This window comes from Talpa europaea (assembly GCF_964194135.1).
Source record: "Talpa europaea genome assembly, chromosome: 1".
NCBI lineage: Eukaryota > Metazoa > Chordata > Mammalia > Eulipotyphla > Talpidae > Talpa > Talpa europaea.
This window is the reverse complement of record NC_140073.1, coordinates 46,042,606-46,165,978: the sequence shown is the minus strand read 5'-3', so window position 1 is coordinate 46,165,978 and position 123,373 is coordinate 46,042,606. Positions and strand designations below refer to the sequence as shown.

Sequence of the window (123,373 nt, the reverse complement as noted above, 5' to 3'; positions counted from 1 at the left end):
TAAATTGGGATGAAAGGGAAAAAACTTACCTGTGACAGTGCTTGTACATAACATGAAGTATTAATTTTTTTGAGGTATAATTTGCAGACCATGGAATTTACCCCCTCTAAAATGTATAATTCAGTGGTTTTTAGTATATTCACAAAGTTGTGTAACCATCACTACTATCTAAATACACATCATTTCATTACCCTAAAAAGGAAAGGTTAATATGTGACCTCTTGCATCTGATTTTTTAATATGATGCTTTCAAGTTTCATCCATGTTGTTTCATGTATTAGCATTTCACTCCTTTTTTTTATTTATTTATACAAGAACCAGGGGTACAGGCCAGATTCGCAGGAGGGTGAGAGGATTCACCAGAGACAGAGCGGGGAACAGAACAGGCAGACTGACAAAATAAACTGCTGAGGGAGCAGTGGGCGCGACAGGAGAGGTCTGTGACACCATGTGGGACCCTCGCTAGCCAGCTGGGATGGAACCGGCATTGCAGAGGCTGTGGACAGCTTCACAGCATGGCACTCAACCACCTGTGCCACCAGGGGAGGCCCCGCTTCACTCCTTTTATGAATAATATTTCATTTTATGGATGTAAGAGATTTTGTTTACACATTCATTAGTTGGACATTTGGTTATTTCCACTTTGGGCTATTAGGAATAATGCTTCTGTGAACACTTGTGTACAGGTTTTGTGTGGATATATGTTTTCAATTCTCATAGATGTATACCCACAAAAGGAATGCTGAGTCATATGTTGACTGTATGTTTGCCATTGTGAGGCAGTGCCAAACTGATTTCCAAAGTGATTGCTCCATTTCATATTCCCAATGGCAATGTATGAAGGTTCAAATTTCTCCACATCCTCTCCAAACTTGATATTTTCTATCTTTTTGATTCTAGCCATCCTAGGTGAGGTGAAGTGCTATCTCATTATGGTTTTGATTTGCTTTTCCTAAATGACTAGTTATGTTGAGTGTTGTTTCATTTGCTTATTGACCATTTATATGTCTTCTTTGGAGAAATGTCTATTCAATCCTTTGCCCATTCTTCTTATTTTTTTAATATTTAGTTTATTTATTTATGCATACAAGAGCTGGGGCGTAGGCCGGTGGGGGTGGGGGGCGCTGTGAGAGGATTCACCCGAGACAGAGTGGGGAACAGAACAGGCAGATCTACTGAAATACATTGTTGAGAGGAGCAGCGGAAACAGGAGAGGTCTGCTGTGCCATGTGGGTCATCTCCCTGGCCAGGATCAAAGGCGTGCTGCAATGGCTGTTGATAGCTTCATAGTGTTGAGACTTAATCCGTTGTGCCACCAGGGAGGCCCTGCCCATTTTTAAGTGGATTATTTGTCTTTTTATTGTTAAGCTATAAAAGTTCTGTGTTTTGTTTTTAAAGATTTATTTATTTATTTATTTATACAAGCACTGGGTACAGTCAGAAGTGCGGGAAGGTGAGAGAATTTACCAGAGCCAGAGCAGGGAACAGAACAGGCAGAGTGATGAAATACACTGCTGAGGGGAGCAGCGGGCAGCAGGAGAGGTCTTGCGCACCATGTGGGACCCTCGCCGGCGGCCGGGGATCGACCTGGCACTGTAGAGGCTGCGGGCAGCCTTGCAACCCCTTGTTCAACTGCTGCGCCATCAGGGGAGGCCCTATAAAAGTTCTTTATATAATTTGGATAGTAAACCTTTATTACAGTTTTTTTTTTTAAAGATTTATTTATTCATGCATACAAGAACCAGGGTACAGGCCAGAGATGCAGGCGGGTGAGAGGATTCACCAGAGACAGTACCGGGAACAGAACAGGCAGACTGACTGAAATACACTGCTGAGGTGAGCAGTGGGTGAGACAGAAGAGGTCTGCCACACCATGTAGGATTCTTACTGCCGGCCGGGATCAAACCCGCACTGCAGAAGCTGTGGACAGCTTCACAGCACAGCGCTCAAACTAAACCTAAGCCTGTGCCACCAGGGGAGGCCCCTAAACCTTTATCATAGTTATAGTTTGTAAATAATTTCTCCCATTCTGAGTGTTGTATTTCTTTCTCATTTTGTATTTTTTTCTCACTTACTTGATAGTATCCTCTGGTACACAAAAGTTTTATATTTTGGTGCAGTCCAGTTTATTTTTTTCTTCATTGTTCATGCTTTTGAATCATACTTAAGATACCATTGTCTAATTTAAGGTCACAAAGATTCAAACCTATGCCTTCTTCTAAGAGTTTTATAATTTTAGTGCTTATGGTCAGGCCTTGGAACAATTTTAAGTTAATTTTTGTGCATGGTATGAGGTAGGAAATTAAGATCATTTTTAGCATGGATATCTAGCACCAATTATTGAAAAGTCTAAGCACCAATTATTGAAAAGGCCATGATCTTTCCTTTTAAATTGTCTTAGCACCTTGTGGAAAATCAATTGACACACATACGTGGGTTTATTTATTTATTTATTTAAAGATTTATTTATTTATGCATACAAAAGCTATGTTACAGGCCAGAGATGCGGGAGGCGGGTGTGTGTGTGTGTGTGTGAGAGGATTCACCAGAGACAGTACCGGGAACAGAACAGGCAGACTGACTGAAATACACTGCTGATGGGAGCAGCAGGCGAGTCAGGAGAGGTCTACTGTGCCATGTGGGTTGCTCCTTGGCCAGCGGCTGTGGATTGCTTCATAGTGCGGTGCTTAACCCCTTGCGCCACCAGGGAGGCCCTTATTTATTTATTTTTAAAGAATTATTTATTTATGCATACAAGAACTGGGTGGGGGTGTAGGCCAGAGGTGCAGGGGGTGAGGTGATTCACCAGGGACAGAGTGGGGAGAAGAATAGGCAGATCTACTGAAATATACTGCTGAGGGGAGCAGTGGGTGAGACAGTAGTGGTCTGCTGTGCCAAGTGGATTAGCTCCCCAGCCCAGGATCAAACTCATGCTGCAGTGGTTGCTAATAGTTTTATAGCTTGATAGCTTGATAGTGCTGAGACTTAACCCCTTGCGCCACCAGGGAGGCCCTAATTTTTTTTTTTTTAAATCATACGTATTTCCATCAAGTCAGATTTATTTATTTGCGTAGAGTACTGGGGTGTAGGCCAGAGGTGCGAAGGGTAAGAGGAATCACTAGAGACAGAGTGGGGAGCAGAGCAGCCAGATTGACTGAAACACACTAGTAAGGGGAGCAGCAAACTAGACAGGAGAGGTCAGCTGTGCCATATGTGGGTTAGCTCGCTGGCCAGGATCAATTCAGGCTGCAGTGGTGATAGTGCTGAGACATAACTACTAGGCCACCACGGGCCCCTTAAAATATTTTGTACAATTTATCAGTGTAGTCATCAGATCTTGGAAAGTTTTTTAAAATTAATTTTTCTTTTACTGTTAAGATATATTCAGATTTTTTTCTTAATTTATAAACAAATATTTATTTAGCACCTAACATGGGAAAGAAAGATGCTTTCTTTTTTGACTCATGTAAAACTTCAAGGATATGTAGTTGAAAAAAAAAGGCAAGTTTAAAAACTACCACTAGGGCCTCCGTGGTGGCTCCTGGGATTAAGCACAGCACTATGAAGCAATCCACAGGGAACAACCCACATGGTGCGGCAGACCTCTCCTGTCTCACCCGCTGCTCCCCTCAGCAGTGTATTTCAGTCAGTCTGCCTGTTCTGTACTCCACTCTGTCTCTGGTGAATCCTCTCACCCCCGACCCCCCACACTTCTGGTCTATACCCCAGCTCTTGTATGCATAAATAAATAAAGCGTTAAAAAAAAAAAAAGCTACCACTAAACAATTAGGCATCAAACATGGGGACTTAAAAAGGAAGAATTTCAGGCAGATCCTAGTAGAGAAAAAGAATAGGGTACTTGAGTTGGCTAGGCAGAAGTTCTAGGAGTCAAAGTTGTTATTGTATGCTACAGTGATACTGAGTTTGGAACATCTGAATGTCTTCCTCTATTTCTCTGTCCCCTAAATGCTGAATTCTTTTGATCTCCTACACTTGACATAACCAATGGAAAGATTTCTTTTCTTGGTTGGGCTCTATTATAGCAACAGGTCAGCCATTGCTTTAGAGAGAAAAGAAGATTCTTGGCTCTTCAAGTCACCTTGTCTTACTTTAATTGCAGCCTCTTAAGCTCCACTATGGTGTATTGCTTCCAGCCTATCTCCCAGCATATAGGACACTCATAAATTGAACTTGAATTTCTTTTGACCCAGAGAATAATACATGCTGGACAAAACTTATGGTAGTGTTCAACACAGGAGAGGTCCGCTGTGCCATGTGAGTCAGCTCCCTGGCTGGGGATGGAACTCGTGCTGCAGAGGCTGTTGATAGCTTCATAGTGCTGAGACTTAATCCCTTGTGCCACCAGGGAGGCCCCTATATGCATAATTTTTAAAAGCTTAATAGTATTAAGTGCTATTTTTATTTACCTACTTTTTATTGGGCTTATTGATAATTTTTCCTTTACCCTGTAATTGTCTCTTAACTCCGTTTTCCATATGGTCAACTTTAACTGTCATCCTTCTACTCCATCTGGAGTAAACATTCTCAAGACCTGATGTATAATTTGTTGCCCTGTGATTTTTCTTTGCCTTTCTTAGGAATACCTTTTCGTTGTTTCCCATATAGTGCTTACTATTCTTGGATGTCTAACTTCTTTTTCTTTGGTTTAGCTCCTTCTTTGGTAATCTCAATATCATTTTGAAAACTGTTGAATTTTTGAGGTCTTGGATATCTAGAAATATTTTTATTCTACTTGCACATTTATTTATTTATTTATTTTTTAAATAGAGGCATGTTATTTATTTATTTGTTTGTTTGTTTATACATGCACTGGGTACAGTCAGAAGCGCGGGAGGGTGAGAGAATTCACCAGAGCCAGAGCGGGGAGCAGAGCAGGCAGAAGGACCGAAGTACACTGCTGAGGGGAGCAGCGGGCGGCAGAAGAGGTCTGCGCGCCATGCGGGACCCTCCTCTGGTGGCCGGGGAGCAGCCGGGGATCGAACCGGCGCGGCAGAGGCCGCGGGCAGCCTCGCAACCCAGCGCTCAACCGCTGCGCCACCGGGGAAGCCCTACTTGCACATTTAAATGTTAGTCTTCCTGGGAATAGAATTCTACATTGAAAATCCTTTTCACTGTGAAGATACTGCTTTATTGTTTCCCAATCTCCAATGTTATTATTGAGAAAGATGATACCATTCTGGTTTTTTTTTTTAAGATTTATTTATTTATGTATACAAGAACTAGGGTACAGGCCAGAGGTGTAGGGGGTGAGAGGATTCACCAGAGACAGAGTGGAGAACAGAACAGGCAGATTGAAATACACTGCTGAGGGGAGCAGCAGGTGAGTCAGGGGAGGTCTGCGGCACCCTGCGAGTAGCTCCCTGGCCAGGGAGTGAAGTCGTGCTGCAGTGGCTGCAGATAGCTTCATAGGTTGTGTCTAACCCCTTGTGCCACCAGGGAGGCCCCAACCATTCTGGTTTTCAATACTTTTAATATGTTCTGTTTTAATTTCTGGGAACCATTGGGATTTTCTTTTGTCATTGATGTTGTGGAATTTCATGATGATGTCATGAAATGTGGTCTTCTTTTATTCTTATTAGGCTTCTGACATACCCTTTCAATCTGGAAATTGTGTCTCCCAAGTATGGGAATTTATTTACCTTGTTTCTTTTATTTGTCTCACTAAAGGTTTTTGTTGTTGTTGTTTGTTTGGTACTCTATATTTGTATGCTGTGTCTCCTGGATAAATCCCAGATTCTTCTCAAATTATTTAATGTCTATCTCTCAGCTATTTGCTATGCTTTCTGGAACATCTCCTTAATGTTATTTTCCAATTATTTTATTTTACTTTCAAATTTTGACTATCATTTTAATTTCCACAAAAACTTGTTTTTGTTTCAGCATTCCTTTTAAAAAAATAGAATCTTGCTTTCTTCATAAATGCAATAGGTTTTCTCTTATTGACTTTCCTATATATGTTAATATTTCTTCATTTGTTTCATTTTTTAAAAATTTCATATTGGAGACTTTTCTCAAATATATGGTGACCCTTTATAATTTCCTCATATTTAAGAGAAGACATCAAACTAATTGGAACTTCAGTGTGAATGGGTGGCATTGATAGATTAGAAGAGTTCATTATAGCACGTTTATTGGTGAACTGGCTTCTTTTTCATTCAGGAGGTTTGTTGGGGAGTATACTAGGATTTATTTTTATTTATTTATGCATACAAGAACTGGGGTGTAGGCCAGAGGTGCAGGGGCTGAATAGCTTGAAAGCGCTGAGACTTTAACCACTGCGCCACCAGGGAGGCCCTGGGCAGTATACTAGGAAACCACACCTTTGAAGGAGGAAAGGAAGGGGCAGAAATGAACAGAGGGAGAAGGTGAACTGTGATGCAGATGCAACAGATTCCTCATCTGGCCCCAGGAGAATCTCTCGAGCTGGGACAGACCTTCACAGTTGTCAAAAATTGAGGCTCAAGGGCTAGACCTTTGAAATTCCTTACTGATCAGTCACCGGATGCAGACTGCTTAGATCACTAATTTATTATAAAAGGATATGATTCAGGAATAATCAGATGGAAAAGATGTATGGGGCAAGGCATGGGTTTCCATGAGTTTCCATGAGTTTCCATGTCCTCTCCAGGTGTGCCATTCTCCAAGCACATCCATGGGTTTCTTGGAAACTCTCATGAACTGGTTATTTATTTATTTATATTTTTAATTTTAATTTTTTTTGTGGGACCCTCGCCGGCGGTTGGGTTGCAGCCTAGCACTCAACTGCTGCACCACCAGGGGAGGCCCATGAACTGGTTTTTTAAATCAAACTTACTGCTATATTCAGAATTTATGGATCTTTTCTCTGGGATGTTTCCATCTAACTAGAAAAGGATCTTTCAGTCTCTTTTTTTGAATATAATGTTGGCTGCCACTGTTACGGAAGATGCTTGGGTAGAGAGTGTTGGTTATCAGTTCCCCTACCTTTCAGCAGCATCTTACCCTAGCACTCTACTATTGCCTACTTATCTCTGCCTAAATCTGTTGTGTTCAATTCTTCCATAGAGAGGGGTGGGTTTATAACTATGTTCATGCAGCCTTTGATACAGTTCTCTTGTTTTTGGCCCCTTCTCTTGCACCTACCTTCTGTATCTGGTATTTCACATTCCTGAACCTTTTTGGGCTTAAGATTGACTGGTTCTCCCTCTTGCCACTTTCACTTTCAGTAAGCACTTTCTGTGATCTGTTTAATCAGTTACCATTGCTCTATCTTTGTCTTCCAATTTAAAACATTATGGCCCTGGGTTAAAGATGTCAAGTTTGCATTTTTTAAAAGATTAATTTTTATTTATTTATGCATACAAGAACTGAGGTATAGGCCAGAAGTGCAGGGAATAAGAGGATTCACCAGAGACAGAGTGGGGAGCATAACAGGCATATTTACTGAAATACATTGCTAAGGGGAGCAGCAGGTAAGACAGGAAAGGTCTGCTGTGCCATATGTGGGTTAACGACTTGGGCAGGATCAAATTCAGGCCTCAGAGGCGATAGCGTGATAGCGCTGAGACGTCACCCCTAGGCCACCAAGGAAGCCCCATAATCTGCCATCCTTGACCTGGAAATATATCCATTTTTCCCAAATGATATTGTGTCTTATTATTATTATCTCACTGAATAGTTTCAACTACAAACTGCTGTGATGATTTTGATATCTTTTGACTTTTACATAAAGTCGTAATCATTTTGTGCTATTCAAAAATCTAAAGAAATGTTGACAAAAGGATAATTCTGTTGGCATTTAGGCAAGTTACAAGTTTGCTGTGCAGTCTGTTGGCATTTCAGTGTAAACAGTATTGGTCTCACTTTTATGTCCTGAGATGATCTGTTCTCTACATAACCAGCAGTGGAAGGAGTTGTTCTCTTCTACTCTGAGAATGATTATCTATTAGTAGCAGGTGGAGTGATTCATGTCCTGTACATCTTAGAGAAAATTTTATTTTTTGTGGGTGATAAAGTGTGGGGAGAGGAGAGCTCTAGCAATGTGTCAGGTATTACACATTCCGAACTAGCAAGAAAAGAAGCAACTTCTCCCCTCACTGCAATTTCAAAGACTTGAGGTAATACCCTACATATAAGGCTCTGTGAAATCATATTATTCATAACATGGACCATGATTCACATGAAAGGAACAAAATAGAACTATCAAAAATAGATTCTGTAGATCTTACTTGCTTACTTTGTAGCAAAAATAACTTCTGACAACTTATAAATTGGCTGTAATTATGGGAATAAGCATTCCATTAAATTCTATCATCTTTTTTTCCATTTTGACTGAATAACTTTTATCCTTCCCCCATAGCACATCCCTTTATTTTTTTTTATTTTTTTAAGATTTATTTATTTATACAAGCACTGGGTACAATCAGAAGCGCAGGAGGGTGAGAGAATTCACCAGAGCCAGAACGGGGAGCAGAGCAGGCAGAAGGACCAAAGTACACTGCTGAGGGGAGCAGCGGGCGGCAGGAGAGGTCTGCGCGCCATGTGGGACCCTCCTCCGGTGGCCGGGGAGCAGCCGGGGATCAAACCAGTGTTTTAGAGGCTGCGGGCAGCTTCACAATCCAGCTCTCAACCGCTGTGCCACCGGGGAGGCCCAGTACATCCCTTTAGATCAAGAAATTTGGAAAACAAGTTTTGACTCTTTCCCCCCCTTATAGTCCTTTAACATTGAGATCTGCTTAAACATACTGGTGTTGATTGTGCTCATTTAATTGGTCACCTTGATTTACAGAACATTTGTCATTTTTATGCTTTGTATATTGACCCATTATTATTTTTAGTAGCAACGATTATAATAACTTGCAGAGTGAGTTAAAAGGACTTCATATTTGATGGATTTGAATTCCTGCCAGAGCTATTATTTGTTTCAAATATGAGCAATATGATTTCAGTCCTTTTACCTGGGAGTGTTTCTCCTATTGATTTCCTGCCTCTCCAAGAGTAATAAATCCTTTTTAGGGAATAGTAAACAGAAAATGGCAATTCCAGTTTGGTACCTATTACTGTATTATATATTACACACACACACAAACACACACACAGAGTATTGAGTGCTGAATGTTTAAGGAACTATGTGATATGTTGTAAGGGATCCTAAAGATAAGAATGTTAGATGTTTTCAGCTGCAAGTAACAATGACAGATATTTATATTATGAAGACATTATCAAATATAAAGACATTTATTATTTTGCTAAGAAGAAATTCATAGGAAGGCTAGTTCCAGGATTGATTAATACAGTGGCTCAATGATGCTTTTTTAGCTTTCTGCTTAGTCATCATCAGTGGGATGGCTTTTTTCAGGATTATATATTAATTTCACACGATGTCTTAGCTCTAGATACCATGTCCTTATACAATTACATCCAATGTAAGAGAAATGACAGCTTTTCCTCATCTATCTCTTTTCATCAGGGAACATTTATTTCAGAAATCTCTGGCACATTTCCTTCATTCCCCATTATCTCAGACCAACTTACCTGCCTATACCTTTGTTTAAAGGAAGTTAGAAAATTACCTGTAATTTCCAATTATATTGTGGAAGTATGTATGTGTTTGTGTATGTATTGTTGGATAGGCAATCAAAAGTGTTCACCACAAGGCCTAAGATGAAATCTCAGCCCTTCCTCGAGAATGTTTCTATTTCTGAGGATGGAAAGACAAGTTATAATTACAATTTTTGTGTGGTAGATCCTGGACACACTTATGAGCTTCAAATTAAACTTAAACTGGGGCCTCCCTGGTGGCACAAGGGGTTAAGACACAACCTATGAAGCTGTCCGCAACCACTGCAGCACAAGTTTGATCCCGGATCAGCCAGGTAGCTACCCACATGGCGCAGCAGACCTCTCCTGACTCTTCCGCTGCTCCCCTCAAAAGTGTATTTTGGTCAGTCTGCCTGTTCTGTTCCCCACTCTGCCTCTGATGAATCCTCTCACCCCCACACCTCTGGCCTGAACCCCAGTTCTTATATGCATAAATAAATAAATCTTAAAAAAATAAATTAAACTTAAACTGATCAAAGAAAATTGCCAGTTACTTCTGACTTGGAGTGGCCAAAAACCTCTTCCCTCATTGTCTCCCAATTTTTATTTATGAGATCTATTGAGCATCTTTTTCATATTATTAAGGAATGTTGTATTCAGTGTATATATTTTTAAGTGATATTCTTTCTCCAAAATGTTCCTGCCCTATTATATGTGTTCCTGCCCATTCATCCTTTGAAGAACATTCTCATGTATTTAATTTATTCAGCAAATATCAGCTGCATGCTTTCTGTTCTTCAAGCTGGGGGCACCTCTGACTCCATGGAGTTCACGGTCAGCTGACAATAATAACAACTAAGTGATGAGAAAGAATAAAAATAGTGTATAGAATAGGAATAGGGTATAATGGGAAGACAGACAGGGGTAACTGGTGGGGGGAGCAGATAGAGAAGTCTTCTTAAAGATTTTTCAAAAGCTTTAATTTTAATTCCTGAAGGATAAGTGGAAATTGGGGAGAGGAAGGGAGGGGGAAATGCTTAAGGAAAAGAGAGTAATAGTGTGCAAGAAATAATGAAAGGGAAAGTACTGGTGAAGGCCTAGTCTTAAAATAGGCGGTGAGAGCACCGAATCTTAACCACTAGACCACCAGGGAAAGCCTATTCTTAAAATAGGCCTCTTTATTTCCTGTTTTCCCAAATAATTTCTCCATTTGTTGAACCCTATAGCACAATTTGTAGACCAAAGCAAATTGAAGGCAAAACAAAGGACTTACAGAGAGTACTAGGTAAATATGAATGCATCGTTAGAGGCTATATGTGTGCCAATGCAAAATGCTAACTTAAAACATTAAAACATCTGAGGAAAGAGGTGGATTATACCCTACCTCTCCTCAGAATGATAGGGAATAGCATCACCTGTTTAAGTAATTACACAGACCAAGAGGCAGGGAAGAATTGATTCATAAATTTCTGGAGGAAGTACGACAAACTAATTATAGTTCCAATCTTCAGATGTTACTTGAAAGGTCATTTCAGGAAACATAATGAAAACCAGGTACATATCACAAAGGAAAAAATAGCCAGTCAATATTGTTGGCAAGATTTTCTCTTTTTAAGTAGTCTCTTGGTATTGGCTGTTCTTTGTGTGTGCCAGGGTTCTGGGTTACTGGTGCGAGGGCACTACCAGACCTACCAAGCTACGTTAAAAATCAAATATTGAAAAAGAAATCAAATGTCTATATCATGACTCAGGTTTTTACCATTTCATTTTAGATGCATGTTCCAAAATCTTTTGCATTTGGTTGAGAGGAATCAGAAGTTAGTAAATTTTTATCGAGAAGGTTTGGGGATATAGTTGTCTTCATAGGCCAGAATCCATGATATTTCAAGAATCTTTATTCCCCTTAGTTTATTCTATTATAGTTCGGCAATTTATCCCTAGGTTTGTGAAGACACTTCCTGATCCTACCATTTCTATAGCTAAGTAAGTAATAATCCCCAAATAATGAGAAGGTATATAAATCTTTGTGGAGGCTCTAATTTGGTGGTTTTTTTTTTTTTTAAAGATTTATTTATCCATGCATACAAGACCTGGGGTACAGGCCAGCGGTATGGGGGGTGAGAGGATTCACCAGAGACAGAGTGGGGAACAGAACAGGCAGATTGACTAAAGCACATGGCTGAGGGGAGCAGCAGGCGAGTCTGGAGAGGTCTACTGCGCCATTTGGGTTGCTCCCTGGCTGGCCGGGAATTGAACTCATGCTGCAGTGGCTGCAGGTTGCTTCATAGGTTGTGTCTTGACCCTTGTGCCACCAGGGAGGGCCCTAATTTGGTGGTTCTTAACCTTTTATCTTTTATTAATAGACTTTATTTTTTAAGTTATACATTTACAGAAAAATTGAGCAGACAGTACAGAAAGTCCCCATATTCTTCTCTTCCCTCGTTTCCTCTATTATTACCTGTCATTAGTATGATACATTTATTAGAATTGATGAACCAGTATTGACATTAACTACAGGCCTTATTTTATCCCGATTTCCTTGCCTAATGTCCCTTTTCTATTCCATGATCACATTCAGCTTAAAATTGATCTTTAGTTGTCATGTTCCTTAACATGTCATGTTACCTGTTCACATTACATTTAATTGTCATTTCTCCTTAGGCTCCTCTTGGCTATGACTTGTTTTGGTATCATGAAATGGGTTGAAAATCGATGAAAGCTAGGGTTCCTCTCCACAGAAAAATGCAAATGCTTCTGACGTCTAATTTTGGAAGGATGATCCATAACAGCTTCAGAAGCCCCGATTTAGGGGCAAGGGGGTGATCTTTAAACTATCCCCTTCCCACATTTGGACACAATGTCAGGCTCTACCTCTAATAGGTTGTGTGATCTTTTTGCAAAACTGTTTTCCTATGTGGGTTTCAGTTTTATCATCTGGGAAATGAGGGGTTTGATTTACATGATGTCTAAATTCTTTTCGAGCACAGAAGGTAGGTGTCACCTAGAGTTGTGAACAAACACTGAAGGAACAAAGGCTGGTGAAGAAGACAAGCCAAGTCAGGCTTGGGAAGTGGGCAGGCTTATCAATAAGGAGGTTGCAGAAGTTCCACGGGGCGGGGCAGAAAACCCGGGTTCCACTTTACAGCTTTATGGATTTTCTAAGTCATTTCCTTTCTCTGAGCTTCTGTTTCCTCATCTGCAAAAATGTGGAGCCTCTGCTTCTGGTAGTTATGAAACTCCTGGGAACAAGAGCATAAAAGGTACCTGGTGAGACGTCTCGTGAGGAATTACAAGAGGGAGCAGGGACGGTGCATGGGTGAGGACGGGTCTGAGGAATGCGAGGCACGTTTGAGAACTCCAGAGAGAGGCAGCCAGTACACACCTCAGGGTTCTCGGACCACACCCGCACATTGTTGGGGTCCTTCCCCCGTGCTCCGAGCCCCGCCTCCTCCCCACCTTCCCTTCGGCGTGGACGTGCCACACCTCGCATGGCCGCCGCCAGGCCCCGCTTTCCAACGCGCGGAGGTCGCGCGCGCTCTCGCGCCGCCACCTCACTCCTGTCCCCGCCCGCCCCGGCCTCTCCCGATTGGCTCGTCACGTAAGCGACGACGCGCTGCTCATCCCACCCCTTGCTGCCTCGGAGCTCAGCCCGCCTCCTCCTAGCTTCTCCCAGCGCCAGCCGAAACCCAACTTGTCCTCGTCCCCGCCGCGCGGGCGGGGCCGGAGCGCCGCCTACACCAGGGCGGCGCAGGCTGTGACGCGCACGCGCACGCACGCACGCACGCACGCACGCCGGCGGCCGGCAGGGCGGCAGGCTCGCGCCCGGGCTCGCCCCGCGCCGCGCCAGAGGCTCGCGCACTCGGCAGGTTGGGCTGCGGCGGCGGCGGCTGCGGGAGCGGGAGCCGAGGCGCTGCGCGTGAGAGGAAGCCGGCGCGTCCAGCTCGGGCCCCGCCGCTCTAGTCCCCTCAGCCGGTGTCAGCGCCGGGCGCTGCGCGGGGAGCGGCGCCAGCCTCCGAGCCCCGAGCACACCCGGGCTGTGCTCCGACGCCACCCGCCTCGCCGCTCCGCCGCGGGCCTCGTCGGCGCCGGCCGCCCGGCTGAGGAGAGCCCGCCCTGCCGCTCGCTCCGCGCCGGGCCCTGCGGGGGCCGAGAGCGCGGCGCCCGCCCTTCCTCTCGCTTTCCTCGCCCGCCCGTTGGAGCAGCGTCGGGCCGGGAGGGCTCTGGGCTGAGGCGGCGGCAGCTCCTCCGGCTCCATCATGTCCGCGGGCGGAGACTTCGGGAACCCGCTGAGGAAATTCAAGCTGGTGTTCCTGGGGGAGCAGAGCGGTGAGTGCGCGGCGCCCCCGCCCCCGGCCGCGGCGGCCCCGCGCCCCCCCGGCGCGGCCCCCCGGTCCGCGGGGGCTCCCCGCCTGCCTCGCGTCCGCGCCCCGCTCCGGCCCCGCCAACCGCCCCTCGCCGCCGGCTCCTCCCCGGCGGGACCCGCGGGTGGATTTTGACCCCTCGGTCCCCAGCCCGGCCGCGTCCTCTCCCGCAGCCCGGGCCTCCGGGGCGCACCCCGCCCAGCCCCGCTCCCGTCCAGCCCTTTCTCCCCGGCCTCGGCGCCCACCCGCCCCCCGCGCTCCCGGCCCCGCCCTGGCTCCGCGCCCCGGCCCGGGTCCTCGGCCCGCGGGGCCACCCCGGGAACGCCACTTTGGGGCCAGGCCCCTTTCAACCTTGGGCGAGGAGGGTGGGATTGGGGCGTTGTTCCCCCCAGAGGCTGGACCCTCCTTGGAAGTGCGGGTCTTGCGGGAGGTGGGAACTGCCTGTCGTAGAAGGTGCCTGGATGGATTTCTGGGTTGGAGAGGAAATATCTGTGGATCGGAGGCGACTTGAGACGGAGTGTTGGGGGGGTGAGTGGGGTGGTGGCGGCAGTGCTGATTTTTGCCCCTTGGGTTGGCCTTGTGGCTTGTTGGAAAACCTCTCATTCCTCTCTTGACTTTCATCTCTCACAGTTCTTTGGCAGTGGAAATGCTTCCCCGATCTCTGCCAGATGCTATGTCATGATGGTTTTACTTGGAATTTTTCACATCTCACCTCTCCTTTTTCTCGTTTCAACACGAAACAGTGTCTTAATCTCCTCATGGGGGTGCAAACAGGAATTACTGGGGACGTGTTAATTATTCTGTTTCTTCTTGAGTATTTTCCAATTATAGGTTTAGGATTCCTGTGAGAGAAGGTTTGAGAATAACGAAAATCTTTGTAGGATTTCTTTTGGGGTTAGAGAGTATGGAGTAGAGTAAGAATAAATTCATCATCTAGTTATCTAAATTAGATTTAAATATGCAGTGTCATTTCAGCTAAATGACTCTTTTATGCTTAATAGTCCATACTGGCTGTTGAGTGAAATTGTGTCATTTACCTGGTCAGGCTTCTGTCCACGTACTTTGTATTAGATGTAAGATCCTGATTTTTTTGTGATGACTGTCTTCTAGTGTCAATTGGAATTGGTTAATTCCAGTTTTTATGCCATATTATGTAAATTCGACACTCAGTTTCCAGATTATCTCTCCTTTTTGTTTTTCTCACACTTTTCTTGGCCATCTTTAACATTCAGACGTTGAGAGACCTGCTTCCCCCAAGTTATTAAGCACTGAATACTTACAACGTGTCTTAGTTTATAGAAAATAGTTTTGATCGTGAGGACGAAAATGTAAGTTCATAGCTCTTATTGCTGCCTTGAACTGTTTATATTTGTATGGCATTAAAGTAGATTAATACAAGTTGCAAAATTGCTTGCATTTGGACTTGGGAAATAATTTTTTTTCTTTAGACAGAATCTTAATCTCTTCCTACTTACCAAGAAAAATAAACTCTCTTTGCTTATGAATTTTCCTGAAGTCTAAACTTATTTCTTTAGGTGAGTAACTTGGTAAAACCTATGGGGTTGATCCTGGTCCATTTATTTTACGGACATTTTAGAATAGTGCTATACATATAATAGAACCTATTTCTCGTTATTGATAACTAGAATCTAAAGTGCTTATTGTGCACTCTAGGGATATTATTGCCTGTCTTATGTTGTGATGCAGAGCTATTTAGTTTGAATGAAAAATACATTAATCTTTGTCTCAGGGAGATTTTAGTATGAATATAGATCGTAATTTAAGTATCTGAAGGTTTCCTTTGAATTTCTTGAGTATGTTTTAATTCACATTACAGGGTTTTATGGTTTTTTCTTTTTCTTTAAGTGTTTACTAACTAGGCAATTGCTAAAGCCATTTTTCAAATTTAATTTTTTAGAACAGTTTCAGATTTAGAGAAAAAATGATAGTGCCTTGGGTTCCCATAGAGCCCCACCCTGTATTCCCTATTATTAAATTTTACATTAACATGATACATTTGTTACAATTAATTAGCCAATGTTATTATTAGCCATAGTTTATTCAGATTTCCTTAGTTTTTTGTCTTTTCCAGATTCAGCATTCAAATAGATTACCTACCACATTGTATTTAGTTGCCTTATCTCCATAGACTTGTATTTTTTAGGATTGTGTTTACATGCTTTTTAATATTGCAACTGTGAGGTTAATTGTCTTTTGAGGCTACTATATTGCTAAGTAATGCCATCCCCTAGCTTTGACAATGAAAGATTGATCTCTGTTTTCATGGGCAGTGTCTGTGGTTTTCATATGCATTAGTAAAGATGTATAGAATCCATGTCATCTTGATGTAATTCTTCATGAATTATTTATTTGTAGGTTTTAATTCCACAATTCAGTTTTCAAAGACCAATCTGTTGCAAAAAGCCTTGTTTGTCCCCTTAATAGCATTTAGCATTGTAGCAATACCACATTTATAATTATCTTATTTTCTCTATGATTGTTTACCTATTTACCACAGCAGAATGCAAGTCCCATGAAAATTAAAAACCTATACAGTGTCATGAACTAAGGCTACCAAAGTTAAAAAGAATTGCAGATTGGTGCCTAGCATAGAGCCATGGTAGGCATTCAGAAGTATTGGTTAGTGAATAATGATTGACACTAATAGTTATCAAAGCGAATAGCCTTTGCTATGGTGAAGTCTACACTTTCCCTTATGTAATTAATAGTTGTATGCAGTGATATTCCAGCCGTACAAAGTGCCAGCAGCACACCCAACAACTGAGGGCCCTAACCATTTCATTAAATAAATAAAACTGACCTGGATTTTGCACTTTTTTTTAGTTGAGCAAAATTAGTTTCACTTTGTTAAGCACATAAAAAGTATGTCAAATGTTATTAAAGATGTGTCCATGGAATGGATTTGAAGTTAGGCAGATTGTTTTATGTAGCTTATAAAAAATTTAGAGTTCTATGCTCTATAAAAAATATGAGTTGTTTCAGTACATGAAGCCTCACATTGAGTTAATGACATCAGTCTTGGTAATCCTATAAATTCTTCTGATTATATTGCAGTAGTTACTTGGTTTAATAAAGGAATGTTGAAATACACAATTTGAATCTGAAGTATCAGAGGTACCTCTTGCATTGCTGTAGTCTTGAAAGGCAGAGGCACTGTTCGGAATGCCATTGAGAATGCCATTGATAGTTTACAGTAGATTTCACTGTAAATATTACCGGTTATAAATTAAAAAATAAAAGCCTAGGAAAATCACATACCTGCCCTAGTACTTCTCATCTTTCCCATTTCCCCATTACCTTTTTTACGTCAGCCTTTAGAATTACCATATGGTTGGTAGGCAGGGAAAATGTATCTTACTGTCAGGGACCAGGAGTACCGGACAGTTTAGGCTAACTGGATCAATGATCTTGAATTTTTTCTTTTTAGGATCTCATTATGCGCTTACAAATTGTGGAGGCCGCTAAAGAGTTCTGTTTATATCAGTGCTTACTGTAGTAAAAATTGAGAAATTTTAGAAAATATTTAATTCATTTAAAATAATTAGCTAAATCTGTTACATACAAATCATTTTTTTAAAGATTTATTTTTATTTATGCATATGAGAACTGGGGTGTAGGCCAGAGGTGGGGGAAGGAGAGGGAAGTGAGAGGATTCACTAGAGACAGAGTGGGGAATGGAATAGGTGGATCTACTGAAATACACTGCTGAGGGGAGCCGCAGGCCAGACAGGAGAGGTCTGCTGAACTGGGGATTGAACTCTTGCCACAATGCCTGGCAGTAGCTCAATAGTTCTGAGACTTTTACCCCTGTGCCACCAGGGAGGCCCCCAAAAATCATTTTTTGTGAAGAACTATTTTCCAAACAAAAATTTAGTGAGGGTGGCATTGTTTTACATATATGCAAATCTCTTCAATGTCTAACTTATTAGAAGACATCTGGATTCTCATACCTACTTGTAGTCAATCTGTTCTAATAGCACATGCCATGTAAACTCTGGGAAACACCAGTGTACACTTATGAGAGAATGAGAGGGGGAGGAAAGCCAAATAATATTTTACTATTTTAAAAATGATTTTGATTCCCACCCAAGTAGTGAACCCCCTTGAAGTATCTTGGGGATCTTTTTGCTGCAAAGCACTTTGTACTTTGCAACTACATGTTGCAAATTAAAACAATAAAGGGGAATGTTTTCTGAATATATCATGTCCTGAAGCCTTTAAACAACAGAGAGCTAGTGATAAATAGCACAGATCCTAGGTTTCATATTTTAACAGTGGCCACTAACCTTGGGCAAATTATTTTACCCCTCTCTCAATTTCCTTTTCTAAAAAAATAAAGATTATAGTTTGTCAGAAAGTTATTATGAAAATAGTTAATGAATATAAAGATAATGCATTTAGAAGGGTACCTGGCACATGGGAAGCCCTCAGTAAATATTATTTGAATTTAACAAATGTTTACTGAAAACTGCTCCTTGTCTAGTGGTTTGGTAGAACCTACTCTTAGGAACTTGACATTTCATGGGGGAGAAATACAATACAATATATTGTGATGAGCGCAGAGAGACGTCGCTGGGGAGCGTCAAGGAAGGTCTGCTATAAATATGACTAATAGTTTAAGCATCTTGTAGTTGAAATTTTTGAAGAAGAGCATTCTAGAGTTGAAGGAGACTTTGAATACAGTCATCTGATGCACTTCTTTCAGGGCTTCAAACTGGACCAGCTCCCTGGCTGGGATCGATCTTGTGCTACAGACAGCTTCCTTGTGCTGCGACTTAACCCTTTGCCCATCAGGGAGGCCTCACATTATTGTTAATAGTTCATGCATCACATGTTCCATAAATTAAAATCACATAAAAAGATACAGTCTGAGAAAACTCCCAACTCCTCTGTTCAGCGACCCTGTGTCCCACCCTCCTTTTTGGGGTTTCTTCATGTAGGCACAAGCAGATATGAATGGAATTTCTTCTTCCTTCCATGTGATGTATCAGCTTTTATTCTGTACCCTGAACACTTAATAACTTTATGTGTTCATGTATTTATTCTACTTTTTATTTTCTCATTCTACTTTTTGTTTTTAAATAGCAGTTTTTTAGATTATAGAAAAATTGCAAATGTAAGACAGTTTCTCTGTAATTGCCATCTCACACATAAGTAATAGGCCAGTGTTGATACATTACTAACCAATGTTCATATTTTATTTAGGTTTCTTTAGTTTTATGTAATACCTTTCTTCTCTTCCAGGATCCCATTCAGAATACCATGTTTGATTTAGTTTTTAGGTCTTCTGAGGTTCTTCTGACTGCGACAGATTTAATTCTACATCATTTCCTTAAAGTCTCAGTTTCCAAGCACCTGTTTACAGTGTTCAGCAAGGACTTAACTGCACTCTTGCATATTTTTTTGTTTTCCTTTGTGTCACTATATGACTTGCTTTTTTTCTTCCTTTAATATATGCATGTAATTAATTTATTCCTAAACTCTGCCAGTAGTGTAAGTTATCTCCCAATGTATAAGAATGCATCAGATTTCCCCTTAGTTTGATAGTGATCCATCTCTCCCAGAACCACCTGACTTGTTCTGGTTTATTCTCATTACCCTCCATGATTGATGTGTAGCTGTCAACCTGAAATCTTTACCATCGTTTTGAGATTTTCCTTCTTTCTTGTATAGGAGGGATCCCTTGTCTCCCAGATTACATATTTTTTCCTTTGTTAGTTTACTTACTCATGTTGAACATATCCTTTGATAGGTATCATCTTGATAAAGAAACATGGGAGGAAATTTTTTGATTATCTTATGTATCTGAACATATTGTTTGTACTCCCCTTACACTGATAAATTGGATGTTGTTTAGAATTTTATGTTGCCTTTTAGATTCTTAGTGTTCCCACTGTGACTATTGGTCTTAATGTATGTGATAAGTAATAAGTGTAATAGTCCTTTCAAATTAGAAACTTATGTTCTTAAGTTTTAGGAAATTTTCTTTTTCTTTTTTCTTTTTTTTTTTAAAGATTTATTTATTTATACAAGCACTGGATACAGTCAGAAGCACGGGAGGGTGAGAGAATTCACCAGAGCCAGAATGGGGAACAGAACAGGCAGACTGATGAAATACATTGCTGAGGGGAGCAGCAGGCGCTGCAGGAGAGGTCTGTCATGCCATGTGGGACCCTTACCAGTGCTGCAGAGGCTGCGGGCAGCCTCGCAGCGCAGCGCTCAAACGCTGCGCCACCAGGGGAAGCCCCAGGAAATTTTCTTGACCTGACTTATGTAATATCCTTTCTTCCATTTTCAGTTCTCTGAAATTCTTTTTTCTTTTTTAAGATTTATTTATTATACAAGAACCATGGTATAGGCCAGATGGGCAGGAGGGTGAGAGGATTCACCAGAGACAGAGTGGGGAACAGTACAGGCAGACTGACGAAATACACTGCTGAGGGGAGCAGTGGGTGCGACAGGAGAGATCTGGTGACAGGAGAGGTCTGGCGCGCCATGTGGGACCCTCACTGGCTGGCTGGCCTGGATCGAACCAACGCTGCAGAGACTAGGGACAGCTTCACAGTGCTGTGCTCAACTGCCTGTGCCACCAGGGGAGGCCCAGTTCTCTGGAATTCTTATTAGACCTCTTGGATTGATCCTCTAATTACATTTTGCCTCTCTTTCATCTGAAAGATTTTCTCAACTTTTTTTTTTCCATTTTATTAACCTCTCCTCTCCTCTCCCTCACCTCTCCTCCCCTTTCCCCCTTCTCTCCCCCTCCTCTCCCCTTCCTCTCCTCTCTTCTCTCCATTTATATATTTATACATAGAAGAGCTGGGGTGTAGGCCAGCAGTGCGACAGGGGGCAGCGGTGGGTGGGGGTGGTTTGGTGGTGAGAGGATTCACCAGAGACAGATTGGGAAGCAGAACAGGCAGACTGATTGAAATACACTGCTGAGGGGAACAGTGGGCCAGACTGGAGAGGTCTACTGTGCCATGTGGCTAAGTTAGCTCCCTGGCTGGGATCAAAGTCATGCTTGATAGCTCTGAGACTTTAACCCCTGCATCACCAGAGAGGCCCTTAAGTTTTATTTCTTTTTAAATTTTATTTTGATTTCAAAGAGCTCTTCTTTGTTGTCTGAATTTTGCTTTTCTGTGTCATCTTTTTTTTTTTGGTAAAGATTTATTTATTTATGCATACGAGAGCTGGGCTACAGGCCAGAGATGTGGGGGGTGAACAGAACAGACAGACTGAAATACACTGCTGAGGGGAGCAGCAGGCGAGACAGGAGAGGTCTGCTGTGCCATGTGGCTTTCTCCCTGGCCAGCCGGGTATCAAATTTGTGCTGCAGAGGCTGCGGATTGCTTCATAGTGCTGTGCTTAACCTCTTGCGCCACCAGGGAGGCCCCTGTGTCATCTTTTTGATTCTGGTATCTTTTCTAGTTGTTTTGAGGCTATTAATGAAATATATGGCTTTCTTCCTCCCAATACCTGTTTTTGGTTTTTACTAAATCATTTTCATCTCTTTTTATTTTAGTTTCTCTATTTGTTGTGGACTTTGGTAAACCAGTAATTCTTGCCTATCTGCTTCTGTCTAAGAGTTGGGTACTAAAAATTTTATTTTAAACTCTCGTGTGGGTGTACAGAGTTTTTCTGTAGGACCATCTGACTGAGTTCTTTTGGTGGTTGTTTCTGATGTTAGGTCTTCTATTGATAAATTCTTTGCTAATCACATTTCCTAAAGAAAAATTTATACAGTGTCCTGCTGGAGAGAATAAGCTTGATTGCCAGCTTTCTTGGAGCTGAATGGAGAGAGGGTTTGAAGGTAACATATAGTAAGTGGATTTAATCTCCTGTTCTCATGTATTACTGTTTGTACTCTGGTCCGCATTTGTGCCTTGTATCCTCCCGTTCGAAAGTCCTATTTTCCTTTCAGGATCGCATGACCCTCTAATCTTCTAATGAGGTAAGGGGGTGGGAACTGACTTTGTGGAATAGAGGCATGTGAGAAATTTGTCAGTCTACCTTTTAAACAGATTTTCGTGCGTCCTTTTTATTTTACCACCACCTTCATCCTTGTTTCTAGATGTACTGGTGTTGGCAATTTCTGAGTCATTTGCGTATTTTCTGGCACAAATCCTACTTCTCATCTTTCCCCATTGTCAATTTAAAATTGATCTTTATGGAATCTGTTAGGTCTATTACCACCTTTCCATTTGCTTACTAGCTTCTAACTTGCATGATTTAGATTTTTCTGAGGACCTAATTTACATTTAGACATTTAGAATTGCTTAGGGTTTTCAGTTTGTTTTTTATCTTTTTTAAAAGCATATTTTGTAAATTAAAGCCGTTTTCACCTTGTTATAGCAGCATTATTCATAGTACCCAAGAGATAAAGTAACCCAAGTGCCCATGGATAAACAAAATGTGGTATATTATGCTAAGTTAAATAAGCCAGTCACAAGAGGATGTAAGGTGTATGATTTTTTTAAATCAATTGATAAGCATCACTGTGATCCTGTCCTGCTAATGTGAGATTGATAAAACCTTTCCCAAACACCCCACATACTTCTCTTTGAGATGAAGTCTAGACTCCTCTGCCCTTTCGTAGTCTTATTCTTACCTTATTCTTAGCACTCATCTTTATTGGTTATTGTAAGGAAAATTTAAAAAAAAAAACAAAACAAAACACCAAATCACTAAGGTGTTACATATAGAATCATAGAATACTATATGCAATCATAGAATCGGAGAGGTCATTTATTCATTTAATAGGTGCCCACTGCATATCAGCATTGAGCTGGGTCCTGGGGGGTATAGTTATTAACTGATCAGATATTATCTCTGTTCTCTTTTTGCTTACAGTCTAGCAAGGGGCAGTAAGGTAGATTTAAATCTTTTATATTGCTCTATATATTTCAGTCTCTGTTTTTGGACCCCTTCCCTCCTGTCCATTTTCTACATTGATGATAATCAGAGTGAACTTGATAAAAATCTAAATCAGAGCAACTTCCCTTACCTTCAAAACAAAAACATTGTGAATGTATTTATTTATTTTTTTTAAAGATTTATTTATTTATTCATTCAAGAGCTGGTGTGCAGGTCAGAGATGCAGGGGGTGAGAGGATTCACCAGAGACAGAGTGGGGAGTAGAACAGGCGGATCTACTGAAATACACTGCTGAGGGGAGCAATGGGCGAGATAGGAGAGGTCTCCTGTGCCGTGTGGGCCAGCTCCCTGGCCGGGAATTGAACTTGTGCTGCAGTGGTTGCGGATAGCTTCATAGTGCTGCGTCTAAACCCCTTGCACCATCAGGGAGACCCTGTAAATGTATTTAATGCCACTGAATTGTACATTTGAAAGTGGTTTATCACAATAAAATTAAGAAAACTTATTTAAACTGAAAAAAGCAAACTATCCCATAGGTTTCTTTTTTCTTTTCTAGTATTCTTAGAATAAATTCTAAAATCTTCCCAAATGAGGAGTCTAGGCTCTCACTGCATAATATGGCTTCTCTCCATCTGTTTACTCTTACCTTGAACATGTCTCCCATCATTTCTCAGTTTTAGGCATATGGCTTTTTTCAGTTGTAACTTATTTCCATCTTGTTAATTACTCCCTCTTCTCCTGTGCTTGGTTAACTCTAGCTTATCCTTTAAATTGTAGCTTCTTGTCACTTCTTCAAAAAAGCCTACTGACCACCTTAGAGTAGTTTAGGTTCCCATTCTTTATAGTCAGCCATCGTGAGCCTTTAATATAGTTGTAATTATTGTCTACTCTTATTTTCTACTTGGTCTGTAAGTCCCACACAGCTTGTATTCGTGAATTTCTTGTTCATTGCTCTGTTCTAAGCACATTGAAGTATTTGGCATGTAACAGGATTTTTGAATAGGTAAACTGATTTAAGATAATTATCCTACTTTGTTTCAGAAAGCCCTTGAGGTTTATATTAGTGAATACACACAAAAGAGGATTTATTAAAAGGAGATAGAGAAAAGGAAAAAAAAACCTAACCTAAGTGGAGAAGGTCTTTGATATACCAAGTATCTGAAGTGAACCTGAAGAGCCAGTGGCTCAAGTTGAGTAAAATGGCAACTCAGAAAGTCTTTGGGCTTATAAAGAGTTAATTAATGATTTTTTTTAAAGGTTTTAGTAGGGTTTGGAGAGTCAGGAGGGAATAGGTATAAATAGTATATATCAAAAATGAATTTTTGATCTAGCCAAGTATGTTTCTGAATTCTTAAAATATAATTTAAACATTTATTATGGAAATTTTTATTTATTTTTGCATAGACGAACTGGGGTGTAGGTGGGAGATGCAGAAGGTGAGAGGCTTCACCAGAGAGAAGTGGGGAGCAGAACAGGTGGATCTACTGAAATATATTACTAAGGGGAGCAACAGGCAAGACAGGAGAGGTGTGCTGTGCCATATGTGGGTTAACTCTGGCTAACGTGGTGATAATGCATAGACCACCAGGGAAGCCCTTATGGAAAATTTTATTCTTTTTTATTTATAAAGATTATTTATTTATACAAGCACTGGGTACAGTCAGAAGTGTGGGAGGGTGAGAGAATTCACCAAATCTAGAGCGGGGAACAGAACAGGCAGACTGATGAAGCACACTGCTGAGGGGAGCAGCGGGCGTGGCAGGAGAGGTCTGTGCGCCATGTGGACCCTCGCCCGGCAGCCGGGGAGGGAACTGGCTGCAGAGGCTGCAGGTAGCTTCGCAACCCAGCGCTCAGCCGCTGTGCCATCGGGGAGGCCCTATTTTATTATTTTTTAAAGATTTATTTATGCAAACGAGCTGGGGGTACAGGCCAGAGGTGTGGGGGGTGAGAGGATTCACCAGAGACAGTGGGGAGCAGAACAGGCAGATTGAAATACACTGCTGAGGGGAGCAGTGGACGAGTCATTCGAACTCATGCTGTAGAGGCTGCAGATAGCTTCATAGGTTGTGTCTTAACCCCTTGTGCCACCAGGGAGGCTCTGTTATGGAAAATTTTAAACGTGAAAGTACAGAGAATAGCATCATCAACCCCCATAAACTGTTACTCAGCTTAATAACTATCAACTCATGACTTAATCTTTCATCTAAGCATATACACTCTCCCCAATACTTGGTTATGCCTATTAAGGATCATATAGCCTATCATTGCCAATACTTGGTTATGCCTATTAAGGATGAGGACCTTCCTTTTGACATATTCTTGATGTTCATAAATACAGTTGTTCACAGAGGTCTTCATTTTTGGGATACGTTCTATTACATTTCCACTTGACACTTTATATTTTAGGATCTCTAGATCATTGCTATTCAGTTGATCATTCTTCGATAGTGGAATTGTTCTACATTTGTGCTGTTTTACATGATGACAACTAGTGTGACTCGAGCTGATTTCAGAATTTTTATTTCATTTTAATTTCAGTAGCCTCGTGTGGCTAATAAATCCTTCTCTTAAAACTGGAAGATACCTCTTCAAAAATTTATGGATGTACACTTTAGATTATCTACATAATGAAGGTGAATTAATTTGATTATAGGAGGGAAATAGAGAATGTTATGGCTCATAGATTTGGAGAGATTTCAGGCTACCTTTGGACAAAAGGTATTTTGATCTATATTACTTAAGGCTACATACCCTTGTGTAGTGCAGTGTTCTTTGTATAGATAACCATATAATGAATTAATAAAATTATTTCAGATTTGTAGCCTCCAGAACAGTGAGAAAATAAATTTGTTGTCAGCCCCCTGGATTTGTGGCAGTTAGTTATTAGCATAGCAAATGGATGTCCCTTTGCAATCAAATGTAAAACACCATGGAACATCTTTTGACAACCTTAATGGTTAATGTGTATTTCCTGCCAAACTAAATTTTTTGGAATAGTCAGACTATCTTAATTTTGTCAGTAAATCCGTGATTTCCTAACATTAGAATATGTGTTTGCATAATTGTAATAAAAGCAACTGACATTTGATTACTACATATCAGACCTTTGTTGTAAGTGCTTATACTTTTAACTAATTTATTTTTTTAAAGATTTTATTTATTTATTTATACAAGCACTGGGTACAGTCAGAAGTGTTGGAGGGTGAGAGAACTCACCAGAACCAGAGCAGGGAACAGAACAGGCAGACCGACGAAACACACTGCTGAGGGGAGCAGCGGGCGTGGCAGGAGAGGTCTGTTGCACCATGTGCGACCCTCACTGGGCGGCCAGGAATGGAACTGGCGCTGCAGAGCTGTGGGCAGCTTCACAGCCCAGTGCTCAACCACTGCGCCACCAGGGGAGGCCCACTTTTAACTAATTTAATCCTTAAAACAAACCCTTTGTGCTTCTTGCAGAAGTGTTTGATTTCACGTCTGGGGCAGGGAAATATAGAATGAGCTTGTAGTCTCTTCTGGATGAAAGGGCACAGGAATCAGTGTGAAAAAGCACTTGATAGGGAGAGTCACGGTAATTTGAGCAACAAAATAATGATTTTGGATAATCCCTCAAGTTAAGATATCCACACGCTAGTCAGTCAATCATCAATTCGAAAGGACAGCTCTTCCTTATAGAAGAATTTTAATACACGTAGATGGAATGAGGAAAATAGAAAATTACCATTAGAATACCATGGTTATAAATGCTGCGGGCAAGATCCACTTGATGAATGCTAAAAATTAGAGGGCAAAAGTTTGAGAAAATATAGGATATTTGTATAATCTCAACGCATCTCCCCTGAGATTTTTATATTTGCAGAGGAAGAACAGTAATTTTATGGTAGAGAAGCTAGTTATATCACCGTCACCAAGTGATCAGTTAGTATCATTAGATATAAGATATTAGGATAACATCAGGTAAGCTCTGGTATAATGTACAAAGAAAGGCATACTAGTTCATGGTAATTTTCTCAAAATTGTATGACCTTACTAATGTGAAAATAATAGACAAATCTAAGTTGAGGGACATTATACAAATAACTGACCAATATTCTTCAAAAGTGTTAAGGTCATGAAATCAAGGAAATGCCACAGATGAGAGGAGATATAGGAGGTGTGACAGCTAAATGTAATGTGGACTCCTGGGTTTGATCTTGCAACAGGAAAAGGGCATTAGTGGAGAAACTATTGAAATCCAATAGTAAATTTTATAAGTTAGTTGACAGTATTTATTGTATCACTTAATTTCATAGTTCTGATATTGTATTATTATCACAGATATTGGATTTTGAGTGAAATGTACACTGGAATTCTCTGTATTGTTTTTATAACTTTTCTAAAGTTTAATTTTTTCAAGACTTATTATTTCTAAATAAAAAGTTGAAACAGTTCTATTAGATAGTACTATCATTTCCATTTACCATGAGGAAATTGAGGCACGGGGAGGTTAAATAATTTGCCCCAACCATGCACAGTAAGTGGCCAAACTGAGATTTCACTTCGGCAGTCTGGTTCTTGAGCCCTACTACTGAAATCACTAAGCTATACATTCTTTGATATACTTCATATTGGTGAAACATGTGCAGGAAGTACAAGATACTTAGGTGTTCCCCAAACTCTAACGATGAAAATACTAATCATCTCTGGAGAGTTGAGTTTTATAAACATATCTGTTAGAGAAGGTTAACTGTCTCAAGTATATTGCAGTACTGGACTTTTGTAATTTATATGACAAAATTCTCCTTTTTTAAAAAAGTACATAAATTTATTATACATGTGTTGTAAAATATTTTGCACATGTATTCTTGAAAATATGTGTGCACACATGTGTGTACATTCTTGATTTTAAATTTTTTTCTTAGGTTTATTTTTGTAAGGTATTTGATTTCTCCCCTCAAGTGTAGTCCCCATAAATCTCCCATCATATCACTCGTGAACCATCACTTTAGTTCCTTGTGCTCTTTCCTCCCCTTTTTTTTTTTAAGATTGATTTATTTATTTACACAAGCACTGGGTACAGTCAGAAGTGCTTGAGGGTAAGAGAATTCACCAGAGCCAGAGTGGGGAGCAGAAAAGGCAGACTGACGAAGCACACTGCTGAGGGGAGCAGCGAACACTGCAGGAGAGGTCTGCCCTCCATGTGGGACCCTCACTGGTGACCGGGGATTAAACCGGCGCTGCAGAGGCTGCAGAGGCTGCGGGCAGCTTTGCAACCCAGCGCTCAACCCCTGCGCCACCAGGGAGGCCCTTTCCTCTCCTGTTTTGACCCTTCTCCCTCCCTCTCCCCTGCTGTGTGCCTCAGATATATAGTTTGCCTTCAAATTTGTTTATGACAGAATTCTTAATGCACATAACTTAGAGTAAGAGAGACAAATTAGATTCTAGTAAAGTTCAATGACTGATAAATTTTGCTGTATTAATGATTGTATTACTGATACTGAGTTATCAGAATCATTTCAAAATGTCTATACCTAAGGAAAAATAGTACGTCTATTTAATCATGGTGTTGTTCAGATGAGAATTGCTTAGTGAGAAGGCAAAAGTACTACTGAAAAAAGTCTTTAGATTTGTAGTGATGTATCATCTTAAAAAAAGATAATTGGGCGTACTTAGTGGCGCAAGGGGTTAAGATGCAGCCGGTGAAGCTATCCACAGCAGCCACTACAGCACGAGTTCGATCCCCAGCCAGGGAGCTACCCACATGGCACAGCAGACGTCTTCTGACTCGCCTGCTGCTCCCCTCAGCAGTGTATTTCAGTCAGTTCTGTTCCTCACTCTGTCTCTGGTGAATCCTCTCACCCCCACACCTCTGGTCTGTACCCAGTTCTTATATGCATAAATAAATAAATCTTTTTTAAAAAAAAGATGATAATTACTTTGCAATTCTAAGATCTGAATTAAAAGAGACAGGCATAAGCTGAGATAGAATGAATTTAAGTCAGAGGTAAGGAAGAAATTCCTAACTATAGAAATACTAGATTGGGTTATGAAATAACCTCTGTAGAGTATTTCCTTTTTCAAAAAGAAAAATAATTTCTTAAAAGAGTTAGAAGTGCTTAAACAACATCACTTAACACACTCTATTTTGGTCTTTATAGAACCTTTTTTTTTTGATAATTAAATATTGTTTGCTAGGGTTAGTTGGTCTCACTTGCTTCAATTTAAACTTCCTTTTTGTCAGAACTTAGCTGATTCCATTTTTTCTGTATTATATAAATCAGTATATTACATGACATAGGGTAGGGGGAATTGGGATAGGGAGAAAAGTTTCCTATTTGACTGCCCCTACAAATGTTAAAATATTGAACAATAAATGAATAACCACAGTATTCTGTGTAATATCAGTTAGGCTCTGATTGAAATGATCATTTCAGCTGTCGTGTATAGGATATAATGAGAACACCTAGGAATTATGAAAATTCTTTTAGAGAGTAAGTTCATCTAATGAGCTTTGAATGAATATAGAAGAAATGTACATGTCCTGCTTTAAAATTAGATGTATCTAATCTCCGTGGAAAAAAAAAATCTTTCAGGAAGTCTTGTAGTGATAAATGTTTGAGGAAGTTCTAACTGTATTTTAGGGCAACCTAAAGGAGCCACCGAAGAGAACTTTTCTCTCTTTCTCTGGAACTTCTTTAGGGTAACCTCACTGCAGAAAGGAGGCAACAACTTGGTTGCTGACCATATGAGACATTAAGATCTTGAAGTACCGTTTTTTGTTTTTTGTTTTTTTTTTAATTTATTTTTCATTTATACAATAGCTGGGGTACAGGCCAGAGGCACAGGAGGGTGAGAGGATTCACCAGAGCCAGAGCAGGGAGCAGAGCAGGCAGACTGACGAAGTACACTGCTGAGGGGAGCAGCAGGCGGCAGGAGAGGTCTGTGCGCCATGTGGGACCCTCTCCCTGTGGCCAGGGATTGAATTGGCGCTGCAGAGGCTGCGGGCAGCTTCGCAACCCTGCGCCACCGGGGAGGCCCTTAAACTGTTCTTTTTGCCTCCTTCAAAATGTGTCCTTAATCTCTATGAAGAAAAGTAGAAAGTGTGATGGTTTCTTTTTTTCTTGAACAGACCAATTAATGCTTACTTGATTGGTTTTTTCACTCTTAATTTTTGATTGATTTCTATGTTAATTGCATTATGATCAGAGAATATATTTTCATTGTTTTTAATTTTCTTGAGACTTTCTAGTGGTCCATATGTCTGTCATTTTAAATATTCTATGTTTGCCTGGAAAAAAAATACATCTTGCAGTTATCTGTATGTATCTTGTGGAATTCTAAATAATATCACTAGGTCAGTTTTATTAATCATGTGGTTTAAATATTCTTTGTCCTTTCTATTCTGTTATTGAGAGGGGTATACTAAAATTTCCCAAGATATTTACCTTTGTAGTTTCCATTTTTATTTTATATATTTTTGATACTTTAATATTAGGTGTATTTGGAACTCTGTTATATGATCTTAGAGGATTGAACCTTTCATCAAGTGTTCCATTTTATTTATAGTAATGCTTTTTACCCTGATTACTTTGATGTTAGTATATGTATATACTATATAGTAAATAGTATACGTATACCACATTTCTTTTGGCTAGTGTTTTTATGGTATTTATATTTTTCTTTTTACTTTTGATCTTTTTATATACTTAGATATGATATGATCATCTAGTTAGGTTTTGTGTCTGTCCATTCTGAAAATCTGTTTTTAAAATTGAAGCATTAGAACATTTAAAGTTATTACTTATAAATTTGAATTTAAAATAAACCTACCATCTTATTAATGTGTATTCTTTTGTCCTCTATACATCTTTTTCTCTTCTTGTTATTTGAATTTAGTCTTGTTAAAAAATTCATCGCATATTCTTTATTAGGAAGTTAAACATCCCCTTCACCCTCCAAACCCACTTTTTTCCCTTCAGTGATAATACAAGTTGTGGCATGCAGCTGTGAAACACAAAAGTCTACAGTTAATTGATTGCTTTATCCTTCTGGACAACACTGGGACTTTAGAACTCTTACTCTACTTACCACTCCTCCTCCTGACTTAACTGTGTGTACTTTAAGAGAGAGAGAGAGAGAGTGTGTGTATGTGTATGAAATCCCTGAGCATGTTAATGATGTTACTGTTTTAAACAATAATTAGATTTTTTTAATAAGGAGAACTTTTATCAAAATATAATGTATACAAATTATAAATGTATAGCAATTTGGCACTCTGGGTTTAAAAGTTCATTTTCCTGAGCTTGATTATAAGTATGTCCCTATGAGCTATACCTACTATGATTTTTCCAAGAATGTAAGGCTGTTGTATGCCAGGTTTTGAACTGCCTTGGTATTAATCTTTTCATTGATTAATTCATTCATTGCTATGCAGGGACCAATATTTTAAGTACATCCATGAACAAGGTATATGACGTTCCTGTTCTGCATCTTACCCTTTATAGTTGAGAGGTTAACTAGAAGTAAATGCATGAGCAAGATAATTTGGTTCCTTATATTGTCAATTTCCTTTTCCCATAAGAAAAAGTGGCTTATACTTTTCCTTATATTAAGCTTCTACACTTAGACTTAAGTTTTTAAGTTAATGCTGATAACGTGAGTTTTATGCTAGTACTTATTTTGAACTTTCCAGTGGACTTTTGAGTGTACATATTATTTTCAGTTCATCTTTTTAATCCTTAAGATACATTCATAGGTGGATATTGACTGTTGTAGGAATAAAATAAAAGCCCTCTGCCATTTCAAATACTTGTGAAGTGTAATTTTAGGCTGAAAGTAATTTTGAAAGGTAATTTAGTTTTTCTTTCCTTCAGGCAGAACCATACCCGATATTAAATATGTAAGTTCTTACTGCAACCAAGATAGAAAACTCCTACAAAATTAGTTTACATGAACAAAATCTCAAAGGCTCCAGGGTACATGCTATGCTTGAAGCACAACTATTAGCCCATTGTCAGATGAAGTTTATGTTTGGCAAGGGTAGGAGATGAGATAGGTTAGGCTTATGTTTGATTTTAAAAGTCCTTGAATGGCTGCTGGAATGCTTTATAAATTGAAGAAAGCTATCTCTGGCAGGATACAGCTTTTGCATAGTATTTTCTTCTCGTTCACTCTCATATGGGTACATATTTGTCACTTTCAGTGGATTTGTAAACTCCTTTGAGGTCAGGACATTACTCTTAATTGTTTTCTGGTCTCATTCCTCAGTCTCCTTGTTCCCTAGCACTTAGTGTTTTTGGAATGAAGTGAGAAATGAATGGTAGTTATTTAGGCATTAAAATATTGGTTTACTTTTCATCTTGTTAAGAGTAACGGGGGGGCGGGGGGGTGCTCCCCAGGTGGCGCAGTGGTTGAGCGCTGGGTTGCCCACAGCCTCTGCAGTGCCGGTTCGATCCCCGGCCACCAAAAAAAAAAAATTTGGGGGCTACAAATGTGAGATTACTTATTAGGACAGATACTGTGTACAACCAAATTCATCCTCCTCAATTGTAGTTGTTGTTTTTTTTTTTTAAAACTTTAGGAAAAATAAAATCTTTATTCATCTCCAGTCTTCAGATAAATGCTGCTAGGTTTTTTAACTTATGTTGGCTATTTTAAAGTAGTGTTAGCTTGTTTTAATTGAATTTCTGTTTTGTTAGAGAATTGCATCACCTAGGTGAGACATCTTAGATATGATATTGCAGTGAGTTTTGCTTGTAGCTGAGTTTTTCTACTGTGGTCCCTAGGTACTTTTCTCAACTATCTTTATTACTATGATGGAAGAGTAACTACAGATAGTGTATGTCGCTGTTTTTGCTTAGTTCTGCTATTGAAACCATAGTATGTGATTTAAGCTACTATTATCCTAGCACAGTAAGTTTTATGGTGGCTTATTTTTGTAGGGAAAAGTTAGAAATTATAAAAACTATTTGCTCTGTTTCAATATCATCTGACCCATGTAACGGAGACTTACGAAGCAGTACTTACATTTTTATACATATATATGTTATAGAGTAATGGAAACCTTTTATGCAAACACAAGTCATGCTTTCCTTAAATCCTAAAATTCTTGAAAAGTATATTACATGAGGAATTACTTTACCACTTACAGAAATATCTCCTAAATTAGTATACCTTGATCTTTTAGAAGCCCAATAACTATCAGTAGCTTCTCTAATCTTTAATAGTAAATTTTTTTCCTAAAAGCTTTCTTTCAAGTTTTCTTTGGTGTTTCAATATTAGATTTTTTAATAAATCCCCCATAATTTTCGACAGTTTTTTAATGTAAAATATACCTAACAAAATGTACCATTCTGTTTCTAATTATATAGTTCAGTGGCATTAAATATATACACATTGTTGTACAAACCATCACCACTAATATATTTTTATTATGGTGTTATTGAGATAAAATTGTGTGCCATAATTCACCCATATAAAGTATAATTTTTGGTTGATATGATTTTCTGCCTCAGAGTAGCTCTTTTTTCTGCCCTGGGCCTGAAGATTCACCACCATCATGAGTGACATAGTCATTGTCTGCAACGGGAAGTTTATTACTAATCAACTACTTTAGCAGAAACAAATGGTCATCGATGTCCTTTATCCTGGGAAGACATCAGAACCTAAGACGAAATTTGGGGCAAGTAGCTAAAATGTTCAAGACCATCTCAGATGACATCTTTACATTTGGATTCAGAACTCGTTTCGGTGGTGGTGAGACAACTGGCTCTGCCCTGATTTATGATTCCTTGGATGATGCAAAGGGAAATGAACCCAAACATAGACTTGCAAAATATGGCCTGTGTGAGAGAAAAGACCTCAAGAAAATAGTGAAAGGAATGCAAGAACAGAATGAAGGGGGACTGTAAAGACCAATGTTGGTACTGGCAAAAAGTAGTAATAAAGATTCAGCAGTGGCTTTATTTGTGATAACTGTGTAGATTTTTCATGAGAGGATTAACAAGTGAAAACTTTTTATGTGGAAAAACAGTCGTTTTTAGTACATTCACAGTTATGTAGCCACCACTACAATCAATTTTATATATATATATTTTAAAAGATTTATTTATTTATACAAGCACTGGGTACAGTCAGAAGCGGGAGGGTGAGAGAATTCACCAGAGCCAGAGCGGGGAGCAGAGCAGGCAGAAGGACCGAAGTACACTGCTGAGGGGAGCAGCGGGCGGCAGGAGAGGTCTGCACGCCATGTGGGACCCTCCTCTGGTGGCCGGGGAGCAGCCGGGGATCGAACAGGCGCTGCAGAGGCTGTGGGCAGCTTTGCAACCCAGCGCTCAACCGCTACGCCACTGGGGAGGCCCAATTTTATAATTTTTAAAAAAAGATTTATTTATTTATTTATACAAGCACTGGGTGCAGTCAGAAGCATGGGCGGGTGAGAGAATTCACCAGAGCCAGAGCAGGGAACAGAACAGGCAGACTGATGAAATACACTGCTGAGGGGAGCAGCGGGCGCAGCAGGAGAGGTCTGCGCGCCATGTGGGGATCGAACTGGTGCTTCAGAGGCCGCAGGCATCTTTGTAGCCCAGTGCTCAACCGCTTTGCCACTAGGGGAGGCCCCAATTTTGTAATAATTTTATCACCTCCAAAAGCATCTCCACACCCCTTAACCATCACTGCTCCCCTGTCTTCCCCCACTCTTAGTCAGCTAATCTACTTTCTTTATATGTCACTATTCTTGACACTATTACATAAATGGAATCATGTGTTCTTTTGTGACTGGCTTCTTTCACTTAGCATAGTGTTTTCAAGGTTCATCCTTGAAAATCTTTCTTCAGTACTTTATTCCTTATTATGCCTGAAGAATATGCTAGTGTATGGATATGCCACTTTGTTTATTCATCAATTGATGGACTTGTTTCCACTTGGGGGCTGTTATGAATAGTGTATACTATATACTGTACTGTTTTCACTATTACTCAGTTCCCATTATTTTTAAATTTTCATTGTGATTTATTTGTGAACCCATGGGTTAGAATTGTATGGCTTTATTTCTAAATACTATTTTTAAAACATAATAATTTATTTGTTTTTAATGGAGGTAATATTTGGATATCCCCATTAGGTATTACCACCATACTATACCCACTACCAACTCACTCATATTCTACCACCGCAGACCATTGTGCTGCCTTCCTACTTGGTGCTTATCCCTCCTCCCACCTTGGTAATTTGGGATTTCCTAGATTTCTTTTAGTAATAAATTTCTTGTTCATTTTTACTGAGGGTAGAAAACATATTGAATGTGATTTCAAACCTTTGAAATTTGTTGAGGCTTTATGACTTCGCTTTTTTTTCCACTTATGGGATACCTAGATTCTAGGTGAATCTGGATTCATGTAGAATTACCTTCACTCTTCTGGTGAAATCTTAGATTGTTACAATGTCTTCTAAAATGCTTTCTAAAAATTGTTTATGTATTCAATCATTCAATCACTTTGTACTTTTATAGATGATACTGGGCCACAGAAAGATTAAATAAACTTATATAAGTATATAACTGGTAAAAAGTAGACTGAGGAATAGCCAATTTCATAGAGATAGAAAGTAAATTAATGGTTACTGGGGTGAGAATTAAGGGGAATGATTGCTAATGGATACAGGGTTTCATTTGATAGAGTGATGAAAATGCTCTGGATGTAGTGGTAATGTGGTTGTACAACTTTGTGAATATACTAAAAAAACAACTAAACTTTACACTTGAGAAGAAGGAATTTTATAGTATGTGTATTGTATCTTAATTTTAAAAAAAAGACATAACTGGGATCCAATCCTGCCTCTCTAAATATTGCTATTTACTCACTAGACTTTTGAGGTTAGGGTGGTTTCAATATTAGAAATAAACTCATCAGAGAGCCTGTAATTTTTAGTCAGTGTATGGCTTATTATAAATGTTCTTTTCTGATATGTTTTTGAAGAGTCAGGTACTCCCATATAAAAATGGAACACTGTATTTAAATTTCTATCTGTATTGCAGATAAGATTGTGTTTATTTTTTTGAATGCTGAGCAATATTCCATTGTGTATATGTACCACATCTTATTGATTCAGTCATCTATTTTTGGGCATTTGGGTTGTTTCCAAAGCTTAGCTATTGTAAATAGTGCTGCTATAAACATAGGGGTGCAGGTGCTCTTTGGAATTGATGTTTCTGTGTCCTTTGGTATACCCCAGCTTTAAAGTCATTTTTCTCTGGAAAGTTTTCCTTACCTTCCAGCCTTATGGAAGACTGCTCACACATTCAATATTCTGTGCATATTTCTATACTTTTTATCACACTGCAATATATTTTTTTCTGTCTCCCCCCCCCCCCCCATTTAACCTGAACAGGGACTGTATTTTAATCGTTTTTGTATTCCTAGCATTCACATCAGTTTCTGGCCTTCAGTATCTTTTTATTAAAATGAAGAAATAGAAGTGAGTAGGATCTTTTTCTCTCTTATATTTGCCTTGGGTTATAAATGTTTTAAAGATATAACTACCATTTGGATTAGATTTCATATTTGAATTGTTTGCAAGTGTTTAATATAGTAAACTGGAGTAAGAATCCCTATCATTGTTATGCCTGGTCTTCACAGAATTGTAAGAGGTTATAAACAGATAATCTCATTTCAGAAATGTTATAAATGTTGGAAATAACTTAGAATTTTTATTTTGCTCCTGAAGGAGGCATTCAGGCATCATTGTGAGTGCCATTGTAATTTTTTTGAGATTATTTACAAAAATAAGCATCAGAATGGGTTACTTGGACATTTCATTGTAGCTTGCTAATTTAAAATAAGTTCTATAGAGTTATCTTTTGATAATTGAATGTATAGCAAAGAAAATTAAGTCCTTTTTGTAAAGTACTTAAGTAGCTATTAGTGTGGCAATTGATTAACCAAAAGTCATATAATGTGTAATAATGAAAAATGATAAAGTTTTAACATTATACTATAACTTAAAACTTAAGGGGGGGGGTGGCCTCCCTGGTGGTGCAAGGGGTTAAACAGCACTATGAAGCTATCTGCAGCCTCTGTAGCACGAGTTCCATCCCTGGCTGGCCAGGGAGCTACCCACATGGCACAGCAGACCTCTCCTGTCTCGCCCCGCTGCTCCCCTCAGCAGTGTATTTCAGTCAGTCTGCTTGTTCTGTTCCTCTCTGTCTCTGGTGAATCCTCTCATCTCCCACCCCCCACCTCTGGTCTGTACCCCAGTTCTTATATGCATAAATAAATAAATCTTCAAATAAAAAAACCTTAAGTGGGTATACATTTGCTAATCTGGTGTAGGGACAAAACTTTGTTTCTTCAGTGTGTGACTGCATTTCAGTCTTCAGTTGCATAAATCTTAACAATTTTGGTTTCTTTTAAGAAGAGTGCAGGGCCTCCCCAGTGGTGCAGCGGTTGAGCACTGGGTTGCGAAGCTGCCCGCAGCCTCTGCAGCGACAGTTCGATACCCGGCTGCTCCCTGGTCACTGGAGGAGGGTCCCACATGGCGCGCAGACCTCTCCTGCTGCCCGCTGCTCCCCTCAGCAGTGTACTTTGGTCCTTCTGCCTGCTCTGCTCCCAGCTCTGACTCTAGTGAATTCTCTCACCCTCCCACGCTCTGACTGTACCCAGTGCTTGCATGCATAAATAAATAAATAAATAAATAAATAAATAAATCTTTAAAAAAAAAAAAAGAGCGCAGATTTTAACTACCTTTTCTCCCAATATTTTGCTCTAAGAGGAATTGCTCCTTTAATTTTTTCCCCTTAGCTTTGAGATTTTTGCTATTAGAAAATGTTTTGCTCTTATAATTTTTAATCATAGATGTAATCTTTCTTGATTGTGGATGATGAATATATATTTTTGCACTACCAAAATGGGGCACTAAAATTATAGCCTTTTTTTACAGCTTGACTTTTACATTAAAAATATTTTTACTCATTTTCAAAACTGGACCACCACATGCAAAAGAATGAAACTAGACTACTCCCTCACAGCATGCACAAAAACCAACTCAAAATAAATGAAAGAATTGAACATAAGACCTGAAACCATAAAATATGTAGAAAGAAAATATAGGTAAAGCACTACATGACATACATCTCAGTAACATCTTTTAAGACTCATCCCCCAAAGCAAAGAAAGTGAAGGAAAAGATAAACAGCTGGGATTACATCAAACTAAAAATCTCTGTACAGCAAAGGAGACATTAACCAAAACAAAGAGACACCCTACTGATTGGGAGAAAATTTTTCACTGCATACAACTGATAAGCCACTGATCACAAAGATCTACAAAGAGCTCACACAATTCAATAAAAGCGAAGTAAACAATCCAGTCAAAAAACAGGCAGAAGAGCTAAAACTACACTTCTCCCAAGAGGAAATGTAAATGGCCGTCAGGTATAAGAAATGCTGTTCACCATCTCTTATAATCAGAGAAATGCAAATCAAAACCACGATGAGATTCCACCTTATACTGGTGAGAATGGCACATATTTAAAAAATTAGCAACAACAAATGTTGGCAAGGATATGGAGAAAAAGGAACTCTCCTACACTGCTGGTGTGAATGCAAACTGGTCCATCCACTATGGAAAGCTGTGTGGAGGTTCCTCAAACTACTGAAAATGGAGCTACCATGTGACCCAGCAATTCCACTCCTAGGGATCTACCCAAAGGACACAAAAACATTAATTCAAAAGGACACCTGCACCCCTGTTTATTGCAGCACTATTTACAATAGGTAAGTATGGAAACAACCCAAATACCCAAAATAGATGACTGGATCAAGAAGATGTGGTACATATACACAATGGAATACTATTCAGTAATCATGCCATTCATAGCAATATGGATGGAGCTGGAAGGGCTTATGTTCAGTGAAATAAGCCAGAAAGAAAAAGAAAAATATCAGATAGTTTCACTTGTAGGAGGGATGTAGGAATCAAATAAGGGATCAGGAAATTAATAATAATAAAATTAACAGGCAGCTATACATCAGAGACATCTACAGGGGAGGGGGAGGGCACAACACGGGAGGGAAAAGCACAAGGGACTATGGTGATGGTGCACGGATGAATTGGTGGTGGGAATTTCATGAGGACTACACCTGAGAGGAGAAAGCAAATATTCTCAAAAATGAACAATGATGTAAAATATAAATAAAACCAATTATATTAGAAAAAAATAAATGAAATAAAATGTGTCGCTTATCTACATTAGAATTTCTTCTAGCTGATGAAATTCTGAAAGCTTGTAATGAATTAAAGCCACATTTGCCTGAAGATGCCAGCAAAGTTAAGGGTTTGAAAACCATTATATGCATAATGAGAAGATGCCACTTTTGTTTCCACTAAGTCTTTGGTTCGTATGAGTAGCTGCATAACAGATTTCCACACACCTAAAACAACATGAAAGCATGGTACAGAAGATGGAAAATTTAATAGGGAATGTCCATGTTGATGTATATGGGATCACAGAGAAGCTCAGAAAATGAATGCCAAAAAAACTTACATTGTACAAAATGAACAATGGTGTAAAATGTATATATATAAATAAATTTAAAAATATATATTTTTACCCATTTGCTATGGCACTAAGATTTCTGTAGTAAAAATTTGAATAGATTTACAATATTGTGGACTTTATGAATGCATCATAATTTATATAACCATGGTCCTTATACTATTTGAAAGGTAGGCTGTTTCTAAATTTTACAATAATATAGTGAACAATTTTTTTTTTTAAGATTTATTTATTGGGCCTCCCCGGTGGTGCAGCAGTTGAGCACTGGGTTGCGAAGCTGCCCGTAGCCTCTGCAGCGCTGGTTCGATTCCTGGCTGCTCCCCGGTCACCGGAGGCGGGTCCCACATGGTGTGCAGACCTCTCCTGCCGCCCGCTGCTCCCCTCAGCAGTGTACTTTGGTCCTTCTGCCTGCTCTGCTCCCCGCTCTGGCTCTGGTGAATTCTCTCACTCTCCTGTGCTTCTGACTGTACCCAGTGCTTGTATAAATAATAAATAAATCTAAAAAAAAAAAAAAAAACCTTTAAAAAAATAAAAAAAAAGATTTATTTATTTATACAAGAACCGGGACATAGGCCAGATATGCAGGAGGATAAGAGGATTCACCAGAGATAGAGCGGTGAACAGAACAGGCAGACTGATGAAATACACTGCTGAGGGGAGCAGCAGGCGAGACAGGAGAGGTCTGCCACGCCATGTGGGAATCTCCCTGGCTGGCTGGGAATTGAACCTGCGCTGCAGAGGCTGTGCTTGACGGGCAGTGCCACCGGGGAGGCCCTCTTTCATTTTCTTAGATAAGAGTTTATATAGTAGTAGAGTCATTGATAACACTAGAATGGTAAAGTCATGTTTTTGTAGACAGTAAGCCATGAGTATAATTGATTTCGATTTTCAATTCCCAAATACCATCATAAGGCTTCAGTCAATAACATTTTGCCAGCTTTCTGTCTTTCTCCTGTTCCCTCCCTGCTAACCTGAAGTAGTTAACCAGCTATCTTTTCCTCAACCTTTCCTCTTTTGCTCTCTCTTTCTGCCATGCACATGCTCATTTATTAATCATTTACTCTCAAGCAGTCATAGGATAGTTCATGTAGTCTATGTAAGCATAATGAAACCCCTGCTTAGAGAACTTTTGGGGACCCCATACATATTGAATGAAAGATTTACCCAAGAAGATATGCGTATACTTCATAGGCAGGATACTGTTACTGGTGCCAGGTAACCAGAATCATCTGACTCAAGCTTTAAGGATGAAACTGTTAAGAAATCAAGCCACAGGTATAGCCAGGGTCTAGGCTTGTTAGATTTTTCTTTTAATTTAGGCATAATTCTGTGGGTATGTGCAGTAAGTGTACAAATCTTTTAACCTTTTTATTCAGGAATGAGATATATATATATGCACGGACACACACACATATACATACACACTATATGTATACATATAAAATCCTACAGGTCCACACAAATGAACATAAGTAAATGTGTTTTACCTATGCTATTTTGGAATAATTTTTATTTTGGAATAATTTTAAATTTGTAGAAAAACTGCAAACTACAGAGCTCCCATGTACCCTTCACTTAGTTCACCTAACATTTTATAGTACCATGGTAGCTTTGTTTAAGCTGAGAAACTGACATTAGTACATATTAACCAAACTCCAGACTTTATTTGGATTTACTTGTCTTTTTCATTGATACCCTTTTTCTTTTCCAGGGATGCATTTCTGGGATAAATTGGATTTAGTTTTTATGTCTCCCCAGTCTCAGTATCTTTTTATGGTTTTCATGATCTTAATAATTCTAAAGCCAGAATGTCTCGCAGTTTGGGTTTGTCTGTTATTTTTCTTATTATTAAACTAGGTTACACTGTAACAGAGTTGAAGCTCTTTCTTGTTACATGACCTCCACTTAAACTATGTACTTTTTATTGGGAATTACATACATAAAATGAAGTGTTTTTTAACACTTTTTAAGACTCTACAGTGTAAGTCATTTTATACTTTTTAAAGATTTATTTATTTTTATACAAGAACCGGGTACAAGCCAGATGCACAGGAGGATGAGAAGATTCACTAGAAACAGAGCGGGGAACAGAACAGGCAGACTGACAAAATACATTGCTGAGGGGAGCAGCTGGCGAGACAGGAGAGGTCTGCTGCTCCATGTGGGATTCTCGCCGGCCAGAATCGAACCCGCTTTGCAGAGGTTGCGGACAGCTTCACAGTGCTGCGCTCAACCTGCTGCGCCACCAGGGAGGCCCCCGTTTTACACTTTTTACAAAACTGTAAAGGCCATAAAGTAGACAGATCTTAAGTGTATGATTTGTTGAAAAGTTTGCAGTTTGCAGAGTTAATGTAGCTCAAGATACAGATCATTTCCAATACTTAGAAGTTTCCTTGGATCTCTTTTTCCAGGTAAAAACTCCTATTCACCATTGATTAATTTGCCAGTTTTGATGAACTACATATAAATGGAATAATACCATATATATTCTTTTGTGTCTGGTCCCTTTCTATGTAATGCTGAAATTTGTCCATGATGTTGCAAATAGACTATTTTATTTTTGCCCATGTATAACTATACACATTTTTCCATTCTCTTGTTAACATTGGATTGCTCGGTTCTTGGCCACTTTGAATAAAGCTGTTATGAACATTCTTTTACCTTTTTGGTATATTTTTTGTTTTTGGTTCAGATACCTCAGACTCGTTTCTCCTTGAGTTTCAGTATATTTTCTTGAATAAATATTTTGTCGTTTGCTTTATGTCTTTAGGACTGTTCCTGGAGATCTCAAATACTTCTTGTTTTATTCAAATTTTTGCCAGTTTTACTGAGAGAAGGGTGTATGGAGCGCTTTACAAATGTTAGGCTGGAAATATTTCCTTGTCATATATCTCCCAACTTGGATTTGCGCTTACCACTCTCTTGTCTCTTGATGAACAGAAATTCCTAATTTTGATGAAGTTTAGTTTCTAAATTTTTTTATACTGCTTTTTGAAATCTGTTTAAGAAATTTTTACCTGTTCCAGGCCATGAAGATGCACTATCCTGTAGTTTATTTTGAATCTTTAAAGTTTAGTTTTTCATAAAATACATAGAAGGAAATATAGGTGAAACACTACGTGATATGCACATCAAAGACATCTTTACAGACACATCACCCAAAACAGTGATAGTGAAGGCAAAGATAAACAGCTGGGATTACATCAAATTAAAGAGCTTCTGCACAGCAAAAGAGACAATAACAAAAACAAAGAGAAACCCCACCGACTGGGAGAACATTTTTGCACACAACACTAATGATAAAGGACTGATCACAAAAATCTACAAAGAGCTGATGAGACTCAACAACAGCAAAGAAAATAATCCTGTCAAAAAATGGGCAGAAGAGCTGAAAAGAAACTTCTCTGAAGAGGAAATGCAAATGGCCAACAGGCATATGAAAAAATGCTCAACATCACTTGTAATCAGGGAAATGCAAAATCAAAACTACCATGAGATACCATCTTACACCAGTGAGAATGGCACATATTAAAAAAACTAGCAACAACAAATGTTGGCGAGGGTGTGGAGAAAAAGGAACTCTTCTGCACTGTTAGTGGGAGTGCAAACTGGTCCAACCACTATGGAGAGCTGTGTGGAGATTTCTGGACCTACTAAACATAGAGCTTCCATATGATCCAGCAATTGCACTCCTAGGTATTTACCCAAAGGACACAGAAACATCCATTCCAAAGAGCACCTGCATCCCTATGCTTATAGCAGCACTGTTCACAATAGCTAAGCTTTGGAAACAGCCCAAATGCCCAAAAATAGATGACTGGATCAAGAAGATGTGGTGCATATACACCATGGAATATTACTCAGCATTCAAAAAAGATAAACTCATGCAATTTGCAGCAACATGGATGGCGCTGGAAGGGATCATGCTCATCGAAATAAGCCAGAAAGAAAAAGAAAAATACCGGATGGTCTCACTCATAGCAGGAATCTAGAAAACTTAAATAAGGGACCAGGAAAATGAATAACTATAAGAAAGTGAAAATCAAAATCAACAAAAAAAAATGAACCAGAGGCACTCTATGGGGGGTGGGGGGCAGGGAGGGGAGGGATTGGGGTCAAAATAAGGGGGTTGCAATTGTATGGGGAATATAAAAATAAAATTTATTTAAAAAATAGTTTTTACAATTAGGGTTGTAATCCATCTCAAATTAATTGTTTGTGTGTAGTGTGACAGGGAGAGGTTAAGTTTCTTTTTTTTTTTTCTTACTCATGTCCAGTTATTTCATTTCTTCCCTGCTGAATTCCATTGGTGCCTTTGCCATAACTTAGTTGCCTATAAACATGGGGATCTGGTTCTGGAGTCTTTTGTTGGCCTGTGTATATATACATTAGTATCACATCGTCTTATGTACCGTAGCTTTGTAGTAAATCTTGAAATTTGGCAGTGTTTTTCTAGATTGTCTTGGCTGTGCTAAGTCTTTTGCTTTTCCAAATAAGTTTTGAATCAGTGAATAAAACAATTGGGAGAGACTGCATTTTCCATAGCAAGGCCTCGCTGGTGGCCCAAGGGGTTAAGATATAGCCTGTGAAGCTGTCCACAGCCTCTGCAGCATGAGTTCGATCCCTGGCCAGCCAGGGAGCAACCCACATGGCACAGCAGACCTCTCCTGACTCGTCCACTGCTCCCCTCAGCAGTGTACTTCGGTTGATCTGCCTGTTCTGTTCCCCACTCTGTCTCTGGTGAATCCTCTCACCCCCTCACACCTCTGGCCTGTACCCCAGCTCTCTTATGCATAAATAAATAAAACTTAAAAAAAAAAAACCTTACTTCAGTTTTTGTGTACTGGATTGAAATTTAATATGTATTTCTTACTGTGGTGTTAAGGTCAGCAAGGAGATGCTGTTCTACAGGTTCAAACTTTTAGGAGTTTAAACACTGAAAGGTTACTTAAATGAAACCTTATATTATTTGTTTTATTGAGACTGTCTTGTGACAGATTATTTTTCCTTCTCAGCATTATTGGGGAATAATTTATAAAGTCAGCTGCACCTATTTAAAGTGTATGATTCAGTGAATCTTAACAATGCAACCATTACCACAAATTAAAGAACTTTCCATCATCCCTAAAAAACTCCTCCCTTTGCCTTCTGACCCCAGGAAACCACTGATCTACCATTTTTGCTTGCTTGCTATTTTTGAAAAACTGTTGAGGACTTAGGTTGTTTCCATAGCTTGGCTATGGTAACTGCTACTGCAAAGAACATGGGAGTGCATGTTTCCTTTCATGCATTTTTTTTTAAAGATTTATTTATTTATACAAGCACTGGGGTACGGGTCAGAGGCGCGCAGGAGGGTGAAAGATTCACCAGTGGCAGAGCAGGGAGCAGAACAGGCAGAAGGACTGAAGTACTCTGCTGAGGGGAGCAGCGGGCGAGACAGGAGAGGTCTGCTCCACCATGAGGGAATCTCCCTGGCCTTGCTGGAATCAAACTGGCGCTGCAGGGGCTGTGGACAGCTTCACAGCGCTGCGCTGAATCCCTACCTGTGCCAACCGGGAGGCCTCCTTTCATGCAGTAGATTCCTAGGAGAGAAATTGCCGCGTCGTATGGCCGATCCGTTTCTCATCTCTTGAGAAACCTCCATACTGTTTCCTATAGGAACTGATAAGATTATTAGTACATGCTGAATGGAAGTGGTCAGACTGGACAGCCTTGCCTTTTCTAAATTCTTTGGAGGAAAGCTTTTGGAGTTTACCTTACATATAATGTTAACTGTAGCTTCTTTGTAGATGCTTTTTATCCAATTGATTCAGATTCCTTCTGTGGCTAGTTTGCTTAGAGTTTTCTTCATGAATCAGTGTTGAATTTTGTTATTTGCTTTATTTGTATATATATTTAAATAATCTTAAGAATTTTCTTCTTCTGTTATTTGGAATTAATTGATTTATTTTGTATGATTAATTTTATTCCTGGGATAATCCCTACCTGCTTACAAAATGTCTTTTTTTTGTATATAGGTGCATTTGATTTGCCAATATTGTGTTAAGGAATTTTTAATCTGTGTTGATGAGAGATACTGGTCCTTAGTTTCCCCTTTTTTAGTAATGTCTTTGTCATGTCTTATAGAATTGATTATGCAGGTCACATGTCATGAGTTGGAAAGTATCCCTTTTATTCTAAAAGAGTTTATTTCTTTAAATGTTCAATTAAAATTCAGTAGTGAAACCATGTAGACCTGCACTTTTTTGTTGGGGGAGTTTTACGTCTCTGTGCTTTAGACTTTTTTGTTTCTTTGAATTTAAAGTGTGTCTCAAACCAAAACAAACCCATGGAATCCAGTTGCAGAACTGAGGTTGCTAGAGGATTGGGAGCATAGGATGGAAGAGGGTCCAATGAAATGTGGTGGGAGGTTTTTGGCATTTTGGTTGTGGGTGTGGTATGTTAACATACCTTTGAAGAGGTATGAACCTGTATTCCTAAAACATACACAGTGTTGTAAACCAGTGTTGCCTCCACAAAAATATTAATTTAAAAATATGAAGTTTGTCTCATACAGATAGCAAATACGTCTTTTCTTATCCAATCTGACGATCTTTGTCTTTTATTTTTTTTTTAAAGATTTATTTATTTATGCATACAAGAGCTAGGGTGTAGGCCAGAGATGCGGGGTGGGGGGTGCGGGGTGGTGAGAGGATTCACCAGACACAGAGTGGGGAGCAGAACAGGCAGATCTACTGAAAGACACTGCTGAAGGGAGCAGCGGATGAGACAGGAGAGGTCTGCTGTGCCATATGTGTCACCTCCCTGGCCCGGGATTTGAACTTGTGCTGCAGTGGCTGCAGATAGCTTCATAGTGCTGCATCTTAACCCTTTGCACCACCAGGGAGGCCCCAATCTTTGTCTTTTAATTGAAGTTTTAAGTGTGCTTTTCAGATACTTATTGATATGCTTGGATTTGGGTTTGCCATTTGTCTTTTATTTGTCTCTCTTGATTTTTGCTCTTATTTTAATACTTCATTTTGATTCCCCTATTGGCTTTTAACTATTCATTTTTGCATATATTTTTAGTGGTTGCACTTGGGCTTATAATAGGCATCTTCTCACAGTCTATATTACATTGTTTGTATGAACAAGAGAAACTTTTCATTAGTGTATATATTTATCTCCTACCTTTATGCTATAGTTCTCACATATTACATCTATATATGTTATAAATTCTGCAATACATTGTTGCAATTTTTACTTTGAACACATCTTTTTTATGGTAAAAAATTATATTTAGAATTAGCCAGCTGGACTAGGTGGTTTAGATGACCCCAATTTTGTTGGAAACATCCAAAGCATCATAGTAGGAGCCAGTGGAACATAGGCCTTCTTCTCCCTGTTAGGTTTTATCAGGGTATTGCTCTGGCCACATCAGTGTTGTAGAGCTTCTTCTCATTCTTCACAGCCTGTTTGGCCTGGTGCTTGTTGGCATTGACAACAACAGTGAACACAGTGTGTTGTCTTCTCTGTCATCTTCGTGGCTGACTCGGTGGCCCAGGGAATGTGATGTTGTGTGGTGGTCAAACTTGTTTTTCTTGGGAGCACCCTTGTGAGAATATTCGGGTTGCCTTTGGAGCAGGCAGTGTCTTGGGCCTCTGAAAGGTGGGTGACCAGTGGATCTTTTTCCCCCTGTGACTGTGGATGCCTTTTAGTACTGCTTTCTTGCGTTCAAAGCTTTTTTTGGCTTGGGCTTTGGGAGGGGCTGGGTCTTCCTCTTTACTTTCGGCACAATGTCTTTTAAGTAAGTTAAAAGAAAAATTTAATTTAAAAATGTACTTATGAAAAAAGTAAATACTGCCTGCTTCTCTGAATCTGCAAGTACAATTTGTTGTGATCAAAACAACAACAAATACATCTTTGTCTGCTAACTACATCATCTGGATCATTTGGGAGCCTGCTTTTTTACTTTTTTTCCTTGAGAGTTTTAATTATTATTTTCTTTTAATTGGATACTGGGCTTGATGAAGAATATATATAGAAATTGAATTTTGTTTTTCCTCCAAAGGGTGGTTGTTCTCTTAGAAGGCAATGTCTTGGCTGAATTCAAATTCTAAACCTTCTTGTGGTGAACAACAGCACCTCAATTCTTCTAACATCTAGCTGCTGCTTTTTTACTGGGAATCCTGAAAGTTCCTCATCACGTTCTGATAGGCAGTGAGGAGATCAGCCAAGGATTTGGACACGTTTTAAGTGGGGACTTTTCATTTCAGTTTCTTTGTTGCTTCTTCCTGGCCAGGACTTGCCTCTTCCCAACCTTTCTAACTTTCTGAGAGCCCTGAACTTTGTCCTCTGAGTCCTCAAATCAATTAGATTGTGGGTTTCTGTTTCTTTAAATAGTTTAGGTAGTGTTTAGGGCTAAAAGTTGCAGGCTAAATTTTTCTTTCAAGTATATATTCCCTTTCATTTTCTGTTTTCTTATAGTCTGTGTTCAGGTTCTTTAAGACCTGACAAAAAAGACTGGGTAGGTAGTACAATAGCTCTTCTGTCATTATGACCATGCCACTTTTTTTTTTTTTAAATAGCAAAGGAAAGCAGTATATTGAAAAGAACGTGATCATTGTTTATAAATGGAATGGAATCACTTTTTAGCAGAGAACTAATTGATTACTGGGACAATTACTAAACTTCTAAGTTTGTTATCTTTTCTTGAAAATGGAAGTAAAATTGCCTGTTTTGTAGAGTTATCAAGATCATCATTGCCCTGTAAAACACCAGTATAGTATCTGAGGCAGACACTTAAAAAGTTAAATTATTTTTTGCATTATTGCACATCAAAACAAACCAATAACCATGGCCTTACAAGTGATAGACTTAACATGTAGTCCTTGCATTTAGCATGTGGTGCATATCTCTTTGAATTTGTGATTTCCTATTCTTTGGTTAGATAACCAGAAGTGGGATAGCTGGGCCATACGGTATTTCTAGTCACAATGGCCATACCAATTTATATTTCCATCAGCAGTGTGTGATGATTCCCTTTCCCCACATCCTTGACAACACTTGTCTTTTTGGTTATAGCCATTTTCGCAAGTGTGAGGTTTGTATATGTTCATATATATATGTTTTGGATATTAATCATTTGCAAACATCTTCTCCCATTCAGTAGGTTTTGTTTTTGTTTTAATGATAGTTTTTTTTTCCTGCACAGAGCTTTTTAGTTTGACACAGTTTCACTTGTTTATTTTTGCTTTTGTATTCCTTAGTATTCATTTCCTTTAAATTTTAACAAAATATTCTTTTATTTGTGCTCTTAATTTGAGAGATAAAACTTATCTCTTACTGGAAATAATGATTTCAACAAACTTGTTAGTAGAATCATTGCAGATATTTTCCATTGAATTTACCTGCAGTTCTCTGTAGAAGAATTACTTGAGACCCCAATGCAATGTGTTAACTGAGTGAATTTTTTTTCTTTATATTTCAGTTGGAAAGACATCTTTGATCACCAGATTCATGTATGACAGTTTTGACAACACCTACCAGGTATTTTGTTTTTACCAGCTTACTACTAGTTGTCTCTATTTGTATTGCAAGTAATATTCAAGATCTTTTAAGATTTTTATTTACATGTAGTCATGGATGTTAAAACACTTTTTCTATAATCTGTAAAAAAAAAAAAAAGTGCTATATAAGTGCAAAGTGTAACAGATTTTGCTGATAGTCCTCAACTTTTTCATTTGGTTTCCTTATTTCCTCTTCCAAAATCTTTAGAAAGGTTATCTGGTACACTGTGGGTGCTTTGATGGTGGGTGTGTTGTAGTCACAACACCTTCAAGGGACGATCCTATACCTCTGAAACATAAACTGTGTAGTAATATAATGTTACTTTAAATACAAAAAAGGGAAAGATTATCATTAATACTATCTGAGATAGAAGTAGGAGTCCAGTAGATCAGTAGATGATTGCCATTGTAAGGATAGTTTGTTATACTACAGATCTTAAGAGGGGACATGCCATGTCAGAGAATGAGGGCACTTGGGGAAACACTGGGATTGGTCAGGAGTTGAGGTGGGATAAGGGTAGTGTAGACAAGATCCTTTATTGTGGTTTGTATGATAGGAGAGTGAGATCAGGTTACGCAAATTTAGGATTGCCTAGTTTGAATATTTCAGTGGCTCTGTAGGGTAGGGGCTGTACCTAATGATTAGGGCAGTGGGATTATGGTCCTAAGTGTGGTAGAGAAAGTGATTGGTTTACAAGCACTGACTGGGTCAATTTGCATACAAGGGTATTCTCACAGGCAAATTTTCTATCTCTATGCATTGGCTAACTATTGGCGGCCCAGATCCTCCAGTGGCAGCAAGGCTCCAAAAGTCAAAGCAGCAGAAATACAGAAAATAAAAAGACATGGTTAATTCAGAAGCTAATAACTATTTGAGTGGAAGTACATGAATGAGGGAATAGAAAAACTATAGAGAAATTCATTGAAACCAAAAGTGATTCCTACAGAGAGTCAACAATATTGACAAATCTTTAGCTAGACTTGTACGGAAAAGAAGAGAGAAGATTCAGATTACTAAAATCATGAAAGAAAGAGGGACATTACTACCCAACATATTGAAACGAAAAGGATTGTAAAGGAATACAATGAACAATTTTATTTCAACAAATTCTGTAACCTAGATGAAACAGATAAATCACAAGAAAGATACAAATTACTGAAACTAACTCAAGAAGAAATCAAAAATTTAAATATACTTATGATAAAGAGATTACATTAGTAATCAAAACCTCCCAACAAAGAAAATCTCAGGAATGGATGGCTTCACTGGTCTGTGCTATGAATCTTTTATTTTTTTTTTATTTTTTTTTTTTTTATAGAGGCATGCTTTATTTATTTGTTTGCTGGTTTGTTTGTTTGTTTTGTTTATACATGCACTGGGTACAGTCAGAAGCGCGGGAGGGTGAGAGAATTCACCAGAGCCAGAGCGGGGAGCAGAGCAGGCAGAAGGACCGAAGTACACTGCTGAGGGGAGCAGCGGGCGGCAGGAGAGGTCTGCACGCCATGTGGGACCCTCCTCTGGTGGCCAGGGAGCAGCCGGGGATCGAACCGGCGCCGCAGAGGCCGCGGGCAGCTTCGCAACCCAGCGCTCAACCGCTGCGCCACCGGGGAGGCCCTGTGCTATGAATCTTTTAAAGAAGAACAACACCAACACATAGCAAACTTCCAAAAATATAAAAGGAAGGAATGCTTCCCTAATCATTCTGTGACATCAATATGTTTCTGATATCTAAACCAGACAAATACATCAAAATTTAAAACCATAGGTCAATCTTCTTTATGAATAGAGACAAACAGTCCTCAACAAAATGCTACCAAACTCAATCTGGCCATATGTAAAGAGGATTGTATACCATTTACTAAGTGGGATTAGTTAATTGGTACCAAGGTTACAAGATTGATTCAACATACAAAAACTGTATGAATAGATAAAGGATAAAATCGTATGACCATTTTAATAGACACAAAAAAGCTTTTGATAGAACACAGTAACCTTTTTAAAAGCATCCTTGTCATGTTGCTGGCAAAGACCTTGGAGCAGAACTGGCAGTTCCGCTATTTCCTAGTTCACAAGTGCCGTGTCTCCGGCATTATTTTCGATCAGTCATTTCTTCATAGAAACCTTGCTAAACCACTTGTTTACTCTCGAAGTGTTAGCACAGTTGACATGAGATCAAAAAAAAAAAAGCATCCTTGTCTTGTTCCTGATCTAATGAGAAAGCATTTAGCCTTTCAGCAATAGGTGTGATGTCAAATGTGTGTTTCTCATAGATGTTCTTTAGCATGTTTACAAAGTTACCTTGTATTGAGTGGTTTTATAAGCTCATATATATAAGCTCATATATATATATATATATATAAATAAAAGCATCCTTGTCTTGTTCCAAATAAATATATATAAGCTCATATATATGTCAAAGTTAAATATGTGTATGTATCTTAGTTTAAACTAGTTATAAAACAAAAATTAAAGAGCAGAGCAAGCTAAAAAGAATTAGTAATCTTAAAAGTCAGGTACTTTCATTGAGCCCCAATAAGCACATTGTATTTTTTTATTAACCTTTTGAAATATTTTTGTTAAATTAGAAGAACCCCTTTAGTATCATTGTGCATTGGATTTACTGTGCATTTGCTATAAAAATTTTATTTTAATTTTTTTCTTACAAATTTATCGGTTAATCTGATTAAAAGAAAGGTTAGTATCGATTGTTATTAACTGCTGTTGTCTCAGACCATTATTTGTCAAACCATTCTTGTTTTTGAAGCCTTTAGAATAGATTAAAAAAATCTGAATCTTACTCTTTTTTAGTGTTATTTTCCCCCATTTGAACTATTTGTTCCAGGAATGGCCCTTATTTAAACCCTTAAAAAACTGAAAAAACGTGGGCATTTCCTTTACAGGAATCCCATATAATGGAACTTTAGAGTTAAAAAACCTTTATTGACATCTTGGTTTTACCATTTTGTAATTGAATAGTTTTAGACAAATTGTATGATTTTTCAGTCTATAATTTTACATCTATAAAAGTGAGATTTATAATCTCTATGAGGGAACTAATTACTTTTTGGGAAAAACTATTCTTTTGTGATACTGCCATTTACCATTAGAAAAAACCCATCAGTTGTTTTTATTTACTTTATTTGAACAACTTAACTCTTATTTCTTACTATTTCTCTCCATCTTAATCTTTCAGCATTGTAGGCAATTATAAATGTTGCTATTGAAGATTCTGTACTTCTGAGTCATTGGCTATAAATTGGGGGTTCCCACAATCCCTTCCTTGGATTCAAATTTGCTAGAGTGATTTTATAAAACTCAGGGAGATACCTATATTTACTGCTTTATTATAAAGGATGCGGAGGTACATAGGACAAAATCTGGAAGGGTCTCTATTATAAGAACTTCAATCCCCATTGAGTTTGGGCTGCAGTACCCTCTGGCACACCAATCTGAACCCTTCAGTTAGGCTTTTTATGATGATAACATTGCATAGGTATGGTTGATTAAATCATTGGCAATTGATGCTTTAGTTCATTCTCCAGACCCTTTCCCTTCCTGAGATGGGTGTGGTGGGATTTGGAAGTGGAAATAAAATAGAAAGTTTCAACCCTTTAATCACTTGGTTTGCTCCTCTAGTCTTAGGGACTTGCCAGAAGTGACCATATTAATATAAAATCAGATGTGGCTTAAAGAGCTATTTTGAGTAATAATAAGACTTTCCTTTCACCTTTATTGTTTTGTTCCAGGAACTGGGGATGGGAAACCCAGTATTAAACAAAAAAAAGCTTCATTCAATTTTATCACTTGAGAAATTGCAAGGGTCTGGGACTTTTGACCAGGAGATAGGCATGAAGATTAAAATGTTAGCGGGCAGAAGAGAAGTTTACCCCAGGATTCCCAGATTTGCTCTAAATGGGTTCTGCTATTCACCATATCGAGACAAAACATACTCTCTAGTGCATAAGACCTTAAGTAGAAAATAACTTTAATTCAATTGGTGTGCAATAAAGAGAAGAGAAAAAATATAGTTAAAACAGTTTTAACTATATCCCCTCATGAGTAAATGACCAACCAAAGAGGGTTGGCCCAAAGTGAGGCTCAACAACTTGTTATAAATCTAAAGCACCTTCTGATAGGGACCCATGGAAAGGGGCAGAAGGGGCCAGGCAAGTCTGGAAGGAAAAGAGCAGAATCAAAACTCAAGTCAAAATAAAGAGCGGCTACCATTGTCAGCCTCCCCATGGATCTCTCACCCCATCTCTGTCTCTTTCAAGTATCTCCTTCCATGTCTCCCAAGTCTCTGGTACAAGTCCAAGGCTGAAAAGCAAGTGGAGCTTCTTCACTTGTCTCTCTGCTCCATGAACCTCCTCCAGGTCTTGTTGATTTCCTTCCTTCTCCTAGACTTCCCTAATTTCTCCCTGCTTGGAACCTCCCCTTCCCCCGGGGATTACCCTGTTAACAAAAATATGTATTTGTTACTGTTAACAAAAATATGTATTTGTGTATGTTATTGAAGTACATTATCACACAAGTGACCTCCTCACTGGTAAATGCTTTGGTCATATCCTAAACATGACTTATTCAAACTTGCTTTCACTTGGCTTCCAGAATGCTCATTTTTTCTTTTGGCTCATTTTTCTCCTATCTTTCTTTCTTTTCTCTTTTTATTTTGCTAGTTCTTTCTCAATCCCCAGCAATGTTGTTGCAGAGCTCAGTATTAAGTCTGTACTCACTCTCTAGTGATGTTATATAAAGTCTCATGGCTTTAAATGCTAATGTGTATGCTAACATTTCCCAAATTTGTATATTTAACCTGGACCTCTCATCACTTGATCCCATATATTAAGTTGCTTACCTAATATCTCCATTTGGCACTTCAAAACCGACATTCAAAACTGAGTTGAATATTCAAAATTGGGTTCAATTTTCCTGTAATCTTTCCCATTTCAATTAACACCAGACTTTGAATAAGCTCACATTACCTTGGTGTCTTTGAATTTCTCTTTCTTTGTACTCTACTTCTGGGCTATCAGTAAATCCAATTGACTCTTCTTTTCTGAAATATATATCTGAATTTTTCTTTTCCCACCTCAACAAAAACTGCAGGTCACTAAGAGTCTTCTCTGCTTCCCTTTGCCCCACCACAAGTTTAATTTAAACAACATAGCCACGGCCTCCCCGGTGGTGCAGTGGTTGAGCGCTGGGTTGCGAAGCTGCCCGCAGCTTCTGCAGCACCTGTTCGATCCCCGGCTGCTCCCCGGCCACCGGAGGAGGGTCCCACATGACATGCAGACCTCTCCTGCCTCCCGCTGCTCCCCTCAGCAGTGTACTTCAGTCCTTCTGCCTGCTCTGCTCCCTGCTCTGGCTCTTGTGAATTCTCTCACCCTCCCACGCTTCTGACTATAGCCAATACTTGTATAAATAAATAAACAAAGCTTTTAAATAAATTAATAAATAAATAAACACAATAGCCAGAATGGCTCTCTTATAAGGTAAAAAGTCAGTGGTGATAGTTGTATAATTCTGTAATTATAGTGAAAACCATTGTATTGTACACTTTAAATGGTTGAATTGTTAAAATGTGAAATTTAGCTCTTTTTTAAAACTATTTTTTAAAACCTAAGTTGTATCATTGTATACAATGATACATTTTAGTACAACTAAAAGTTGTACTATTATACAACTATGATATTGTTGTATCATTTTAGTACAACTAAAAGTTGTACTATTCTTCTGAATAGTCCATCTTATTCAAAGTAAAGCGCAACCATTTTAGTTTTTTCCCCCACTGTATTAAATGTATTTTACCACTGTGTACTATATTTTTATAAAATTAAATTTACACATGCAGAGAAATGAATCTAGACACAGAGGCTACACCCTTCACAAAAACAACCCAAGATGGATCACAGGCCGAAATGCAAACTGCAAAACTGTAAAACTCTTAGCAGATAACATTGGAGAAAACCTAAATGAACTTGAATATGGCTAAGTGAACTAAAATGAACTTGAATAGATACATCACCAAAGTACAGTCCATAAAAGAAATGATTGATAAGCTTGACTTCATTAAAGTTAAAGCTACCTGTGTAAAAGGCAGTAATGAATGAGAAGATAAGCCACAAATGGGGATTAAAATATTTGCAAGGCACATATGACAAAGGACTGTTATCCAGTACATACAAAGTTATTCCCCTCCCCCACCCCCCACTAAGAGTTCTTGTAGTTAAGAATTATGTACCTATGTTATGATAAATTTTGTCAGATGTATACACCTATGAGTTATCTTCACAATCAAGATTAAGAACATTTCTGCTACTCCACAAGGAATTTGTTTTTAACTTTTAAAAGGGTTAGTTTTTAACCAAAGTCATAAAGATCCTGGAACAAAGATAACTAAAACAGAAATCTAACACTTAAGGAAATGAATGACATTTAAGCTAGTGAATATGTAATGTATATCATTATCATTCTTTTGATGATTTAACCACCTTAAGACATTGTGAGAAAAGCAAATTTAGAAATAAAAAACAGTTCACTTAAGAGTTCTTCAGTTTCAACTGAAGATATCCCCATTTTCTATGTTCCAATTTTTTCACAGCTCTTTGGTTGTAGCTTTCACCTAGATCACCTTCTCTTGCATACAGTATTTTGATCCTGAGTAATAGTTCTGCCTCTCAGCAGAGGAGCCAGAAGTACTATTCTCAAGGTATTTTCTTTAATGAGCTAATCTCATTCAAGGACTGAAAAAGTGTCGGTGTCCTAGCCATGTGTTGCATATTCCCAAGATTGTAAGCTCTGATCTTTGGGAGAAGAACTAAATATCAGGTAAAAAACCTGAACTAAGGTCAGAACTTTACACTAGAGAATTATGAGCCAGAATCTATGATAGCTATCTGGGTGCTTCTAAAGTATGTGTTGTACCCAGTTTCTCTGTGAAATTAAAGCGATCTTTCAGGCATACTTCAAAGTGCCTTTGCTATTTTTTCAAGTTATTGCTGACTGTTGCTGCTGTGCACTCAGACATACAAGAGCAGTAGTGTCAGCGGAGTGCGATTGTAGTGCGATTGTATAGAATTTGACAGTTAAGAAGCTTTGATTCTTTGTGGGAAAAGTTGTTGCTAGTGAAGCCAAAATACTGTACTTTGGTGTTGCAGCTAATTAACTATGTTAAGTCACAAGTTTTGGTAATAATTAGGTACAGTCCTAGATATTATCTTACTTTAGATCTATTAAGAAATTTTTTTTTTTAGAATAATTTTTTTAAAGATTTATTTTTATTTATTTATTTTTATTTACACAAGCACTGGGTACAGTCAGAAGCGCAGGAGGGTGAGAGAACTCACCAGAGCCAGAGTGGGGAGCAGAGCAGGCAGAAGGACCGAAGTACACTGCTGAGGGGAGCAGCGGGCGGCAGGAGAGGTCTGCACGCCATGTGGGACCCTCCTCCGGTGGCTGGGGAGCAGCCGGGGATCGAACCGGCGCTGCAGAGGCTGCGGGCAGCTTCGCAACCCAGCACTCAACTGCTGCGCCACCGGGGAGGCCCTCTATTAAGAAATTTTGAATGATATAGCGCCCTACATTCTTAGAGAAATCAACTTGACAGTATAGCAGGTATTTTCTTTGAATATAAAGAATTGACCATATGTAGTTAGCTGTTAACTTCTTTTTTTTTTCTAACAATTGATTTATTTATGCATATAAGAGCTAAGGTGAAGGCCAGAGATGCGGGGATGAGAGGATTCACCAGACACAGAGTGGGGAGCAGAACAGGCAGATCTACTGAAATACAGTGCTGAGGGGAGCAGTGGACGAGGCAGGAGAGGTCTGTTGCGCCATGTGGGTTATCTCCTTGGCCAGGGATTGGGGATTGAACTCATGTTGCAGTGGCTGCTGATAGCTTCACTGTGCTGCGTTTAACCCCTTGTGCCACCAGGGAGGCCCCAGCTGCCAACTTAGTTATCAGGTGAATAATCTTTTGACTTCTACATGCAACAAAAAGACTTCTAAAATGAATAATTAAAGAGCTAGTCTCTTTGTCAGAAATTTATTATTAGACTTAATGTGAGCCATATGTAATATGTATCTGAAACTTAGTTTTATTTTTAAAAAGATAAATTTTATTTCATTCATAATTCATACTCTGTATGAGTCCTATACACTGAATGAATTGGCTTGAAAAGAGGAAATTGGTTAGCAGAAAAGTCCTTACTGACCAAATTTAGGTATTGTGTCAATGTAAAGCCAAAAAAAAAAAAAAACAACTTAGGAAGTTGTTCTTTTTTAGCTAGAGTAAGGAAATAATTCTCTAAGTTGCTTTTCTTTTTTACCAGTTCTTTTTTGTAACTATAAACCCTCAGATTTTTTTAAGGTTTGAAGTATATATTTTGAATCATTTTACACTGCTACTTTAATAATTCAAAAATAATAGAATATTGCTAATTTTATGTGGTTCAACTAAATATAAACTCAAGAAAGATCCCCACAGTTGGTATACAATCATTCTTTTATTTGAGGAAGATACGTTATTCAGAATAACCTTTGAGAATACTTTGAAGTTAGAGAATTATCCGAAAGGCTGTTTCAGATTGACAATAAATATAAGTTCAGACTACATAAATAAGGAAGAGTTTTAAGACAATTTAATGAACTTATCCAGAAAGATGATGGTGATCTAGTACATTTTTAAATCAAAACTATAGATTGTTCTACACAAAATTCTAATTTGTTGCCAGTAGAAATAAAATTCCCACCTGGAGGAATTGCTTTTGACTTCTTCTTGTTTAATTTTCTATGACTCCTTTTCTGTTTTTTGCTCCTCCCAGAAGTATTGTCATTTTGTTTGGGGAATAGAGCATTGTTTTGATTGTTGGTGTTAACTCATGTCTTTTTATTAGCCAGTAACACAGATTATTTGTCTCTTGGTTTGTTGAAGCAGTAGCTCAGACAACATTTGCTACACTAATGTCTGTCAAAGTGACAAGCTGGAGTTCTTATCTCCAGCACTGCAATTATATGAAGAGTGCTTTCAACAAAAGGCAACTGATACTGCGATTCTTGTCCATCTAAAAAGTACAGATCTGCTGTTAAGATAATTTTACAATATATTCAGAAGTCTAATTTAAGTGACTCAAAGTACTTACACCTTTAAATCACACAATACTGATAGTTTGTAATGCTTATATATAAGAGCATTCCAAAACCTCACCAGTAATTAACTATAGCAAAAGGTTCAGAAGTTTTAGGATATTTGTTCATTAAAAGTTCAGCCTTGTAAATGGTGGATGAACCAGGTCTGACTTCAAAATCAGACCCTCAGAAAACCCTTAGTTTTCTTTTTTTTTTTTTATTTATTTTTTATTTTTTTAAAGATTTTTTTTTTTTTTAAATAGAGGCATGTTTTTCTTTTTTTATTTATTTGTTTGCTTGTTTGTTTTGTTTATACATGCACTGGGTACAGTCAGAAGTTGGGAGGGTGAGAGAATTCACCAGAGCCAGAGCGAGGGGCAGAGCAGGCAGAAGGACCGAAGTACACTGCTGAGGGGAGCAGCGGGCGGCAGGAGAGGTCTGCGCGCCATGTGGGACCCTCCTCCGGTGGCCGGGGAGCAGCCGGGGATCGAACCGGCAGCTTCGCAACCCAGCGCTCTACCGCTGTGCCACCGGGGAGGCCCCCAGAAAACCCTTAGTTTTCAAACAGAAAAAAAAAAAACACAAAATCTTACTAGACTTTCATTGATGATCATAATGTAATATATACAGATACTGAAATAAAAAGTTATACACTGAAGCTTAAAAAAAACCAAATGAACACACAAAAGCAGTGTTGAGGTAACATTGGATGATAACACTAGATAGCTTTTAGGTGTGCATTACTATAAATCAACATCTGTATATAGTACATTTTGTTTACAGCTGAAGGTCTAATTCTGTCCTTCACCATACAATTACTCCTCTTAGTAACCATTCATTCGGTCTAAAAGTCTAAAAGTTTGGTTTTGGTTTTTTTTGGTTGATTCTTTTTTAGGTACCACATGAACATATGGTATTTCTCTTCTCCATCTGACTTCTGTCACTAAGTACAATATCCTCTATTTCCATCCATGTTGTTGCAAATGGCAAGATTTAATCTTTTTTTTTTAACATATATAGCTAAGTAGTATTTCATTATGTATAAATACCATGTCGTCTTTTTTTTTTTAATAGTTTTTTTTTATAGAGGCATGTTTTTATTTATTTATTATATTTGTTTGTTTGTTTTGTTTATACATGCACTGGGTATAGTCAGAAGCGCGGGAGGGTGAGAGAATTCACCAGAGCCAGAGTGGGGAGCAGAGCAGGCAGAAGGACCGAAGTACACTGCTGAGGGGAGCAGCGGGTGGCAGGAGAGGTCTGCACACCATGTGGGATCCTCCTCCGCTGGCCGGGGAGCAGCCGGGGATCGAACCGGCGCCGCTGAGGCCGCAGGCAGCTTCGCAACCCAGCGCTCAACCGCTGCGCCACCGGGGAGGCCCAATACCATGTCGTCTTTATCCATTCGTCTGTCAATGGGTACTTAGGTTGTTTCTAACTCTTGATTTTCATGAATAACCTGCAATGAACATAGGGTGCATATCTCTCTTAGAATTAGTATTTTCATGTTCTTCAGGTAAATGCCCAGAAGTGGGATAATTGTATGCCATGGAATTTCTATTTTTAATTTTTTGAGGCATATTCATATGGCTTCCCATAATGGCTACACCAGTTTACATCCCCAGACAGTGGATTTTCAAAATATCTCCAAGTCCAGTCTATGGAATGGGAGGAAATATTTCAAAGTTACATATCTGATTAGGGTTTAGTATCTAGATATATTAAGAACTCCTACAAATCAGTAACAAACACAATTTAATTGTAAGTTCATCAGTTGTAGCAACTGTAATACTCTGGTGGGGAATGTTGATACTAAGGAGTAGTGCCCTGTGTATGTCAGAACAGTGGATAGATGTGATATCTCTGTACTTTCCTTTCAGTTTTACTCTGAACCCAAACTGCCATAGAAACGTTAGTCTTTTTAAGAAATGTGTAAGATGGTTAATTTATGTTATGTGTTAAGTGTCTAGAGAAAAACTGCAGATGTGTTAAAACAAGAACATACAAAGTACAAAGGAAAAAGTACAAAAAAGAAAGTACAAACAATATATCTATAAAAGCATATCAGTAGTGAAAATGGCTTTTTAAAAAAGTTATATTATTACTCCCAACTCCACAGCAAAGCTTTGTGTTCTTTTTAGACAAGTTATTTTTCTGAACTCCCCCCATATTGTTATCTATAAAATGAGAAAAATTGGATGATAGCAGCTGCCTCACAGGAATATGTAAAGATTAGAGATGATCACAGAAAGGGTGTAAAACAACCTGTAATACACAGCATGAGGTTTGGGTCATAATCCCAAAAGATACTACCAAGAACACCATATCACCAGATGTTGAAATCCTGGAAGATCAAAATCCCTAGTTGAAAAATCACAATCTGAAAAATCAACCCCCACACCCCCTCCTCAAAATACAATTCTGGAAAATAATTTTTTAAATCTTTGAAAGTCATTTATTATATTTACTTTTTTTTTTTTAATTTATTTATTTATACAAGCACTGGGTACAGTCAGAAGCGCGGGAGGGTTGAGAGGATTTGCCAGAGCCAGAGTGGGGAACAGAACAGGCAGGCTGATGAAATACACTGCTGAGGGGAGCAGCGGGTGACAGGTCTGTGCGCCATGTGGAACCCAGCACTCAACTGCTGCGCCACCAGGGGAGGCCCTATATTTACATTTTTTTTTTTTTAAAGAGGCACGTATTTTATTTATTTGTTTGTTTGTTTGTTTGTTTATACAAGCACTGGGTACAGTCAGAAGCGCGGGAGGGTGAGAGAATTCACCAGAGCCAGAGCGGGGAGCAGAACAGGCAGAAGGACCGAAGTACACTGCTAAGGGGAGCAGCGGGCGGCAGGAGAGGTCTGCGCGCCATGTGGGACCCTCCTCCGGTGGCCGGGAAGCAGCCGGGGATTGAACCGGCACCGCAGAGGCCGCAGGGAGCTTCGCAACCCATATATTTACATTTTTAAAAAGGGATTTATCTGAGAAATAAAAAACAACAGAACACTTCATAGACGATCTTTACACAATAAATTGACTATTGGGAGAAATTTATTTCTCACAGGTTGAAAAAGGGACAGACATCTCTTCAAGAGGATGTTTCAGTTTTTGCATTCACAACACAATAGAGTTTTGGTAATGTACTTCCATGGTGTCAAATTTGGAAAAAAAAATGCATAAAATGAATTAGAACTCTCAGTCTAGGGCCTCCCTGGTGTAGCAAGGGTTTAAGCACCACACTATGACGCAATCTGTAGCCTCTGCAACACAAGGTCGATTCCCGGCTGCCCAGGGAGCAAGCCACGTGGTGCAGCAGACCTCTCCCGTCTCACCTGCTGCTCCCCTCAGCAATGTCTTTCAGTCAGTCTGCCTGTTCTGTTCCCCACTCTGTCTCTTGTCAGTCTTCTCACCCCCCACATCTGTGGCCTATACCCCAGCTCTTGTATGCATAAATAAATCTTTAACAACAACAACAACAAAAAAAAAACTCTCAGTCTGTACACAATTTAGACTTCCAGTGTTGGAAATGATGTGTAGATGATACATAGCACAGCGAGTTGTAAAAAATACTGCCCACAATTTTAAATAGTGGGGAAAATACCTTTCTAAAAAAAGAAACTAAAATTTGACATGTGAAAAAGTGTATTACAGGGATAGATTATAGCAATTGCTTACACGTAGTCCATAAGAAATGGCTTTTACCATCATTAACTATATTTTGAGGTCCTTGCATCAAGAAGAACTGCATTTTTTCTTTTTGAGCATTCACTTTCTGAGCTTCTCTGTGATCCCATGTACATCAGCATGGACATTCCCTGTTAAATTTTCCATCTTCCATACCATGCTTTTGTGTTGTTTTGGGTGTGTGGAAATCTGTTATGCATCTACTCAGATGGACCAACGACTTAGTGGAAATAATAGTGGCGTCTTCTCATCATGTGTATAATGGTTTTCAAACCCTTCTTAACTTTGCTGGCATCTTGAGGCAAATGTGGCTTTAATTCATTACAAGTTTCCAGAATTGCATCACCTGGAAGAAATTCTAATGTAGATAAGCAATACATTTTATTTATTTTTTATAATAGAATTGGTTTTATTTATTTATATTTTACATCACTGTTCATCTTTGCACAATATTTGCTTTCTCTTCTCAGGTGTAGTCCTCATAAAATTCCCACCACCAATTCACCTATGCACCATCACCATAGTCCCTTGTGCTCTTCCCTCCCCTGTTTTGAGCCCGAATCCTCCCCTGCAGATATCTCTAATTTATAGTTGCTTGTTAATTGTGTTTATTTATTAATATTAATATTATTATTACTATTATTTCCTGATCCCTTATTTGGTTTCCCTACATTCTTCCTACAAATGAAACCATCTGATATTTTTCTTTTTCCTTCTGGCCTATTTCACTGAACATAATCCCTTCCAGCTCCATCCATGTTGCCACAAATGGCATGAGTTTATCTTTTTTGATTGCTGAATAATATTCCATTGTGTATATATACCACATCTTCTTGATCCAGTCATCTATTCTTGGGCATTTGAGTTGTTTCCATAGCTTACCTATTGTAAATAGTGCTGCAATGAACACAGGGGTGCAGGTGTCCTTTTGAATTAATGTTTTTGCGTCCTTTGGGTAGATCCCTAGGAGTGGAATTGCTGGGTCACATGGTAGCTCCATTTTCAGTACCTCTAAGGAACCTCCATACAGCTTTCCATAGTGGATGGACCAGTTGGCATTCGCACCAGCAGTGCAGGAGAGTTCCTTTTTCTCCACATCTTTGCCAACATTTGTTGTTGGAAGTTTTTTTTTAATATGTGCCATTCTCATTGGTTTAAGGTCGTATCTCATTGTGGTTTTGATTTGCATTTCCCTGATTATAAGTGATGTTGAACATTTTTTCATATTCCTGATAGCCATTTGCATTTCCTCTTTGGAGAAGTGTCGTTTTAGCTCTTCTGCCCATTTTTGACTGGATTGTTTACTTTGTTTATATTGAATTGTGTGAGCTTTTTAAAAAAGATTTAATTTATTTATGCATATAAGAACTGGGGTGTTGGCCAGAGGTGTGGGGGTGAGAGGATTCACCAAAGACAGAGTGGGGAGCAGAATGGTGGATCTACTGAAATACACTGCTGAGGTGAGCATTAGGTAAGACAGGAGGCGTCTGCTGCGCCATGTGGATTAGCTTCCTGGCTGGGGATTGAACTTGTGCTACAGTGGCTGGTGGGCAGTAGCTTGATAGTGCTAAGACTTCACCAGGGAGGCCCAAGCTCTTTGTTGATCTTTGTGATCAGTCCCTTATCGGTTGTATGGGGTGCAAAATTTTCTCCCAGTCAGTAGGGTGAAGAGACACAATTTTTATAAAGTGAACTTTTTGTCTTTGTTTTGGATTTTCTGCCAAATATGTTGAACTAAATGGTAACACCTTGAAATTCACTTTAGAAATCTTGTTGCACCTAAATCCAAATTCGTCATTATGGTTTGAGAATTCAGGTGAAATCCATTTTCTTCTGCAAATTTTCCCAAGTCTTTAAATGAGTGCTTTTAGATTGCTTCACTTTTTTAGTCATTATTACATAAACAGCCAGATAAGTTCTAGAGTATTCATCTCCATCAGGGCAATGAATTCTATGTAGTTGATAAGCACTAGTGGAATCATTTTTGAAAAGTCCTTTATTCAATGTGAAACTAAGCTACATTAGATTTAGCAGTAACACTTGAAGAATCTCTATCAGCAAGTATCTTTGGTTCAGAAGGTCAAATAACTTGTAAAATTCTTTTTATTGTGAGCATTTTTTTGAAGGTAAACATAGTGCTGCATATGAAGGAATAGAAGTTGTTGCTACACAATTGACGGATTTGGCAGGGGAGTTTTCTGTATTCTATATTTTCACTTCCTTTCAACTTTCAGGATTTCAATATTAGGGTAGGATTTTAGATTTTTAGGAATTTTGATCTAGAATTTCAATATTCAGATTTATGGTGTTTGTGATTGTGTTTTGATTGGCAACATATGGCAGTGTGCAATAAATGAAAGCTATTGTCACTAAAAATTTTGTTCAGTCTTGTCTATGATATGTTTATATGTTTATTCATTATTTCTTTCATAGTCCTAATTCCCATTTGAACCCTAGCCTGCTTACCACCATTAAACCATTATTTTTTAACTTTTTTTGTTTTGTTTTACAGGCAACAATTGGTATTGACTTTTTATCGAAAACTATGTACTTGGAGGATCGAACAGTGAGTAATGTTTTCTGTGTGTAATTTTCTGTAATACTTGATAGAAAACTATGGTCAAAGCTATCATCAATGTCACTAAAAGAACTAATTGGCAAAGTTAACAAAGTAGTTTACAAGCCTTGAGAAAAACTGTTATTACAGAATGAGTAGTTTGTATCTCCAGATGAAATCCAAAGGGCAGAGAAAGCAAACTTTTTGGAAAATCCTGTTGGCCTTAGGCTTGCTAAACACAATTTGTCATCTTGATTTGGGAAAATAGCAAGTAGCATTGAGATAATTAAAGGAGTATTTGCATGGAGTAATTAGAGCGGCTCTTGAGGCATTGAGAAAGGTTTTATTTAAATATTACACAGTTTGTGAACTTCAGGGTTTTACTTGTCAGAATATGACACAAACAGAAGTGACTATGCATGGATAGTTACTATGTATTTCCTTGTTGGATTTTTGTCTTCTTTAGAATGTTCCCTTTAAGTACAGTGTGAATTCTGTATTCTAGCCTACTATCCTTTGAAGAAATTTCCTGCCACCTAAACAGTGACTATCTTAAATGCATTATTTTAGGAGCTATACCCAAAAAACATTTCATTGCTAATGCTATTTCTTTATTCGTATCTGAGGTTTTTTTTTCCTTTGAGAATTTCTCTTTTGTTTTATTTTAACATAGCATGTTATTTCTTAAAATTTGGAAGCTTTGAAACTGCCTTATGATGGTCTAAGAAATTTTCATGTGGGGTTGCAAAGAAACATTTCTCCTTTTTGTTAGATTATAAAGTGTTCTAGGACAAAAATGTAAGAGAAAAATAAGCATTATAGTCAGAGACCCAATGTCAAAGAGTTCTAGACTCAATAAGAAAGATATACCTTTTAACTTAGATTTTCAGAATAGCTTTAATTTCTTTACTCTGATACATTAGTTCCTTTACTGTGATAACCTGGGCTGCTCATTGACACATGTCTCTTTCATTCTCAGTATTTGAACATCAACAGAGTCTACTCTTTGCCATCCAGAAGGCATAGGATTCAAAGAGAGGTTTTTATAGGGAAAGAAAAAAGAAGTGTGTTTTTGAGTCTGTTAAACCTTCATCGCCATTTTTAAGTCATGTATCTTTAGAGCAAGCACATTTTTAATATTACTTAGTAATCCCTTTTGGGAAAAGACAGTTTTGTGTTATTTTCATTCCTTACCTCTCTGCCACCTTTTGCATGAGTCTCCTTTTTATCTCCTTTCCACCTTCCCCCTTTTAAAAGCATTATTTCTTTTTTCTTTTTAGTATGAGTTTGGGGTTTGTTTTTTTTTTTGTTTTGTTTTTGTTTTTTTCTGGTTTTTTTGTTTTGTTTTGTTTTGTTTTTTTTATTTATGTTTTCCCATCCCACAGATCAGGTTGCAGCTGTGGGATACTGCGGGTCAGGAACGTTTCCGTAGCCTCATTCCCAGTTACATCCGTGATTCTGCTGCAGCCGTAGTAGTTTACGATATCACAAGTAGGTATTTTGCAACGGGTTGACCTTTCTTATTTTTCTTGCTTGTTTGACTGATTTTGTTGTTAGGTACGATTGCAATTATGGGACACAGCAGGTCAAGAGCGGTTCAGGAGCTTGATTCCTAGCTACATTCGTGACTCCACTGTGGCAGTTGTTGTTTATGATATCACAAGTGAGTGGGGGGGGATTATGCATTTCTAATCTTCTTTCAACCTTTAGCTTAGCTGCATGCATGTTCTTGTCATGTGCTTGTTTTCCATACTGGCATGTAAAAATGAGTTTATCATAGCAAAACTTACACAGAACAACTAGGCCAACAATATATGCTTTGGAGTTTGTATCTTTATTTCTACTGTGCCAGCTTTTTTTTGCTTTGGAAATTTTCCTTTCTGTCCAAAGCTTTCTTAGGATCTTGATATCCATAAGGCACACCATAATTATGATTGGGAGAATGTCTCCTTTTTCATTTAATTTGATCTTAGATTTCTCTAAAATAATATAGTCTGCATTTAAGCCTCCTGCCAAGTTTTGTAAGTCCTCTAGAGCTTTTGTTGAGGCTATTAAAAGCTTCTTCCAGCCAACTTTTTTCTGTTTTACCCTCCCAGCCATCCTTTCTTTACAGAGGAAGGGAGAGAAAACATAATGTGTAGTTTTCTGTTAATCATTTTTTATTTTTAAATAACTTCTGGATTCTGTGACTCACTCATGTTTTAGCTAACAAATTTTATTTTCATTTCTCTCCTAGAAAAAAATTTAAATGGGAGACTAAAGCAAGTAATATTCTTTCCTTTTGTTTTCCCAAAAGATTGAATAATGCCCTTTGGCATTTTAAGTGTCTATAAGTTTTCTGTGGAGCATTGGTAACTGACAGAAAAATGCTCTTTGATTAAAATTGTCTTTGTGAATTAGTTTATGATATATATTAGGCAGTAATAAGCATCATTCCATATAGCAATCCATAATTTATAAAAAACAGGATAGTGCAGCAACTTGGACTTCTTTAAAAACATTTTATATAAATAAACTGTTGATTTGATCAAGTAATATACAGTTACTATACATTTTTGCATATCTGTTCAACCAGTAGGTATATCTACTTTACAAGAATTATAAGTTAGAATTTGTACTGAGGGACTTTTTTTTTTCCTGGTAAGGTGCTGTATGCAGTCTATCTTCTTTTCAGACTTCACTTTGGGTTGCTACTTGTTTAAAAAATATGTGTTCATTATTGTGTGTTGACAGGTTTTGCAGCTTTAAAATGTTTGTGCTTACTTTAACCAAATCAAGTGAAACTTGATCTATTTTTCTTTTAAAATTATGCACATGTGATTAAAATGTAGTAAAGTGTTTATTTAACCGCTATGAAAAACATTGAAATACTCAGAATTCAGCTCTAGAAAAGGTGGCTTTTGTTACAAGTGATTCTGTGCATTAAACTAATAAACTTCAAGTTAAAGTGATCACAAACTAAATAAGCAATGCAAACAGAGTGGTGTTGAGAGCTATTTAAAGGCTTTACAAATTTCCTGGTTATGTTGGGACTTACTGGCTGACATACTTTTGGAGATGCTTTCTTTGTCATGTTTGATAAAGTGTAAGTAATCAAAAAAGCATTGTAGCAATGTAGCACCATATTATCTGCCATAGCTGTCATACATTTTTAAAAGTTTTTTTTCCAATTACATACAGTACATTGCACTCACTTGGGCATGTTCAAAAACTTTGAACTACTTTATAAAAGGAACCTTGAGGATTTTATTTTTGTGATTTGTCTAGATGACTGACAGTTGTACTCAGATAAAATGGAGTTATGTTGCAGGCACATTAAAAGTGGGTCCTAATGTGCCAGTCCTTTCAACTTCCAGGGCTTTTATTTTCTTGTCCGTCAATTGGGGAAACATTTGCAATAACAATAATCTCTCTATCCACCTTCCTACACCAGATGTTAACTCATTCCAGCAAACTACAAAATGGATTGATGATGTCAGAACAGAAAGAGGAAGCGATGTTATCATCATGTTAGTAGGAAATAAAACAGATCTTGCTGATAAGAGGTATGAAGTGATACTGTATGTGTATGGAATGTTTGATATCTTTGTTAAGCAGCCTGCTTGCTTTTGTTACTGAACAATTATTTTGAAAAGAGACATATTTAATTCTTAAGTTTATACTGTCCTTTTCTTTAGTGTGGGAACCTGAAATATAAACAAACATGGAACCCAGAGCTTAAAGGAGAGTTTTTTTCTTTTGTGTAAAGCCATATGTAAATAATTTGTGCAAGATTGTTACACATGAAGCTAGTAACTATTTTGCATATTTTAGGACTTACAAACATAAACAGAGTTTGATTAAAGAATAAAATTTTTTTTTAAAAAAATCCTACCATTAAAAAATATGATGATGAAAAGCACTCTTTCAGCAATCTTATTAATATTCATTGTAGAAAAATATTCATTATAATTCAGTGTGTAGTTTTTCTTTCTTCTTTTTTAATTGTATGACTGAGCCAGACTGTGTAGTTGAACTGAATAGCTTGATTGTGGTACCTTAGTCAAATGAGCAAAGCCATATTCAAGTCACAGGATGCATAATGTTTTAACATTCACTGTAGGTCTCTTGGCTTGAATATCTGCTTTTAGCATTCCTAAGTGATCTGCTGGATATTCTTTCAGCTTTAAATAGTCTTGGCTATTTAATAGTAGAAGGTTTTAGTGCTTATTATTTGTTTATTCATACATTAGAAGCTGAAATTTGGGTAATGAACTTGTACTGTTAATTAAAATGTTACAAAGAAATCCAATATGTTCAAAGATCTATGGAAATGTTTAACCCGTTCTGCTCATGGTACCCTAATTGGAATTGGCACTGCAGTGACAAAAGTCTTTCTTTTGTTGTTGTTAAAGATTTATTTACTTATTTATACAAACACTGGGTACAGTCTTTCTTAATTTAAAAGTAAATTCAAAGTATGAATTAATCTTTTTTTCATGAAATCACTTTTGAACATTAATTGCCATCATAAATTTTCGTATGTTATTTACTCCAGTATGAGAACTTGAAGATCATATATTTATTATTCTGGTAGAGCATCCCAAGAGACCTTCATTTTTACTTATTTTTGAGACCTTCATTTTTATTTTTATTTTTATTTTTATTTTTTTAATTTATTTATTTATACAACATCCGGGGTACAGGCCAGATTCCCAGGAGGGTGCGAGGATTCACCAGAGACAGAGTGGGGAACAGAACAGGTAGACTGACGAAATACACTGCTGAGGGGAGCAGCGGGCGAGACAGGAGGGGTCTGTCACGCCATGTGGGACCCTCGCTGGCCGGCCAGGATCAAACCGGTGCTGCAGAAGGTGCGGACAGCTTCACAATGCTGCGCTCAACCATCTGCCCCACTATGGGAGGCCCAAGACCTTCATTTTTAAATAGAAAAATAATACATCTCATTTTTTCCCCCTTTGTAGTCAGAGTCTTCTAAAAGGATGCTTATAAGCATTTGTTCTTTTTTCATAATATTTCAGCTGGGTACACAAATGCTAAAAACTTATCTAAATTATGTATGTAATAATTTTTCTCTAAGATAATATTTATTGCTTTGGAATTAACCTTTTTTCTCAATAATTTTTGCCAAACTACCACCCTCCTGCTATTCACATTAAAAGAATTAGAGTGTTGTACATTGTACTAAAATAATTTTAAAATGAATATACAACTTTTTTTTAAGGTTTAAAAGAAAATCTGGTTGTGTGCGTGCCCTTTTATAAGCATGACATAAAACCCTGAAACCATTAAAGGAAAGACTGATAGGTTTGAATGCAAGATATAAAGATCATAGTCACCTATTAGATCATAATTATTTAGAAGATTGATAATGCACAGTATTGTCAAGAGGCTGAATAAACTAGAACCTCTCATATAGTAGAAATGTAACTAATAGAATTTTGGGAGGGAAATAATTTAACAATAACAGATCTTAAAATACTAACGCTGGTTCATATCCAGTAATTATTCCACAGAAATGTGAAAAATTAACATACAGAAATATTTATTACAACATAATTTTTAACACTAAAAATTTTTAATCAGTCTAAGTGTCCATCAGTAGCTATAGCATTTATAAATGTAATACTTTATGGCCACTGAAAAGAAGAGGAATTTATTGAAATCTAATCATCTTTAAAATGCACTTGATTGGTGTGTCTAGCATGATGTCCTTTCTGGTTTTTTTTTTTTTAAGTGTATATTTTGCTTAGAACAAATCTACGTAACACATACTTGGATTCATTATAGTTGTTTTCGGAAAGGAATGAGATTATGGAGGACTTTACTGTAATGATTCATCTTTAAAAATTTTGATTACTTTTCTGATTGGGAGTAAGTGTTTCAATAAAAACAATTCAAAGTTAGGGCCTCCCCAGGTGGCACATCGGTTGAGCACTGGGTTGCTAAGCTGCCTGCAGCAGCCTCTGCAGTGCCGGTTCGATCCCTGGCTGCCGGCAAGGGGTCCCACATGGTGCACAGACCTCTCCTGCTGCACCTGCTGCTCCCCTCAGCAGTGTATTTCGTCACTCTACCTGTTCTCTTCCCCACTCTGGCTTTGTTGAATTCTCTCACCCTCCTGTGCTTCTGACTGTACCCAGTGCTTGCATAAATAAATAAATCAATCTTAAAAAAAAAAATGAGGGCCTCCCCGGTGGTGCAGCGGTTGAGCGCTGGGTTGCGAAGCTGCCCGCGGCCTCTGTGGCGCTGGTTCGATCCCCGGCCACCGGAGGAGGGTCCCACATGGCGCGCAGACCTCTCCTGCCGCCCGCTGCTCCCCTCAGCATTGTACTTCAGTCCTTCTGCCTGCTCTGCTCCCTGCTCTGGCTCTGGTGAATTCTCTCACCCTCCTGTGCTTCTGACTGTACCCAGTGCATGTATAAGCAAAAAACAAACAAACAAATAAATAAAATAAAAACATGCCTCTATTTAAAAAAAAGTAAAAAAAAAAATCAAAGTTAAATGTCTATCACTTTGAGAATTCTTTTTTTTTTTAATTTGGAAGAAAAACCAGAATGTATCTGTTTCAGTGTCTCAGTGTGAGCTCTTACATGCTGAGTACTTTTTCTATCTCCTGTTGTCAGTCATTCCCAGATGTTTCAGACCTGAGAATTGCTTTGGTAAATATCATTTGTTAGACCTCTTATGACTTTGATTATAATATTTCATGTCTCTTTTTAATTTGGGGAGGGTTTTTTTTTTAATATTTTTTTTTTAATAGAGGCATGTTTATTTCTTTATTTATTTGTTTTGTTTGTTCTGTTTACACATGCACTGGGTACAGTCAGAAGCGCGGGAGGGTGAGAGAATTCACCAGAGCCAGAGCGGGGAGCAGAGCAGGCAGAAGGACCAAGTACACTGCTGAGGGGAGCAGCGGGCGGCAGGAGAGGTCTGCGCGCCATGTGGGACCCTCCTCAGGTGGCCGGGGAGCAGCCGGGGATCGAACCGGCGCTGCAGAGGCCGCGAGCAGCTTCGTAACCCAGCGCTCAACCGCTGCGCCACCGGGGAGGCCCAATTTGGGGAGGGTTTGATCCTACTTTGTAATTAAATTACTCTAGGTTGAGCACACTGAATCTATAAAGACTCTTCCTGAATTCTACAAAATCAGGCCACAGTGAAACCATTACTATAGCTAAACTTCAACCATTTATTCCAGTAAATACATTTAGGATTCTAATCCTTCACACATAGGGTTTATAGACTAATACTCATTCAGTCAAGAAATATTATTGAAGGCCTCCCTGGTGGCACAAAGGGTTAAGCTCTGCACTATGAGGCAGTCTGCAACCTCTGTGGTACGAGTTTGATCCCGGCTGGCCAGGGAGAAACCCACATGGCGAGGCAGACTTCTCATGTCTCACCTGCTCCCCTTGGCAGTGTATTTCAGTCAGTCTGCCCGTTCTGTTCCCCGCTCTGTCTCTGGTGAATCCTCTCACCCCCCTCCATCTCTGGCCTATACCCCAACTCTTGTATGCATAAATAAACCTTTAAAAAAAAAAAAGGACTATTATTGAATGTCACTGAGGTTTCAGAGGATACCCCTGGAGGATAGAATAGGTAACAGAAGAGACAAGTTTCCAGGGGACTTTAATTTCAGAGAATGAACCTGACAGTAGGCAATAAAATACATAGTATGCTTGATAGTTAAGGGTGAAAAAATAAAGCACAGAAAGGGAATATGAAATGTCAAGGGTGAGTTTAAAATATTAGGATAGGGCCTGCTGGGTGGCACAAGGAGTTAAGACGCAACCTATGAAGCTATCAGCAGCCACTTCAGCATTAGTTCAATCCCCAGCCAGGGAGCTACCCACATGGCGCAGCAGACCTCTCCTGACTCACCCACAGCTCCCCTCAGCAATTATTTCAGTCAGTATGCCTGTTCTGTTCCCCTTTCTGTCTCCAGTAAATTCTCTCACCAACACCCCTCCCCACCTCTGGCCTGTACCCCAGTTCTTGTATGCATGAATAAATAAATTTTTTTTTAAGATTTTTTTATTTTATTTATTTGTTTGTTTATTTATACAAGCACTGGGTACAGCCAGAAGCGCGGGAGGGTGAGAGAACTCACCAGAGCCAGAGCGGGGAGCAGAGCAGGCAGAAGGACCGAAGTAAACTGCTGAGGGGAGCAGCGGGCGGCAGGAGATGTCTGCATGCCATGTGGGACCCTCCTCCCGTGGCCGGGGAGCAGCCGGGGATTGAACCGGCGCTGCAGAGGCGGCACACAGCTTCGCAGCCCAGCGCTCAACCGCTGCGCCACCAGGGAGGCCCAATAAATAAATCTTTTAAAAAATATTAGGATAGTAGTGGAAGACTTTACTGAGGAGATGACTGGTAACTTGAGAAAGTAAGGGAGTTAACAATGCAGATATTTTAAGGAGGAAAAAGTCTTTGGTAAATGACTCAGAAAAAGTAAAATCCCTGAGTTTGAGTTAGGAATACCCTTGATTTATTTGAGGAATAGCAAGGAAGTCTATATTGCTGGTTAAGAGAATAATGGGAAGAGTAGTAGGCAGTTAAAAAAACATGGTAGGGCAAAGTAAAGACTATCTGAATGAGATTAGAGGGTTTCAGTAGAGGAGTAATTTTTCATAGATCTCTGCTCTGTTGAAAACACGTAAGGGTAGAAGGGAGGAGACTAGTGAAAAATTAATGCATACTGTAATCAAGCAAGAAAAAATGACTAGTACTAGAGTAGTGGTAGGTTGTATGGCAATCAGTGGTCAAATTTAGAAGATAGAACTGTCAGGATATACTGATACAGTGGAAGGAATACACACTAGCGAACAGAGTATGGGATGTGAAAAAACAAGGAATCAAAGATGACACCCAATTCTTGATCTGAGTAATTCATTAACTGAAATGGGAAAGACTGCATAATGAGCATGTTTGGGAAAGAATTGGTCCTTTTATGTTTAGATTGGCTACTTTTTTTTTAAAGATTTATTTTTTAATTTATTTATGCATACAAGATATGGTGTGTAGACCAGAGGTGCAGGGGTGAGAGGATTCACCAGAGACAGAGTGGGGAGCAGGACAAGCAGATATACTGAAAGGCACTGCTGCAGATACACTGCTGAGGGGAGCAGCAGGTGAGACAGGAGAGGTCTCCTGCACCATATGTGGGTTAGCTCCCTGTCTAGGGAGCAAACTCCTGCTGAAATTCAAGCTGTAGCAGCTGGTGATAGGCTGGTGATAGCTTGATAGCGCTGAGACTTAACCCCTGCACCGCCAGGGAGGCCCATGTTAAATAGCTTAGTGAAGGTGTCAGATACAAAACAGTGATCCAAGCTAGAGATAGGAATTTGGGAATCATTAACATATATAGTTTTTAAAACCACAAGACTGCATGGGTTCACCAGTGAGTGACTATAGCTAGACATCTAAAAGGAGTAATTTTCACGTCATCTAACAGATTGTTTCTAGGAAATTCACACTGAATTTAGGGTTGAAGTATTTATTTAGGGTATTAAAGGTTTGCAGAGTGCCAGGTTACTTTCAAGTTTAAAAAAACATGTGTACACACATACATACATAGAGAATGAAAAGATAAGAAAGCAAATGTAGTAAAATGTTATTGTCTGTTTTTAGAGAGTGGAGAATTTCTATAATAATTTCTTCTTGATGACAAAAAGAGTGGAATCTAATATACGTGGGTATAAGTTTTGGGAGTAAGGAGTAGAGATAGTTTATAAGGGCACACACACAGGTAGATTGGTGGATAGATGTGGTAAGAACTTATAGAAGTTCTCTTGCATTGCTTCAGTTTTTCTTTAATGGAGAAATCAGATTTTGATTGTCAAATGATAGTTTGATCTGTTTAATTACACTATTTGCGTATTTATTAAACACCTGTTTCCAGCTGGACTGTAGGAACACCAAGGTAAGTTAGATAATCTTGCACTTGAAGAGATCACAAATTGAGACACACTGCTAATTATGTAGCATCACAAAATGTTCTGTAAAAGAAGTATTGGAGTTATTAATACCATGTATCTAGAGGCTTTAACATGTATGTCTTTTCACTCCTTTATTTCACTTAATGGAAATTCACAAAATCTAATATAAGAAATGACTCACAATGTGCAAAATATTAAGAACAAATGTGTTTATGGTGTAAAATTTGACAACTTTTATTTTTGACAATTTGAGAATGGTTACATATATTAACAGTAGCTAATTGTTATATGAATTATAGTAGCTAATTGTCTAGCCATAAAAAAAATGCTTTACACAAAGCTTTTAATCAAAAGGCTTTAGTGCTTCCAGTGTAATATTAAGAGAAAATAACAGGCTATTAAGTTTTTAAAAATAAAAAAATTGCAGGATGTGCTCGACTAAGTTAAAGCAAATCATTAAAAATGCCTTTTTAAAAATTGTGTGTTCAGGTATAACATATAGAAGTGCACAAATTTTGAATGTACTTCAGCTTGATGAAGTTTAAATTAGTTTCACCTTTGGAACCAGCATATATATCAAGAAAAATTACTTTATGAACATTGTTTATAACCTTTATAATGTCACTTTTTGGGAAGGAAAATTTTTTTATCTTTTTAAATTTTTCTACAGGCAAGTTTCAATTGAGGAGGGAGAAAGGAAAGCCAAAGAGCTAAATGTTATGTTTATTGAAACTAGTGCAAAAGCAGGATATAATGTAAAGCAGGTAAGTGTTCTTTAAATATTGAAGAAATATTGTGAAATAGTTACGTAAATATTCTACAGTTTAAGATTTTCTTCCTTTTAGCAACAGTAGCCCTCTGCAGCAACCTATTACAGTGGAAAAAATACAATTTGGCATAGTTTTAAGAAAAAGAGAAAAGACTTGGCCAAACTTTTCAGATTGTGGCTAAGACAGCCACTTCATTACGATTGCAAGATTGTATGATTACACGGTTGTAAACTTAACATACTTACGCTACATGCCTACTGCATTGTTTCCAGGTAAATTGGCCTTATTTCAGAGTTTGATGTATAATTATAATAAAAGAAATCAAATACTTGTTGTCTGGAGTAATGTTTTACTTACTCTGATAGTACATTCTAGTGGGTTTGGTTTTTTTTAAAATATATGTATTTTGTGTCATTGTTTATTTTTGTACAATGATTGCTTTCTCTTCTCAGGTGTATTCCCCATAGAATTCCCATCACCAATTCACCTGTGCACCATTGCCATAGTCCCTTGTGCTCTTCCCTCCCGTTTTGAGCCCTCTCCCTTCCCCTTCCCTCTAGAATGTGTCTGATTTATAGTTGCCTGGTAATTTTGTTTTTTGTTGTTATTTTTAACTCTGATCCCTTATTTGGTTCCCCTTTATTCCTCCTATAAGTGAAACCATCCGATATTTTTCTTTTTCCTTCTGACTTATTTCCCTTCTAGCTCCATTTATGTTGCTGCAAATAGCATGAGTTTATCTTTTTTGGTTGCTGAATAGTATTCCTTTAATAAACTGCTGGTGTTTTAACAGTATTTATCACTGGAATCTTTTAAGGGGCAGGGAAACAGGGGGAGACCATACTGTTAAACTGTTTTCTACAAGAGGGGTTTGCCCAAAAGTAACTCTTAAACTTTGTGAAAAATAGAGTGGTTACCAGAGGAGGGAGGGAAAAGGTTGTAGGAGGGTAGGTTAGAAGGTGTTCACCTGTTAGTGGGCACTAGAACTTGTTGGTAGGTGAATGAGGCTTATACACACACAGAAGTGAGTATTATATAGTTTTAAAATCAGTGGTCAATCAATAAAATTCTACTAAATTAAAAAAAAAAAGAAACATACAGATTGTAAAAATAAAAAAAAACAAAGTGGGTGGCCAAAAATGCAACTACTTTATTCTTCAGGGTTATGTGTCAGAGAGAGTCATGATCCCAGATTTATAGGATTTAGAGATCAATAATTTTTTTAAATTGTAGGCAGTCAAGAGAAAAGTAAAATCCATTAAACTGATGAAGTGGAACTTTATGAAGAATTCTCTTGTATTGTTTTCATTTTTGGCAATTTATCTCCCATCCTTATTTTGATACATATAAACTAAATAACTGATTTGTCAACTAATTCTCTCCTCATGACATACTGTTTTGTGGTTCCACGCTATTGTTTTCTTTGTTGAGAATTATTTTTTTCTTTCTTGACTGTTACCTCTTCTTTTTTTAAATTTCAGTTTAGATGTTAACTTTTCAGAGACATTTTCTCTGACATTCTCCACCATACCTCAAGGCTCTGAACAATGATTGAGTTCTGTGTTTTCTCAGATTTCTCACTCTGTGAAACCACTGTCATCGAACTTACCACATTGTATAGAAAATATCTGTTTCCCATAATGTATGTGGAATTTTGTGATAAGCACCTGAACCCATAGAAACTACAATTAAAGAATTTGAGTTAATAGAAGTTACATTATTATCACATTTAGTTGTTTTAAGACAAAGCAGTGACTGCCTTCATCTAGCTTTCTGTTGCTGACATTTTGATGAAAGTGTGACCTAGTTGCTTATATGTAAAAGTATGGCCTCCAGGACATCATTCTGTTAAGGTTAATGTCTAAAGAAAGCCCTTCTCTGGCCCCCTGATTCTGACCTTAAGTAGTCTCACAGGTTTGGAAGTTCTGAAGTCATCAGCATGTATTGTGGGTATTATTAGTTATAGCTAGTATCTTCATGATATTTGTTGCTTCCAATTTAGATAATTCCTAGCATGTTAAGAAGACAAAGGTGTGTCATTTATTTACTACTTTATGAGCACAAATTTTTTTTAACAGCTTATAATCTACATAACACAAAATTCACTTATTTTAAGTGTGTAACTCAGTTATTTTTAGTCAATTATAAGATTATGCAACCATTATCACAATCCAGTTTTAGAACATTTACATAAGTTTTTCCAAAAACCTGGCCCCTGCAGCAACAAATAGTTAAACAGTAATAGTGAAGAGGGATTTCTTTCATAAAACAATCTTTACGTGAATTAAAAACCCATTTGCTACTGTATTATTTTCTTCTTATTTGTGCACGTGATTTTGCTTAAGTTCCTGATTCTGTTAGGACTTGATTTTACTATATTTTAAACATAAATGTGACCAAAATTACTATTGAAATTTTTTATAGAATTGTCTTAAGTTTTTGGTAACTTCTCAACTCACAAATACCATCACTTTTCATTTTATGGGAAATACTTCAGATGACCAATGTATTAGTTAGGATTTTATTCAATACTCAGAGAGCCCTGCTTTGTCAAAGGATAAATTTAGTTAAGGAAGGGGAAAAAAAGTAACACCCTTACACCTGCCACCCCCAAGAATTGAGAGAATGAAACCAAAAAAGAATTAAAACTTTGTTAATAAGTTCATTTAAATCATAGGTTAAAATCTTCTCCTTTTAACTCTCAGTAATTGAAGTGAATCTATATGTGGCATGTAGAAAAATGACTGGCTGATTTTAAGTATTAACTAAGAAATAATGACATTTAAAAAAAATTTTTAAAGATATATTTATTTATGCATACAGAACTGGGGTACAGGCCAGAGGTGCAGGGGTGGGGATGAGAGGATTCACCAAGACAGAGTGGGGAACAGAACAGGCAGACTGACTGAAATACACTGCTGAGGGGAGCAGCAGGCAAGACAGTAGAGGTCTGCTGTGCCATATGGGTAGCTCCCTGGCCAGCCAAAGATCAAACTAGTGCTGTAGAGGCTGCAGATAGCTTCATAGTGCTGTGCTTAATCCCTTGCACCACCAGGGAGGCCCTCATGTGTCTCTCTCTCTCTCTCTCTCTCTCTCTCTCTCTCTCTCTCTCTCTCTCTCTCTCTCTTTTTTAAGATTTATTTATTTTTATACAAGAACCGGGGTATAGGCCAGAGATGCGGGGGGTGAGAGGATCCACCAGAGACAGAGTGGGGAACAGAACAGGCAGACTGACGAAGTACACTGCTGAGGGGAGCAGAAGGCCAGACAGAAGAGGTCTGCCTCACCATGTGGAACCCTTGCCGGCTGGCCGGTATCGAGCCCACACTGCAGAGGCTGCAGACAGCTTCACAGTGTGGCACTCAACCGCCTGCGCCACCAGGGAGGCCCCCCTTATGTCTCTTAATCCACAGGTATCAAGTTACCTACAATATGCAAGACCATTATAGGTGCCTTGAACATTATAAAGTTATGTAAGATTTGGTTCTTGACTTCAAGAAATTTATAGGTTGAAAAGCATCACATTCTCATGAAATGGTGCAATAGAGGGTAGGTGATACATAATAAATGCCTAGTGAGTGCTACAGACAGCAAGATCCGTAGTTATTATTGAGAAGTAAAATGATTGTTGGTTCAAGGAACTATATTTGTATATTTAGAATGATCGAATAACGCTTTGTTTAAAAACACCACAACCTGGATTAAACTTTTGAGGACTGTATTTGGTTTGGATGAGTAAAAGACAGCATACTGTAAGGGAGAACACAAATTAGCATATAATGGAGGATCATGTAACTCACATTGTATAACTGCTATGACATAAATATTAGCTTTAAAACATATCTTTATTGCCTTCCTACAAAGCACTGCACAAAATAATATATAAGTGCTTAGATATTTTGGTAATGTTGCTTTAATTTTACAGAGGAAATCTGAGGTATAGAAACAATATAACTTTCCCAGAATTACCTAAATATTATGAGTTAGAGTCCAGTGTTTATCTCAACTTAAAGTGTCCTTATGAAGTAGATGAATATGTTCATTTTGCTGAGAAGAAATCAGTTTTCAGACTAAATAATATGCTTATGATTATAACTTAAGCTAGAATTTGAGTTTAGTTCTATTTAGTTTCAAAATCTGTGCTCTTAATGCTGTACTATTCTGCCTCTTATATGTGAATTTACTCTTCAGTGCTTCATATTCCTGACACTGTAATACTTCACTGTCACTGAATATTTATGAATCCATACATCTAATGAATATAAATTATGATACTGCCCATGCTCTCTTCAGTCTACTCAACAGGTGTTTTTATCACCTCATGCATGTCCAATTCTGTGATGTTATTTACTGGCAGTCTAAATACAGTAGTGAGGAAAACAACTTATGTCCATACAATTTTGGAGTTTACATTCTAGTATGTAGAGTTAGGCAGTAAATGAAAATATAATGCTTAATGAGGTTATAAGTGCAGTGAAGGACAATGAAGTAATGTCAGAGAAATAAAGAGTAAAAGTGAAGCAGCTATGATATTAAAAAGGATAGTTAAGGGGGCTTCCCTGGTGGCGTAGCGGTTGAGCGCTGGGTTGCAAAGCTGCCCGCAGCCTCTGCAGAGCCGGTTCGATCCCCGGCTGCTCCTGGGGCCACCAGAGGAGGGTCCCACATGGCGCGCAGACCTCTCCTGCCGCCCGCTGCTCCCCTCAGCAGTGTACTTCGTCGGTCTGCCTGTTCTGTTCCCTGCTCTGGCTCTGGTGAATTCTCTCACCCTCCCGCGCTTCTGACTGTACCCAGTGCTTGTATAAATAAATAAATCTTAAAAAAAAATAATAAAAAAATAAAAAGGATAGTTAAGCATTAATCCAAAAGGACACCTGCACCCCTGTGTTTATTGCAGCACTGTTTACCGTAAGTAAGCTATGGAAACAACCCAGATGCCCAAAAATAGATGACTGGATCAAGAAGATGTGGTATATATACACAATGGAATATTACTCAGCAATTAAAAAAGTTAAACTCATGCCATTTGCAGCAACATGGATGGAGCTGGAAGGGATCATGCTCAGTGCAATAAGCCAGAAAGAAAAAGAAAAATATCGGATGGTTTCACTCATAGGAGGACTGTAGAGGATCCAAATAAGGGATCAGGGAAAAAAAGTAATTATAATAAAGTAAAAATCAAAATCAACAGGCAGCTATACCAGAGACATTCTGCAGTGGGAAAGAAGGAAGTAGGATCAAAACAGGTGGGAAGAGCACAAGAGACCATGGTGATGGTTCATGGGTGAATGGGTGGTGCGAATTTCACTGAGATGAAAATGCATACATTGGGGGCCTCCCTGGTGGCACAAGGGGTTAAGATGAAGCACAGTGAAGCTATCCACAGCTACCGCAGCACTAGTTCAATTCCCCAGCTGGGCCGGAGGTGACCCACATGGCACAGCAGACCTCTCCTGACTCACCACTGCTCCCCTCAGCAGTGTATTTCAGTCAGTCTGCCTGTTCTGTTCCCCACTCTGTCTCTGGTTAATCCTCTCACCCCCTGCACCTCTGGCCTATACCCCAGTTCTTGTACGCATAAATAAACTTTTTTAAAAAAAGAAAATGCATAAATTGTACAAAAGTTATATAAAATATATATAATAATAATAATAGAAATGATTTTTAAAAAAAGGATAGTTAGAGAAAACCTCTGTGATAAGATATTTAGGCAGAAATCTAACTCAAAGGTACTTGGCATGTTTAAGGAATAGTAAGGAGATAGTAAAGTTTGAGAGAGGGGAGAAAGATTAGCACTTGAGCTCAAAGAGAGATAGTTCTGTGTTATAGAGGTCTAAATCCATGTAGTCTATAACAAAGATTTGGGGTTTTAACCCAAATAAGATAAAAATCTGTTGAAAAATTTTACTCAGAGGTTTTAGGTGATTGATTTAGGATTTAAAAGGAACCACTGGTTACTCTGTAAAAAATAGCCTACAGATGGTAAGGTTGAAGACCTATTAAGAATTAAGTATAGGGGCCTCCCTGATGGCACAGGGGTTAAAGACACAGCACTATCAAGCTACTGCCAGCCACTGCAGAATTTTTTTTTTAAATTTATTTATTTATATAAGCATTGGGGATAGTCAGAGGCGCTGGAGGGTAAGAGAATTCACCAGAGCCAGAGCAGGGAATAGAACAGGCAGACTGACAAAATACACTGCTGAGGGGAGCAGTGGGCACGGCAAGAGAGGTCTGCACGCCATGTGGTACCCTCGCCGGTGGCCAGGGATCTAACCAGTGCTGCAGAGGCTGCAGGCAGCTTCGCAACCCAGAGCTCAACCGCTGCGCCACTGGGGAGGCCCACACTGCAGCATGTTTGACCCCCTGCCAGGGAGCTAACCCACATGGTACAGCAGACCTCTCCTGTCTCACCTACTGCTCCCTTCAGCAATATATTTCAGTACTGCCTATTCTACTCCCTACTCTATCTCTGGTGAATCCTCTCACCTCCCACCCCCACCTCTGGCCTACACCCCCAGTTATTGTATGCACAAATAAATCTTTTAAAAGAAAAAGAAGTACAAAAACAGTTAATAAAATAATCATTGAAGAACTGCCAGACAACTAGAATTAAAATAGAGATTTAGCAAAAAATCATATGAACACTTACTCGAGCTGGTATGAGAATTACCATGTTCATAAAACAACTTCCTATATTTATAAAGTTTATGTTCACAGTGGAAATTTTTCTGTAATTTGGTGAAACATTAGCTTAGCTTGCTCTTTGTAGGATGGAATTTCTTATAAAATACTTTGTTAATTTTAATTTTTCAATAAAATTTTACTAACATCACTGGTTACAAAACGATTTAAATTTCAGTATTACAGTTTCACACGTCAATATGTGTATATGTCTCACCATACCCATCATCAAAGTTCCATTCCCACTATCACAATGACCGACCCCCCTCTACCTTTTCCTCCCACCCTTTTCCCCTCTGGTAACCACTATATTTTTCAGAGTCTAAGAACTATTTTGCTGTTACTTTTTTTAGTTCATTTGCCTTGGTTATTTATATTTCACATAAGATAGACCATCAAGTCTTTCACTTTTTTGACTTATTTACTTATCATAATCACCTCAAGTTCCCTCCAGGTTGTTGCAAAAGGCAAGATTTCATCTTTTTTAAATAGCTGAACAGTATTCCATTGAGTGTATATACCACAATTGTGTTATCCAGTTATCTGTCAGTAAGCATTTGGATTGTTTCCATGTCTTGTCTATTATGAATAATACTGCTGTAAACATGGGGCTGCACATATATTGGGTTGTCAGAAAAGTCATGACATATTTTTTCTGTTTTTCAAGCAAAAATGAGTCATGACTTTTCTGACAACCCAATATCTTTTCAAGTTAATGTTTCCTTATTCTTTGGCTATGAAATACCTACAGTGGTATTGCCTGTCATATGACATTTCTATTTTTAGTTGTTTTTATTTTTTAAGATTTATTTATTTACTTATGCATACAAGTGCTGAGGTGAGATATGGGGGTGTGTGAAAAGATTTACTGGAGACAGAGTGGGGAGCAGAACAGGCAGATATACTGAAATACAATACGAGGGGAGCAGTGGACGAGATAGGAGAGATCTGCTGTGCTGTGTGGGTTAGCTCCCTGGCCATGGTCAACCCTATTTTTAGTTTTCTGAGGAATCTCCATGCTGTTTTCCATAGAAGCTGTACAAGTTTACAATTTTGGTAAATATATGAGAGTTTCCTTTTCTCTGTGCCCTCACAACATGTTGTTTCTGGTCTTTGCAATATCAATGTGAGGTAGTATCTCATTGTGGTTTTGATTTAATTTCTTTATTAATATGTGAAGTTGAACATTTTTTCATGTGCCTGTTAGCCATTGTCTTCGCAGAAGTGTTCTGCTCATTCTTATATTGGATTGTTTGGGGTTTTTTGTGGTTGTTGAGTTCTTCATACATTTGGGATATTTAACTCCTCATTAAATGCATAATATGCAGATATGATATGCAAGTTAATCACAGTAAAGATAAGAACCGATAGGACTTCCTTGCCCCTCCCAAGTACAGCTTACTTGGGAGTACCTGGAGTTGGGAGTCCTTGCTTTCTTCCTTCAAATAATCTCTTGTGGCTCTCACTACAACTTAAATATGCCTATTTTCCCCTAGAAATTACAAGTAAAATACCATGCACTTGGAGGTCAGTGTGAAATTAATACTGTTTTTCTAGGAAAAGAATATGTCTGACAAACATCCTGGGGAGAATGCCCCAGAATTTCTATAGAAAGTAGATTCTCAGTAAATGCAAGTATGATCTTTAAAAAAAGTATTACCAGTATGGCCCCATACTTACTCATCTTTGATAAGTAATCTAGCAGAAGCCTCTCTGCATATCATTGGCATTTAAGAAAGTGAATTTTCCTCTAATGATTATTTAAAACAACTTAAACCCCTAGGGTTTTTTCCTTCTCCTCATAACATATTTCTGAAAGGATAAAGCTTGGCTTTTGTAAAGCATTTTCTTGACCCATTATGGGATATACTGAATTGGGTCTAGGTTAGTAACATTTCTTTTGATGTAATTGCAATATTTTGGAAGAGTACCGGATTTTTCAAGTACATTGGTTAAAACTGTAGATAAAGGGCCTCCCCGGTGGCGCAGCGGTTGAGCGCTGGGTTGCAAAGCTGCCCGCGGCCTCTGCGGCGCTGGTTCGATCCCCGGCTGCTCCCTGGCCACCGGAGGAGGGTCCCACATGGCGCGCAGACCTCTCCTGCCGCCCGCTGCTCCCCTCAGCAGTGTACTTCGGTCCTTCTGCCTGCTCTGCTCCCCGCTCTGGCTCTGGTGAATTCTCTCGCCCTCCCGCGCTTCTGACTGTACCCAGTGCATGTATAAACAAAAAAAACAAAACAAACAAATAAAATAAAGAAAGAAATAAAACATGCCTCTATTTTAAAAAACTGTAGATAAAAGTTTCTTGGTTTTGTTTTTTAACCCTTTGCACTCCGCTGTCCCCTTTCAGGGGACATCGGAATTCTAGCATATCACTCGGATGTCCCCTCTCAGGGGACATTGCAATTTATTAGTGATTACCGGGAATTGAGTTATTTCAACGCAACTTTTTGAGACATGCATGTTTCCCTGAACTTTTATCCTGAAATGGCACAAGAAATTAAATCAAAATATCGTAAAATTACTAAGATATATACAAGAAATGTCAGCGGGTTTTGTGTCGGACGAGAACGTGAGATGCGTGCTCACGACGGTCCGAGCACTTCGCGATGCCACTTGAAAAGAGCGATAAGGGGAGTTTGTAGAAGAAAGGTCGGTTTTCGAACATAGCGCGCACTGTATAGTGAGATATATAATTACAAATAAACAAGTCTACATCTGGAGGAAAAGATTTTCAAAGCTGAGCTCATTTTGGTTTGAAGCTTCAAGCAGTGCACATGGATCTAACGAGGAGAAAATCGGAAAAGTGATTCTTTTCTTAGTGAATAAATTGTTTGGTGAAAGCTATTTTGGTAAATATCATCTTGTCAGTTAGTAATAACAATTAGAAATTTTAAACCCATGCATTTATTCATATTTTTTATTAGAACAATGGCAAAGCATCCAACCACGAATGAGTCTCATGACACAAATAGTAGTGAAGATGAGCTCCAGATAGACCTCTATACAGACATGTCAAACATGCACTAATCAGCCTGCAATGCATATTGGGGAGTGTTACAAAACCTTACCATATGTACAAAATTATAAACAATAAAATACTGGTTTTTTTTTGCAAATGCACATTCCTCGATGTCACCCAATTCATTTAAGTCCAATATCATTATAATACGTTACTTGGTTCCAAAATTATACTAAATAATACGAGGGTCTGTAAATGCACGTTTCCGCCGCAAAGTAGCGTCGAGTACCTGGTAGCCAATGTCCAGAATGGTTCGGAGTGCAAAGGGTTAATTTTATTTGTTTATTTTTAATTTATTTTGGTATAGAAGAACTGGTGTATAGGCCAGAGGTTCAGGGGGTGAGACAGTGGGGAACAGAACAGGCGGGTTTACTGAAATACACTGCTCAAGGGTTCAGCTGGTGAGATGAGAGGTCTGCTGAACCAAGTGGGTTAGACTTAACCCCTTAGTCACCATGGAGCCCCCTTTTTTTAAGTTTTATTTTTATTCATACAAGAACTGGGGTATAGGCTGGAAAGGGGGCGGCTGGTAAGAGGAGTTACCAGAGACAGCATGGGAAGCAGAACAGGCAGATCTACTGAAATACACTGCTAAGGGGAGCAGCGGGTGAGACAGGAGAGGTCTGATGCACCATGTGGGTCACCACCTGGCCAGCGATCCAATTCATGTTGCAGTAGCTGGTGATAGCTTGATAGTGCTCAGGCTTACCCCCTTGCACCACCAGGGAGCCCCTTTTTTGTTGTTGTTTTTAATTTTTTTTTTCCCTTGTATTCATTTTTGTGCAATGTTTGATTTCTTCCCTCAGGTGTAGTCCCCATAAATCTTTTACCACCACATTACCTGTGAACCTTCATCATTGTCCCTTGTGCTCTTCCCTCCCCTGGTTTGAGCCCTTTCCTCCTTCCTTGCTGTATAACTCAGATCTATAGTTTGCCTGCAGATTTTGTCTTTTTTTTTTGACCCTTTGTTCAGTTTCCCTATATTCTATAAGTGAAACCATCTGATATTTTTCTTTTTCCTTCTGACTTTTTTTACTGAGCGTAATCCAGATAAAAGTTTCAAGTCAATAGAAAATTGTTAAGGTTTTATGTCTGTGCTTTATATATAATAATGGTCTTTCACAAAGCAAATTCCTCTTGCCCAGGATTGTTTATCATTTCTTCATACAGCCTTTTCCACAGAAGTGCTTTCTATTTAGCAAGAACTTCCATTTATATTAGATGGCATAAGATAGTAAAAAGTAAGAACTTTGGAGCTGTAGCTTTATATTTATTCATTTGATCTATCTATGCTAAATATTCTTTTCAGTCTAAGATTTCTAGAAAGGATATTAATATTTCCCTCACATGTTAATATAAAGAAATGAGGAAACAAGTAAAGATTCTGGCAAAACACTCAGTATTGGCTTCACCTTTGCTTTATACTCCTTACAAGTTATGGTTATAGCATTGGTCTTTAACCCTGGCTGCACCTTGGGGTTATCCAGAGATCTTTGAATGAAATACTAAAGGCCCAGGCCTACCTCAAATCAGTGGAATCTACCTTTGGGAATGGGAACCTAATAGCTGATATGTTACTTGTTTTTAAGTTTCTTGGGTAATTCTAATGCAGTTTAGGTATTGAAAACCACTGGTCTGGAGGGAAAGCATTCAAAATAGAACTTTACACAAAAGCTTTCCTGAAGTATTTCTTTATAACTGTTTTTGAATGTAAAAATAAGGGGATTTGTTCTTTGTGTTTAGTATATTTAACTTTGTAAAAAATGGAGACCTATTGTTTTCTTTAAATATGTATTTCTCTGATTGATGGATCTACCAGTTAATCTGATCTTTCTAGTTGTCATTGCCTGTAGTTACATTTGCTTGTGTTAATTGAATCCTTTCATATTTGATTGCAGATATCCAGTGGCATTTGTTTTCTCATCAAGTGGAAGTGTATCATATTTTTCTTCACTGCATGCATATAAATTTAAAATCCCTTTTAGCCTTCTTATACTGCTGCAAGGAACTGAGTACATTGGTCTCTCATCCAAAGGGGGTTGTGGGGGAGGTGGTCAGGAAGACTGAGTGAGCATAAGGATTGCAAGCTTTCTCTTATATTATCTGCTAAATATTATTGTGGATAGTTATGCCTAATGGATTATCTGGAAATTCAGATCTAATGGACCCCACACACACACCAGAAAAGCTAGTAGATAAATGCACTAATCAACCATTTATATTATACTCTATGCCTTCTAATGTGTTTTCATATGTACTAGTCACTCCTTAAGCTAACATTTATAAAAATATCTACTGTATGTCAAGTACTAGGATAACAAAGACGAAATAAGAGCCTGGACCTCTCCAGAGGTTTTAAATCTAGAGGGAAAGGTTTTAAATCTAGAGGGAAAGGTAAATTGGCCATTACAATTAGTGTAATAAAAGCTCTGAGAGGAGAAGAAGAAAAGGATACTACTGGAGTATATGGAAATATTTTTATTAGGTAGGGAATTATAGAAATCTGGGGCTAAGGAAGTTTTCTAAGACATTATCAGGCAATCCATCCTTAAGCATGAGTTGCTAGGCAGATTTGATTAGGAGCAGAGGAGAATAATCTAAGGAGAAGCATCATATGTCCTTTATTCCCCCTTTTTTATTAGGAGTCTAAAGTATAGAGAAATTAATATTTGTGGGGTCATAAGCTGAAATAATGGGGTAGTTAGTACTGGCATTTCTTGGCTCATAGCTGAGCTCTGTGTTATATTATGAGAATGGATAGACAAACTGGAATATAATAATACCTGAAATACCTAATTGGTTATGTACTTTTTTTAAAAAAAGATTTATTTATTTTTATACAAGAACCAGGGTACAGGCCAGATGCGTGGGAGGGCTAGAGGATTCACCAGAGGCAGAGCGGGGAACAGAACAGGCAGACTGATGAAATACACTGCTGAGGGGAGCAGCGGGCGCTGCAGGAGAGGTCTGTGCGCCATGTGGGACCCTCACTGGCAGCCAGGGATCTAACCAGCGTTGCAGAGGCTTGGGCAGCTTTGCAGCCCAGCACTCAATCACTGCGCCACCAGGGGAAACCCAGAACCTATTTTAACTTTTTAAGAAGCCTCAAACTTGTAAACATCATTTTACTCCATTTTCATAGAAAGTAAATTTCCCCATGCATCTCCCACAAGAGAAAAATTTCAGTTTCTAAGCTAGTTATAATAAACTTTGATTATGGGAGCTGAAATGGTAAGCAGTTTAATAACTATTTTGTGTCAGAAGCAAACAATGAGTTTTTGGTGAAGATTTCTAGATTATTCTAAGTAAGAAAATTTTAGTTCTGCTTTAAGACTTGCAGAAAGTCTCTCTCAATACCCACACCTTTCCTACCAGTTTTAGGTAGTAAATTCTTTTTTTTTTTTTTTTTTTGCAATTTTAGATTTTTATTTGATAAATTTTTATTTGATGTGATCCAAACTACAGGTGGTCTCTCTAAGCAGTGATAGATAGTAAATTCTTAAAAATGAAGTGTGTACCTGTTGACATTTTGCGGTAGTCCCAGAATTCACTGCAGAATTTTATAACATTTGGTAAAACTCATTGTTCCCCCAGCCACAGGATCATGAGTTATTGTGACTAGTCTCACATAGAAATAGAACTACTGCTTATTAAAGATTTTACATAATAGCTTAGTCCTTAGCAATTTACATAATGATTTCTCTTAATTATCACAATAATCCAGTCAGTTAAGTATATTATGAATTCAAGTCCATTTTACAGAGAGAAACTGAGGAACCAAAAGACAACCTGTCATCTAATTTCCATAGAATGAATAAACATTAATGTTTTCTTGATGCTAAGATCTAAGTGAAGAATAACCCAGAACCATACCCTTTAACTCACCATCCTGTGGTATCCATATGCCTTTACTTAATACGATTTGCTAACTTTCCCTTCCCAATTACCACATTCTCTCTTTTTCACAGCTCTTTCGACGTGTTGCAGCAGCTTTGCCTGGAATGGAAAGCACACAGGACAGAAGCAGAGAAGACAGTATCCTTTTCATCAGAAAAATTTTTATTCTTAGCAATAGTCTTTAGAGACCGGTCTGGGTCGGTTATGGAATGCCATTGCCTTTTACAGCCAGGATTTGATGACCTATGGGCCTGTATGGAAGTGCCAAGGTTTTCTATGTCAAATGAGATCTGGTTACCCAAGTGCACCCTCTCCAGCCTTTGGCTCACTATGATTAATCAGTGAGAGTATTTTGCTTGCTTGTTTGCTTGCTTGCTTATTTGATTTTTAATGAGCTGGATCCCAGTCTTCTGCTTAATTTTGAGTCCCATTGGCTCGGCACTTTTTCCCCACAGTATATGTATTTTCTTTCCCTACTTTTTCTAACATTCAAGCTTTCTACTTGGTACAAACAGGATAGAGTTCACTCTAGAGCTTTATTGTTGCTTCTGCTTTCAGAAATAAGACATAATGAAGCACATCTAATCTTAGCTATTTCAAAGGATTTTGAATTTTTATATTTTTATTGTTTTTTTTATATTTACCTTCTTTTGGTTTTCCATATGCAGGTGATTTTATTAAACCATAGAATTCATAGCATTTTGTATTCAGCTTTTTCCACTTCTGTTTTATGTTTTCTGTGCCTTATTACTTTTAATAGCATAACATTATGCTAGTCTACAGAGTTGAAGTCCCATCATTTATTAAATTCCTTCCTTGTTGTGAGAATGCCTATAGGATATCTTCAGATTTTTATTATTGATAACTCCATAAGGAATATCATCTTTATATGGTTTCTTGCTCCTATAGAATAAATTTCCTTAGGATGGATTCCCATGAATAGGACTTAACCTTATTCTGACCCTTGCTGCACATAATAGATAGAAGCAAGTCTGTTCCGTTTGAACACCTCATATGGTAGGATGCTATAAATTAAATAGTGGTTTTGTAAACTCTGAAGCCAAATAAAAATGGAAGGAACTTGAAAGAGATGTCTGTGTTCAGCAGAATTGAAATTCTGCTTTCCCAGTTGTGAATCCTTAACTTTTGTTTCAGTGATTGACATAAAACTGGAAAAGCCTCAGGAGCAGCCAGTCAGTGAAGGAGGCTGTTCCTGCTAATCCCCTATGGCATCTTCCACCTTGCTCCGGAAGCTCACTGCTTTGGCTCCCTTACTATTTCATTGACTGCAGTGTGAATATTGGCTTGAACCCTTCCCCTTCAGTAATAACGTATTGCAGTTCATCATTGCTGCCTGTCTCGTGGAGATGATCTATTAGCTTCACAAGCACAAAAAAAGTCAGTGTCTTCATTATTTATATTTTACAAAAAGCCAAAATACTCCAGCATATTCCAGTGATAACTTTAAAAATTAGATACATTTTCTTAACATTTTTTTCCTTTTTAATGTTATGGTAATGTACTTCAAAATGATGGAAATTTTTTCAATGTTTAGCTTGGTTAAAGAGCAGTTGTTCAGAGCAGCACCTGCCTACCTGCTGATCTCTCTGTCCCTGCTTTTCTCACCTCAACCTTAACCATTCCCTATTTTTTCCCTTCCTCAAAACAAACGAGGTGGCAAAGCAGTCAGACCAAGCCCATTGGGATTATCCTTCAATTATAATGATATCACTCTAGGCCGTTGAGCCAAGATATCCAAAATTATTCTTGCGCACTAATATAGATTATTTAAGCCTTATTTGAGGCCAAACTTCAGCTGTCATGGTAGGCAGTGCTTGAAAAAGAAAAGGGTTCTGGTGCATCTTCAAAGTGAGTCTTAATGAACATAAAATGTATTTCTGACCAAAACAAATGACCCTTTCATCTATGCTTTATAAGACTCTGGGAGAGAAAAACAAGCAAGTGTTTCGGAACAGGTTTTTAATTTTAATTCTTCATTGACCTTTCTCCCAAGATTTTAAAATTGTCAAGATAGAGTTTTTTATTTTTTTTTATTTTTTTTTTTTTTTTTTTCAAAAAACAAAAACAACTTTTAAGCAATAGATTTCTCTTGGGTTTTCTTTCTTTATTAATGCTCTGCAGGGAAGACACTGTAGAAATCAAATTCCTTTAAGAACCAATGAAAGAATTTAAATTTTGCACCTTGATCAAAACTACTGAAACCAATAGAAACAATATCTAAAGCTTACCAACAAAAGAACCCTCAGCAAAATAACAGATACTTTGCTCAGGACATTTGAAATCAAATTGAAAACAGAAACAGTTTTCTTATAAGTCCCTAGAGGCAGATCTAGAAAAGCTTACATAGAAGAGGGAAAGGAAAGAATAGAAATAAAAACTCATTATTATGCAGATTTATGCCTTATTTTTTAGCATTTTTTAAATGTTGGTTCTTTCAGGCTGGTTTTGCTTTTTACTAGATCTGTATAGTTTGGTTAATTAACTAGTGATTTAGTTTTATATTTAAGCTACAATTAATCTTTTGTCTTTGGTGATATTTATTTCTTTGCCTTTTTTAAAAAAATTACTTTCAATTTTTAGATGTTTTGTTCAGTCTACTTAGAGCTTCATCACCATGGCAATATATATTTCCCTTAAAACACTGCAAACAAATATACTAGGAGTGCACCCTTTTAATCTTTACTAGTTATTGTGAGATTGCTGTGTAAGTTAATAAACACATTTGTAAATACATTGTTTGCAGGAAGAACATTTCCGAGTTACAGCTCAGGAAAAGCCTGCTGAATTTATGTTGTAAGCATTACTTAACACAGTATAAAGATGAAATGACAACGAAAATATCTTCATACTTCCTCATCCCCTCACTACAACTAAATCCTTAACCAGGAGAACTTTATACCCGTCTCTTTCCTCTTCCTCCTCCACTACTCACTCACTGTCACCTTCTAATATTCAGAGAGCACTTGGATTATGGGTCTGAACAGATAAATGCTTTCAGATAATCATTAGCCCACATACCAGTAACTTATTCTCAAAGATGAGATGGAGTTGTAAAGTGCTTTTATAATACAATATTATTGTTAAAGGCAAGAGTTGACTCTTTTGTTTTATTTTGACATGGCATGTCCTGAAATAAATATCAATTCAATATGGCAGATGGGTCATACTCTTTATTTAGAAGAAATTGTGATTTCTGACATGGGAGTGATTGTTTTCCTACACTGTAGTGTTTGATTCTTTTTCTGTATCTTTAAGACAGTAACCAGTTATGCTGCTTTTAATATTGATCTTTTTATTTGACTGGGTTCTTCAACAGAAGCAGTAAAGTATGTTCAAGGTCCAGATTTTTTTTTAAATAAACACAATTTTGCTCCAAAAATATATAAAGAAAACAATTACTGACTTGGTTTCCCATTCCTTCCAAGATGGTGTATTAACATGTACTTCTTACCTCCTCCCTAGAACCACAAAGGGAAGGAACATGGATTCCAGAAAAGTAAACAACAAAAGTGAGAAGCCCCTGGAGAGTAAAACTCTTTTTAACTATTGGGGATGACAAGAGAATAGTTATAGCTTGAAGGACCAGGCATATGGGAGAGGCAATAGTAGGATGTATTTAGAAAAGTAATTTAAGTTGTACTTTTACCTCCTCATTCCTAACCCAACCTTTACCTTCAGCAAACTACTGTTCTCCTACCATATATAGCCTGTTACAAACTTTTCTGTAAATTTAAGTTTTTCTGGAATTCAGCCATACTTATTATACTACAAAGGCAGAGTTGAGTAGTTCTGACATACCTTATCCAAAAAAAAAAAAAATCAAAAATACTTTCTGGGGCCTCCACTGGTGGCGCAGTGGTTGAGTGCTGGGTTGCGAGGCTGCCCGCGGCCTCTGCAGCACCAGTTTGATCCCCGGCCACCGACGAGGGTCCCACAAAAAAATAAAAATAAATAAAAACACAAAATAACAAAAATACTTTCTGGCTCTGAACAGAATAAAGGACCAGGCCCTGCCTTGAGACAAACCATAGCTGTCCATCTTATTATAGAAATGAAGGTCACAGGCCATACTACTGGTGCATGTGTCCACAGGGATTATATCAGGGCAGTGTAAAATCCTTGAGAAGTGAGTCAGTAAAAATTGGTGGGAAATGACCTACCTGCTTTAGACATTTCAATCACTGTCTACCCTTTCCCTTTGAAAATATCAGAGTTAGTAGACTGGAATCCGGGGAGACTGCCTCTTGAAAGAACTGCTTCTTATACACCAGGTTTAGAATAAAGACTCTGAAATAAGGTGTGGCTGGGTGGAATGATACTGAATGGGAGCAATACAAGTGGTCTTACGATTCCTGGAATTTTCCATTGCAAGGTGTGTCCCCTTCCTTCTTAAACACAGGGCATTCTAGTCTTTGATTCTTGTTTAGTATACCTTCCCAAGCTGGTAGCCTATACTGCAGGAGTTTGGATTCGTAGACCTGAGTAGTTGGCTACCCAAAAACTGCCTCAAAGGAAAACGTGAATTCCATCTGAAGCAGAATACTTGAAAGGGTAAGAAGTAACTTAAAGATAGCATGATGAATATTAAAGAGATAAGATATTACCAAATACAGAACAAAAATCATAACCAAATATAACTTATGTGGAAATATATATAATAATTGAAAGAATGAACACCAATAAACGGTAGCTTGAATTCCATTGATTAAATTAGTAAGCTAGACGACTAAACAGTATTCTTCCATTAGAAAGCAAAGAAACTGAAAAGTAAAGATTAGGAGGATACTATTATACATGTCAACATCCCATGGCAATTCAAGAAACAAAAAAAAAAAAAAAAAGGAATTCAAGTACTGAAAACAAGAATTTTGAAGATAGTGTTTATAAAAAATACCTGTGTAGAGACCTCTCTGGTGGCACAAGGGGTTAAGACTCAACCTAGGAAGCTATCCACAGTCACTGCAGCACGAGTTCGATCTCTGGCCAGGGAGCAACATACATGGCGACTCTCCTGATTCACCCACTGCTCCCCTCAGCAGTGTATTTCAGTCAATCTGCCTGTTCTGTTCCCCAGTCTGTCTCTGATGAATCCTCTCACCCCCCACACCTCTGGCCTGTACCTCAGTTCTTGTATGCATAAATAAATAAATCTTTAAAAAAAAAGTTATCTGTATGTCTTCCAAATGCAGCTTCTAAAATGGTTTCTGATCCATGTCTCCTGGTATTAATGCACTTTTTTTTTTATTTTTTTTTTTTTATAGAGGCATGTTTTTATTTGTTTGTTTGTTTGTTTATACATGCACTGGGTACAGTCAGAAGCGTGGGAGGGTGAGAGAATTCACCAGAGCCAGAGCGGGGAGCAGAGCAGGCAGAAGGACCGAAGTACACTGCTGAGGGGAGCAGCGGGCGGCAGGAGAGGTCTGCGCGCCATGTGGGACCCTCCTCTGGTGGCCAGGGAGCAGCCGGGGATCGAACCGGTGCCGCAGAGGCCGCGGGCAGCTTCGCAAGCCAGCGCTCAACCGCTGCGCCACCGGGGAGGCCCGGTATTAATGAACTTGTGTGATCCTTTTCCCTTGAGTATAGACTAAGCCTGGTAACTTGCTTCTAAGTAATAGAGTGCTGCAAAAGTGATGTCACCTTGAAGATGAGATCATGAAAAACTTTTTGTCTAGCTCATACAAAAATACAGTCTTCCCTTACTTGACTTTGCAGCAATCTGCCATGTTGTGAGTTGCCAGTGGAAAGTCTCACATAATAAGGAGCTGAAGACAGCCTCAGCCAGCAACCAGTGAGGAACTCATCTCCTCAGTAAAACAGACTTCCAGAACCTGAATGAAAAATAGACTGAGAAAAATATTTGCAAATCATGTGCTTGATAAAGGGCCAGTATTCAGAGTGTATATATTAGGTAGCTGATAATGTGATAGGGATACAATCCCAAAAGCTGTGACCAAGCACTTCACCACAGAAGATAATATATATGGCAAAAGTCTTCATTAATCATTTGGGAAATACAAATTAAAACCATTACACTCAGACTGCAATTTTTTTTAAAGATTTATTTATGCATATAAGCTAGTTTATAGGCCAGAGATATGGGGGGGTGAGAGGATTCACCAGAGACAGAGTGGGGAACAGCAGGCAGACTGACAGAAGTACACTGCTGAGGGAAGCAGTGGGCAAGTCAGGAGAGGTCTGCTGCGCCATGTGGGTTGCTCCCTGGCAGGCTGGGGATAAAACTTGTGCTGCATAGGCTGAGGATTGTTCATAGTGCAGTGCTTAACCCCTTGCACCACCAGGGAGGCCCTTTTTTTTTTTTTAAAGATTCATTTATTTATACACACAAAAGCTGGGGTGTAGGCCAGAGGTGCAGGGTGGGGGAGTGAGAGACAGAGTGGGGAGCAGAACAGGCAGACCAACTGAAATACACTGCTGAGGGGAGCAGCGGGAGAGACAGGAGAGGTCCGCTGCACAATGTGGGCATCTCCCTGGCTGGCCAGGGGTAGAACTCATGCTGCAGTGGCTGTGGACAGCCTCACAGTGCTGTGTCTCAGCCCCTTGTGCCACCAGGGAGGCCCTGTATATGCTACTGAATTTAGTTTGCTAGTAAATTGTTGACGATTTCACATATCAATATTCATAAGGAATATTGGTCTATAGTTTTTATCATTTTCTTAAGTATTGTCTTTGTCAGGGTTTAGTATTAGTATGATGTTGTACTCTTAGAATGAGTTAGGAAGAATTCCATCATCATTTTTGGGACGGAATTTGAAGAGGATTGGTGTTAATTCTTTAAATATTTGGTAGAATTCACCACTGAAGTCATCTGGTGTTGGGTTTTATTTACTGTTTCAGCCTCCTTACTATTATAGGTATATTCAGATTCTCTATTTTTGTTTTGTTTTTTAAAGATTATTTATACAAGAACTGGGGTACAGGCCAGAGGTGCGGGAGAATGAAAGGCTTCACCAGAGACAGAGCGGGAAGCAGAACAGGCAGATTGACTGAAATATACTGCTGAGGGGAGCAGGAGAGGTCTGCCCCGCCATGTGGCTATTTCCCAGGCCGGCTGGGAATTAAACCGGCGCTGCAGAGGCAGACAGCTTCACCCTGCTGTACTCAACTCACTGTGACACCAGGGAATCCCAGATTCTCTGTTTTTGATTGAACTTTGGTAGGTTATGTGGAATTTGTCCATTTCCTCTTGGCCATCCAATTTGTCGACATACAATTGTTTATAACATTCTCTTGTAATCCTTTTTATTTCTGTATACTCAGTATGTAATGTCCTTTTACTTCTGATTATAGTAATTTGAGGGTTTTTTTTCTTCCTCTAATTTAAAGGTTTGTCAATTTTGTTGATCTTTCCAGAGAACCAGTTTTTGGCTTCATTGAATTTGTAGGGTTTTTTCTATTCTCTATTTCATGTATTCCTGATCTTTCTACTAGCTTTGGGTTTAGTTTGCTCTTTTTTCTAATTCTTTAAAGTGGACAGTTGAGATCTTTCTTTTTTAATATATGCATTCCTCCTAAAAATCTCTCTAGTTGCACTGCTATCCCCTTCCTCGTGTACTGGCCCTTATCTTTTTGAAATGATCCCCCCCTTTATTTCTGATATTAATTTTGTCTTGTTTTGTTTGATATTAAAATAGCCACTCCAGTTTTCTAATGCTTACTCTTTATATGGTTTATCTTTTTCTGCCCTACTTTCAACCTTTTTGGTATTTTAAAGTGTCTTGTATACAGCATATAGTTGGGGCTTGCTTATAGGTTTATTCTGGAAATCTCTTACAATGTGCTTTTTGTCTAGTTAGAGTTGATGTAAATATTATATTTAGACTCGGGTCTGCTGTTTTGGTGTTTGTTTTCTATTTACCACATCTGTTTTTAAATTTCTCTGTTGGTTTTTTTAATTATTTTATTTTATATAATTCTTACATCATTTTTCATTTTTGCACAATGTATGCATTTTCATTTATATTCCCCATACAATTCCCACCCCCCCCTTATTTTGACCCTAATCCCTCCTCTTCCCTCTCCCCACTCAGGTAGTGTGTCTCTGGTCTACAGTTGCTTGTTGATTTTTGATTTTTTCTTTATTATAATTAGTCTTTTTCATGGTCCCTTATTTAGGTTTTCTAAATTCCTGCTATGAGTGAGACCATCCGGTATTGTTCTTTTTCTTTCTGGCTTATTTCACTGAGCATGATCCCTTCCAGCTCCATCCATGTTGCTGCAAATTGCGTGAGTTTATCTTTTTTGATTGCGGAGTAATATTCCATTGTGTATATGTGTACCACATCTTGATCCAGTCATCTATTTTTGGGCATTTGGGTTGTTTCCATAGCTTAGCTATTGTAAATAGTGCTGCTATAAACATAGGGGTGCAGGTGCCCTTTTGAATTAATGTTTCTGTGTCCTTTGGGTAAATACCTAGGAGTGGAATTGCTGGATCATATGGAAGCTCCATCTTTAGCAGGTTGAGGAATCTCCACACAGTTTTCCATAGTGGTTGGACCAGTTTGCACTCCCACCAGCAGTGCAGGAGAGTTCCTTTTTCTTCACATCCTCGCCAACATTTGTTATTGCTAGTTGTTTTTTAATATGTGCCATTCTCACTGGTGTGAGATGGTATCTCATTGTAGTTTTGATTTGCATTTCCCTGATTACAAGTGATGTTGAACATTTTTTCATATGCCTATTGGCCATTTGCGTTTTCTCTTTGGGGAAGTTTCTTTTTAGCTCTTCTGCCCATTTTTTGACTGGATTATTTACTTTGTTTTTATTGAGTCTCTTCAGCTCTTTGTAGATTTTTGTGATCAGTCCTTTATCATTACTGTTGTGTGCAAAAATTTTCTCCCAGTCGGTGGGGTTTCTCTTTGTTTTGGTTATTGTCTCTTTTACTCTACAGAAGCTTTTTAATTTGATGTCATCCCAGCTGTTTATCTTTGCCCTCACTATCACTGCTTTGGGTGATATATCTGTAAAGATGTTTTTGAGGTGCATGTTATGTAGTGTTTCGCCTATATTTACTTCTATATATTTTATGGTTTCAGGCCTCATGTCTAGTTCTTTAATCCATTTTGAGTTGGCTTTTGTGCATGGTGTAAGGTAGTAGTCAAGCTTCATTCTTTTGCATGTAGTGACCCAGTTTTCCCAGCACCATTTGTTGAACAAACTTTCTTTGCTCCATTGCATATTCTTTGCTCCTTTGTCAAAGATTAGTTGACCATAAATCTGTGGGTTTATTTTTGGGTTTTCTATTCAGTTCCATTGGTCCATGTGTCTCTTCTTGTTCCAATACCATGCAGTTTTGTTTTTTTTTTTTTTTAATTTCAGTTTTTCTTTTTTTTAAAGATTTATTTATTTTTATTTTTTTTTATACAAGCACTGGGTACAGTCAGAAGCACGGGAGGGTGAGAGAATTCACCAGAGCCAGAGCGGGGAGCAGAGCAGGCAGAAGGACCGAAGTACACTGCTGAGGGGAGCAGCGGGCAGCAGGAGAGGTCTGCGCGCCTTGTGGGACCCTCCTCCTGTGGCCGGGGAGCAGTCGGGGATTGAACCGGCGCTGCAGAGGCTGCGGGCAGCTTCATAACCCAGCGCTCAACCGCTGTGCCACCGGGGAGGCCCATGCAGTTTTGATTATTATGGCTTTGTAGCATTGTTTGAAGTCTGGGAGTGTGATGCCTCCATTCCCTTCTTTTTTTTTTTTTTTTTTTTTTCCAGGAGATCTTTGGCTATTCAGGGTTTTTGGTGGTTCCATATGAATTTCATCAATATTTGTTCTACTTCTTTGAAGAATGTCATTGAAATTTTTATTGAAATAGTGAATCTGTAAATTGCTTTTGGTAGGATGGCCATTTTGGTAACATTAATTCTTCCAATCCATGAGCAGGGTATGTCTTTCCATATCTTTGTGTCTTCTTCTGTTTCTTCTAACAGTGTTTTTATAGTTTTCTTTATACCTCTTTTGTTAGGTTTATTCCCAAATAAAAGGAATTTTTTTTTTTTATTTCTTCTTCAGATTTACTGTTTGTGTATAGGAAGGCTACTGATTTTTGTGTGTTGATTTTGTATCCTGCCACTTTACTAAACTGATTGATTAGTTTAATTAGTTTTTCTGTGGAGTTTTTGGGGTTCTCTATGTATATTATCATATCATCTGCAAATAGTGATAGTTTGACTTCTTCCTTCCCTATTTGGATTCCTTGTATGTCTTTCTCTTGTCTTATTGCTCTGGCTAGGACTTCCAGTAATATATTGAAAAGCAGTGGTGAGAGTGGGCATCCTTGTCTTGTTCCAGATCTTAATGGAAATGCTTTCAGCTTTTCACCATTGAGAATGATATTGGCTATGGTCTTGTCATATATGGCCTGTATGATGTTGAGGTATGTTCCTTGTATCCCGAGGATTTCAAGGACCTTTATCATAAATGGGTGTTGTACTTTGTCAAAAGCTTTCTCAGCATCTATTGATATGGTTGTTATATTTCTTTTTGTTGATGTGTTGAATTACATTTATTGGTTTTCAGATGTTGAACCATCCTTGTGTCCCTGGAATAAATCCTACTTGGTCGTGGTGAATTATCTTATGGATACATTGTTGGCTTCTGATAGCTAAAGTTTTATTGAGGATTTTTGCATCAGTGTTCATTAGAGAGATTGGCCTATAGTTTTCTTTTTTTTGTGTTGTCCTTGTTCGGTTTTGTTATTAGTGTAATGTTGGCTTCATAGAACGTTTGGTATTGTCCCTTCCTTCTCAATTTTTTGAAAGAGTTTGTGAAAAATAGACACTAATTCGTTTCTGAATGTTTGGTAGAATTCATTTGTAAATCCATCTGGTCCTGGGCTTTTATTTTGGGGAGGGTTTTGATTACCATTTCAATTTTACTGCTTGTAATTGGTCTGTTTAGGTGCTATTTTTTATTTAGCTTTGGGTGATTATAGAGTTGTAGGAATTTGTCCATCTCTTCTAGATTGTTTAGCTTGTTTGCATATAATTGTTCACAGTAGTTTCTGATTATTCTTTTGATTTCTGCTGTGTCTTGTGATTTCTCTTTCATTTGTGATCCTATTTATTTGTGCTTTCTCCCATTTTTCCTTTGTGAGCTTGGCTGGGGGTTTGTCTATTTTATTTTTTCAAAGAACCAACTTTTGGTTTCATTGATCTTTTGGATTGTTTTTTCAGTTTCAATTTCATTTATTTCTGCTTTGATTTTTATTCTACTTGTTTTGGAGTATTTTGGTCATTCTTTTTCTAGTTCTTTGAGCTGTGAGATTAGGTTGTTTCTTTGAATTCTTTCTTCTTTCTTGATATGAGCCTGTATTGCTGTATATTTTCCTCTTATTTCTGCTTTTGCTGCATACCGTACATTTAGGAAATTTGTGTCCTCCTTGTCATTCAACTCAAAGTATTTTTTAATTTCTTCTTTGATCTCCTCATTAGTCCAGTGGTCTTCCAGTAGTGTGGGTTTCAATCTCCATGAGGTAGGAGAGTTCCTTGCCTTCTTTTTATGGTTTATTTCTAGTTTGATGCCTTCATGGTCAGAGAAGATGGTTGGTATGATTTTCAATCTTGGTGTATCTGTTGATGTTTGTCTTGTGTCCCACCCAGTATGTGATCGATCCTAGAGAATGATCTGTGTGCGCTTGAGAAAAATGTGTACTCAGATTTTTTGGGGTTTGGTGTTTTAATAGATGTCTGTTAAGCCCATGAGCTCTAGATCCTTATTTAGAGCTTTAGTGTCCTTACTTATTTTTTGTCTCATTGATCTATCCATTGTTGATAGTGGTGTGTTGAATTCTCCTACTACATATGTGTTTTCTCTGATGTCTGTTTTCAGAGATGATAATAGTTGTCTGATATATTTTTGTGCTCCTTCATTTGGTGAGTATATGTTAATGAGTGTTATTTCTTCTTGAAGTATCGTCCCCTTGATCAAAATGTAGTGACCGTCGAGGTCTCTTTTTACCTTTTTGAGTTTGAAATCTGTTTTCTCTGATATAAGTATAGCTGTTCCTGCCTTCTTTTTTGGTCCATTTGCTTGTAGGATTATTTTCCATCCTTTTACTTTCAGTCTATTTTTATCTTTTGTAGTTAAATGTGTTTCCTGGAGACATTAAAAGGTTGGGTTTTGTTTTTTTTTTTTTTTTTAAGATTTATTTATTTATGCATACATGAACTAGGGTAAAGGCCAGAGATGTAGGGCGGGGGAATGGGTGAGAGTATCCATTAGAGACAGAGTGGGAAACAGAACAGGCATATTGACCGAAATACACTGCTGAGGGGAGCAGCGGGCGATGCAGGAGAGGTCTGCCTCGCCATGTGGGTTTCTCCCTGGCTGGCTGGGGATTCAACTTGTGCTGCAGAGGCTTCGGATTGCTTCATAGCGCAGTGCTTAACCCCTTGTGCCACCAGGGAGGCCTTTGGGTTTTGTTTCTTAATCCAGCCTGCAACTCTGTGTCTTTTTATTAAAGAGTTTAGTCTGTTTACATTTGGAGTTAATATTGATATGTTAGGGCCTCCCTGGTGGCGCAGCGGTTGAGCACTGGGTTGGGAAGCTGCCCGCGCTGCAGCTCCAGTTCGATCCCCGGCTGCTCCCCTGCCACCAGAGGAGGGTCCCACATGGCGCACAGACCTCTCCTGCCGCCCGCTGCTCCCCTCAGCAGTGTACTTCAGTCCTTCTGCCTGCTCTGCTCCCCGCTCTGGCTCTGGTGAATTCTCTCACCCTCCCGCGCTTCTGACCGTACCCAGTGCTTGTATCAATCAATCAATCAATCTTGTATAAATAATCTTTAAAAAAATATTGATATGTTAGCTCTGTATTTGCCATTTTGTTTGTCTTTTCTCTGGTTTTATTTATTTTTTTAATAAAATTTTTTTGGGGGTGTCTTGTTTCATTCTTATTCATCCTTCTGTTGGTTCTGGCTTTAGGACTTCTAGTATTTTTGGGAGGGGGAGTTTAGTCGTAATGAGATTCCGGAGTTTCTGTCTGGGAAGGTCCTTATTCTTTCTTCATAGAGGAAGGAAACCTTTGCGGGATAGAGTATTCTGGGTTGGCATTTGTTGTCTTGGAGTCTGTTGACTATGTCCCTCCACTCTCCTTGCCCATAGTGTTTCTTTGGAGAAGTCTGATGTCAGCCTGATTGGTTTTCCTTTGTATGTTCTCTCTTTATTCCCTCTTGTCATCTTCATTATTTTTTTCTTGTCTTGGATTCTTGGAAGCTTTACTATTATGGGTCTTGCTGTTTTTTTCCTTTCATTATGAAAGTTTGGTGGTGTTCTTGCTTCTTGTATGTCTATTTTCAGCTCCTCCTTCATGTTTGGGAAGTTCTCTTCAATTATTTCCTTGAATATTTGCTCTGCTCCTATGTCTCCTTTCCTTCTGGGGTTCCTATAGCTCTTATATTTCCTTTTTTTTTTTTTTAAAGATTATTTATACAAGCACTGGTACAGTCAGAAGCGTGGGCGGGTGAGAGAATTCACCAAAGCCAGAGCGGGGAACAGCACAGGCAGACTGACGAAGTACACTGCTGAGCGGAGCAGTGAGCGCGGCAGGAGAGGTCTGTGCACCATGTGGGACCCTCGCTGGTGGCTGGGGATCGAACCGGTGCTGCAGAGGCTGCTGGCAGCTTCACAGCCCAGAGCTCAATTGCTGTGCCATCGGGGAGGCTCATTCTTATATTTCCTTTCCTCATGGAGTCAGATAGTTCCCGAAGTTTTTCTTCATTCTTTTTCATTCGTACTTCTCTTTCCTTTTCTGTTTTGGTTCTTTTTACTTCTGTGTCTTCAAGAGTACTTATTCGTTCTTCCATTTCATCTATTCTGCTTTTGCTGCTTTTCCCAGAGTTCTTTAACTCCTCCATTAATCCTTTGATCTCCTGCCTTTCTTTCACTTCCCTCTTTAGGGACTCAATTTCATTCTTCTGATTGTTGATAATTTTCCCCTTATCATTGTTTTTCTTTATGACTTCTGTCAGTTTTTTAATCATGGCAATTTTAAATTCTTTTTCTGAAAGGCTCAGAAGTTCTTCCAAGTCACTCTTGTTGCATTCTGGTTGGTAATTTTCTTTTTGTGGTGTGTCTTTTCCCTGAGGACTTGCTTGATTGCTTGTAGTTTTTCTTCTCCCAGCTGCTTGTTTTCTGATTTGTCTTATGCGTTGGGACACTGTGTCGCTGGTACTGGCTGGCATCTTTTTGGTGTGGTCTTTATGGGGTGTCGGAAGCTGGTGGTCCAATCGAGTCAAAAACTGTTATGCCAGACTTCCAGTAGGGCAGTCGAACTATGAATATGTTAGTGGTCACTGTCACAGAGAATCTCCTCCTTCTGTATTTGTTTAATTCCAAGGTGGGTCTTGGGGTCACACATACTGCCCTGCAGTGGCAGAATCGCCCGCTGGACTCCAAATCCCAGGATCCCCCTCTGGGCTCTGACCGGTGGCCAGACGGTGCCTGGCTTGTGGGGGCTTTTCAGCTCACCTCTGGCTATGGGGGCAGCTCTTTCCCAGCTCCACGCAGTCTAGGTGTGTTCCGGACTGACAGACACACAAAGGGTCCCTGATTTAAAATAGCGAGTCAGGAGGGCACTTCCCTGCACCCTTAGTCTGCCCCAGCGGTGACTGGATCCCCCTCTGGGCACCAAGTGGTGCCCGCTACCCTGGCTAGTGGGCACTCTTCAGTTCACCTCTGGCTGTGGGGGCAGCCCTTTCCCAGCTCCACGCAGTCTAGGTGTGTTCCGGACGGACGGACACAGTAGGTCCCTGATCTAAAATGGCAAGTCGGGAGGGCACTTCCCTGCAGCTTGGTGTTTTTTTGTTTTTTTTTTTTTTTACTTAACCTCTTTGCATTATATTTTCCGTGGTTGTCCTAGGAATTCCAGTGTGCACCTTTGATTTATCAAAATATACTTAATACTGTAATACACATAAAGTACAAGAAACTTGTCATAGTATAACTCTACTTTCCCACCTACCTCTGCAAGCCCTGTGCTATTTTTTGTGATTCACCTATAATTTTGCATATACTTTTGGATGATTCTCATAGAATTCCATTTTGTTAATGGAATAGGATTTTTCCTATTGTAGAATTTGAGGGTTTTTTTTTTTTAAATGATCCTCTAGGATCATTTTATGTCTGTTTTTTGGTAAACATGTACACATTTTTGTTGAGTGTACCCTAGCAGTAGAATTAGGTCATGAGGAATGTATATATTTGGCTTTCCTGATTAGCTTCCAAAATAACCATACCAATTTACACTCATTCCAGCAGTGTATGAGATTTCCAGTTGCTCCACATCAGTATATAATGTTTTATCTTTATCTTTAACCATAGGTTAAAAAAAAAGAAGAAAAAAGAAAAACCCTATGCAATTATATTTTAGCTTAAAACTTTTTTGAAAACATTGGGCTAATAAAATAATGTGGGGGCCAGAGGTGTTCTATAGGCTGCCTCCAGATTAGACTGTGTTTTCTATGAGAATTAATATTTGTCTTAATATGTATGTGACTGATTTAATAATTGTCTATTGGACAGCTGGAAAATAAAAAAAAATTCATGCTGCAGTCCTACCAATGGAGAGATTTTAAAGCAGACTGCATCCAGAGCATCCATTTGCATCCCTCTTGCTCTGTTTGGTGGTGTGAGTCACTGAGAACCAGTGCCATCAGGACTGTGGCCAACTGAGCCATGAGGTTATAGAAGCAGAGAAAAGAGCCCTTCACCCAGCTGAGGGAGGTTCTCTTAGTCTGGTCCCATTCACCACTCCCCTCACTTGCAACCTGATGTGACATCAGACTATTTCTGAACTTCACGGTGCTTACAAGGTCAATGTGTTCTAAGGCCCTTGCTCATGCCATTTCTTCCATCTGTTCTATGAGGAAAGCTTCCCTCTCTTCTTTACTTGGCAAACTCGTACTTCAAGGCTTATCCTACATTTCCACTCCCTGTCCCAAACCTTTCCCCAGTTCCTTTGGCATAGTTGGGTACCTCCTCAGAGCTCCCTCTTATCTCATTGAATGAATGAGAAACTCTTTGTTTATGTCCCTTTCTAACTTGTATATCTCTGGGAATATAGCAGAAGTGGAAACATCTATTTCTGCCATTCAGCTCTCATCTATTCATCTTACTGGGAAAGTACCCTAAATTTCTTTTGGGACACTATGCCACTCCTGCTCTAAGCCCCTCTCTTTTAGGCCATCTTTTCTAGATCATTATAGATTCAGGGGTGGCTACAGGACCCAACTTGGCTAATGTTAGTCCTAGAACTTTTATTCACATTGCTGAGAGAAGCGCTTTTGGCTAGACATGAACCCAAGAGCGCGTTACTATGGAACTGTTAAATATGCAGCCTCTGAATGAGCCAGCCTGTAAAGATGGAAACAAAGTAAAATCTAAGTTACACTCTTTGAAAAGTCTGTGGACCACACAGTTCCTTGACTTGTCAGTTATGTGGCCCACTGTTTTCCCTTCTTTGGCTTAAATCAGTTTGAATAGAGGGGTTTTGTCACTTGAAGATTCAAAAGACCTGATGCAAGGTGGTTGTATTCCTTCCCTGGCCACATGGTCTCTATGAGAACAACTCATTTGATTCAATTTAAGAAGGATGGGAACCTGGGCCTCCCCGGTGGCACAGCGGTTGAGCGCTGGGTTGCAAAGCTGCCCGCAGCCTCTACAGCGCCGGTTCGATCCCCAGCTGCTCCCCGGCCACAGGAGGAGGGTCCCACAAGGCGCGCAGACCTCTCCTGCCGCCCGCTGCTCCCCTCAGCAGTGTACTTCAGTCCTTCTACCTGCTCTGCTCCCTGCTCTGGCTCTGGTGAATTCTCTCACCCTCCCGCGCTTCTGACTGTACCCAGTGCTTGTATGTATGTATGTATCAATCAATCAATAAATAAATCTTTAAAAAAAAAAAAAAGAAGGATGGGAACCTACTGGAAAATACCCCAATACCTTGGGCTCTCAGAAAGCAGGGCATAGCCCAGATATCCCATCAGTTCAGATGATAGAGAAGCCTCTCAAGTCCTATGTTACGCCTAACTTCAACCTGCCACATTATGGGTGGAGAAGACAAGCTTCAGATAGGTTAAATGCCTTGCCCAAAATTGCTCAGCTAAAAAGCTGTCACCAGTTCCAGCTGACCTCATAATCCATGCTCTTGTCACTTTACCAGAGAAGGCAGTATTAGGTGCTGAGTCCAGAAATGTGAAAGGGAGACAGGGCCTCCTGGGGGAACAAACAAAACCAGAGCCAGGGCTTGAGCCAACCACACCTTTATTAGTCTCTGCAGCAGGGCCAATGAACCCCCCATCTACAAGGGAACTGTAGCAGGCTACTCTGGATACTGAGCAAGGATGTTAGCATTTTTGTTGGTGATAAGGACATAATGGAAGGGGAGCAGAAGGGGGTCAAGTGGGGAGACTGCTGGGCCACCTACAGGAAGAACACATGGTGTCTTCCAGACTGACACAAAGATCAGGCCACAGATATGAACAATGCCATCTCCCCCAGAGTGAAGGAAGAGACAAAGCCTGAGATAGTGACAACCACAGTTATGGACAGAGGGTCAAACTCCTGAGGACCAGAAATGTCTTTCTTAATGGAGGCACCATCCGAGTGCTGGAGGTCCCAAACAGCAAAGGGGGAACCACAGTTTCATCTCAATGACTGCCCCAGCCACCCTGATATGGAAAGAGGTACTTTCTAAGCACTGAGGGGACAGGGGATCCAGGAAACTGATAGTGGGAAGGATGGGGCTAAACTCGAGTGTTTTGGGTTTGTGTATGTGTCAATATTAATACAAGCAATATATTCATTATAGGTGCAATTATGAAATGCCCCTCCCAAAAAGCTCACATCTCCCCCTTCCCAGCTACCTCTTATCCTGGAGGTTCATCATGATCTGACACCTGTCCCCACTCAAGTCCAACTGAATTCCCCTTTAATTCATTGATGCCACATCCAGTGAATCAATAGTAACTACTCTCTGCTCCGCAGCCTTGCAACAACTATACTCCTAGCCCACCTTCCTCACTCTCTGCCCTCAAATGCTAAAAGACAAATAGCCTTGTCAAGATTTTTGTTTATTCCCTTTCTTCTGTAGGAGGAAAGAACCTGACTCATGTTTGTCCCCAGTGCTGGGTAACTTTAAGTCAAATGAGTTGTGTTTTCTGTGTCCTGCCTGGTGTGTTTTGGGAAAAAATATATATACATGTGTGTCCATAATGGATTTCTGGGGTGTTTGGTGGTGAATATGAGGGTTTTGAGCTGTTTGTGCCAGGGATTTTTTTTCCGTTTGCAGGCAGGGAAAGTGGAAGGGTTGGTCCTAACCCAGAAGGGGCTAGTGTAGAGAAAGGAGTCAAAGTGGGACCTGGGCTTAGATTGTGAAGGGTGGGTCTAAGAGGAAGAGGGATCTGTTGGTCTATGCACAGGGTCAAGCACAGAGTCCTAAGGCTCAGAACCAGCATGGAGACCACATGAGGGAGCCGAGCGCTGCACCGGTGGCAGCCCCAGCAAGCATGCCCATGGCCAGTGGGGCGCCAGAACTGTAGCAGGGATCCCCCCGCACTACCACGTGCGTCACGCCGCCAGGGCCTGCAGAGAGAGGTAATGAGGGTGCAACACTTCAGAGCACAGAGAAGAAAGATCATCATCCCAGTCCTCCCGTGTGATTCCAGCCCAACCCAAAGTAAGGTGCTGAGCCCACTCTTAAACTCCCCAACAGGAAAAACTAGGCTTCGGGGCAAGAAGTATGTGAGCAGTCACAATGACTTCTAGGCCTTGGATCTGCTTACAAATGTTTTGGGGTGAGGGGTGGTATGGTAAAGAAACCCCTGGATCTCTAAGCATCTCCAGCCACACCTTGGGTGGATATTTCCTATAGCCAGAATCTGTAAGTGGGAGGAAACGGTTCCTATATTAGCCACCAGGGGTCGCTACGAGCTCAAGAACGGCTGTTAGGCCACTGGACCAATAAACATCCAGCTACAGAGATGAAGTCGGCTCTGCCATGAGGAAGGTGGCTGGTCCAAGAGCTATTCTGAATGTATGGATGGGGAGGGCCTTATAGAGGGCATGGGCGGGGCCTGATGGTGAATGAAGGTAAGGGTGGGGCGGTCCCGACACTTACCTGCATAGGGTGGTCCATAGTAGCTGCGAACATAAGTAGCCTCATGTGCGTTGGGGGGCACCACTTCATAGTAGTCCTGGTAGGGGCTGTAGACACGTACCTGGGGAGCCCTACCAGTCAGCCACCTGGGTTTTCCCTGACCCAGGTCTGGTCCCCTACCCTCACACTGATTCAAGCCCCCTTCCCCCCCAGTCACCTCCCCAAGTTTATAAATGGATTCCCAGGGACCAGAAGCTCCAGGAGAAAGGCCTTGCCTCCCCAGGACGTCCCTGATACTAGTCCTCTAAAATTTCAGACCCTACCTCCAGTCCCCATAATTGCCATTTTTTTCCTGAGCTGTCCTCCTACCCAGCACTGCCCTTATCAGAAATTCTCCATGGCTCCCAACTTACTTAACTGCTGTTGGTTTCTCCATGGTCCCACTTGGAGAAACCCAATAGACTTCTCTACTCTCCTAGTCATGGAAGGAGGTCTTGGCCAAACCCCAGGCCCGGGAAATAAAAGAGGATTGAAAAGGAAGATAGGAAAAGAAAGGGTAGGGATGGGAAGTAACCAAAGCCATTATCGAGCATCTATCATGCACAGGTCTGGAGGGAGGCGTTCATCCTTACAGCTGGCATTATCTTCACAGAGCTGGGAATGCAGGCTCAGAGAAAAATGGCCCATCCTCTCTGGAATACACTCCCTCTCCCCTTCCCCATTAGTTTTTTTACCAACCCCTCAAAGCTTGACTCAAAAGCTTCTAGTCTCAGAAAGAATCCTTTCTCCTGGGTTAACTATGGACTATGTGGCTCCTGTACCTATCCTTCCTCCTGACCTTTCCTGCCTGCATCCCAAATGTGAGCTATCTATCAGCAAGGACTCTGACTCATTTCTGTCACCAGTAGGGGCCATGAATAGCAAGAACCAGTGAACATAATGCTGAATTAAATGGAAGCTCCTTATTCAAACACTTCATAGGGGAGCAGACCTGGAGAAGGGGCAAGATCCCCTTCTCCCCAGGATCCTTCTTCTTAGCCCCCTTCTACTCTATATCTCTAACTGAACTTGACAACTGAAAGTGTGAAATCCCCTTAAAAGTCCAAGTATCTTAAATTCTACCAATCTCAAAATAATTTTCTCATTGTTCTGTTCCCCCCAAACCTGGTTCCTGTATATGCTTTTCTTTAAATGCCACCAGCGTGCTCTCAACCCAAGAAATCAAATTGATACCCTTGTCTTCACACACTCATCTTTCATATCACATCAGATACTACCAGTGCCAAGAAAATAAACCATTGGTTCTGGTAACTTGGAACTTGTGGGTGATCTTGATAAAACAATTTTCAGAGGAGTAGTTGAGAGAAGCAGCCAGACTACGTAGGGTTGAAGAATGGTTGAGAGGTAAGGGGTGGAGTCAACATATCATGTAGCTCTTTCAAGAACTTGGGCTATAAAGGGGAGTTTCTAAGCATGTCTTATGATTTCAGAGCTGCATGCCATTATCCTTTGATTGGGATACCCGTTGTACCTTTTTTTTTCTTTTTTTTTTGGTGGGACCCTCGCCGGTGGCCAGGGATCCAACTGGCGCTGCAGAGGCTGCGGGGCAGCCTCGCAACCCAGCGCTCAACCATTGCGCCACCAGGGGAGGCCCCACCATTGTACCTTTTTCCATTCAACTCTCTATAGCTTGTTTTTCAGGCTCAAGTATTATCACTCTCCTTGAACCTCAGGTTTTGTTGGGGTCCCATATATGTCCTGTAGTCTTTAGGCTTCCCTTATCACTCTGTCACATTATTGTTTATTACCTGTGTGTGTCTGTTGTATCAGACTTGGAGACAACTCCCCATCCTTTACCCCTACTAAGATAGGGACTGATTAGGGTCTAATTAGACCTAACTGGACTATGTGAAGTGCCTAGTGTTCACTGAGTTTATCTCAAGAGGATCAAATACAGTGCCAGACTGAAACTAAGGTCACCCAACTCTGAATCCAGTTTCAAATCAGAAAGAATGAAGAATCTCAAAGCAATGCAGGAGGCTCAGATAGGCAGACAAGTGAATCCCTTCACTGTGCTCGTTCCCCAAGGGTAATCCAATAGGGCTTCGAGTGGGGTTGACCAGGATCCCGGCCCTTTCTTGAAGGGGCTGGGGAAATCCAAGCACTCGGATCCCTAGTTTTACTGATAGGGAAGTTGAGGTCCAGAGGCTACACCTGCCTTGCTGCTACACGGTGAGTCAGTACCTCTGTCAGGTTCTAATGAAGTTGAAAACATCTGATGTCCCTGTAGGGCAACTGTTTTTATCCTGTAGGCCTGAGAGGCCCAGAGGTAAACTCATGTGGATCACCTGGCAACAGAGCAGAAACCTCATGGGCAGAACCTAAAGGTTTGATCCCTGATCCTCTCCCTCTCTGCAGGCCCAGCCCCTTTTGTGGATGGGACTAGGCCAGCCACTCAGGAGGTCACATGTAAATGACTCTTTCAGAAAAGCTGTTGTATACTAGGTTTACAGACTTTTAAATCCTATTTTTAGGCAGCCCTACTTTAAACAAATTCGTATCTGAGTTTGGGCATGGGGGATGCCTCAGAATGCTGAGCTGGGAGAACTAACTCTGCCACTGATGAATTAAGTGACCCCAGTCAAGTTATGTAACCTCTCAGAGCTGCAGTTTTTTCTTATCTCTAAATGGACACAGTGTTTCCTGTACTGCCCACACTCCTGGGCACCGTGAGAATCAAGCAGAGCCAAGTCTGCTGTTGAGTGGGCCTGGCACTTCTGTGCTCAGTGGTTCTGCACATAAGAATCACCAGGAGAAATTTTTTAAACCACAGATTGCCAAGGTCCCACCCTAGATCTATAAATTTAGAGCATCCAGGTATAGGAACTGAAATTTTTTTTTTTTTAAGATTTATTTATTTATACAAGCACTGGGTACAGTCAGAAGCACGGGAGGGTGAGAGAATTCACCAAAGCGGGGAACAGAGCAGGCAGAAGGACCAAGGTACACTGCTGAGGGGGAGCAGCGGGAGGCAGGAGAGGTCTGTGCGCCATGCGGGACCCTCCTCTGGTGGTCGGGGAGCAGCCGGGGATTGAACTGGCGCTGCAGAGGCTGCGGGTAGCTTCGCAAGCCAGCGCTCAACCGCTGCGTCACCAGGAGGCCCAGGATCTGAATTTTATTTTTTTTAAGTTTTTAGAGATTCTAATGCACAGCCATAGTAAGCACCATTGTGCTAGAAAAGGAGTTCACAGTTGACTGTAAGACCATAGATACTCTAATGCAAGTCACCACTGCCCACATCCTGCTTTCCAGAAATTGGCAGGGGGAGAGGGGCACAGACACAGGCACAGACTATGCAGTGGTTCTGCCATAACAGGTTTTTCACTTCTTCCCTTCTTTCCTCTGAAACCAGGCAGAATGAGGACAGAACTAAGCCTTAGTGCAGAGTACTGTAGAAGGAAGTAACAATACCTGGAGGTCTGGGAAATCCTTCCTGAGGGGGTGGTAGCCTCTGAGGTGGGGCTTAGAGGATAAGCAGTTTGTCAGGTGAATCAGGAAACTAAGGGTCTTTAAAGCAGAGAGGATTATGTGCACAGGCTGGGGAGAGGGAAATTGTCTGGGTCAGATGGGAGCAGAGGGTACAGCAGAGCAGCTACAGTAGAGGGGACGAGGATGGGTGGCAGGTAAGACTGACCCAGGCCAGATGCCGTGGGCCTTGAAAGCAGGGCTGTGCTTGCTGTCCACTGGGTGATAGGGAGCCATGGAATAGTTGTGAGTAGGGAAGGGATGTGATAACACCCAGTTTTGGAGGCACATCCTGGTGGCCACATTGGAGGCAGGGAGGACTGAGCCAGCACTTACCCAGATCCGCCTCTCAACCTTACAGGGACTCCATGTTCGGGTCACACACCTGACCTTGGGGCAAACCCGGCAGCTCCTGGGCAGTACCGTGGCTCCAGCTGGGGCCTGCTCAAGCCACAGAAACCCAAGAAGGAAGAGGGAGTCAGAGGCCCTCTGCATCTGAAGACTCAGTTCTTAAAAGGTCCTACCAGAGCCCTCTACCAGCTTAGCTTGGGAAGAGAATGTCCTTTTCCTCTTCAGCCCATGGAAGAGGGAGGAGGCTCAGAGAGGAGTGGTGACTACGCCAGAGGTATTCAAAGAAGGAGGATGGGTAATGTTTCCAGAATTAGCCCACCTTCAGCTGTTTCAGGCAGCTGAGGCTCCCAGTCTCCAGGGAGGACAGAAGAACTCTGACCTACCCTCCTGTCCCCCTCCCCCTTTCACTGGCCTTCTCAGCCTTGCCCCTGACCAGGCTCACCACCACCGCCCTGTATTTCCTGGAATGGCAGGGGTCGGGGGCTTTTCCTGGAGCTTCCGCCCAGAGTAAGGTATAAGGCTGCAGAACGTGGAGGGACAAAGCCCAGGTCACTCCTATGTAGGCAGAGGCCAGAGAGAAGCCCACAGGCCCAGGTGTGAACACAGAAGTCGGCAGACATTGGTACAGAGACACAAACACTACACTTAGGCACGCCCTGGGGCCAGAAGGACATGATGTATATAGCAGTGCAGCTGGGCAGAAGGTAGGGGCAGACATGTGGAAAGCAGAGCAGCAGGAAGGACAGGCAGAGAAGGGACAAGGCAGCTTCATAGAGTCACAGAGTGCAGAACGGTCAGCCCTCACCTTCCTTCTGCGTCGATTTGGGGGGACTAATTTGCCCTGTACTGGGGGAATTTGGAGCTCAGAGCCAGGTTAGCCCAACCAGGGATCCCTTCACCCCTCTGACTGCTGCCCCAGCCTCCTCATTTCCAGCTTCCTGTAATCCAGCCTCCACCCCAAAATCTGACCACGGTTCTGCCTGCTTAATGGCCTTTATTGCTCCTACAACGCTCAGGATAAAGTTCAGTTCCTTCAACTGGACTTTAAAAATCCTTGTGACATGGCCCCTCAGAAGGCATTTCTTTCCCTCCATGTGTTAACCTCTAGTCAGGCCAGACTCCTGACCCTTAGAGGCACACTGTGTGCATACCACCCCCCAGCCTCTGCTCATGCAGTTCCTTCTGCAGATAATAACCTTCCCTCAAAACCTCACTGATGTAGGTTCTTCCTCCGAACCTCAGTTTCCTTCTCTGTAAAATGGGACTAAAAATATCACTGCCCCCTTGTCAGGGTTGTTGGAAGATTAAACCATGTAAGTGATCCAGGTGCTCAGCGCAATGCTGAACTCTCAGCAGGTGGGTGTCCCAGGAGGTTTCTCACTGCATCCCAGTTTTCCCTGCTACTTCCCAGGAAACCTAGATGAAAGGAGGGTCTCCTGCGCCACAGATAGGACCAATCACAGACTCTGGAGTCAGACAGATGGGAACTGAGGCCAAGCTGGGGCACCCTCAAGCTGAGGGTTTTGGCAGCAACACAAACTTATACCTTCACCACTTACCACCTTATAGTCTTACTCTCATCAGCTTGTCCCCAGTTCAGAACTCCAGCCTGTTGCCAGGACACCGTGTCAGCCTTCACCTGGTCTCCAGGTATTCACTCTTACCCACTACATTCCCTACCAGACAAACAGACTATCTTTTAAAAATACAAATCTGGTATGATCTGATCATGCTGTCCTGTTTTTAAAACTTCTAACAGTTTTGGGGCCTCCCTGGTGGTGCAAGGAGTTAAGATGCAGCACTATGAGGCTATCTGCAGCCACTGCAGCACGAGTTCGATCCCTGGCCAGGGAGGTGACCCACATGGCACAGCAGACCTCTCCTGTCTCGCCTGCTGCTCCCCTTCCCTCACCAGTGTATTTCAGTACATCTGCCTGTTCTGCTCCCCACTCTGTCTCTGGTGAATCCTCTCACCCCCCACACCTCTGGCATGCACCCCTGCTCTTGTATACATAAATAAATCTTTAAAAAAATAAAATAAAACTTTTAATGGTTTCCTAGCACCCTTAGCAGAAACCAACATCCTTAAACACAGCCAATGAGGCCAGGCCTGCCAACCCTCCTTCCCCATGTGCTCTCTCATGAGCTCCCAGCACTCCAACCTTCCATCTGTTCTTCAACTTGATAAAGTCTTACCCTCCCTCGGGGCCTTTATACATGCAGTTCCCTTTTCCTGGGAATCTTCCCCCTTCACCCACACCACACCTTTCACCCAGTCTATTTCTGTTTATCCTGCAGGTTTCATCTGAAATCTTGTCTGAATCCCCCACCTGTGTCCTCCCACCAAGGCAGTTGCACGCTGAATGCACACTGCGTGTCTCCACCATCCCAGCAGTCACCACCATTGCACCAGAAGCATTCATTAAGTAATTGTTTCACGTCTGGCTCTTCACTAGGCTGAGTCCAGGAGGGTGGAGCCCACATCTCCAAGCTCATCTGTGATCCTTGGTACTTGGCACAGTGGCTGGCACATAGTAGGAAATCAGTAAATATTTGTTGTGTAGATGAACAAAGATGTCTTATTATCTGCAGAGAGGGAACAATAATCCCAACCTCACAGGAATTGCACCTGCACCACACCTGGCACATAATAGTTGCTCGATAAAGGACATTTCCTTTCTCCCAGGTTCCATGCCACCCCCTGTAACAAGCCTTGCCCTCCTGTCTTCTGTCTTCTGTTCTTTTCTGCTTGGGCCGCAGGACATCTGAGTTTGCAGAGTATTCACTCACATACATGGGAAATGAGAACTGGTGGGTCGAGACCGAATCTGAGTCACCCATGATTCCATGGCAGGTAGGAGTGAGAAGGAGAGGGGGAGGGAATGGGGGGCTTACCGGGGTAGAGTTCACCTCCAGCAGCGCCTTCTTCCATGCTCTGCCAAGCAAATCACACCAGATCATGAGGAGGGAGTTTGGGAGAAGGGGATAGGGCCCCACATTTTAGACTTTCTACCCCAACCCACCCTTTTAGCCCCAGTCTCTCAGGGGAGAGCTCCTTGACTCCCTTGAGTAACACAGATGACTCCCACCCCTGCCCTAGTCACATGGTCAGAGCCCTCAGTTGAGCTGGGGCCTCCCATTTTTAGTCCAAAGTCTCTTCCCCTCTAGAAGTTCCAGTTTCTCCATCTATGCAATGGATAGATGGACTCGGTTGGTTTTGTAGAGGCCTTCACAGCCTTCCTAGCTATCTCCACATCCCAAACCTATAAACAGCTCCGGAGGCTCTGACCCCAGAGCCCCAGGAAGGCCCATTAGACACCAAACAATTGGGCCTTTGTTAGTTGCCATGGCACCTGGCTGGGGTGGACAAGGCGGCTCTGTGCTTTGTCTAGAGCTCAGCTTCCCCCCTTCCCATACGCTCAGTCGCTCGGTCGTTTTCACTCTCCTACAGCTCACAGGCCAATTGACCCCCTGCCAGAGGGTAGGAAGGGAAAGAATGTGAGTGAGAAGAAGGCGCCCAAGGGAGACTAGCAGTGTGGGTGTGTATCTGACACTGGGCACATCTGGCTGCCTCTGTTAGGCAGGTCGGGGTCTACCCCTCAGAATCCCCCTACCAGGGCATCTTCTCAGAAGAGAGTGGAAGGAAGGCCCTTTGAGGGTATCACCAGGCTCTGTGTTCCTTTGTATCACCCCCAAGCAACAGTGCATCTCAGCAGTTATTAAATACCTGAGTCTGAGTGACCAGGGACCACACTCCTTCCCCGACTATCCTGAGTTCATCACAGACTGTAAGGGGCTTACTGGGTACCATACCATGCATCATGAGCCATTCATAGTCCCTCTGCCAGTCTCCACTGAGACCACCAAGCTCACTGGTCTTTGTCCTCTCTTCCTGCCTCCAGGGAATCAGAAGGCCCAATGAAGAGGAGGCACACATTCCCCAGGGTCCTACCCCAGCCTCTGCTGGGAGTGACTCACATGGCATCATCCTGTGTCTCCGCACACAGGTGCAGGCGGCCACCTTCCCGAAGGTTCACGGTCAGCAGGCCATCTCGGCTCCGCCCCTCTGGGGGCTGCACATCTACAGGCAAACACACATATATGGAGTTTCCACAAGGCTCAGCCCCCTACTCCCCTGGCAAACCAGGAACAAGAATAGGAATTGGCTTTTCTCGCTTCTGTTTTCTGGCCATTGCCAACCTCCTCTGAGTCCATACACTTTCTTTGGGATTCTTCTCTACTCTTTTAGACCTTTTAAGTCCTTCCCCAATGCTCCCTCCCTAATTAGGTACATCTATCTCCCAATTACCCCGTTATAACTGTGGCCTAAGCCTTAGTGGAGATTTGCTGTGTGACCCTGGGTCAGGCACTTAACTTCTCTGAGCCTCATTTCCTTTTATCTTTATCTAGTTCCTATGCCCTAGAAGGCAAAGCAGAGAGTCTGACACTTTTCTGACCCCATCATAAGCCTCAGGCCTAGCACCAATTAGAAATTCAATAAGGAACTGATTTCTTAATCATGTTTCTCAAGAATCAGCTTCACGGGAACTGGGGTTGACAGAGGCCCAGAAGCAATGTCTGTAGAAACCATCTGACAGCTACAAAGAGTCTTCCAGGGCAGGCGTTCTCACACAGAGACAGGGGAGGGCCATGCCTATAGTCGCGGCAAAGACTTCTACTCACCACGGCACTCCTGGCCAATCTTTATGTCTCGGACATTGAAGTGGATGAGCACGCGGTCTTCCTCATCCAGGGCAGTCTCGTCGTGGTAGTAGCCCAGGGTTCCGTCCATCCACAGGGCAAACCAGTTCCGCTTCCAGCGGCGGAGGATGGAGCCTGTGTGATATTCCAGATGCGCCAGGCAGGCTGATGGCAGAGCCTGCCAAGGGGCAGGAGCCTTCATGGGCTCCAGAGTTCCCACACCCCAAACCCCCACTCCTTCCTTGTCTGTCTACCCCCCTGTCTGTCTTGCTTATCCATTGCCTCTCATTGGGCCTAACACAATAGAGGCTTTGTAAAACTGCTGGGTAAAAGGTAAATGCAAGTGACCAGACCCAATGAAGCCCATAGGGGCTTCCAAGGCCAAGCCCTGGGTCTTTTCGAGGGGAAAGACATCTCCCCACCCTGAGCCTCCATCTCATCTCTTATTTGTCTCTAACTCATGTGACAGTCCTTTGTGTAGTATCTGCTTCTTCTACCAGATTGGGGGTCTTCAGCTACTCATGTGGGTCCTGGCACCCGGCAGGACCAGGCTCAGTGTTTGCTGAACTGAGCATGGGCTATAGAATAGCATGGGGCTTCCAGCCCAGAAATAATTCTTGTTTAGCTCATGACTGGTCAGGGCCAGTTCTGGAAATTAAGCCTGGTTTCAGACATTTTGTGACTGGAAATCTTAACAGGAAAGGGCAAGACATAGAGAGCTGCTTAGAACTTTATGGATTCCAAGCACATAAGCACTTCTCATTTTGTTCTGAGCCTAGTTCTGTGTCCCTGTGTTTGACAAGCTCACAATCTGAGGCCGGTATATACAGTGGGGGAGTGATAAGACCCACAAGTAAAGGTATATTATAGGGCTATCAGTGCTAAAACACAGCATTGGGGAACTGAGAAGGGAGCCTCGAAACCAGCTTGTTGCTACAGGAGGGATTAGGGTGGGGTTTAGAGGTCAGAGAAGGCTCCTCACAGAAAGGGACATCTGAGCTGGGTAGGTAGTTCATCAAGCAGTCAGGAAGGGGAAGGACGACCCAGGTAGAGGGAGGTACATGGACAAAGGAGAATAAAAAGGTCCTGAGTTCTTGGGAGAAGAGTTCACTCCAGAAGACCTGACAAGCCGCTTCCCACACCCCTGCCCCAGACACCCCTGAAGATAGATAAGGGCTCAGCCCAGTGTCACTCACTCTGTCTCCACAGCCAGCCACCCTTCACCAGGGCCATTTCTTCAAAAGGACTCTCCAGGGTGGAGTCAGGCGGAACCTGTCAGAGGAACCACAGGACACGCAGGCCTCATCAGCAGCTCCACAGCAGCTCCCCAGAGAGAAGCCCCCAGCCCTGTCCTCCCTGGGGGAGCCACCGAGGAACTGTTTAAGAGAACATAAGTAAACAAGGGCAGGCCTGCCTGTCTCCTCCCTGTTCTGTGGCAGAGAATGGGAGCACTGTCCCTGTGGGGTCAACAGGGCAGCCACCCATTGTGCTGGGGCGGGGGTGGGGTGAGAAGCCTGGATTCCAGTCTCTGCGCCATAACCTTAGCCAAGTCCCTTCTCCCGGCCTCCATTTTTAGATCTATAAAAGTGCGTATGGGACAGGTAGAAGCTGGAGTGAGAAACTCTTAAAATGTTAGAAGCCCTTGAACTCTGAAACACTGATAACACTGAATATTAGAATTCATAGCAGTGAACGGACTTTGAGGATAAGAAAAGCCTCCATCACAGTTGGACCCCTCTTGAACTGCTCACAAAAGTGAGTAAAATAATAGTTTACCCGCATCTTGACTGATTGAACACTACATGCCTGGTATACTTCTCAGTGCTTTTATCTATTATTTCATAAGAGCCTCACAACAATCTTTGTTATTTCCCACGAATCTAGGGCCTGGAGAGGTCTGGTCATTCATACACACCCACTTAATAGAAAGCTAGGATTTACACCCAGCAGTGTGGGCTTTTATTACAGCAAAAAGAGCTTATAAAGTTCCCAACACCCAGGTCTTACCCCATAACAACTAAATCAGAGTTTCTGGACAATCAGGGATAGTCTCTAAAGGTGCCCCGGTGATTCCAATGTGCAGCAAAGTTTAGGATCCACTCCACACACTCATCTACCTCACCTCCTCTCCGCTGTAACTCTGTCCGATGAATAGGACCTTTATTCCTATTTTGCAGATGGACAAACTGAGGGACAGCAAATCACTTATCCACACATGTGACAGAGCTTGGGCTGAAATCCAGGTGCTTCTGTTGCTGAGGGGATTTACCTTTGAGCAAGTGCCTCTGCCCTTCCCCCACCTGCTCACACCTGTTGCTGCGTAGTAGCAAGGGCTGGCACACCTGGGTGGTAGGGCCCAGCCTCGTCCCTGTTTCTACCGTTCCCGCCCCACTCTCAGCCCTAATACAGATCAGACTAGAGGGCCTGGTGCAAACGCCCTCTCCAGTCCCCCCTTGATGCACCCACCTGTCTACACTTGTTGAGGATGCTGTTGCCAAAACGGCCGCTACTTGATGCTGCTGTCACCCAACCCGCTGCGCCTGCGCCTTGTGTGCCCCAGGGCGCCTGGGGCTTTCCACTCCCCAGGGGAGTCCTGGGCCCTCACTAGCCCTGGGCTCCGCCCTCTGGCCCCGCCCCCAGGGAAGGGGCGTGGTATGGAGGGACGTGCTGACACAAGGCCTTCTGGGACTTGTAGTCTGCAGCCCCAGAACTGGTCAGTACTCCTGGGTGGTTGCATTGTGCTGACATGGAGCACAGAACAGTGGCTGCACCTGTGTTTTATTCAGTAGTAAGACACAGGGCAAGCTAGGAACTAGGCAGTTTTAGGGACACTGCTGGAGGGGACCTCGGAGAATTGAGGAAGGCTTCAGAGATAAGGGCTGCAAGAGGAGTGTAACCAATTCCACTAGGAAAAACAAACATCCCAGCACCAAGGACAACATTGTTAATGCTGGTCCTGGTTTCCTTTAGGTGGTAAAGAGAGGCAGAGATTGTAGAAATGGAGAGTGGTTTAATTTATGGACACATTAGAAGGGCAGCTGCTTAACTTCAATGCAGGGATGCCCATCCAGAGGACTGGGCCATAAAGATAAAGATGCAACAAATGGGGAAAGACAGACCTGTTAGATAAGGAATGTGAAGATCCCCCACTCAGTAGCAAATTAAGTGAGACAGACGAGAACTAACCAATCACAAAGAGACTGGTGGAGCTATAGAAAAATTAGGGAAAGAAGGTATATATTCCCTGAGACACGACTCCACTTTGGCTTCCTTGCCCCTCCCAGGCCTGGTTCCCTGGGAGTCCTGGGAGTCCTGGCCTGGGAGTCCCATTTTATTTCTGTTCTTTTTCTCCTCAATAAACTTTTTCTTTCTCTAAACAAACCTGCCTCTTCTCGCTTGCTTGCCTGAGCGTCTGGGAAGTTCCTGCTGCGGCTTCATGAGACACCAACCCATGGGGGTCTAGTGGCTGGGACTCAGCGCTGCCCCTGCAGCCTGGGGTCTGTTCCTGGCTGGGAGACTAGGCCTGACAATTTCGGTATCAGTAGGACATTTGTTCATTCCTCTATCATGAAATAATTTCTCCTATGAATCTTGAACTCATTTTCTAGGGAAAAAATTAAGTTGCCAGAAGAAGCCAATTTCATCGTTTTGTCAGTTTTTTTTCAGTACTCAGTTTGTGCGCGACATTTTACTGGAAACTAGTGGAAGGCGCAAAGAAGCACCTGACAGGGCCTTCCTCTTTCCTTCCCCAGGTTCCACTCAGGTGGGAGAGACTATACATAAACATACAATTAGAGCACAGGGCTTCACTGAACAATGGAAGAGTCTGATTTTACCTAAGAGCCCTCCCGAGTAGCTGAAAGGGGTTTTGAAGGATAAGTAAGAGTTTTCGGGGGGGGGGGGTTGTGGGGGAGGGCGGGGAACCTAGGTAACTCAGATGAGCAATTGTCAGGAAATTCAAATGAGTGTGGAGTATTTCAGTGTGTTTGGACAGTAGGGTGCAGTGGTAGGGAGGGCACAGAAGAGGCAGATGATGAAGCAGTAGGGGGTGCAAGGATATAACCTGAAGGCTTTGGATAACAAGCTCAAGTTTGGACAATAGGACCGAAGCCTGAGGATGGGGAGTTTCATGATGAAGAGTTAGGTGGTCTGATTGTGTGTTGAAAAGGTTCCTTCAGGGCATAGTTAAAAATGGATGGGGGGGGGCACAGGGTTAGGACTCAACCTGTGAAGCTATCTGCAGCCACTGCCAGCCAGAGCTACCCACATGGTGCAGCAGACCTCTCCTGTCTCGCCCACTGCTCCCTTCCACAGTGTACTTCAGTAGCTCTGCCTGTTCTGCTCTCCACTCTGTCTCTGGTGAATCCTCTCATCCCACCCCACCCCCGGGCCTCTGGTCTGTACCCCAGCTTTTGTATGCATAAATAAATCTTAAAAAAAAGAAAAAAAGAATCGGAGGGAATCCAAGTGGAGAAAGAAGACGCCTTGTCTGTCACCTCAGTCTGCCCTTCCAGGATCTTTCCTTGAGCAGCTCAGCCCCACAAACCCCCACTACAAGAAGATCTAGATCATTCAGAGAACAGACCTAAAAGGCTCCTGGCCTCCTATCTCCTGTTTGAGATGGGAACCCACCCTGAGGGGACCCTTCCGCCTCTCCCAGAGATCTCTCCTTACCGGGGCTGCAGGGCTCATGGTTCTTGGGCGGCTAGGGCAGCATCTGGCAGAAGACACCTGCAGGGGGACTAGAGAGTGGGATTCCCTGAGCGCCTTAGAGGTAAGAGGATAAAGCAGTTGCTACCAAGTGGGAGCCCCAAGAGGGAGACAACTGGGAGGGGAGGGAGATGGACACACTTACAGTCCTAGAGGAAGTCTTCTCTCCAGTCCCCTCCCCAACCTCCATTATTCAGAGGTGGTCTTGGGCTAGCTTCACAGCCATGCCCGGGTGGGGCCGGTCCTCCCTCTGCAGGGGGCGGGATTAATATTTCTTGGGCGGTTTGGCGGTGGAGGTCACACCCGTTCTGATTTCTCAGCCTGGCCCTTTAAGCTTTCCTCTCTCACTACTGGGTCTTTGTAATCCTGATCTCCAGCCACTGTAGTGCTTTGGCCTTTCGTGCAGAGCGTGCCTTGCTGGGGCATTGGCCATGGCGGATCTTAATAGCGGCTGAGCTCAACCCCTCCTTGTGGCCTCAGGAACCAGCGCTCCTGGGGCCACGCTGTTTCCAACCCTGTGCTTTTCTGTCCATGGAACATCCCACCCCTACCTTCTTCTGGCTAAATTTACCGCCCTTTAACAGAAGGAAGGAAAGAAAAGAAAGAGGGATGATAGAGAGGACAGAAGGGAAATGGAAGTGTAACAGGGTGGTCCCCAGGAAAGGAGGCGGCTCCAGGTTTCCTGCCCCACCCAAGGAGGGTGGAGCTGAGCAGGAGAGAAGCTACCGCAGAGGAGACTGAGGAAGGAAGGAAGCAGGAAGGAGCCAGGAGACCTGGAGGAGGCGCATGGAGCTGAGAGACACGTGAAGAAACTGCGCTTGTCTTTTGGTCGTGGACGGGGTGACACAGATGTGGGTGAGACCCGTGGGGAGGTGACAATGGCGGGTTTTGTCTTGATTTTGATTTTGCTCTTTTCCTTCCAGACTTGTCTGGTTGTTTCTGACCCTTTTCTGTGGGTCCCCACTGGAAGGTGCTTTAGACTTGTGGCAGGCTTTGGGGCCTTGCTCTGGGCCGATCCCATATGGATGGAGTTTTACCCACGAGGGGACGGGTAACTTTGGGTGCTTGATTTAGAAACTAGATTCTTTGCCTTTCCTGTATTGTTTCCTAATTGTATTAAAGTTCCTTCCCATTAAAGTCTCATGTGTTTTGTGTTGATGCAGCGGATGGCAGAACCCATTTAGAGCAGGCAGGTTTGAGTGATCTGGGGTGCCCCTCTCCCTGCCCTGTAACAGATTGAGAACCGGGAGCAGTGGAGCTGCCCCTACATCGGAGGGGAACTGTGCAGACACCTAGATTACATTCTCTGGGTTTAGCAACCAGTTGAAAAGGGAAGATTCAGCAGGGGCAGTGTGAAATTCAGGGGGGAAAACTCCCCCTTCCCAAAAAAGGAGTGCTATGATGAGAAAAAGCTGCTGGACAAACCAAAACCACAGATATAGTGGAATCTAAATGCAGTCAGAACTGACATTTCTTTAAAATGTTGGTCAGTAATTTCTTTGAGAAGTAATAAAGGGCATAGACTTGGCCCAGGAAGAATGCACGCACACCTCACCTTTTGCATTTGATCTGGGGAGTCCGAAGACCCCGGAGGCCATAATGATTACTCCTCAGGTTGTTTTAAATCTTGGGAGTCTTGTAGACTGGTAGAAAGGGCAGGGATTGGCAAGTGAGAAGCACTGAGAGCATGACTGGAATTCCAGTCCCAGCAGTCCCAGCTTTGAGAAATTTGTTTATTGACTAAAACTTATTGAGACCACCAAACCAACAAGTAACTTTCCCATTTCCCTTGTAACTTTGGTACATAGAACACTATTGACAGAGAGAAGCATATGTTGCTATTTCAAATATCTCAGGTAGATGAACAGCTCATGAATAATATATTGTTTAAGAACTGTGGACTGACTCATTTAAGCTCTCTACTTACGTTTTCTAGAGAATACATTATCATGAGAATAATTTATATTATCTCAAATGACTAAAAATGCCTACATTACTAAAAAAAATCCTGAAATTTATATCAAGATGCAAATTTTGAGCAATTTGAGCAAAATTATGTTTTTAATACTTTCAGTGAGCATTAATATACATATCATAATATCCACTCAAAATATACAACTCAGTGTTCTGATACATTCACAATATTGTGCAACCATCACCACTATCTAATTGCAGAACATTTTGATCATTCCAAAAATAAACCCTCTACCCTTTAGCAGTCACTCAGTCACTCCCTTTATCATTCCAGCCCCTGGAAACCACTATCTACTTCCTCTGTATGGACCTGCCCATTCTGAACATTTCACATTCATGCAATATGTAACCTTTTAAACTGGCTTCTTTTACTTAATGTGTTCAAGGTTCATCACTGTGTTGTAGTAACTATAGGACAGTTTTGGGTCTGGGCCTGTAACGCTTAT

The 123,373-nt window shown here is 40.2% G+C and overlaps 2 protein-coding genes and 1 pseudogene across 7 annotated transcripts in view; 2 read left to right on the top strand and 1 right to left on the bottom strand.

Moving 5' to 3' along the window:
* Positions 1–13,796: 13,796 nt before the first annotated feature.
* On the top strand, positions 13,797–89,766 carry RAB6A (RAB6A, member RAS oncogene family; the record flags this gene model as incomplete). 3 transcript variants are annotated; one of them, XM_084244030.1, is made up of 8 exons in its annotated part: positions 13,797–13,866; positions 48,793–48,851; positions 64,200–64,253; positions 65,802–65,907; positions 67,678–67,789; positions 74,850–74,943; positions 88,618–88,684; positions 89,702–89,766. In XM_084244030.1, the coding sequence occupies 8 exons, from the start codon at positions 13,797–13,799 to the stop codon at positions 89,764–89,766; spliced, it is 627 nt and encodes a 208-aa protein (XP_084100156.1). The 3 variants fall into 3 exon arrangements, with proteins under 3 accessions (XP_084100156.1, XP_084100157.1, XP_084100158.1); XM_084244031.1 differs by lacking the exon at positions 65,802–65,907 and adding an exon at positions 65,630–65,735; XM_084244032.1 differs by lacking the exons at positions 65,802–65,907; positions 67,678–67,789; positions 74,850–74,943.
* Positions 89,767–107,012: 17,246 nt separating this feature from the next.
* PLEKHB1 (pleckstrin homology domain containing B1) lies at positions 107,013–120,935 on the bottom strand (the record flags this gene model as incomplete). Of its 3 annotated transcripts, none has more annotated exons than XM_084229252.1 (8): positions 107,013–107,152; positions 107,688–107,787; positions 111,528–111,632; positions 114,438–114,477; positions 115,521–115,623; positions 116,226–116,378; positions 117,440–117,515; positions 120,918–120,935. In XM_084229252.1, 8 exons carry the CDS (start codon positions 120,933–120,935, stop codon positions 107,013–107,015), a joined length of 735 nt encoding a protein of 244 aa, XP_084085378.1. The 3 variants fall into 3 exon arrangements, with proteins under 3 accessions (XP_084085378.1, XP_084085380.1, XP_084085379.1); XM_084229254.1 differs by lacking the exon at positions 120,918–120,935 and adding an exon at positions 118,710–118,808; XM_084229253.1 differs by lacking the exon at positions 111,528–111,632.
* LOC311181041 (cytochrome c oxidase subunit NDUFA4-like) overlaps positions 120,934–123,373 on the top strand; it is a 6,598-nt pseudogene continuing 4,158 nt past the window's right edge. The window contains exon 1 of the transcript in view: positions 120,934–121,017. The product of the transcript in view is annotated as a cytochrome c oxidase subunit NDUFA4-like (transcript). The remainder of the gene's footprint in view (positions 121,018–123,373) is intronic.